The sequence below is a fragment of the Sinohyriopsis cumingii genome, chromosome 9 (genome assembly GCF_028554795.1).
Source record: "Sinohyriopsis cumingii isolate HCF-2022 chromosome 9, ASM2855479v2, whole genome shotgun sequence".
In the NCBI taxonomy this organism is placed as follows: Eukaryota; Metazoa; Mollusca; class Bivalvia; order Unionida; family Unionidae; genus Sinohyriopsis; species Sinohyriopsis cumingii.
The window spans coordinates 75,995,562-76,139,740 of record NC_142969.1 but is presented as its reverse complement, the minus strand read 5'-3'; the positions used below and the strand labels follow the sequence as shown (position 1 = coordinate 76,139,740).

Sequence of the window (144,179 nt, the reverse complement as noted above, 5' to 3'; positions counted from 1 at the left end):
GTTTATATGTTTAAATTGTTGGAACAATAGTTCAATAATTAATTAAGTGTCATGATATGTATTGCAACCTGATTCAAAACGGAGTTCAGATTGTTTCTACCTTTCATTTTCAAGAACGCTTGTTTTTTCAATATTTCCATGTGACCTCTTTAATGAATAATTTTATTGTAATTACAAACCGTATTTTATCAGTGATCACACTCATTTGCATAAACTTGTATTGTAATTACATGCCGTGTTTTATCAGTGATCACACTTACTTGTATAAACTGGTATTGTAATTACATGCCGTGTTTTATCAGTGATCACACTTATTTGTATAAACTGGTATTGTAATTACATGCCGTGTTTTATCAGTGATCACACTTATTTGTATAAACTGCATCTCATAATTAACGTTAATATCGTGTTTTGGTATGATTGTAACACGATCTGCGTTTATAAAGAGAATATCATTTTCAGTCATTGATGCGTTCATATATGGTATTATATTATCATCTTTAAGGAAGGACATACTGGGGTAGAGCGTCCACCTCGGATGCTGTTAGTCGCTGGTACTAGCTCCAAACTACTCATACCAAAGATTTAAAAATGATACACATTTGCATCGCTAATCTCACAGAATTAAGCGGTTAGTGTTGGGTCTGGTCGGTCTAGTGTCATGATAATGTGACAGGGTGAAACATCATGGTACACACGTCTGTGTATTGATAAACCTGTCCTAGAATCATTATAAACTGCCGCATTGCATAACTCGGTTCGATATGACTGAAATGTGTTAAAGCTTCCTTAAAAGTCATCTTCATTAGCCAATGTTCCGATGTGATAACTCTATCTATACCTTGGCGTATCGAGCAGATATTTCTGTGCTTCGGGGCTGTGAATGTCACTGGATTCGACGGAAAGCCAACCCATCTAAACAAAATTAAGTTGTTCAACAATGAACACTGTTCCGCATGATTGAGGCATGGGGAGCACACAACTTGATTGGCCTGATAAATAAGCCATTTTCCACCACCTATCGGAATCGAGCGTCTCTAGCCACGTGCTATTGTTGTTCAAACATACAATTTTACGCATTTATATCTTTATGTCGATGAGTGCAAAGGGGTGGGTGGGTGGGGCCAACTGTTGATTTCAAGCAAACAGGTTATACGTAGTAGAAAATAGAAACATAAAACCGGTGATTATATTACTGTATTTTCACATATAATTGATGGTTGTCATATGAAAATTAGCAAAGTAATAAATAAATTTTATAAAGACAAATTTTAACTTTCAACAGTTCTAATTAGGAAAACTTACTATGGTTGGTAAAGGTACAACGAGTTACAGTACTGGGTACAGACCACCACAAGTTCTAACGGCGTGTTTAGTAACGGAGATTTCAAATTCATGATATTCCTGGAAATTAATAATTTCTGTCGTGGAAATATGGCCCGTTTTGCTATTACTAGTGAATTTATACGCTACTTGGAAATCTTCTTCTGAAATTGAGAGTTGACTGGTGAACTAACTACTCTAATTATTAAGTTCAGGAATTTTAATTTGTTTACAATGTTGTTTGTTACAAGCGCTGTTTGGGAGTGTTTGAAAAAGTTTGAAGAACGCATATCTGACATAACAATTTTACAGTTGTTAGGTCTTTGCGTTAGCTATTGAGAGAACTTGTAACTTTCATTCTTAAATCAGTACGTATAGTATGTGTGCTGGAAAGAATGTTTTCTGTAATTATTCGTTCCAGACGGCATCACGAATTTTATTCGATATTTAGCTCAGTAGGTTTTCCGGTTTGCGTTTTTAAATGTAGCTAACAATGACTTATTCGTTTCACACGAATTATTTAAAACCAGTTAAGTACTGTTAGCTACATTTAATGGCGCTGACATGAAAAATTACTGAGTTAGGCCTACATGTCAGAGAAAGATCATCATGTTGTGTTACTTAAAGTTCGTTACTTTAGTTTCTAGCAAACTACCATTACAATGTCTCTCTCTCTCTCTGGAAATGTGTTATAAAATAAGTTTTAAACATTAGAGAGACCTTTACTTGCCAAATGAGTTTTTGTGTTAAATATCAGTTTTTGCTGGTTTTTTTTGTTGTTGATGTTAGAACAACTCCGTCAGCCAAAGCGAAAAACAAGAAGGATTTATTCTTTTCAAAAGTAGTTCCTAGCGCGTGGACATCATGACTTCGATAACCTGACTGAGACGATCAGACTAAGATAAGAAAAGTAAAATTAGCAGAACAGTTAGATGGCTCTGTCGCATGAGTGAGAAAAGGTAGATTGGTGTTATTCAGTTTTATTATGCAACAAATCCAGTCTTGCAGCTCACGGAATATATTTACGGTATAAACATTATTGCTTGGTTGAACATTTATCCTCTCAAAGAAATCAACACCTTGTTTATACTCATAATACATTTCTTCATGTGTTGACCAAAATGACCAGTTGAAAAGCATTTCGACAATTGAGATTAGCATCTTGTGAATGGCATTTTAAAGCAAAGCTGAAACAAATGTAAAGTTCAAAAAAGTTGGCTACTCATGACTATGTATCAAACAAGGTATTAACTAAACAGAAATAGAAGGAAAACAAATTTGTTTTATTGCAAACTTTCATCAGTAAAATTATTTATTTTAAATATATGTATGGTGTTCTAATTAATCTAAACTTTAGAAACTATAATAAATTTGTCTTTCACTTCGTTTTCTTGATAAAATCAAGAATTGAATAACAGGAAAGGATTATACATTTTGGGTCATACGACAAACTTAAAAGTCGAAGCATTCAAAAAAAGTATGTCGGAGTGGGAGATGCTAGGGAATTATCACACATACACACTCATACATGGTCAGTGTAAATATTTTTCTTTCGTATTTTGTAGGGTTCTTTGTCAGTTATTGCACTCATTGCTTGTATTATTCTGGTACACATTCACTATAGACTGTGTTCCTTTTATCTGTCCCGATAAGGCACCAAAAATAGCCACGCTTACCTTTACTGCATTTGCTATGCGGTGCACAACAATAGTCCCAGTTTCCATTCAAATCGACATAGCACCAATAATAATAATAGCTTCCTGCATGTTTGATATCGTTGATATGCAGGCCACATGGAAATGTTTCAAGACAAGGCCTTCCTTGTACATCTTTCTTTAGACAATTTCCACAAAATTGACTTGAATTTCCTGATGCACACCACAGGAATGTAGCTCCACGATGATAATCGCACGATCCAGTGCAACAATAATCCCATCCGCCACTGAAGTCAGTATAGCACCAGCTATAACTTGCTCCTTGATTCTTCCCGCAATGCTCGTTTGTCCGACACATTGTACGCCCAGTGGTAAATACCGTCTGATCTGTAGGTGAGGGTACGTCACAATCGTAGGGAGATTTCTCTGGTAACTGTAGACTATGTCCCGTTGTGTTAATGTAACCATGTGATTTGATACAATATATTGCAACAAGTACCATTAATGCAAGTGACCTTTTCATCATTCTTCAGACCTGCAATATAAATAATGCCAATTATTCAGGGCTGTCTCTTTTTGTATGAAAATGTAGTTACCAAAGGCTTTGCATATTACATATTTTATTATGTCTAATTTTCACCTCTTCCGTCAATGCATGTGACGGTAAAATATTGTTTCCTCTTTCACAGCGGATTATTGGTGGCTTAATATTTCCTTATCAGTGTTAAAATTATCCTGCTCTAGTATAAATGATTTTCAATGATCTGATTAACACAATTTATAACGGGAAAACCAATATCTAGAACCCAGATGCAAGTAGACATTTTAATCTACAAGTAATAATTCTCCTGAAATATATTCTACAATCATAAAGAGAAGTGTTAAACGATGTATACAAAATAACCTTACAATATATATATATATATATATATATATATATATATATATATATATATATATATATATATATATATATATATATATAGATAGATAGAGAGAGAGAGAGAGAGAGAGAGAGAGAGAGAGAGAGAGAGAGAGATAACATTTCGAAATGGAAAATAAAGGAAATGTAAGAATATACTTGTTGAGTTCTAATATCACAATACACAGCACAGATAAGAAATATAGCGTCATTGACATTAATAATGTTAGGAGTGGGATACAAAAGAGTTCAAAGCGATTTCAAAGATTCATTGAGAAACGAACGATGGAATTGAAAGCTTGCATATATTATTTGCGAGGATATCTTCAGACGAACAGATGGAATAGTTCTAGCAAATTAGATATGCTTTAATTGCAGTTAAAATCCAATTACTATGAAAACCATGAAGATGAAAGAAATAAACCTTCTGATGCACCATGCGTAAATAGAAGGAAATATAATGACTAGAAGATTTACAGAGAGTGCACTTCTCTGAATGCATATAATACAACCCATTGGTATTAATATGAATGATCATAAAAATGCAACGAAGAATATAATGGAACACTTCATTGAAAGACCGAGACCACGGCTAAATCGAATCGCTATGGTACGTTATCCCAAACTTTTTGAACAGGCAATCAGAATATGAAACACAAGGAACATAATTAAATTCTTAATGGACCCTCAGTGCGGTACAAATCATGCATCATGATGTTAGAAGCGATACAATATTTAAACAATAACTGAAAGGGTTCAGTTTTCGGAACTTATAGTGCTTCCCTAAGAACTCGGAAATCCAAATTTCAAGGCCGACGTGGGAGCTACACAAGAATATTGGTCGAGATTGTGATACCTACAACAAAACGGAAAACATCAGACAGAGGCTGTACCAACAGTGAACTTTTGCCACTGGTAGGACACATCGGAAAATAGTGTTTCGAACGTATAACTAAGCGCACCCTCAAGACGGAACGTGGAATCTTTCTTAGAGCGTAAATGGGCCCTAATCTTTCAGGGAAATTCCATACGAACATAATAAGGAACAATGACCGAAACCCATGAATATTACAGCCATTAACATGACATGGGGCAATACAGGATATATTGATCTATACACACTGTTATATAAAAAAAAAACCTAATTTTTATATTGATACCCGTCATTGAAGAGTGTTGGAACTTTGACATCTGTTGTGCAACAAGTCATTGTGTCCCATATGAGAAACGGTGTCTCTACAATAGGGCAATATCTGGACATTATCGGTGGCGTACCATTCAACACCTGTGTTGGTAACGATGAGATATTTAGGTTAACGTATGTTATCAAAATTGGAATGGATATATAATTTTTTTCATGGAGTAACATTTCTGAAAGTACTGGTATTTCACTTGCTTTTTTTAAGTTTACGTAAGAGGATGTTTTTGTTTTGTGTCCTTCTCACATAATTATTGTTATAATACATTAAATTGTCTGGAACATGAACTTTCTTTTTTTGCGGAAATTATAGGAAAACTTTATACATAAACACAGTGTAGTTCAACCTAAAGTTCTAACGATGGTGTAAGAACGGTAACTCTAATGTTATTAAATTCAAGTCCAACACCAGTGCAACTCTAAAAGCACAAATTTGGCTTATAAGTGGAAATAGCGAGCAAAATATTACTGTGGCCACTATGTGAATGACATATTAAGAACTAAAAACGATGTATAAAAATTGATTCCATTTGATGTATAAACATAGAATGCATTTGATGTCTAAATATAGACTCCATTTTGATGTCTAAGCATATACTCCTTTTGACATCTAAACATAGACTCCATTTTGATGTCTAAATAAAGACACCATTTGATATCTAAACATAGACTTCATTTTGATGTCTAAACATAGACTCCGTTTTTGATGTCTAAACATAGACTCCATTTTGATGTTTAAATAAAGACTTCTTTTGATGTCTAAACTTAAACTGCAGCTGATGTCTAAACATAGACTCCATTTGATAACTAAATATCGAATTTAATAGAATATATTATTTTGAATAAACAGGTTACCACCTATCGAATTTCCATCGTCCAGGAGTTCGGAAACTGCTCCAAAAAGAGAGAATCAGCCAGCTTGTTTTTTTCTACTAGGAGGAGGGCGGTATAGATTTAAAAAATGGACTGACCTTTGCTCCATTGTGAGTGTGGTTTGGACTAGTTCAAACGATGTGTGGTCGAAATTGAATGTTGTGGTGTGGTTAAGACGTTTTATCATGGGGTTCTTTATGATGACATCAATTCCACCTCCGTGAGAATTACGGGGGAACGACTTGATGGATTAACCAGTGGGTGTTAGATCCAAACACTTGGGCTCATCGCCTGATGTTTTTAGCTATGTTTCTGTCAGGAAAAAGACGTCAATATTCTGATCGTTGATAAAACTAACTATACACCAGATAGAACGGAAATTGTTATCCTTGGATTCTATAGGAAAATGCTTGATAATAGTAGGAAGAATTAATACTTTGAAACAAATCATGCTATCATAAATGTTAGATAATTTAATTCGTACTCTACGGACATTTGAACCTTGGTCAGCAGGCAAACGGCACCCATTGTCATTCCTGCATACACCAAAAAATGATATTAATCTATCGGTGTTATATGCACTTGTGTGTAGCAGACACACTCTCACGACGACCTAGTAATTAATTATCATGTATATACAGAGTCATTCTAGATTCAACCCCACTTTTATTAACAAACATATTGTTGGTAGAATGAATATAGCCCCCACTTTTCTTAGCAAACATACTGTTGTTATAATGGTTTACCTATAGCAACCACGTGCAATATTTTCTACTTATCTATTCAGGATCCTCAAATTTCTCAGCTATAAAACAAAATTGAAACTACAAAAGAAATGAATAAGTCAAACATTACACTCCTGGTGCCTAACATATTGTTAGCATTATTAGGAAGTACCTTTAATTTATTGAGAACGTTTTCAGCATTGGCCTGTAAAGCACATCAAATCGAACTTCTGTTAGTTAAAACAAGACATAAATAAATAAAACTGTATACAATGATAAGAAATACATAACTGTATTTAAATGAAATGTTCATGCTTTTAACTCTTTAGCTAAAATTCATAAACTTTGTATAATCAATATTTTCAAATGATTCTATCTTATATTATATTCATGGAACGTACCAAAGGGTGAATATTGACCATCCGCTGTCTACAAATAATCACCGGATCATCACCACAAAACAAACGATACTATGAGAATTGCAGTCCAAATTACATAAAATGTTCTTCCAATTCCTCCAAATCTCACTGTATATTAGCAAGGAACACGATGGAAAAGTTTGTTGAAAGATGCAGGATAGTTGTTCTGTCATCCATTAAATCAAAAAGATGAATTAACATTACGATATGATTTTTTTCCTGACCCACTACTTCTTCACTTAGTTTCTTATCTTCTATTTTATCATTCTCAGTTTGAGAACAAAAGAAGCGGAAAGAAAACAGAAAAGAAAAAGAACGTCATTTTCTGTAGAATCCTTTTCATATTTTTATAATCATAAATATGTAAGTTCCCTAGTCTTTTGTCATTGGGCATAATCTGCTTTCAGTAGTATGCTATGAATACTTTGACAACCTTTGTTTAATCTGACTAAGCAATAGCACAGAAATGAAGAGAGACAGTTGTTTTAAAGTTCATTTTGATCTTAATGCCTCAACCCATAATTACATTTTATTAGAAATTTAGTATTATGACAGAAAGACATTTGCTTAAGTTAAAAGCGAGAGCCTTGCTTAGCAGCTTACCTTCCTTTTTCACTTGATGTTCTGTTGCTGTGTGAATTTCTTAATTGTTAACAGTTTAAAAGGACCTTGGCTCGAATGTTGAGAACAACGCCAGCAAGTACTTTGCAAGTTTATATCTGCTGTCTCGGACGTTGAATGTGTCGCATAGGTGCATGACCAGCTCTATATCTTCATAAAATGACATCAGAATAAAGCGAATAAAATAGGGGCGGGGTTAATCTATCAAATGGTCATGAGCTGATGGAAGATTTCTAGGTTATAAACCAAGTGATCTATATGCACAGATGTGAAATAGCCAATTAAATTGCGCTTCTATTACCACGAAGAATAGCGTGAGAGAAAAAAGGCATACACACACACACATAGATCCATATATTTCGACGTTCGCAACGTAACAGCTATGATGTATTTTGTAACAGAATTAACAATTTCAGAATAACTTATAACAATTAGTTCTTTTACTGCGCTATTCGAATGTCATTATTATATCATTTTAAACATTTGACACAAACTTATCATCAATCCAAAGAACTTTAAAAAGCCTAATAAAACTAGTCCCCTGTGTATCTTATGATTTACATTATTATGTAATATTTACAAGGCACTATGTAATCACTCTCCATTATTATAATCATCACAGTTCACAAATAAACTTCATGACAAGATGGACATGTACTTCAATATATCAGCTATAGACCTCAACAAGGTAACTGTAGGTATACATAAATGTCAACTGAGAAAGTGTGGATTTAAGTTTGGATGAAGTTTGATTTCACATTAAAAAGTCTGCTTTTTATCAACAGTTCAGCCAATCTCTAAACAATGTTTAGTTTTTCTAACACTTCATTTTTTTTTTATCTCGCTGAAGGTTGTTTCCTCGCCGCGACTTGAACAGGACAGGCAGCGTTAAGAAACACGCATCTGTTTAATAATCTAAATTTATTTGTATTTGCTGCACAGTTTATAATCTTTGTTGATTACGACATAGTTTCACAAATAAACTTCATGACAAAATCGAGCTGCTACACCTACGTGTCAGCACTAGATCTGATGCTACCTAGTGACTTCACAACTGCATAAATCATAATCAGTACATTACATAATTTTATTGATTTCAGATCTGAAAAAATCTTATAGTACATTACGTCATTCATATCGACTACAATGTTGTATTAATTAACGAATACATGAATGAATAGAGACAACAAAATTATGTGTGCAAATTTATCCTCTGAAACTCGATGATAGAGAGAAGACACACTTAGTTTATTCGATTGATAAACATAATTACAGAGGTGTTTTGCAGATGCTAAATCGTCCTTTGCAATAAGTGTAAAAGTCAGACAGAAATACAAATAATATTCATCTTCGACCATGCTATTTACACATAGGTCATAGACTTTCATGTCGCTTGTTTCCTACATGTCTACCAGTCTTGTTGTGATGAAACCCATACTTTGCTTTAGCCTTTCTATGGCAATACTTTTAAGATAGCAAAATAACACAAGTATGGTGACAATTCTTTGTCAAATATAACAAGTGGGGTGATAGTTGATGCAAACAGTTAGTTTTCATTAACGGGTAAACCGAGCTTTTGGTCAGTAAGTGAATAATTGATTAACTGCCTTATTGAACATTTACCTTATTATTTTCCATTGGTAATGTATTGTTATGTTGTGTTACCTGTGTAATTGGATTGATTTCATAATTTTCACTGAGGTCAGACCAAAATAGATGTTTCTCATTAGGAATGGAGCCAGATAGTTATATCTAAATTTAGAGGTTTCTTTTAGCTGTGCATTTCACTGTCAAATTTGCATGACCTTGATTGATTGTTACAATGGAAAGATGGGAGAAGATTAATTCTTTTTTTATTTTTATAGATACCTCTTGTTGTGGTTGTGCAAACAGTATGACTAAACCACAGAGGTAAATCAGTGTAACGTATGGTCAAGAACTATGTGCTCGTTGACCAGTAAATGACATCCTGACCCCAGTAGGCTTTGATTAAAAATAAAGCTGGGTACCACCTGATACGTTTTGTTGTGTGTTATTTCACTATAATGGCACAGCCTTACCTAGGAATCTAATTTCACTGAAATGTTGTTCTAAACTCAGCTGGGATAAATGCATGAAGGTAAGAAGCAGCAAAAGATTGAATAATCTCACCCCACATGTGCTCAGAAGTCAATAAACGGTTAAAAGCCAGAATATAGATAAATATAATAATAATAATGAGGACTTTGTATAGCGCCTAATATTTAGGAGCTCTAAGCACTTTACAACATTAGATAACACTTATAAGATAAAAAACATAATCATATGGTTACAAAAACAAACACCATGAAATTAGAAAACATTAAGAAGGTACTAATGAACAAATTGTTTTAGTGGTATCAACTAAAAGATATTTGCGAACTGAGCTGATGTGTCTGAGCTCAAGATATGCAGCGTTACATATATTCATGACATGTTGGTGCAATGTGTGAGCACTGTCCAGAGTAACACATAGGTTTCGTACTGATTGTGTGAATTTAATGTTGGTGTTGCTGATATTTATTGTTTGAGGTAAAGGATGTGAATGAGAAAATCTTTGTGTTGTGATCAGAATGGCTTCAGTTTTATCATCATTCATCTGCAGCTTGTTACATGTTATCCATGATTTCACATCAGAAATGCACCTCTCTAAACCTTGGAGTTTAGCATCAACTTCAGCTGGGTGGCTAGATTTTGTATATTTGGGTGTCATCAGCGTACAATTGGTGAGACACTGCATGATGATCTATGACACTTGAGAGCGACTGAGTAAACAGAATGAAGAGAACAGGTCCAAGATCAAACCCCTGTGGAACACCACATCATAGATCAACTGGGCTGGAGTGTATTCCATTTGCAGATACAATTTTCGTCCTGTTGACCAAGTAGGACTTGAACCACGGTAAGGTTGTGTCATGAATGCCAAATACATGCTGGAGACGGTGAAGTAATATATCATGGCCTATTGTGTCAAATGCTGCAGAAAAATCAAGGTGGGTGAGGACTGTAATCTATCCGCTATCCAACGCAGAGAGAATGCCATTAACTACTTTTAGAAGAGTAATTTCAGTACTGTGGCAAGGGCGATATGCAGATTGTACATTGCTAAAAAGATTGTTTGAATTTAGATGAGATACAAGCTGGGATAGAACAACCTTTTCTAAGATTTTTTGTATGAATGGGAGATTAGAAACTGGGCGGTAGTTCTTTAAATCGTTATGGTGTAGTGTTGATTTCTTCAGCAGATGCTTTACAATGGCAGTTTTGAAAAATGATGGAAATTCCCCGGATGAGAGAGAGCTATTAATATCATGAGTTAGGGAAGGCAATACTGGATCTAAGCACTCAAGCAGCAGTGATTTTGGAATTGGATCACGTTCACATGACTTTGGTGCACTCTTCATCAGGATTGTACGTACGAAATCCATAGAGACAGGTTCAAATGCTCAGATGATGTATCCCAAATGTATGGTGACGGCGAGTCAATTAAAATTGTGGTGTCAAGCTTATCTCTAATGGTTTGTACTTTGTCACGGAAGAAATTTGCAAACACGTCTTGAAGGTCGACTGGAGAGAAGGTAGTTGGAAGTGGTGTAGATTTTTTCCTTGACATTAGCTTGTTAGTAATCTCGATGAGCTCATTGCAGCTGACACTTTCCACGATCTTAGTAGTGTAGTGGGCTGATTTCGCTGCATGGACTATATTTGTGACATTCTTCTTTGCGGCTTCATAGATTTGCTTATGAATAGTGAGTCTGGTGGAAAACCAAAGCCTGTTAGCTTTACGGCGGTCTCTCTTAGCAGTGCGAATCTGGTCCCTAACGCTCCTACACCATGGAGAACACTTTTGAATTGATACTCTGCACTTGGTAGCTGGGGCATGTTTGTCAAGTAATGAACGCAGGCAGTTATCGAGTTGTTCTGCTGTAGGAGGTAAGCAAGTTGTTAGGTTAGCTTGGATTTCGTGCATTAGTTTAATTATATGTATCATACAGAGGTTTCTCTTGGTAGGAGATAAAGGTGGAAGGTTAGGGACTGATACGTCAAGATGGCATATAATGCAGAGGTGATCTGATGCAAGGTCATGGTATACCAGGGACTACCGTAGGATGTTATCATAGGTCTATGAGAAATACAGTCTACAATGTGACCATGTTTATGGGTGGGTCGGTTAACTGACTGTTTGAAGTTGAAAACATTAATGGAATCTATGAGATTTGATGTATTTCAGTTTCCGGGACAGTCAAAGTGAAAGTTGAAATCTCCAAGAATAATCAGGTTACCACCTATCGAATTTCCATCGTCCAGGAAGTTCGGAAACTGCTCAAAAAAGAGAGAATCAGCCAGCTTGTTTTTTTCTACTAGGAGGGGGGCGGTATAGATTTAAAAAATGGACTGACCTTTGCTCCATTGTGAGTGTGGTTTGGACTAGTTCAAACGATGTGTGGTCGAAATTGAATGTTGTGGTGTGGTTAAGACGTTTTATCATGGGGTTCTTTATGATGACATCAATTCCACCTCCGTGAGAATTACGGGGGAATGACTTGATGGTGTAACCAGTGGGTGTTAGATCCAAGCACTTGGGTTCATCGCCTGATGTTTTTAGCTATGTTTCTGTCAAGAAAAAGACGTCAATATTCTGATCGTTGATAAAACTAACTATACACCAGATAGAACGGAACTTGTTATCCTTGGATTCTATAGGAAAATGCTTGATAATAGTAGGAAGAATTAATACTTTAAAACAAATCATACTATCATAAATGTTAGATAATTTAATTCGTACTCTACGGACATTTGAACCTTAGTCCACAGGCAAACGGCACCCATTGTCATTCCTGCATACACCAAAAAATGATGTTAATCTATCGGTGTTATATGAACTCGTATGTAGCAGACACACTCGCACGACGACCTAGTAATTAATTATCATGTATATACAGAGTCATTCTGGATTCAACCCCACTTTTATTAACAAACATATTGTTGGTAGAATGAATATAGCCCCCACTTTTCTTAGCAAACATACTGTTGTTATAATGGTTTACCTATAGCAACCACGTGCAATATTTTCTACTTATCTATTCAGGATCCTCAATTTTCTCAGACTTAAAACAAAATTGAAACTACAAAAGAAATGAATAAATCAAACATTACACTCCTGGTGCCTAACATGTTGTTAGCATTATTAGGAAGTACCTTTAATTTACTGAGAACGTTTTCAGCATTGGCCTGTAAAGCACATCAAATCGAACTTCTGTTAGTTAAAACAAGACATAAATAAATAAAACTGTATACAATGATAAGAAATACATAACTGTATTTAAATGAAATGTTCATGCTTTTAACTCTTTAGCTAATATTCATAAACATTGCATAATCAATATTTTCAAATGATTCTATCTTATATTATATTCATGGAACGTACCAAAGGGTGAATATTGACCATCCGCTGACTACAAATAATCATCGGATCATCACCACAAAACAAACGATACTATGAGAATTGAAGTCTAAAAATACATTAAATGTTCTTCCAATTCCTTCAAATCTCACTGTATATTAGAAAGGAACGCGATGGCAAAGTTTGTTGAAAGATGCAGGATAGTTGTTCTGTCATCCATTAAATCAAAGAGATGAATTAACATTACGATATGATTTTTTTTCCCTGACCCACTACTTCTTCATTCAGTTTCTTATCTTCGATTTTGTCATTCTCAGTTTGAGAACAAAAGAAGCGGAAAGAAAACAGAAAGGAAAAAGAACGTCATTTTCTGTAGAATCTTTTTCATATTTTTATAATCATAAATATGTAAGTTCCCTAGTCTTTTGTCATTGGGCATAATCTGCTTTCAGTAGTATGCTATGAATACTTTGACAACCTTTGTTTAATCTGACTAAGCAATAGCACAGAAATGAAGAGAGACAGTTGTTTTAAAGTTCATTTTGATCTTAATGCCTCAACCCGTAATTACATTTTATTAGAAATTCAGTATCATGACAGACATTTGCTTAAGTTAAAAGCGAGAGCCTTGCTTAGCAGCTTACCTTCCTTTTTCACTTGATGTTCTGTTGCTGTGTGAATTTCTTAATTGTTAACAGTTTAAAAGGACCTTGGCTCGAATGTTGAGAACAACGCCAGCAAGTACTTTGCAAGTTTATATCTGCTGTCTCGGACGTTGAATGTGTCCCATAGGTGCATGACCAGCTTTATATCTTCATATAATGACATTATAATAAAGCGAATAAAATAGGGCGGGGTTAATCTATCAAATGGTCATTAGCTGATGGAAAATTTCTAGGTTATAAACCAAGTGATGCACAGATGTGAAATAGCCAATTAAATTGCGCTTTTATTACCACGAAGAATAGCGTGAGAGAAATAAGGCATACACACACATAGATTCATATATTTCGACGTTCGCAACGTAACAGCTATGATGTATTTTGTAACAGAATTAACAATTTCAGAATAACTTATAACAATTAATTATTTTACTGCGCTATTCGAATATCATTATTATATCATTTTAAACATTTGACACAAACTTATCATCAATCCAAAGCACTTTAAAAAGCCTAATAAAACTAGTCCCTTGTGTACCTTATGATTTACATTATTATGTAATATTTACAAGGCACTATGTAATCACTCTCCATTATTATAATCATCACAGTTCACAAATAATCGTCATGACAAGATGGACATGTACTTCAATATATCAGCTATAGACCTCAACAAGGTAACTGTAGGTATACATAAATGTCAACTGAGAAAGTGTGGATTTAAGTTTGGATGAAGTTTGATTTCACATTAAAAAGTCTGCTTTTTATCAACATTTCAGCCAATCTCTATACAATGTTTAGTTTTTCTAACACATCATTTTTTTTTATCTCGCTGAAGGTTGTTTCCTCGCCGCGACTTGAACAGGACAGGCAGCGTTAAGAAACATGCATCTGTTTAATAATCTAAATTTATTTGTATTATTTGCTGCACAGTTTATAATCTTTGTTGATTACGACATAGTTTCACAAATAAACTTCATGACAAAATCGAGCTGCTACACCTACGTGTCAGCACTAGATCTGATGCTACCTAGTGACTTCACAACTGCATAAATCATAATCAGTACATTACATAATTTTATTGATTTCAGATCTGAAAAAATCTTATAGTACATTACGTCATTCATATCGACTACAATGTTGTATTAATTAACGAATACATGAATGAATAGTGACAACAAAATTATGTGTGCAAATTAATCCTCTTAAACTCGATGATAGAGAGAAGACACACTTACATTATTCGATTCATAAACATAATTACAGAGGTTTTTTGCAGATGCTAAATCGTCCTTTGCAATAAGTGTAAAAGTCAGACAGAAATACAAATAATATTCATCTTCGACCATGCTATTTACACATAGGTCATAGAGACTTTCATGTCGATTGTTTCCTACATATCTACAAATCTTGTTGTGACGAAACCTATACTTTGCTTTAGCCTTTCTATGGCAAGACTTTTAAGATAAGAAGTGTTTTCGAACATATACTTTGTATCTTAATAAATGTATGAATCCTTCAAGCAACAGCTGAATGTCAGACAGAATGAAATATGTATTTTGTTCTTTGGCTAAAAGAATACAATTGTGTTGACTAAATTAGTGTAATACTCGACTCCTCAAAACCCGAGATCAAAATTAGAATTCGCAGATTATAACCCAAGCTCTCATAATTGTCAATATCTCATTCGCTTAACATTATTTGGAATAGCCCTTCAAATTAATAATTATTTGTCTTTTGCAATTTGTATCAGTGCTGGATGATGCCAAATACCTATTTAAAAAGTGGATAGCAGCCCAACTCATCATCTACATACATAATGTTGGGACAAAGTTTATCATCTCGTAACTACTTGCAATATTTCTACTCTATATGCTTTGATATAAGAATATTTTTTTCTGTTACAAAATGTCCTCAATTTTCTGTATCGGGAACAAAACAGGTGTTTATCGATATATGCTTCATGTAATTTCTATTATTGTATACAACAAAGTTATCTGTCAAACGTTCAGGTCATAAACAATACTATTGGATGTCTCTGTTTATTTGAGCTGTTAGTGCCGCTTCCCTTTTCATGCAAACCGTACATAGACGTTTAATTAACTAATTTAATTTAAATATTTGTTAGAATCATCGGTGTTAATATACCCGCCGCCAAAGCTAAGTCTATTCACTGTGTCCACTGTTAACATCGAGTAAATTCATAAATGATATTATAGGATGGTATTTCATTTGCGCCTCGCCTTTTGGTTTTTGGGTGCTATGTAAGCTAAAACTTATATGGTTATATGCAAGATGAAGACACATTTGAAGATAAGATGCCATCCCAGGCTGAAATTAACTTCAAGATGGATGTCTACCTCCATTACTTGCCAGCATTACAAAAGTCATTTTTCAATGGTGGATAAGCTGAAATTGTGTCATGTAAGTTTATAATAATAAATAATTAATTGACTGACTTTTACTGAAATTAGTATCTTTATTTTTAATAGGTATTTATTGTAATTGTGATAGCAGTATTAATGTTTTAATTTCATGCCCCGGACAATGGTCAGACCAAAATAAAATGGTCCCGGTTGTGAATGGGGCCAAACAGTTCTTTATAAATTTTGAGATTTCATTTGGCTGTGCCTTTCACTGTAAAGCGTTCATGATAATGACTAATTGTTACCAGGGAATGTCTAATTGTTACCACGGAATGATGGGGAAGGAGTCCTTCTTTAATTTGATTTGAGATGCTTCTTATTCTTCTTGTGAAGCTGTATGGGAGATACGCACAGGTAAAGTAAGGATTAAGTTTTCATTGACCTGGAAATGGAACCACGATCGCAGTAACCTTTCTTTCATTATGATTACAAAATGCAGGATAGCACATGATACATTATAGTGTGCAGGTAATATAGAGCAAATATTTAGTGGTCCCACCATATATTTGCTTATAGGAATCATGTATAACCAAATGTAAATAAACAGTTGAACACCGGGAATAAAAATGAATAAATTTGGTCTAAACGATGACACACATATCGTCTTACAGTTGTCAGATTTTAATACAAATCCTTGATTAGATTTTCTTCAAATATTGACCAAACTCTACGACTACCAAGTATTTTATTTAAAGTAACTATCTCTACATGTTCACATTTAGTGCCTGATATGTCAGAAACGTGGGTTCTAGAAGTTGGCAGTTTAATTAAAAAATACACAAAGACAACTATAAAATGTAAATCTCATCGTGAATGTTTGACATTATAATATTCGTCGTTGTTAGTTAACCTCAATTATAACACTATTAACAGAGCTACTTCTACTAATAATACTGCCATGTCTCTTAGCAGTGCTACTAGTACTATTACTACTACCACTACAACTACTACTACTACTAATTGTAACAGAAACAAGATTGACCACCAAATTTATTATCACCAGGCATTTGTATAGTTAACCTACATTTATGTAGGTAATAATACTATATTCGTATTATTATTAGTAGTAATATTGGTATTAGTGAACATAAATAGTAGTGTTGTTATTTGTATTGTTAGTAGTAGCAGTAGTAGTAGTACTGTTGCTGCTGTTGTTGTTAGTAGTGGTAGTAATAGTATTAGGATTAGTAGCGTTGTTCCTATAAAACTTCTCAACAGTTTCGCCAACGTGAATTTCTTTTTTTCTTACAGCGTATTTGTTCTGTTCATTGATCGATTATTGTTGTTCAGAGATAAAACTATCGATCGCAAATGACTAAATAAACTAGGTTAAAGGTTCTATCATTATAAGCTTTTGAAATTTCAAAGTTATATAAGAATAAGATATAAGGTTTGAAACATTGTGAAACATGAGCATGCAGCATAGGATGTAGATAGACGAAGAAAACTGCTACAGTACAAATAAAAACTAATGCAGGTGGTTTCGTTGCGCCTCGAGTAGAAATTCGCTGACAATGGTGGCCTAGCGGATAGAGAACAACTAAAAATCGGATGATGGTGGCCTAGCGGTTAAAGTACTAATACAAATTAACCGCTCCGGTGGCCTAGTGGTTAGAGCGTCCGCCTCGGATGCGGGAGGTCGTGGGTTCGATCCCCGGCCGAATCATACCAAAGACTTACAAAAATGGTACTAACAGCTGCCTCGCTTGGCGCTCAGCATTAAGAGGTTAGTGTTAGGACTGGTCGGCCTGGTATCAGGATAATGTGACTGGGTGGGACATCATGCTACATGTCTGCGGCATGATGCCCCAGAGCTAGACATCACTATAAACTGCCACATTGCAGACATCGTAGCGATATGACTGAAAAATTGTTAAAGCTACGTTAAAAATCAAAATCACATCACATCACATCACTAATACACATTACTGATGGTAGTACAATAAAGGTTATATCACAAATACAAAACACTGTTGCTAGTAGCATAGCAGCTATAGTACTAATAGAAATTACTAATGGTGGTGCAGTAGATGCTTCATTGCGAATACAAAACACTGTTGCGAGTAACATAGCAGGTAGAGTACAACACAAATTAAAGATGGTGGTGGCATCGACTACTACTAATACTGTCTCTACTACTTTTACTAATACTGATAATAATAATAATAATAATAATAACAATCTTAGCAACAATTATTATTATTATCGTTGTTGTTGTTTATAATGGTAGTAGTAGTAGTTTTCAGCAGCTCATTAAATATGTGCATTTATCTGATTTAATTTAAATGATTTTTTAGAATCATCGGTTTTTAGCAACTCACTAAATGTGTATCTAGTAACATTTTTGAGTTACTTCTTACCTTTATATCAGCCTTCTATTTCATCAAAACAATTGCATGAAACGATTTGTACATATATCTTATGAGGCACGCAACTCACATTTTCTGACTAATATATCCATGTACCGTCACCTTCTAATTGAGCGGGACGTATGATCCGTTGCACAGGACTATGGTAAAAATATTGTATTTTTTCCCGGCATAAGTGTTAGAATTGGTTCAAATAATAAAAAGACTTTTACAATGACCAATAAGTTCTATGCTCAGACATAAATGGAAAATAATATCTTTAATAAAAGAAACTGCGTAAAAAAAAAATGAACGTACAAGAGTCAGCATGGATTAACATTATATGGGGTGGAACTTTGGAATGTTACTTATGTAATAAGTCTAGATCAATACACCAGCTTTCATAGTTCAGTAAAAGTGCTTGCATAAAACATTTCTCCATTCTTGTTAAAGTGGTTTATTTTATATTAAAACAATACTATTCTCCAGAAAACATTTTCTACATAGTCAATGACAACATTTTAACTATAAAATCAGATAAAGAATTCATACAATAATATACGCAAAGTATTATTGTTTAATATGTTTCCAAATGCAAATGAGAGACGATAATATTGCCTTGAAACAAATAATGCTCTTTGCTTCTTCATCTTTGACTTTATCTCACCATATCTTTTACTTATTACTTTGAGTACTTCACAAATTGACTTAATTTGACCTTTCCTTATTCCACATTGGTATAAATCCAATTTTGTTTCTTTGGTATACTCATGACTGAACTTTCTAATATATTCTTCATACTGCCTTGAGCACTTTAGCAAGTGATACATTTCTTTATTTATATTAGTTGATACCTTTAGCACTTTACCAATTGACTTAATTCCACCATACGTGTAACTTATGATATTGAACACTTGTCATAAATACTATTTGGAACCACAGTTTTTGTTCCCAAGGCCGTACTCTTCATACAGTGTCTAATACCTTTTCGAAATTGATAAATGCTTAAAATACCTATTTCATTTTTCTTGCCTTCATTGCTTGTACCGGTGCATATAGAGAATAGATAGTATTTAGAGTGGAACAAACTTTTCCAAACCTAGACTGGTTATCACCTATAGTGCAGAATGACACTCAATAATCCGCCAGTCTTATATTTAAAATAGAATGAAACTTTTGTCTTAGACAACTCATTAGGACGGTAGCTTTATGGTAGGTTTGCAATAAATTTATTGTTACCTATTGGTTGTGTAGAGCCTATAACCTAAAACTCTGGGATAATACCGCTGTCAAAAATATAAAAAAAATAGAAAATGAAGTTTATTTATGTGGAAAAGTAGGAGACATCGATTTCAACGTATTAGTTAATGCTATCGACCGCTCCATAACAGAAAAATATTAACTATATATATATATATATATATATATATATATATATATATATATATATATATATATATATATATATATATATAAAGCTGTATCTTTAAGATTTTTAATTGCGAACATCTTGAGTAGTAATAGCTTTAATTAATCCCTCTTTGCGCTAAAGTCGTAATATTCCTTTTAACCAAACGCTTGATAGAGATCTTTGTTGTAGTCATCAAACATAGTAAGGGAACAGATTATTAGCAGTCAGGTGTGTATTTCCTTTATCTAATGTGACTATTTACTTTTTAAGATTGTTATGTGTCTGACTGACAAAGCGTTCTAAATTTATAGCTAACGATCGCCTCATGTTCGCTCCTCTCCTTACAGATTGTATTTTGTATGATTCTCCATGTACGACCTTTAACATGGCGGAGATCAGTGCATTACCCTCATAGGAACGAGTAACGCAGTGGTTAGAGGGCAGCGAAGCAGACGAAACGGACCTTTACGTGACCTATGGTTTTGTTTGTGGGGCGTTTTAGCGGCTGGCCGTAGCAGCAAAGGATTGTGGGTGCCTTTTAAATTACAGAATATTACAATTGTTGCTTGACAGGATTCATTCTACAATTAATTTCCATATAAAGACACCATATTTCTTTTCCAGTACTGAATATTCCAGTGCTGTAAAATGGCAATAAATCCGATGCTGGTATAGTGTATGTTCCTGGATAAACTAGCAATGTGATGCTCGTTATAAACTAATATGTATTTTTATTAGAAAATGTTACACATTTTAGTCTTCATCTAGTTAGATCGCTGAGGAATATCAATAACGCATGGAATTTTTTGTTTTTGTTTTACCCGTACAAGTAATATTAACAAACTTAATTTGCTTTCCTAGAACTTTTCCAATATTTTCAAAAATATTTGGTTTTGGGAGCGATTTTCTTCGTAAGATTTAAATTATTGAAATCTGTAAATCTCACTTCGGTGCGAAAAACAATTATTTAGATGCAAGTAAACATTATTAGGAATTACCTTACCAATAGTTTGTATAAGGTATTTATACAATGCCGACATGAAAGGATATGCTAGTAGACAATATGGGCACGGAAAGCACCGGTCTTAACTCATGTACTCCTATGGACTCTCAAAAGTACATTGCTTGCATCCTAATTAATTTATCTATATCTGCAAATAATCGAGCACAAAAGGCGCGTAGGTAAACGAGTTATGTTTTACTTGCAGACTGCTATAAATCTTGCCAATAGCGACAAGTGAAGAAAAATAAATATCAGAAAAGAAGAAAGATATTCTGGTTGAGTTAAAACATGTCGGGTAATAAGTGATATCATCGTAAGATAAGACGGGTGATAATTGATGTCATCGAAAGATAATAGGGTGATCATTGATGTCGGTGTAAGATAAGCCGGGTGATATTTGCAGGCAAAGTAAAACAATCTGATTAATAAATGATGAAAAGCAAAACAATTGTGGAAATAATTATTGATAAAGTAAATAAAGTTTAGTAATATTTCGTGGACAAAAAAATATAAATGGAATATAATTCATGGCAAAGTTTAACAAGAGGGTAATTATTGATGGCAAATGAAAATAAGTTGGGTAATAATTACTGGCACAGCGAAATAATTGTTGTAATAACTGATAGCAAAATAGCACAAGTATGGTGATAATTCTTTATCAAATATAACAAGTGGGGTGATAGTTTATGCAAACAGTTAGTTTTCATTAACGGGTAAACCAAGCCTTTGTTCAGTAAGTGAATAATTGATTAACTGCCTCATTGAACATTTACCTTATTATTTTCCATTGGTAATGTATTGTTATGTTGTGTTACCTGTGTAATTGGATTGATTTCATAATTTGACAGAGGTCATACCAAAATAAGATGTTTCTCATTAGGAATGGAGCCAAATAGTTATATCTAAATTTAGAGGTTTCGTTTAGCTGTGCATTTCACTGTGAAATTTGTATGACCTTGATTGATTGTTACAATGGAAAGATGGGACAAGATTCATTCTTTTGTATTTATTATAGATACCTCTTGTTGTGGTTGTGAAAACAGTATGACTAAACCGCACAGGTAAATCAGTGTAACGTATGGTCAAGAACTATGTGCTCGTTGACCAGTAAATGACATCCTGACCCCAGTAGGCTTTGATTAAAAATAAAGCTGGGTACCACCTGATACGTTTTGTTGTGTGTTATTTCATTATAATGGCACAGCCTTACCTAGGAATCTAACTTCATTGAAATGTTGCTCTAAACTCAGCTGGGATAAATGCATGAAGGTAAGAAGCAGCAAAAGATTCAATAATCTCACCCCACATGTGCTCAGAAGTCAATAAACGGTTAAAAGCCAGAATATAGATAAATATAATAATAATAATAAGGACTTTGTATAGCGCCTAATCTTTAGAAGCTCTAAACGCTTTACAACATTAGACAACACCTATAAGATAAAAACATATAATGATATGATTACAAAAACAAACATCATGAAATTAGAAAACATGAAAAAAACATGCTGAGAATATTTAAGGTAGGAAACATTACTAGGTCTTTAAGTTTGTTCTTGCAGTCGAAATAAGTGAGTTTTGAGAGCCCTCTTGAATGTGATCACTGTGTCTTTGTGTCTACGTTCAGTGGGCAATTCATTCCACGTTGTTGGGCCCTGGTATGCAAAATAACGCTGTCCATATGACTTTGTTTTCATTGTGGGAATAATGAGTATTCGATTGTCAGAAGAGGAGCGTAAGTATCTTGCTGGTGTGTACACATGGGTGAGGTCGGACAGGTATGTTGAACTAGAGTCCGACATTTAAACGTAGCACATAGAACAAATTTTGTGTTTGATTCTGGATCGAATGGATAGCCAGTGTAGGGTACAGTGTAGCGGGGAGGTGTGCTCTGATCGTGGTACTCTAAGTATGATCCGAGCAGCTGTGTCTTAAACTTTTTGAAGTCTCTGGAGCAGATGTTGAGATGAACCAGACATAAATGAGTTACAATAGTCCAGTCTTGAAAGTACTAATGAGCACACAAGTGTTTAAGTAGTATCAACTGAAAGATGTTTGCGAACTGAACTGATGCGTCTCAGCTCAAGATATGCAGCCTTGCACATGTTCATGACATGTTGGTGCAATGTGAGAGTACTATCTAGAGTAACACCTAGGTTTCGTACTGATTGTGTGAATTTAATGTTGGTGTTGCTGATATTTATTGTTTGAGGTAAAGAATGGGAATGAGAAAGTCTTTGTGTTGTGATCAGAATGGCCTCAGTTTTATTATCATTCATCTGCAGCTTGTTACATGTCGTCCATGATTTCACATCAGAAATGCACCTCTCTACACCTTGGATTTTAGCATCAACTTCAGTTGGGTGGCTAGATTTGTGTATTTGGGTGTCATCAGCGTACAATTGGTGAGACAGTGGATGATGATCTAAGACACTTGAGAACGACTGAGTGTACAGAATGAAGAGAACATGACCAAGAACAGGTCCAAGAACAGACCCCTGTGGAACACCAGAACATAGATCAACTGGGCTGGAGTGTATACCATTTGCAGATACAATTTGTGTCCTGTTGACCAAGTAGGACTTGAACCACAGTAGGGCTGTATCATGAATGCCAAATACATGCTGGAGACGCAGAAAGAATGTCATTAACTACGTTTAGAAGTGTAGTTTCAGTACTGTGGCAAGGGCGATATGCAGCTTGTACATTGCTAAAAAGACTGTTTAAATTTAGACGAGATACAAGCTGGGATAGAACAACCTTTTCTAAGATTTTTTATATGAACGGGAGATTAGAAACTGGGCGGTAGTTGTTTAAATCGTTATGGTTTAGTGTTGGTTTCTTCAGCAGATGCTTTACAATGGCCGTTTTGAAAAATAATGGGAATTACCCGGATAAGAGAGAGGTATTAATAACATCAGTTAGTGAAGGCAATACTGGATCTAAGCACTCAAGCAGCAGTGATGTTGTAATTGGATTAAATTCACATGACTTTGGTGCACCCTTCAACAGGATTGTACATACGAAATCCATAGAGATAGGTTCAAATGCTGCTAATGGTTGCCGCTCAAATTCTGTATCCCAACTGTATGGTGACGACAAGTCAATTGAAAGTGTGGTGTCAAGCTTATCCCTAATGGTTTGTACTTTGTCACGGAAGAAATTTTCAAACATGTCCAGAAGGTCGACTGGAGAGAAGGTAAATGGAAGTGGTGTAGATTTGTGTGGCGAAAAGGATGAAAAACTAGAAATCCGAAGTCAGATTTTCTGCAGATGGTGGGAAGGCTCGATGACCGCCAAGCATTGTATTTAAAATAACTCCACGTGTTCTCATTAGTGCCTAATCTGTCAAGAAGGTGGATAATAAAAATTGTAAGTTTCATCAAGAAAGAAACAAAGACTCAACTTTGAAATGTATTTATCATCATGAATGTTTAGATATTATAATCTATACTGAATATATAGTTCTATTAAACTTAATTATAATACTAACATTCAATGTTACTTCTACTAATATTACTGCTACTACCATTAACACTACTACTAATGTTACTACTACTAATATTACTACTATTACTAATAATGATAATAATAGCAGTGGAAACAAATTTGTCATTGACATTCGTACATATACCCTAATAATATATAGCTATTAATAATAATAATTTATTAGAAGAATAATAATAGTATTATTATTATTATTATTATTATGTTTTTGTTATTAGCAGTAGCTGTGTCGTATTATCAAACGCCACCACAGATTCGGCAATGAGAATTTCTTTTCCTTTATCGTATTTGTTCTACTCATTGGTCGATTATTTTAGTTCAGACTATTGAAACTTGTATTTCCTAGACAAATTTTGGGATACAAATAACACAAGTAGAACACAAATTATTATATACATAACTATCTGGGATTTCCATGGGCATATAATGGTTTGAATATTACTCATATGAATTAACTTCATTTTTAAAAATGGACGTTAAAACTTGCTAAAACTTAGCAGCTCATTAAATTTGTATTTATTAAAAATTTTTTGATACCCTTCTTATATTTATATTCTTTTATTCACAAACTAATGGCATAGAAAAAGGGCATGACATTAATTATCATTTGACGGGGAAAACGCACGTTTTCCTTCAGATATATTCACATTTTGCTACCTTCTGATTTCACTGGGAAACATTTGATTCGTGGTATGTAGCTTTGTTGAATTTGTTCTATTTTTTCCAGATTAGCATGGTTAAAAAGGTTCAAAATAGAAAATATTGTTTTTTTACAATATCCAAGAAGTTCTACATTAGATGATGACAGGTGGGTAATATATTGATTCTTTAGTATATCAACAGGAAAGAATAATTAAATTAAAGAAATCTTATTATATACTGGAAGAATTATGAGTTATCGTTATTTAGCCCAAAACAAGTAGTAGATTGTACTTCTGTATCTTTGTTCCACTAAATGAACAGTGTGTAGTTACCAATTTGCATTTTACCTTTGGCAGGACTTGTAAGGGCTCCTTCTCACATTGAAGCCAAGCTGATTGTCTTTTGACACAATGTACAATATACCTTTCGTTTACATGTTTTATCCTTTTTCAGCCATTCCTTGTATTTTGGTTGTTCAAGCCAGATATCATTGAAAGAGCAAAGACCTGGCATTTTTTAAACATTAGGTGAAACAAAACTGAACACGTAAATCGACTGAACAAATTCTGAAATCTCGAGCGTGTGTTACTTTTGTGCACTTTCTACAGTGTGAATTAGTACCATGAACATTTTGATTGGCCAAAGCTGATGGACTCATCCAACCAAATTGAGCGATTCATCAAAAGAAAAAAGCCAAGAAAATGACTACATCCTAATCTAAGGCAATTAGACAGTTTTATTTGTGACTTGCTTTGATATAGAACGAATGTGTTACTTAAGTCGCCGCCAAGGCCAACTTTGGATGGCCAAACAAATGCTCTTTTGTTATTGCAGTGACAATGAAACTGAATAGAAAAGAAACCACGAAAACTCGGCTACATTCGAATTTAACAGCCTTGGACAATTTTATTGTGATTATGGAAGAAATTAAATTTTTTGGGTTTATTCCAATTGTCAAAGACTTTTGAAGACCTCAGGGTAATCTGCTCGATTTTCGCAAATTTTCAAGGCCTTGAAAATGCTATCTCATTTTCCCCAAACTCTCAAAGACCTTCAAAGACCATACGAATCCTAGAGAGAGAGAATTGTTAAGTACTGCGACATGATAATCTTGAATGTCATGTGATTTATGTCAAAAGCAAACAAAATTGCAATCAGTGAAAACTAAAAGCGATGAAGTCATTATTTGCTTGAAAATAATTATTGAGAGAGGGAGAGTGTTATGACTCTATGGTAACCTTAGTAACAGAAAAGAGTAAAACACCAACAAAGTTTGTAAAATTCAACAAATAATTTATTTCCCTTAGAATGCAAAGTGAGAATTTAAAAAATAGAACCTATAGTATTGTGAATTAAATACCAAGAAGTCCTAAAAGTTCTATCACAAGTCCAAATAAATAAAGATAACAACTGAATTCTAGTTTTCTTCCAAAATAAGTTCCAATACTGAATGGGCTGATGTGTCTGTAATCTCGAATGTGCTAATGTGAAATTTGCCTGGAACATAGCAATTCAACGTGGCAAGTCTTTTCATTTTCATTTAACACAATAATATAATCCAGGGCTGAGCAAATTTTTTTCAACCACTAGTCCAGGACAAGTGGTTTCAGAAAATTCACTAGTCCCACCTTACTCGTCACTAGTCCCACCTTATTTTTCACTGGTCCCAAAATGGTAATCACTTGCCGAGATTTGATGAGATGCATGCGCTTAATCCATAGAAAAAACAAACAAAACGATATACAACATAATTATTTCTTAAAAGAATTTAACTTTTCAAAAACATTGGTTGTTATACATTTGGCTTCTTCAGGTTCATGTATATATGTTTTAGCTGATGGATTTGAAAATATGTTCATGTATATGTCTGCCACCTGCACCAGCACTAAGCCAGCAGTTGATAGCTGTGTCTGGGTTAAAGTCCTCAAGCTCTGGTCCATTTGCAGAAATGTTCATTAGCATTTGTAAACTCTTTTGGTTTAAGGAATTCCTTAAAGAAGTCTTGATTAAGTTCATTGAACTAAATCCTTGTTCACACTCAGAAATAGCTAGCGCACACTCAGTATCCGTCTTACGTTTTATCCCTCCATTTTCAAACAAATTTACCTTCGCCGAATTGCTGTTATTACCTTACTTGCAAAAATAATTTAGCAAACCCATTTGATCCACAGAGTAACTATCAGCTTGCTTGACAACTACTTCTAAAGTGATCATAACATCAATTTTCTCTTTTAAATATGAACTGAATCAACTCATTAATTAGCGTAATTGTTTCGCTTCAAACACAATATCGCACGTGGAAGTTTATCATCTATATAATCAATTTTAATTAAAGAATCATTACTGTCATTTAATCAGTTAATAAAAGAAACCATCACTGATGTCGGTAAAGTACCTTTCATTAATTTAATTACACTGACTCGCTGGATATGATCTAGAGTGAGTAAACTCACTGCAACAAAACCGCTTACAAGACTGCTAATTGATCATACTGGTTTTCTTTTGTTTGACGTGTTTTGATTTGCCGATAATTTATTTGGTCGCTTAGCCCAATATGCAGTCAAGCGGTAAAAGGATGTAAATGTATACACAAAGAGGGGTAGAATCAAGTATTCAGTACGCCCAGAGGGCATGATTGGCCAAATAAAGGCAGATATAATGATTAAAGCTCGAAAATAAGGGCAAGCCCGACTTTTTTAAAATGCACTTGTCCCGGACTAGCGACTTGGAAAATTTTACTTGTCTGACTTCAAAAATGACTAAATAATCTTAGCCGAATTCACCATAATTCCAAACCAATGTTTTGGTCAAAGAAATATTATTTAGCATCTTGTAAGTCCAGTCAATAATTTAAATAATCAAATCCATCTAAACTTAAAACTGAACACAAAAATACTACTGATTCCAATTGAGATGTTAAGATAGAAATGAATGATTTTTGAGTTAAACAGTAAAAAGCTTAGATACAATATTAGAGCCAGGATGCAGGTCAGCTAACTTTCTAAAACAATGAAAGTTTTAAACAAATTTAGGAGCTTCCAAATGAAAAGTCCTTGAATCAGATTCAGATAAAAATTTTTACCTCCATTAATAATGATCCTAATATTTGATCTACACTCAGTGAAATATTAGAGATGTATTATGTTGTTAACACAATGTCACTGGTCAGGTAGACCATAAGATTGATTTTGGACTGAGATCAAGTACAGAATACAAATATAAATAATATATAATTATAGAGAAAAGGCAAGAAACAATACTGATTAAATATTCATAGCAGCAAGAGAGAGGAACAAAATTAGTCTTGTAACCATGACAAATTTTCCCAAATCATTATTCATTTCCAAAATAAACCTAATTCAACTATCACTGGTTATTGGTGGGTTATAATTAGTGCCGTAGAATATAAGGCCAAGTGAGCTCATTGTGTATGTCTGTTTTATGCATCATAATGTCATGTGTCATTTGGCCTTCAGCCTCTGGATGGCATTTGAATGAAATAAAGTTCAGTTATGTGATTTTGCATCTGATTCGCTGAGCTTGTTACCATGCTGAAAGCCATATCTTGTATGATTTTTTATAAAACTTAGAAATACATGCTCATATTAAGAAGAGCTTCACTGCATTATTTTCTGTCAATTTGTGGTTCGGAAACTAAAACCTGAGTCCTTTTTCTAAAATCTTATTACAGTTACAATATTGATTAATGAAGTACATGGATAGAAAATACAAAATGTTGAGGCCTTCCTTTTATCTTGTTAAAGTTAGTAAATAAATAAATACAAAAACAAAATAGAGAAACAGATAAATAACTATGTGGACATTAAATAAAAAGCTGAAATTTTAATGAAGAATAAATTTCATATGTAAGTGTGAACACATAATAAAATGTTTGCTAAGTGTAAATGTTTGTTAGTTAATTTATGATAACAAACCAGGAGTTCATCCTGTAATAATAATAACATTGTTTGCTTAGTGTATAATAGTACCAACAACATTACATTATATACCTGTCCAGCTTTGAATAGTGCCCTGAATCTGGAGATCATTACTGACCAATCAGGTGTCATTGACCTCAGTCTTGAACTAAACGCACTGTGCAGAAATCATCATCTTATTAGACATACACAGATGTCAACCCCTTCAGATGAAAACCTATACACAAGACCAATAAATACCTGACATGAAAAAATGTATTCATACATTATATACGATCAACAGTTTTAAAACAAATGCTATACACAAAGTATTTTTTTTACACATATTTACATATTAATTATTTAAATTTCTGAAACTTTATTTCATTCATTTTACTTATAACACTATCACATTCTTCATTTCAATATTTTTTTCATGCAGTTTTGTCCTGAAGTGTTCCTCCAGATCATATATGCCTGACGCTACCATTTAAATGTCTTTACTGCACATTTAACAAAAAGCAGGCTTTCTGTTTAACCATCATGTAAGTCATATACATTTAGTAATAATGCAATGCTGTCAACTTACGTATTTCTGTGTAATGGGCCTCGAGTGGCTGAGTGGTCTGAAGCGCTCACCATTACGGATCACTGCCATAACAGGCATTTTCAATACTTCAAATGCCACCCTTCTGCAAAGTTCTGTCCATGTATGTGATGTTATGGTGAAGAAATATTATCTTTGCTATAGTGACCTTGACTTTTGATCTCATATTGACCTTGATAATAGTAGCCTAAATATATAACCCAATAAAAAATATGGTGCAAACACCGATATTAATTTGTGGATTTGATTTGTAATGAGACTCATGTGGATGATATAATGATAAATACCATAGTTGATCAAAATCTGAATAGAGTTAAATCTATTAGAGAGTTCACTAGATTATCCAATCAGAGGCAACACTATCTCATTAGTATCCATGAATTTTGCCTGACTTCTTACTGATGGTCTCTAGCAGAGAGTTACCAAGCTCAGCCAACTGTTACAAGTTAGTATTAATATTATTAGTAGATGGCACAAAGTTCAATTTTGGTGTTTGTCTCCAGAGTCAATATTATACCAAGCTAATACTGAAACTAGTTCAACACCTTCATAGTGGTAATATAAGTCCCGCAAATCAGATGCAGATGATAAAAATCACAAACATGGTTCCCACAGTGATTACAAGCTAAGCTAATCAGAAGGTAGACTGCCTCATTAATATTTGTGGAGTATGCTCATTGACAAACTCATCCAAGATCTCTATATAAACCTCTATTTCAAATCTGTTCAAAATCAGATTAGAAATAAGACTTCCTGAGATGTAAGATGATCTGTAAATCAAAATGCAAGATCGCCTAATTAGTATGCGTTGCTCATTATCAAGCTCATCCAAGATCTTAATGGTATAGGCCTATGTACCAAGTTTGATCTAAATTTGATTAGAAATGCAATCCCCATGAGTCATAGAGTGGTAACAAGCCCAGCAAATCCTATGAAAGCGAAAGTCACTTCATTTACATGCATGGATATGTGTGTGTGTATGTGTATGTGTGTGATTTGCATTTTTAACATAATTTTAACAACTTTTCAGTCATATCGTTAAAATGTCTGCAGTGTGGCAGCTTATAGTGATGTCTAGCGCTGGGGCATCATGCCGCAGACATGTAGCATGATGTCCCACCCAGTCACACTATCCTGACACCAGCCCGACCAGTAATAACACTAACCTCTTAATGCAGAGCGCTAAGCGAGGCAGATGTTAATACGATTTTTGTAAGTCTTTGGTATGACTCGGCCGGGGATCGAACCCATGACCTTCCACATTCGAGGCGGACTCTCAAACCACTATGCATGGATATTACTGATTGTCTAACTCTGAAGATCTTAATTATATAAAATTATGTAAATGACACAAATTGATAAAAATAGTATCACAAATACTATTGGTAAGGAAGCTGACCAATCAGACTACATCAATAATATGCATGGATCTTGCTCAATTTGTAACTTGTCCAAGATTTTCATGTTTTATATATATATATATATACACACACACACACACACACACACAATGGACGACTAATTCATTTCACATAGAACTAAATGCCAATGTATTAAAAAGTAAAAATAGTGGTCTGGATACTCGAATAAAAATTAATCATGGTTTCATTCATTGGAGTCAGCAAAAGAAAGGCAAATATTTTGCTGTCAATTATAGTAGCTATACTGGAGTTTGTGAAATTACTAATGGAATAATTTTTTAATCAATTTACTGCAACTCTATTTCTTATTCCCCAGCAGAAGACTGGTTCTCTGATGTACAAATCATTTCTGATCTGTTACATATAAACCCAGATTCCAAATGTGTTTGAAAACCTGTCAGAAAGATGGACTGCAGAATTGTAATGAGTGAGCTAAAAAAAATTAAGATAAACCTTTCAAATAAACATAAACGTATAGTACCAGAACATTACATATAAACAGTCAAGATGTCACACATCTATAAAAGATACAATATCTATAAAAAAAAAAAGATGGAGTTCAAGTCCATCAATCAATACATTAATACATCAATCAATACATTAATACTATATTGAACAAAGCGAGATTTAAAACATCAGATCTTGTAATCTGACAACTTGACCTTGTTTAGTAATCAAGATCCCTTTACTGTGATATATATATATATATATATATATATATATATATATATATATATATATATATATATATATATATATGTATATATATATATATATGCTATCTCTATTCAATAGGTACCAACATTTTTGTCCACCTAAAATATACATGAATCATGCCTGTCCTCTCTTCGAGTCATGGTAAACATCACAAAATAGCATCAGCAGTGTTGAATCCTAACAATTAATTCAATAACATATCTCATTATTTCATATTCTCTTGAAGAAATCTGCAAATCACCTGTTTATTTAATATTTAATTCTGGATAACAAACTCCCTCATTTATTAAAAAATCACAGATATCTTTCCTGCCCTTTGATTCTGTATAAACTAATACTTTTTCTGCATAAAAAGATGATGAAATCCACCGATTTGTGCCTTTCAAATGTTGCACTGCTTTCTTAACAGATTCAAATGATACACTAGATCTGCTTAGAACACATGGAAGATTCCTCATTGTTAATGTGACTCCCTCCTGAAGCAGAAAATCACACATATCACATCTGTCACAACTATAAGCTTCTGCTAATGCCTTCGCTGCATCGTTGCACATAGGATCCCATCCCCCAGTGCCTTTCAAATGTTTCACTACCAATTTTACATAATCCAGTGATCTAAAACTCAGAGCTGGAAGAAGTCTCATTGTTAATGAGACTCCCTCCTGAACCAGAAGTCCAATAACATCACCATTATATTTCAAAGAAGCTTCATTTAATGCTTCTGATGCATCAACACACTTGGGATCCCAACGACCAGTGTCTTTCAACTGTTGTATTGATTTCCTAGCAGAATCTAATGATCCCAAACGTATCACTATAAGAAAGCTCTTCATTGTTAATGAGACTCCCTCCTGAATCAGCATATTACAAACAGTATAATTATGTACACTGTAAGCTGTTGCTAATGCTTTAGATGCATCATGACAATCTGGAACCCAACTATTTGTATCTTTTAACTGTTTCAGTGCTTTTTTCACATGATCAGGTGATCTCAAAATCACACCTGGGAGATGCTTCATTGTTAATGAGACTCCCTCCTGAATCAGCAGATCACACACATCATACTTTTGATGTTTATAAGCTTTTTCTAATGCAGTTAATGCATCATCACACTTTGGATCCCAGCTTTCAGTGTATTTCAAATGGTTTATTGCTTTCTTAACACTCTGCCACGATATCATCAAATACTCAACTACACAAACTAAACTCTTCATTGTTAGTGAGACTCCTTCCTGAACCAGCAGATCACACACATCATACTTCTCCCGACAATAAGCATTTGCTAATGCTTCAGATGCCACATCGCAGCTGGCATGCCAACTGTCTGTAGATTTCAATTGTTGTATTGCTTTTGTAACAGATTCCAATGATACCCTAAAATCCTGAACCATACCTGGAAGACTCTTCACTGTTAGTAAGAATCCCTCCTGAACCAGCAGATCACACACATCATACTTCTGTTGAATATAAGCAATTTTTAATGCTTTTGATGCATCATCACACTTGGGATGCCAAGAAGCACTGTCTTTCAAATATTGTATTGCTTTCTTAGCAGACTCCAATGATCCCCTTAATATTACTTGATAAAGACCACTCATTGTTAATGAGACTCCCTCCTGAATCAATACATCACACACATCATACTTCTGTTGACAATAAGCATCTACTAAAGCTGTAGATGCATCATCACACTTAGGATCCCAAAGTTTAGCATCTTTCAACTGTTTCGTTGTTTTTTTCACATCATCAAGTGATCTCAAAATCACACTAGGAATATGCTTCATTGTTAGTGAGACTCCCTCCTTAACCAGCAGATCACACATATCATACTTCTTCCGACTATAGGCATTTACTAATGCTTCAGATGCCTCATCACAATTGGGATTCCAACAATCAGTGTCTTTCAATTGTTTAATTGCTTTGGTAACAGTCTCAAATGACCCCAATAGTACTACTTGACAAAGACTGTTCATTGTTAATAAGACTCCCTCCTGAGTCAAAAGATCACACACATCAAACTTCTGTGCACGATAAGCATTTTCTAATGCTTTAGATGCATTATCAGACTTGGGATCCCAACTGTCAGCATCTTTCAACTGTTTCACTGCCATTTTCACACAATCCAGCGATCTCATTATCACATGAGGAATATGCACCATTGTTAGTGAGATTCCCTCCTTAACCAGCAGATCACATATATCATATATATTTTGCTCATAAGCACTTATCAATGCTTCAGATGCATCATCACACTTGGGATCCCAACTATCAGTGTCTTTCAAATGTTGTAGTACTTTCTGTATAGACTCAAATGATACTGGAAATCTCGCTATAGCAAAATGAAGATTCATCATTGTTAGTGATACTCTCTCCTGAATTAATAGATTACACACATCATACTTCTCTGCATGAAACGATTCTGCTAATGCGTTAGATGCATCATGACAATGGGGATCCCAGATACCAGCGAGTTTCAAATTCTGAATCACTCTGTCAACAGCTTGCCATGACCCAGATTTTGACACAGAAAAAAGCATGTGCATTGATATTTTAACTTGATTTTTCAGAAGATAATCTGCCATTTCAAACTTCTCATTACAATATGCTATACACAGTGCTTTGGTAAATGGAAGCTCAACTAGTTCTGGTGGAGGATCCAAACGACTCCTATATTGCTCAAAAACAGGAATCCTATGAGGGAAAGAAGCCATATGTAACCTATTTTGCTGTAAATGGGGATTCCAGATATCATGACATTGTAAATGTTCCACCACCTTCTTTAAAGTATTCACATCTCCATGTGTTACAACATCTATTACATGCTTGCTATCTAGTGTGATCTCTTCTTTTAACAATACATCTATCAAACCCTGGTTTCCTGATATATAGGCTCTGTATAATGCCTCCTTTGCCTCGCAACATTCTTGACTGAAGTCCTGACTCCTCTTTAACGTCTCTAAGATAATCAGAACTCTTTTCTGGTCACCATGTCTGGCAGCATTACAGAGGCTTACACATGTATAATTGGCATTCTTGGTAATTAGTTTGTCTGCGATCTCAAAATGCTGGTAGTAGAGAGCTAATTCCAATAGCTTCTGTTTTTCTTCACACTGCCAACAGCCAGGCTTGTTATTATTATGTGCACATTCTAAGAATTCCAAGAACTCATTGTACACTAATCTAACTACATCTTCATCAATTGTTAATATATTCTGCAAAAATGTGAGACACCCTCCTTCTGATAAATCCTTGCTAGATGTCGACAGGGAGTATTGATAAGCCATGAAAAAATTCCTGATCATTTTACCTTTGTGCAATTCATCTTTAAGTGCCATCAAAAATTGGTCCTGTTTGAGAGCTGAATGTTTCACTACACTCTTTACAAGCTTCTTCTCCACAACATCATTAATGATCCTCTTTGCCAGAAGTCGAAACACAGATACAGGTAAAAGCACATTCTGACAAGTACTGTCCTTGGCTCCTGCAATGTAGGTTCTCTGATACAAATATCCAGAATCACAATATTTGACAATCATCTCAGGACACCTATCCCCAAGGACTTGTCCTACAGCTTCATATATTGTTGCATGAGAGAACTGGATACACGATTTCTTAGCATTTCTTCCAAAACAGTGTTCATATGAAAATACCTTTTTGACATACAGTCCTGAGAAATGGTCATAAGACTCTCTTAGTGATGCCATGGTCGATTTATTAAATAAAATGTTGAGATAAGAAGCTAGATCCTCCAGTACTGGTAAATATTTCTCCGATTCTTTTTGCGAAGGTGATAAATACTCTTCCTCTATTTCACCATTACAAAAAAGAAAAGCTAGTGACAGGATACTATTTAAATTTGTCATATTGTCAACTAAGAATTTCTCGGGGGATTTGAAGATCTTTGACCCCTGATTAAATAAGTCATTATCCCCTGCAAACAGGGAGCAGCACTGGGGAAAACCCATTAAGCCACTAAAATTTGTTATGCATTTTTCTATTTCATCATCATTCAAGGTTTTCTCATTTCTCCGAAGACCTCCATTTAAAATTTTCTTCTTGTCCGAATTTGTTAGTTTTTCTGAGGAAAGTGTCAGTGACAAACTATCAGAAAAGAGCTTAAATGATTTCAACTTTGAATAGGCCTTTAAAAATATGTCATTTCTGCTGGTAATGATAACCTGCAATTTTCCTACATCAACATGATTTTGTATGGTCCTTAGATGAATATCTATCCACTCCTGCAGACGGCCAGGGTCAAGGTCATATTGTCCAAATATGTCTTCAAAGACAACAATCTTTACCCAATCTGTATCCACTTTCTCCCACTGTTTTGGACTCTTGACCACAACACGCTGATTTCTAAAATCATCAATATCTATCAAGTGAAGTGCTGTTGATGTTTTTCCTTCACCAGGATTTCCCTTGATAAAAACAGACCCTTTCTCCTGTAGCAATTTCTCCGCTTCCTCTGTCTGTGTAGTTTGAACAAATCCCATCTTTCTAAATGTATCAATGTTGTCCTCACTTTGATCTAGAAGAGAAAATGTTTGTCATAAACTTTAAAATATTTGGAAAGAAGGCCAGTGTCAAGATTTTTAACTAAAGTTCCAAACAGAACTAGTGTTCAAAAGCATTTCTAAAACAACTGATGATGGCATATGATGTGAAATACTTTGTGGTGGAATACAAACTAGAAGAATGATGAGCAATTTGCTCATGTAAATATACAGCTAATGACTGAAAAGAATTTCCTGGAATTCAAGAAAGCTGGGTCTGATTGGGAATGATAGAACAGATTAGAGGTTGTTGACTGAGTATTGAAACATCTGTAATACATCAACATTGTAGCAATAAGTATAGGTTGTTGACTGAGTATTGAAACATATTGGTCCCGAGTGCATATGGCAAAGGATGCCCGAGCTTGTGCCACATGAACGAGGGCTCAATATTTTTCAATACTTAGGCAATAACCTTTTTATTATATACTTAAAAACATTATTTGTTCTGTTATATTAAAGGAATAATACAAATGAAACAATAGTATTTTGGTTTATTTTAAATTTTACATGTTCTTAAATTTATGAATGAAACCTTAGCCCTGCGCATTAATATTTAAATACTATGAAAGTGCATGTCAGCGGTGAACAAAACTAAACTTGCTAAAGAGAATGGAATGTTATGAAGCCATATAAAAACAATGAAATATTGATATTGTTATGTGTTTAGGCTCTTCTAAACAGTAACAAGAAAAGAGAGATGACAACAAGCTTTGTAAAATTTAACAAATAATTTATTTCACAGGAAAAACAAGGTAAATAATGAGAAAAAGAACTTATGGTTTTACGAATCAAATCCAAAAATATTCCAAGAAAAACACAAGAATTAAAAAAAATAGAAGTCTTAGTAATAAAAAGTCCTAATGAAGTTGAGTTTGAATCCCGATGAAATCCAAAATGGAAGGTGATGACATATGTTGTAGTCAGTGTAGTACTGATGTGCCAACAGTTCTTTGTTGACTCACAGAAAATAATATTCCATTGTTTTAATTCAGGAAATTTTGCTAACTGTCATTGTCAAAGAATTATTGTAAAGCACAAGTATTTCCAGGGAAAAATGATCTCTTAGAATCCAAACAATTTGAAGAAAAATAAAAAATTAAACTCAAACTGGTCACATAAAAAAAAACAACACCGCATTGACATCTCAAGTGTTAAGGCAAGAATACAATTATTTCTCAACACATCAATATTAAATCTGGCTACTGTGCAAAACAGATGCCCAGATGCTGGTCAACCTTCCGGTAAAACTAGTTTTTAAATAATTACAACATGTTATTTGTACTTCAAGTTTTATTTTATGAAACTACTCGAAGAAAGAATTAAAAAAATATATAAAAAAGTTGTTTACTGATTCTGAATTAAGGTCAGAAACTAGGTCAGCATTATATACAAAGTTTCTATTTTATTAGTGTTTACGAAAAACTTAACTGAATTTCTAGAAAATGAATTTCTGAAAAATGTCAAATTAAGTAAATAAAATTACATTACAATAGCATGTAATGGAATAAAAAAAATTAAAACTAACGAACAAACAATTAAATTAAATCAAATATACATAACAATATAAGAAACAACTGATGAAACATTTTTGTGTCCTGTGATCTGCATGATTTTATTTGGTGCCACTCCGGGTTTTGACATTGTGATAACTGTTGTTTTCATGACAGAGTGACTCAAAATTCTACTCTTAAGTCATACATTTCAACAGCAACCTTCATCAACATCCCCGTCTATCTTAGGTAATACATTAAAATAAGAATCCATATTTATTCTGGAGTCTCCATATTTATTCTGGAGTCTCTGTTTTTCACGAGATATCCAAGTACAGTATAAACCAATGTTATCCGGAGTGAATAAAAGCGCAAAGTTCATATGAAATATAACCTGCTTGTGCACCTGCTGATCGATACATTGCATCAAAGGTTATTAGTATGACGTTCTCTCCTCTCTCTCAGTTGGTGTTTTTTTTCTTGCAATTATAAGTCTTTGGATGTAGACCTATTCATGGTTTCTTTATTTAATTTCTTTTAAATTTCGAGTTGGATGAGAGCTTTAAATTTGTGTATAGAACCAAACTAAAATAGTCATTCAATAGATCTGGGTGGACGTTTTCTGTTGTCCTATGCTCTCTTTTCACATTCCATAACCATAGCTAAATATTTTTACATCTCACTGCACTGCCGCTTCATGGTATTGTGCTTTTTCTGATCTTATAAGAAATGAACCATGTCACATGGATTTAATTGTAGATTTCTTGCCCCCACCGTTATCTCTTCCTCAAACAGTTGGATATATAAATATATCTCTTCACAAGCAATTCGTTGAAAACGTCAAACTTTGGACATGGTCAGCATTTGTTTCAATTTTTATTTCGACGTAAGCAAAAATAGTTCTTCAAATGCAGATACGTTATTACGATATTAGGAAACGGCAAATATTTTTACTTAACTGCAGTCAATAACTGACTGGGTATTGACCCAAAGCAACAATGTTAAACTAATGGGACGTTTATGAAGAATACAATAAGGGATATTATTACACCATTCTTAATCAGATGAAGATCATCACATCTGTGGACAACACAAGGAAAATGAAGGTGAAGGATGCAACTGAAATATGAACCAGAGGCCAACAGTAACTGGGATGAGGGACGTGAATTACCATCCATCTACACCAGTCTTCTCGTGTCACATGACCATTATAAGTCACTGATGAACATGGTGTAATATTGACAAAAAAATTCTGAACCAAGATATTTATGCTCTGAGTAAGGGAAATTTCTAATAATCATGAACTATCCAAAGCAAGGGAGCAACCTTTTCAGTTGTGGGACTATTCATGGTATTAAAATTGGTCAAATACTGCAGTAATCTACAAGAGAAAATGGGCAATAGCTTTACCCCCCCCCCCCAATGCAAAAGCAAAGTTAATTAATGATATGCACATCTTCCAGTGATGACCATATGTACCAAATTACCAAGTTCATGGTAACCCATAAAAATAAATAAATATGGGATTAGTTGTTCTAACACGATATTGCATTAAAATGTAAAACAAAAAAGGGCAATAACTCTTATGAAAATTGCATAAGCAATGTGACCTGTTGATAAGCCCACCTTCAGGTCATAATCATAATATTCATATTTATTGTATCATGACTATTACTATTAACCAAGATGAAAAATACAGACAGACATAAGGATTGTAATTTTTAAATACATCTTGAAATATTATTGAACTATGACTTAGTAGCAATTATTCACAATAATGTATGTACATGTATGTGCCTAAAATTCTTAAATCTGGGAAATATTTAGAGCGCATTCATGGGTTCAGTCTTATACTCTTAAATATATTATGTTTAATTAACTGTAATTGGTTCAGATATCACTTTCTTAAACTCCTAAATCTATTATGTGTTATTATTTAGAGTGTATTCACAATATTACTGCCTTAAGCTCTTAGTCTAGTTTGTGTTATTATTTAGAGTGTTTTCACAGTTTGGTGCGACCATGTACCTGGTGGTATATCTGGGTGGGTAGACTGGACTTGTTAGCCTTGGTAGGCAGCCAGTCTGACATAAGGAAAACTCTGACTCCAAAAATAGAGGCAGACGGAGCTCATTAGCCTTGTCAGGCAGTTTGTCTAGAAGAAGGAAACTCTGATTTCAAACCTACGAAGTGGATGATGGTTCTGCTGCCTTGTGGATATCTTTGGGAGAAGGAAAGGCTAAGGGAGTAAACCCAGACAGAAAATCCGAAGTGGAGTCCCTAAGGCGGCTATGTGTCAACTACGATTACCTTCTGGCAGCTCCTGCATCCGAACTGGTGCCAAATGTCATAGTCAGTATTCCTCTGGACCCCACCAGCAAGGACGAGAGATGGATCTTGATGACTGGGCAGCCCAGGATCTCCATACTCCAAGCTCGTTCGTGAGTGTGGAAACAACATGGAAGCAGGCAGTCTACGGGTTATAAGTTCCAACCGATTGGTGTAAGGAAGTGGCACCACGGGTCAGCTTTGATGGTGGGAGGGATCATCACATCCCACTGGTCGAACACCACATGCCTATAGCTGGGCAGCCCCCGGTCAGTTAGGTGCTGGCCCATCAAATTGTGCCAGCTCCAGTGGGTGGCTGAAGCTCATTGTGTTGCTCAGCATGACAAGCAGAGCGAAAATATGCATCAGACAAAAGAAACAAAAATCCAACAAAGACTCCAGCTCTCTGATTCACAAGCTAAAATGTGTGCACCATGTGCACAGGCATCTCTGACAACCTCAGGGAGGTGGACAATACCAGGAAGACGGCCATCATCGACAGAGAGCTCACCAGACTAAATGTCAGCATAGCTTTCATCCAGGAAACCAGGCTCTCCTCCAGCAGCTCCCTCAGAGAGGAAAACTACACATTCTTCTGGAAGGGTCGAGAACCTGAGGAGCCACGCCAGCACAGAGTTGGCTTCACCATCAAAAGTACCCTCCCGACCTTGGTTGAGCCTCTCTCAGGGGAACTGAGCATCTCTTATCCATCTGCCTTGCCAATGCTGCAGGTCCTATCAATGTCCTCAGTGTCTACTCCCCCACCCTTATGTTTTCAGAAGACCAAAAGGATCAGTTATATGGGTAGCTAGACAAACAGATCAAAGGATGCCCTAAAGACAAGCCACTAATCCTCCTCAGCGACTTGTATGCCAGCGTAGGTGCGGACTATGAGTCATGGCCTACAAGCCTCGGACATCAAGACACTGGAAAGACCAATGAAAATGGTCAAAAACTGCTGAAGCTGTGCAACTATCATGATATGTGCATTACAAATACCTTCTTCAGGTGTAAGCCACAAAACAAAGTGTCATGGAAACACCCCAGGTCTCATCGCTGGCACCAGCTCGACTTGGTCATCACCAGGCACTCTGCCCTGAACAGTGTCCTCTCAACCAGAAGCTAGCACGGTGTAGACTGTGACTCCGACCATGCCTTCATCCGCAGCAGGGTGCGCCTCCAGCCACACACACACTCACCACTCCAAACCAAAAGGTTGCCCTCACATCAACACTGCGCAGAAGTCGGTCCCCTCCAAGAAGGAGGAGTATGTGTCCACCTTGGACAGGCTCTCCAGGACCTGCCAGACCACGATGCCACAGCCAAGTGGAATGCCATGAAGGGTGCCATCTACAGCACAGCCATGTCCACATCTGGCAAGAAGGAACCGCCCAGTCAGGCCTGGTTCAACACACACCTTTCAAGGATGGAACTAATAATCGAGGACAAACGAAAAGCCTTCATAGCTTACAAAAAATGCACCAGTGAACGAACACTTGCCGCCCTCAGAAGTGCCCAAAGCACCACCCAATGCATCACTAGACAGTGCGCGAACGAGTACTGGCAGCAACTGTGTGAAGGAATCCAGCACAGTGCCGAATCTGGAAACATCCAAAGCATGTACAGTGGCATCAAGAAGGCCCTAGGTCCTACAGCGATTGGGGTTGCCCCATTAAAATCTCTAATGGGAGAGAAGATCACAGACCATGAGCAACAGATGGCCAGATGGGTGGAGCACTACTCAGAGCTGTACTCCCAAGAAACGTCACTCACTGATGCAGCCCTCAGCAGCATACCGAAACTGACCACCATGGAGGAGCTCGACAATTGCCCATCTTAGAGTAGCCACTGCATGAGGAAGGAGCAGTCCCCCAAGACCAGATATCACAGTCTTATGCTCTTCAATCTATTATGTGCAATTATTTGTTGTGGGTTCGGATATCACTGTCTTATGGACTAGCATGTGTTATTATTTGCAGATGGCTAAGATATCACTGTCGTATGCTATTAAATCTAGTATGTTTAATAACTTGTAATGGCTTACAACTGGACTATTAGATGTCATGAAACAAGAGACCATTCAAGTCTATAGAAAACAATGCACAACATAAAGTATGATTAAGCATGCAATAGAATCTTAGTTTCAATCAATGCTTCAAAACAGCAGCTCAAATTAGGTTTAGAAAGTTTATCAATTAATTTATCTAGGTAATACACATACTAAGGCGATCAATACAATTCACTCACATCTGGTTATTGACACCACTGTGGCAGATCACATTAATGCTGTAAATGTTTTCAATTATTGTAATAATCAATATTACCACAATATTAGGAATCTGCAATATAAAACATTTGTGATGAATTGAAAACGTTTTCTACCAGCAAAATCCATTAGCTATTTCAAAAAGCAAAACATTCATAATCAATTTAAATGTTACAACCTCATCTGTCCCTATGGTAAGAAAAACTACACGAGTAATTCCACATCAGGTTTTAAGGAAGACATCAACTGGTACAACCAAACTTGTCACAAATGACTCAAAAACATGTCCATGACTTGCCATAATTAACTAAAACACTCAAGGTTATATTCTAACCAAGGCTTTCAACAGAATAATTCATGTGAGACTGCCTTGATCTATATAACTGTTAAGTGGCTTCAAGCGCTTGACCAAGGCAGAATAATAGTACATATCGATTTAATAAAGCTTTTGGTGGATCATGAAAACTGAAAATTATACTGTTATGAGAACACAGCTACGTAGTTTACTTAGATGAGCAAACATAACCTGTTTATATAAATGATGTTCTTTGTAAGCTATAAACAATTCCACAAGACTCATTTCAAGGTTTAGTACTAGTTATGTCATTTATTAGTGACCTATCGCTTTTATTGCAGTCTCAGTTTTATCTATAGATATCTAGTCTCAGATGAGTGGAATCATGAATTCTAAGACTATTTAATTTTCAAGGAGGTGGAGGTACAACTCTGATGTTTCTTTCAAAGAAATATGTTTTTTTCTTTTGCCTCAAGATAAATTATTTTCAACTAATGAAATTAGTTCCCTTTAAGAAAACTTGCATGGAATTAAGAGAAATGAATTTTACCAATTATCTGTCACTCATATCAAAGACAAATCTGTATGAAATTAAGACACATTACCTTGCCATAGCAGAGTCATCTATTTACCGTTAGATTCCACGCCTCTCCAAACATCTGTCGGACAATTTCATGAGAGAAATACTTCCTACTACTCTGAGTCAAAATTTAGCCTTTCGCAAAACTAAGACACAAATCAAACAGAACATTATGAAAAAGCAATCACATCCAAAGCACAAATTAAAGCCCTGGATTTCACATGGTCAATAATGACAAACATCAACTGAAATGGATGTCACACTGACATCTGCAAAGTTCTTTATGTTAGGGGTTACAAGAACATCTACAAAATTCACACCAGTACAAAAATACATCGCACTTTTTCAGTTTCAAAATTCACCCCCACCCCTTCTAACCAACAGAGGTATGCTGGCATGTTGGTACAGTCAGGACAGTCAGATTGCAGTGTGACTGGACTGGAGGATTCATACAAAGTGAGCTTATACTCTAGTGTGTTGCCCAGGCCTCTCGGCAAGGAAGGCATGCATGTGTCAAAGAATTATAAAGCATATTGAATATGTTTTCCTTGGGAATTTGTGATAATATTGTCTTCTGTCAAATTATAATCACTATTTCAAGTGCCTACCCTCAGTGCCAGTATGTTCTGCACTGCAGACTGAACAATGCCCTGGTAAGCCATACTCTATTGTTCTTAGGTCTTCTACGGGCCAATCCAACAACTGTGGACATCAGAAGAGTCAAAGGTCAGAAATCTTGATTATGATCTTCTTCACAACTGTGACCTAGTTTTTTTATAACCATCTAATTGGTGTCAGCTGATTTTACTGTAAATGTGAAGGCTTGATGTATTATTAGTCCAAGGGATGATGGCACCCTGCATGACCAGAATGGAAAACCATACCTGAAGCTGCTGAGCTGGGCTAAACAAGCATGTATTATCAATGATGATGATTGGCAGGTAATTATCATGCCAACGAATTCACATAACTTGTGGCAGGGATTAAGTTTGCATCCATAATTTGGTGTCATCTTGTTAAACTGTACTTGTGCATGTACTAAATGCTCAGTTTATGTTCAACAGAAAGCACAAGTAATTTTACATAACAACAAAAGTATGATGCAGTATGGAATATAAAAGCACAACCTATATATAACCTTATGATGTTCCAATATGAAGAGTGGTATCTTCAAATGAAGATCCACTATCTCTAGATCCATGGATGGCATCTTCGCCAGAAACTGATTCTGGGAGTCAAAGGAAATGCATATCCTGAATATGTTGGACATAGTCTGCAACTGTGCACACAGACTACCCTGCACTTTATGTTAGGATGCTGCTGTCAATCTGCTCCACTCCAGTCTGGGTAAAGCGCTTGGGCTTGTCAAGGATAGACATCATTGACCGCATACCTTGGACAAGAGATTTATGCCAACAACATGTTTTACAGTTGAAAAACTTATTCTAGGCCTGAATGGTTTACTAGCTGCCCAACGCCCTTAGATACCCAGTAACCAAGCGCTTCACCAAAGGAATTACTTTAACCTTTATTCTGCCAGCAGAGAAACACAAACTATGTAGATTCACTAATATGCATGCAACATGTGTATTTTCAATACCATTCCAGGACTGGTTCTCACAAGAATACCGTTTACTGGTTGCAAATATATAGTCTGTTAAACACAGTTAAAAAAAATGATGGTAAATTTGTTTAATGAGTGTTGTTTTATATGCATTTCAGTCTTCTATAAAGGCTTATTACTTCATGCCACATATGAACATTTTAAATGGTGTTATGAATTGTCCATGTAAATGTAGTTACATCCCATAATTTGTAATTTGTCAGAATGGTGCACCTGCATTTGTTTAATATTTCAATGAATGTGCATTTTAAAAAAAAGAAAAGAGAATCACTAAATTCTAAAATTGTAAACACATGAACTTATATATATATATATATATATATATATATATATATATATATATATACATACATACAAGAAGTGAAAATGAAGTTTATGTTAGCCGAGAAAATGGATCATACATTATATGAGATTTTCAACGTCACCTCCCAGTATATGAGACATTTACTGTATACAACTGTTTGCAGGGCCATGCCAGGCTACCCTCCTAAATACACACACACACATATAGTCACTTGTCACTTGAAATTTTGCCATCGTTTTATTATTATTTTGTACTATGCAAACTTTGAGTAAATAGACACATAGACATTTGCTTTGGGGCCTTTTCAAGCAAAAAGAGGGCCCTTTTGCAATTTTGGAACCCACCCCACCCCCCTCAACCCCTGACCTGATCCAGCTCTGATTTTGTGCTGCAATACCTTTGAGACAAGGCAGAAGAAAATAAAGTTCAGCAAAACTCACCAAGGAAAATGACTTTGGAATAAATAATAAAGGTCTTGTCTGCCTTATAATTATTCCTCCAAATTTCGAATAAACTCCGCTCTTGCTGATGTTGGATAAATACCTAATATAATGTTTTCTATGTTTTATCTAGGATAACCTGTGCCGATTCAGACTTTACGCCAGTGCATATTCTTTCTATGATACCATGAATCAGCTGAGAGAGAGAGAGAGAGAGAGAGAAAGTTCATAGTTCATAGGAGAGTACCAATTTGTTTCTTCAAGTTTTCTAAGTGGTAAAGCTGACAAAATTTTAGAAAACTTCTACCGATTACCCGTCAATTCTAACAATCAGTTATCCAGGCACAAACCTTAAGTTAAGTCCACATTTGTTTTATTCACCCAGTATCTTATAAATATCACTAACAGTTCATGATTATCCTAGTAGTAAAAGTAGCATATAATGCTATGGGCCCCACACTTTCAAGGGCCCTGCGCTAAATGCTTTCAAGCTATCAATTACCTACATGTAAATAATACTATTACTGAAATGTCAGACATATTTGTCGTATTATGTAGCTCACCCACTCACTGGCAGTGACGGTGGCATAGCAATTGAAAAAATACAATTACTTTACTATGCAAGTTAAAAATGTACATTGTTTAATATATTTTTTGTGTTTTTTTTTTAAAGAAATTGTGGCCCCTTTATAAAATTTGCTACAGGCCCCACACTACTGTCTAATGCAAGGTCTTTTCCAAAGTCTAAGAATTCAACCTCATTGTCTGATAAAGTTCTGAAATCCTCCATTATTGTCCAGTATGTAGTGGTGTAGTCATCATATATATCATGTGACTCCCTTTCCTTGGCCTCACTGTCATACTAGATGCATACTAATTTTAAAGTCAGAGCTTGAGCTTTGTAAGTAATGCTTTGGTCATACAATTTGTAAAATCTATTAAAAATTGCAACTGACCATGTCGTTTGTGCGGCAAGATGAAATAACCACCCTCTGTTACTTGCCAGTGTACCACAGAAGTGGCTCAATCAAAGAGTTCTTACATGGTAAAACAAGATATAGGGTTAAGATCAATTATTTACAGGAAAAGACAAACCTCTGCTTGACACTGAAAAAGTATGTATACTTAAGGCTCAATCACAAGGTTTGTCAACTTGAAAACAATGTGAGTGCTGCCTTTATGAGCACTGGCAGAAAACTTGTATACCATTACAATAAATGATAAATCTAGAAAACTCTGATCCAACTTAGCAAAGATGCCAATTAGTATCCGGGTACTCAGGGAACCACCTATTGATAATAACCTAGGTTTTAAAATGTGCCATAGGGTACTAGTTTATCAGAGGTTTTCTTTGTGAACTTGTGAAGAGCTCGTTTCACATCGATTGATTTATTGGTGGATGATTGTGTCCCATCTGGCTTAAAGACTGACTGGCATGTATTCATGGAAGAGATTAGACAGTCCAAAATCATTGTCATCTTCTTCACTGTCCTTTTTCATTTCTCATTATTTTTCTCTTTCATGCTCTTGCTTGGTGTATGTTTTGGTGTGCCTTTAGTCCTCTTGTTTGTTGAGCCTTTTGATCTTCTTATTATGTTAATGAGATGTTTGGTTCTGTTTGCTCCTCTCTTGCTGTATATCTGTGAATCATGAATTTTCCTATCTCTTCTGTGGTTGAATCTAATACCTGTTGCTACACCTCTGGATTCTCCTTGTAATATACATTTCTTAGAATAGGTTCAAAACTTAATGGCATTCCCTTTCTTCGATGTATAAGCTGAATTGTTCTTACAATATGTCCCAAGTCATTATCACAGGCTTTTTTCCCCATGTACCATTCTGATATTTTGGATGCTATCTCTTAATCTTTTGTCTCATCTTGCTTAATCTTTGAAGCATCCTCTCCTGAGATGACAGACTGGATTACTGTTTGCACTTGTTTCTGCTTGTCTACAGTGGACATCTTTATCATTACATTGCTTAGTGTGGTCGAATACATTTCTTTGCATCTCTGTGGTCAATCTCTTGAGCAGTGTCTAATCCAGAGCTGACAATACCACCATTGTGGGAGGTACTGAATATAGCATGTTTCATTAGTCTGTGAAAATGACTTGATTGGTAATGTTCTAGCAATAGCCGTGAGCAAAATCAAGGATAAAAGGAACCTCCATTTAAAAATGAGAATGAAAGTGATGTTTTCATACTGGACAGATGTAAGCTGTATCCATATTTTCCTTGTAGTATGTTAGTAACAGCGATTGCTACAATTTCGTCACAATGCCTCATTTTATCAGTATGCAGGGAAATGTTTTATTCTCAGTGGATGTTTTCTTAATGAATTCTTTCAACATTTGTTGATATTCTCAATAGTTACTAATTTACTGCAGTCTTTTTCAACATCATCATCTCTTATATATTTCAGTATATGAATGAGGCCTGGTGTTTCATAGACTGATATTAAATTCATGATTTTGGACTTTCTAAAGTGCAGTACTGGAAATTCTAGAAGAAATATTGCATACTTTTAGTTCCCATCTATAAGTTTAAAAACATTTCTTGCAATCTTGCAGTCAGGTGCAAACAAAACTTTTTCATTTGTTTCACTCAATTCAGCCTTCTCCAAAAAATCGAGAACCACTTTCAATGTAGTTATATCATCATCTCTACCACTGAAAGGTGGAGAACGACGACATAATAGTGGCGGTGATGGTGTCTTGTTTAGATCTTGATACTATAGTATGCTACTATCAGTACCGCAAACTACTCTTGCATATTTGTTTGTCATATATGATATTTGTATTTCTTCAAGGAGGGCTTGATCATCTTGGAGAATATCTTTATCAGTATCAACTTTTATCCTAATATATGAATATTCTTCTTCCTTCTCTTCCTCTAAATTGGTTTTACGTCCTCCTCATCACTGACATCAATATATGGCAACAAATAACAAGATACATTTGTATCATACTGGATGTTTTTCATATCCTCGACTGTATCCCCCATTACTGTCAACCGCTGTAATGGAGGTAATGGCTCCATTAATACCCTCTATATCTCCACTGGAGATGTTTAGTGTTTTGTTTCTGTCATTATCACTGAGAGTATCCATTTTCTCCACATCATGGATGGCCAAGGATGAAAAGCTTTCATCTAAATCCATGTTTGTTTGCTGAAATTTAGAATTTTCCATCGAAGCCGCTTTGTCTAGAATTTCTGTGAAGGACTGTAATGACGTAAATTTTTGTTCAGATGTATTTCAGGCCCCAAGTGGCTTGCTGCTGAAAATGTTCAAAAGCACACTCTTCATCTGAGGTCATCGTTAGAAGCACCAATTCTAGATATTTTGTTTCAGTTGTGGTACTTCCTTGCAAGCACGATCTTCTTTTTCTTCACACAGTGGAAGATGCCATGTTAATACATCGTTTGAATCCTTTGGAATGCCTTTTTATTGTGATGTGCAGGGTACATTGCTGGTTTAGTTTCCTTTCAACAGGTTGTGGGTCTGTTTTCATGGCTAGCTGGACAAGATTGTCCATGAAAAAATACAAGAGATCAGACTCCGAAAAAAACCAAATGTTCAGAAGATGAGACGTCACTTGCTTTTCAGATATGTTTTAAAGTGACAATGTTCTGGGTCTGCTGCTTTCTTGAAACATCTGTCTCCTTTTTGCAAACTTTGGCTTATATTGGCAGCTGATTTGATGAAAAAAAACCAGATGTGATGTTATAGTAGTTGCTGAACAACTCACCTGTGATAATATCGTTTTATGAGAGCACTCTGATTTCCATTAAGTGTTTCAGTGATGAATCAAAATGGAAATATAAACAGGGCAGTTTTGAGGTGTAGAAATCATCTGATGATCAATGCCTGAGGCTGTCTTTGTTCAGTAGTGTTTGTTCTAATAAACACTGCATTGGTAAAGGAATTTGCAAGTGCCATTCTATCCTTATTTTAAAGTGGTTCACATCGAAGGGTGCCACAAGAGAATGTTTCTCCTCTCTAAAACATTAAAAGCAAAAGGAGTTAATAATTCTGTATTCCTCTGAGAGATTTTGGTCATCCAGACAAGATGAAAGGGACATGCAGTGGTGTTGGAGTTTTCCAGATTTCAGATGACTTGCAGGAAAATGCTCACCAGGCAGAAGGCAGCCTTTGGGAAAGAAAAGTATCACAGGGACATATACAATGCGATTTTTCTTCAGAGAGGCATGAATTATCAGAGAGATATCATATGTTTCAATATTATGTTGCAATTCCTGTAATTCAATACCAATGTGAATTCCTGCTTTATGTGCACACACATTCATGCACTGAAAACATACAATAATTTTAAACTGAAGAGCAAGTGTGTCTCTAAGAGCATTTTCTGTGTTCATTTCTATTCCCTCAGGTTGATGGATACTTTCCAGATGGATAGTAATTCCATTTATTGCGTCAGCAGCAAACTTCCAAGCAACATTCCGCTGACAGACCTTCAAGTACTTGTCTCTTTTCTGCCAACTCGTTACATAATCCAAAGATTCCCATTTACTTTCCTGCTCATCTTTATAGTCTGACACTTCTTTTTTACAAAAGGTATTACAGTGCCACTCAAACAGTTCAAATTTATTCATTTTTTCTATGTCGGTGATCTGTGCTTTATAATCAATAATTAAAGACGGAATTTTTAGCCCATCAAGTTGTAGCTTTATAATTGTTTCTTCATACAGACCCAAACTTAAAATTTTAACAGACGCTAGTTGTTGATAAAAGTTCCATGTTGATTTGTTCAATTTGGTTGAAGATGTAGACTGTTTTTTGGTCTAAGAGTTCATCACATACCACTTTGCAAACCCGGAAGTCAACCAAGTGATGAAACATAAATTAAAAGAAAGACAACAATGAAACCAATTTCTTTTCTTCTCTCTGGATTATCCCAGTATCATGTCTTGTAAATCTTATAAAATATTTACTTTCTTCACAATTTTTCATGTCATGAATTAAATGGATAGATTTAAGGAACGTTACAAGATCATCTATGGCTATGAAAGTTCCATCTTTGATTTTACTGGACAATAGAGACTCCAGTGACATCGTACAGATGGAAACCTGCTGAAGAATGAAATTATTTAACTATCTGACATCAATAATTCAATCAAACCAGATATTCACTTAAACTATAAAGTTAGAATTTTGATACTAGATTTTATATATTGGAAGATAAAAGACTACGATTATGACTGTTCAATGAGATGAGAGATGGACAGAAATATAAACTAAGACACATGTGACATTTTTATCAATGGCTTCAACTTGTTGCCTGAACGCTGATTACACAAGCCTGGTGTCAGTTATGATCAATAGTATGATAAAATGCTTTTATAAACTTCCATGTTCATTTACAAACATATATGCTAATTACCATAGTCTCTATCTACGTTAATTCTAATATACATTGAGCAATAAAGTACTACTATCTAATGATGATACACTTTTAATATGTCAACATAGACAATGTCGTGCCTTAAGTACTTCTTGCTGCAATTAGACAAATGAATGACCCAACATGAAAATTAAAGCGACATGAGTTTCTTGATTTGTGGATTTTGGAGAGAGCACAATTACTGAACTTGTTGTTATTGAACTGCTATTGAACTTAAACTGAATTGATACTATTAACTACGCAGTTAACCTATCAACTTTGTAACTGTAATAATAATAATAATAATAATAATGACGTTATTTAAAGAGGGTAACACAGTTAGCTAAGAACTATTCTATCTTGGTAGACATGGATCACAGGTGGGGGGTATTACCAGGTAGCCTATACTGGAATAGTTATTGTAAATATTCAGGAGCACTATTATTGCATATCCTGTACATTGACTTATCCTACTGAGAATCCATATACTTGAATTGACTTTTTTACTGATATTTTTTTTATATGTTCAGTCCATGTTAGGTTATTATCTACCAGAACACCAAGTAGTCTATCATGGCAGACCATTTGCAAATTTTTATCCTTCCATGTCTGACATAGTTCATCACTATCAAGATTTGTCCTTTTTTGCCATGTTGAGATAAGTAATATCTTAGTTTTACCAGCATTTACCACCATGCCATTGCATGTGCACCAGTTTTCCAGTTTGTTTAGGGCATTCTGTAAAGAAATTTCGAGTTCATGCTTTATGTTTGGATGTCTGACAACGTTGTGTCATCTGCATAGAGATCTGTAGATGATATTGAGTCACTTAGTAAAGGTGGTAGGTCATTAATAAATAAAATAAATAGTAATGGACCTAGAATTGAGCCTTGTGGTACTCTAGGTCTAATTGTTCCAGGTTCAGACAGAACATTATTTATATAAACATGTTGTGTTCTCTCACTTAAGTATGAAGTCAACCATCTAACTCTTCTTTCATCACATTGGTAGATTTTCAGTTTCTTCAAAAGGATTTCATGATCCACCATGTCAAAAGTGTTCCTGAAATCTACAAAATTTACAGATCCTATTATTTTACCTTGGTCAAGTGCTTGAAGCCATTATATCAGTTAGGGAGATCAAGGCAGTCTCACATGAATGTTTCTGTCTAAAGCCTGATTGATTAGGGTGTAACAGCAAGTGTTTGGTTAATATGACATGAATGAATAATGGACATGTTTTTGAACCAATTTTGACAAGTTTGGTAGTACTGAGATTGGTCGATAGTTATCAGCATCATCCACAGAACCCCGAATTGTGAATAGGAGTTACTTTTGCAGTTTTCCATATTTTGGGGACAGATGAGGTTGCAATACTTAAATTGATTATGAATGTAATGCTATCTGAAATAGAAGAGGCAGAAGATTTAATGAGTCATGGACCAATCCGATCAAGTCTTGTAGCTTTCTTGGTATCAAGTTATCTGAGACATTTTTTAAGAAAGTTTTTTATATTGGTGGGATATAGAAACATATCTTATATCACCGAGTATATATGTTTCTTTCTCCTGTGCAAGTACATGTTCCATTCGTTTCAAAAAGTTATCATTCCAAATTGCTTTGGAGGAAGGTGGCCTATAAATGAAACCAACTTGGAATGATTTTGCATTATTTTGAGAAATTTCCACCCAGATACTTTCAATTTCATTTGAGTCCAAGTCAAGTCGCCTTTCTACATTTACGTCTTCTCTAATATATAAAACAAGACCTCCCCACACTGGCTCTCTGTCCCTGTGTAATAGTTTATTGTAGCGTTGGCAGTGAAATAGATTATCAGTGCAATGGGGTACTAATTGAGATTGTCTCCATACTACATTTATCATTCTGACATCCTATTTCTAAAGTTAAATGTTCATATATATTAGTGTCTTCAAAGTCACATACTGTGCCTGAAAATCTGTCAACTTTAACATTTACAATAGTGTCCACTGAATAGTTAGAGTCAAGAGTCTCACTGACTACATTTAGATTTGTTGTAAATGAAGCAATGGCATTCTCCTCTTTGCGTGGCTTCCTAGTATGTATAATAATACACTGACTGACAGAGTCTTTGTTTGTGTCCATAATTTTATGGCATCTGAAGCACTCAATCTGTTTGCCATGATGGCATACCTGTGTCATGTGCCCAGTTTCTCCACAGTAGAGACAGTACTCTTCATTATAGTGCCTGAAAATGGGGGCATACATGTTAATATTTCTCAGTAGTTGAGAGGTTCCTTTTCTGCTTAAATGAATTTTATCTCTGTGGTAAAGACTTAGATTGAAATCCTGGTTCTGAAGAAAGAAAGATATGTATTGTCAAATGTACAGTACGTAGAAGTCTTCACATAGGTCAATTATCAGATCGTTGATTTCTTTCACCCTGGTGTCCACACAAGGAGGTAGTCCAGATATCCTTATTTCAAATGTATTTGGGCAGAAACACCTAGCAGCATACATTAAACGTTCAAAATATGTTCTGATTTGATTCAGTGACCTTCCATCCCTGGCATCATTTCCACCTTCTAAAAGAATAATCTGGTTGCATTTGGTTAGGTCACTTTTCATTATTCTGTCTGTGACGTGGATTATTGCACATCTTAGAGTCTGTACATCTGTTTTAAAAGGTCTGCTTGGTATTATACTTTTCAATATTGAGGAGCCAATTTTTAGAGTCCTATCTTTTCTGGCTTGTGATGTCATGTGTTGGACTTTGGTAGTTTTTATATCAGACACATCTCTTGGAGGAAAGGGTGCTGAAATTGGTGTTTCAGTTGTGTGAACTAATCGAGCTGATGTTGATGTTGACACATTTATGTGAACACTGGGTAATGCAGTTGTTGGTGTAGGCAACAGACTTGTCTGAGCTGAGGGCCATGGGTGTACACTTATTGCTGTTGCCAGTGTGACACATGACTTAGAGGGGGGTACTGTTGTTTGCAATGCAGGTTTACTTTGGGTATCAGTTTTTATTTGCATGGTCATTTTACATTTTCTCTTGGCTGGTATTGGGATTGTCTATGTCTGAGCATCTGACACTGTTTCTGTTTGGGAGTCTGTCTGAATTGCTCTTTCACATGAGGTTACTTGCTCATTAATCCTTCCCTGTGCTGACTTAATAGCATGTAACTGTAGTTTTAATTCTTCAATGTGGGCCTCCAAGTTCCTAATTGTTTTTCGATGTAGACACAAGAAATCATTATGGTTTAAGCCATCACTGCAGTGGTAATGATTTATGGAGTGTTAACTGCCTGAAACTCTGGAGGGGTGTTAATTTTATTGCCTGAGTCTTCTAGGTCAAAGACTTTAGGAACTGTTTCATGTTTGGTACTACATCTAGTTACTGGTGCAGATGTCATCATATAGCTGCCTTTATCACGGGTATTCTCATCCTGTCTACATTTACAGATAATATGATTTAACCATGGAAAACTGTTTAGCCCCTGTATGTGTAGGCCACATGTTGTTTTATACAATGTAGCCATCACAGTGTTTTTCTCTTTTGTTCTGTTGATAGTACCATTTTGTACACTTGAACTGCATTAGGTCATCCAAGGTTCAGAATCCAATATCTGTTTTACAAACACAAACATTTGTGGATCTATATGCACAGTAACACTGTATTTATTATGTTTGACCCTGAGGAATTCCAGATAACTGTCAGACATATTGGATAACTCCAAATCATCATCTGTACCATTGTTTTCATTTTCACTCTGTACATGACTTTCCTGCATGGGATTATCTGTGTGGCTCTGATCTTAGGTATATCAGACATACTAAAGTCAGAGAATGATGCAGAAAAGGTTGAGCTGAGTGTGCTGAGTAAGGAACCTACAAGGCTGGTATTTAAATATGTCTCCATGATTCTGATATTTTCAGCTTGTTCATAACAGTGATAGAAAGTATATGGAATCCTTATATATGACTAGCACAACTTTTGTTGAATCTATGAGCAGAATCTGGGTAAAAGTTTTTAGGATAGCATCTATTGTCTTCTAAGATGATAACAACCAAATGTTGATGAACGGATGGACACAGGGCCATACCATTAGCTCACAGGTCTGGCATTTTGGCAAAATATGATAATAATAATAATAATAATAATAATAATAATATTAATAGCAATAACAATAGTTTTTATGTTCAGAGGGTTACCCAATTAGTTTATAGGAACTAATCTCCCGTCAAGCCCTTGATGATGGAAGACAGGCTAGCACATACAATGTGAAGCTCAAATGCCGTTGAGGTCAGTGGAGCCAAAGAGCATTGTGTTTGACAATATAATCAAGCATGTTTGTGTGTACAAACTTAACACTTCTATATTTTGTTTTGTTTTGATTTTGGGAAGTAAAGTCTGAAGATTTCAGAAATTTTGTGGAATTCATAGATGGTCCAAACTGCAGGGTCTGATTTGACATTGTGTAGCTTCATTAGTACATTTGCTTGTTGTGCATTTTTGAGACCATAGCTGATACTGATATAACTCTGTGGTCAAAACCTAAGTAACAGAAAAAAGCAAAAGCAACAAGTTTTGTAAAACTTAACAATTTAAAAAAGTTATAAATAAAATTCAACAACAGACCCTACAAGACAGACCACACTACTCATTTTGCATAAAACTGGCCTGTTCATGTGACCTAGCCCAACCAAATTAATGAATTCTTCTAGATAATATGACAACCCATCAGCCAATGCAAAAGTAAGCCAAAGGGGCCATTTAAGTGTTATTATTAAGACCATTATTAATAATTTTTGTGAACACATATGTAAGCATCGTTTTATCGATCCTATAACAAACTCTTAAGATACTCTGGTCTTGTATGCAAAAATTAACTAAAATATGTTCTGTATGATTTACAGCATTGAATTTTTTAAATAAAAGTTGGATAAAGTTATGTTCCAAATCTAGATATACATAACATATGCAAAATAGGATTTCAGCTCAGGAGACAACGTCCAAGTCAAAATAAGATAAAATGCATCCTGTAGGATGATAACAATCAAATGTTGATGAACGGATGTTAGGACCAAATGTGCTAATGATAATAATAATAATAATAATGTTCAGAGGTTTACCCAGTTATTTTATAGAGCTAATCTCCCTTGGAGCCTGTGATGATAAAAGTCTGGCTAGCACATATGCTTTAAGCTCAACTGCCTTGAGGTCTAAGAAGCCAAAGACCACTGTGCTTGACAAGATAATCATGTGTGTGTGTGTGATAATCATGTGTGTGTGTGTGATAATTATGTGTGTGTATATGTGATAATTATGTGTGTGTTTGTGTGATAATCATTGTGTGTGTATGTGATAATTATGTGTGTGATAATTATTGTGTGTGTGTGTGATAATCATGTGTGTTTGTGTGTGTGTGAGATAATCATGTGTGTGTGATAATTATGTGTGTGTGTGATAATTATGTGTGTATGTGATAATTATGTGTGTGTATGTGATAATTATGTGTGTGTGTGATAATCATGTGTGTGTGTGTGTGTGTGTAAACTTACTCTTAAGCTGCTTGAGGCCATCACTCTCTGGTCTTCTCTCTGTCAGGGCTAAATGGAGATACAAAAGATATAAGTCTGTAATGTTTGTTTTAAAATTTAAATTCCTACAAAATGAAAATTGTTCAAGACTACAGCAAATAGGATCATATAACTATTTCAGCACCCAGAGACTATATTGTTTATGTTTTAGAACAATGACTTTTGTTGTAATATGGCAATCCGTGCTTACATCCGACATTAAACTTGTAAAATGATGAAAATACCACAATGCACAGTTCATTTAAGAGAAAAGGTATCTTGCATATTCCCTGTATAAAACATTGACCTGGAGAAATCGTTAAATTTACGTACAAGTGTACTTGTGTGTCAACACTTATAATATGAAACAAGAGTAAAGTAAGTGGTATACTGTATGCCCACACTGTATGTGTGTGTGTGTGTGTATGTGTGTGTGTGATTTGGATTTTTAATGTAGCTTTATCAATCTTCTGGTCATAACACTATGATATCTGCAGTGTGGCAGATTATAGCGATGTCTAAAACTGGGTTATCATGCTGCAGACATGTGGCATTATGTCACAACCAATCGCATTATCCTGACACCAGGCTGACTAGTCCTAACACTAACCTCTTTATGCTGAGTGCCAAGTGAGGCAGCTGTTAGTACCATTTTAGTAAGTCTTTTGCATGACTAAGCCATGGTTCGAACCCGCAACGTCCCACATCCAAGGCGGATGCTCTAACCACTAGGCAACTGGAGTGGTCATGCCCACCCTGTGCTTACTCTACTGGCTCTTAACACTCAACCACTATTTGACTTACAATGACCATGACACCTGACCATTCAGACTACAGATTCAATGGTTTATTAACATAAGTGCAAACTATCCACAATGTCTAATCAAAAAACTTTTTCTACAACAGAAGTTCCCTGGCAAAACATGTTCTATTAGTAACAATGACCTTCACCTTTAACTCTCAAATTAATATACATCTTTATGGGCAAGGCATGCAATAACTCTGGTCAAGGTACATGGTCAAAAATAAAGATGGCATTTCTTTTAATCACTGTGACTTTGACCTCTTGACCCAAATGGACAGATGGATGGACAATTTCATATATAATACACACCATCTTCTAGCATGCATATAAAAAGGTGCAATTCACCCATTTGATGGTTTCTTCCATAAGACTGCATTTGAAATTCTAGTCATAAATACAACAGTAATAATAATAATAATAATAATAATAATAGAAATAATAATAATTATCTTCATTATCATTTACCTTATTACAGGTGTAAAGGCTTGAATTAAAATAAAATGTTGAAACTCTGCTCAGAATGTAAAAGAAAGGGCTTTTAATTTAATTAAATTGCTAAACACTTGGTGCAGTAGACAAATACCAGTATTTGATATATTTAGACTCAACAGTGATTATGCATATTATTCCTTTGTTATTCCGATCACATACATACATTTTGTCCGATCACATACAAAATTCATATGATTTGAAAAAAAGTTCAGCATCTTTGAAAACTTAAAGTTTTGCTTGAATGAAAAAATTTTGGTCAAGCACAGTACTGCCTTACACACAAAGTACAGAGTGTAAAATTTAGGTTCAAAATGCACTGAATTTATTTCAAATCCAATTATTTCATTTTGAGCCAAAGAATGACCTTATGCCAGATAAGAGATCTCTCTGCCTACCAAATCACATGACATAACCTGTATATATCTGACAAACATTAAATGATAGGTTTATTAAAAACTATTCTTATCAATGTTAAAAATCTAAAATGACTAACCGGCTTAAATTGTACTACAGTACAAAGTATTTATACTTGCACTTCAAGTTCATATAACTTACCTGTTGTATTTAATTAATCATGAAAATCACTTTTAAAACAGCTTGATGTAAAATGAAATTCACTCCAAAAGATGCTATTTTATTTACTATATAGCCATATCTATAATAATTTTAATTTTCTTTGAGGTTGCATTAGAGGCTAATAAATTAAAAATATATAGCAAAAACATAGATGGTTACTGTTTAGATCTTTTGTGCATAATAACTGTGAAGGTTTACTTTATTCGCGAGATGTACTTTTGATCACTGATGTATGTTGAAGTAAACATGTTGATACATGCCAAATATATCGGTATATAAATATCTTAAAAATTAGTTTTGCATTTCTTTACGATTAATTACAATGACTGAATGGAAAGAGTCACTCATGTATCTAAAGATCAAGACGATGATGCATGTTTTCGGGACAAAGCAATATTAAAATGCCAATTTTCAAAACTAAAAATGATGCAACCTCAGGTCCAGTGTTTCCTACCAAAGGAAAAAAATACATGCACACAAAGCCTGATGTCTGAGAGTTCTTGACCAATATTCTAGACACTTATTCATTTTTCCAAATGCAATTTTTTCATTTGGTGTTGACAAAACCACTTTAGAAAGTCCCACACCATGATGCAAAGGTCTGGGGACTTGGTTCCTCCTTGTTGTTTGAGATAAGTCACCACTGAGAATTCCCTTGCCATGCAAATAGTTCTGCTACCAGTGAAAGGCTTTTTTCTCCTGGGGAGAGAATGCACCGCTTACCACTGGCTTCCCAAAAGGATGGTAGTAAGTGGATTACATAGCCTTCCGTACTTGCATCAGTACAGAATGTAATCTTGGGCAGATGTATCCCCACCGTGAACCAAGGTTTGTTGTCATAATTCTGCAGATGGTGCCTCAATTGGATGCAGATGGTTGTCAGGATGGTCCAGTGGGCAAACTTTAGGACTACATTCATGCAGACTAAAAAGCAGCAATGAGGTCTGCTGCCACAATGAACATGCCTACTAGGCAAAGGAATTCCCATTGCAGTTAGATCTTCCTCGAATGTAAAGTGTTATCATGGTTCCTATTTCAATGCCCGATACTGAGGGATAGGAAATATGTTGCCTGTGTCTCAAACTCCATACCTAGGTGAACAAATTGTTGAGATGATACAAGGTCAGAGTTTTCCTTATTGATCAGAAGTCCAGATTGGAAGGGTTATCATGTTTTGTTAGTTCTAACATGCTGATGTTGCTGCAGGATGTTATCCAGGTAACGTGATGTTGCCACCATAGACATGGTCTGGACATGCGCCATAACTCAATTCGTCAGACGAGAGAAGACCCATGAGCCGATGTAGCACCCACATGGGAGTGCCCTGAATTGGTATACAATGTTGTAGAAAGATTGCAGGAATATCCTGGAAGACATAAAGGTATGCACCATTTAAGCCCTCATAGATGGCATTCAAATGTACTGTGGTGTTTCCATTGGGAACACAGGGGTATGGATGAATTGATTGAGTGTGCTTTGGACAATGAAAAGATGTAGAGTGCTGTTGCCTTTGAGACTAAGAAAAGGCTGGAATGATAGATAGGACCCTCTTAGTGCTATGTCCGTTGAGGTATACAAAAACTTTTGCTGGGTGGAGGTTTGATAGGTTTATATCCTATGAGTGGCACTTGGGTTCTATTGTTGATTTCCCGTACTATCCCAGTATCGATGCTGTGATGGTGGTAGAGAGGGAAATATGTCTCCATGATGGTTTGTTGGAGGACTTCATCCTTCAAAACTTTAAACAGAAGGTTCTGCCAATTGTAAATTTGCTGCAGTGGTTATGGCACTGGCCAAAGTGTGTTGAGTAGCTCTGTTCAGTACTCGTGCCAATCTTGAGACTGACTCCCATGCATGCCCCGAGGTATTCTGAGACAGAGACGATAGGCTATGTACCGTCTGCTAGATGATAGTCATAGAGATGACAGTTCAACAGTGCACACTAACTGCTGGGTGACATCAAAGGCTATCCGGTCCTTACATATGGAGTGTGGCTTTGTAATCCGCAAAGTGGTGATATCACTGTCAACTGCTAGAGTTTCCACATGAAAGTCTGGTAGGTTGTATAAGTAAAATGACCAACAAACTGATGATGAAAGCAAGTCAGAATGTCTGTAACTCTCCCAGACTGTGGAAATAAATGAAGTCTGTCTCTTCCATTCTGTCTAAAGATTAACTGATGCTGGAGCTTCTGGTCCTGATTGTTGATGGAGTTGGAGGAGGAGGACAAAACTCTGGCTGTGGAAAGTGTTCCAATGGAGGTTCAGAATGCTGAATCTTCATGTGCCATCAGACGACGTAGAATAGGTGACAGTACTGGAGAATAAGCAACATCATCTTGGTTGCATGAGGTGAGGCTAGAGTCCACTGTAATGCTTGAGACTTAGCTAGTAATGAGTGATGAGGTCAGTTGCTCACGAAATTTATAGAACACCAGGAATTAGAAACCATGACTTAGAACATCTTGAAGAGGTATGAGGGTTAGACTGGTTCCTGCACATGTCAGCTAAAGTAGGGTTTGACGTACTGGAAGACAGCCTGTTAGCGATTGATGTTTTACGATTCATGATCACTAGTATATGGCCTAGGCTGGTCACAACAGAAACAGGCCATCCATGTGGAGGACAGCATTAGGATCATCAGTCAGAATGGGTTATGGGATGTTTGATGCATGTAACCTGTCCATGTGGGGAGGATAGCATCAGATGGGATGGGTTATGGGATGGTTGATCCATGTAACCTGTCCATGTGTCTGTTGGGTGAGATGGAACTTGACTGTTTGTTGCCTCTGTACCTCGCTATTCAGGAATCAAGTTGGACCCTGAGGAGGTAAGGTAGAGGGAGTTCCAAAAATGCAGAGTCCTGTGGTGGTGAATGGGTGCTGGGGCTGCGTGTGGCAATGACTGCAACTTCTGAGATGCTCCATCACTTCAATTATTTCTGGTGGTGTTTTAGCTCAAGGCAAAATGTAGACATCAAGTCAATGACAAAGAAACTTGTGCACATTCACAGACACGTGTTTTGATTGAACCCTTTCCCAAGTAATAACAGAGATGTGTTATATATGTCTCTGGTTATAGCAGCTGTTAATGGCAGATTTCTGCAAGTGAACAGTTGATAAAAAACATAAATTTATGTTTTGAAACTTAGAAACAGTATGTAAACAGCAATTTGTGTTAGAATCAGTAATCTGAATATTTTAACTGCCATGTGTACATTATTTTCTTCATAAAGTCAGATTGAAACTGCAAGTGAACCTATCCGGGTGAAATAATGGCAGAATCATCATGTCTGGGAAGTACTACTTTATTAGATTCTCTGTTTTCATAAGCATTTAGGCAAATCTATTAAGGAAAATATCCAATTTATAGAAAGCAGAGTCTATATACTATTTTATTATTGATTTGGCACAACAATGCAATTATGAAGGTCCCAAACATAATTGACAATGCTATGCTGCAGAATTCAATAAACACTGTAAGGTCACAGTTGTGCTCACTCATTTTTGTGAAAATATGGAAGAAGAAAAGCAGTGAAGCGAAATAATATTAACTAATGCCTGCTGTTACCACATGTATGTAAACAAATAATAAAACCGTAAATTTCTAATCCTATCAATGGACTGTTGTTATGAAGCTAGAATTACTTTAAGAAAACCCCCCTTTCTAAATACAGATGCACTCGTATATTGGCCGCTTCAATTCGATTGAAAAGAAGTTTTAGTTACTTTATACAACAAGTGTAATGCTTCATTCTGTTATTTGTGAATAGTTTATCAGCAAGAAAGAAACTGGGATGAAGATATGTCACTGTGTGCATTTGATACAGGGGTTGTTTCAAAACAAGTTTAAATTTTTTTTTTAAACCATCATTTATAGTGAATTTTCATAAAGCAAAAAAAACTTGTTTATGGGTAGTTGGTCAAGCATTTTTACTAAATTGCAATTATAACAGTGTAGTCTAGTTACTCCTATCAGTTGAAATTCAATACAGTGTATAGCTTCCAGTTTATTTTAAAGTCCTATGGATATGAATATGATAATATTTAGAAACGTAGAAAGTGTGTTTATAATGTACATACAACTCAGACATTTTTTGTCTTGAAAATAAATTACTGCTTATAACCAATGTTAAGCACAGAATAAAAATACCGAAAAATAGAGGGCACAATTCAATTAAGAGAAAGAAAACATACACACACACACACACACATCTTTTATTATAATATATATTGCATATCTTGCTTTGCTCCCACTTCTCCCTGTTCAGTCCAAAAAGAGAATTCACTTCTCCCTAAAATTAAAGTCTATCTTGACCCCTGAATCTGTACAAAAATATAGAGCAAAACGTATGTAACTGTAACCCTGCATCGCTATTTAGAATGCCATGTCCGTGCAGAGCTGATCCATCTCAGTTACAAAGCTATCTGTAGGGAAGGTCATGGATGGCATGTACAGGTAGAATCATTGAAGCACGGCATTCCAAAGCAAAAGGATGCCGTTGTAAATGAAACTGTATGTACCCAAAAAGAAAGAATTATCCCATTATTGAGATTCTTAAGAGTATAAAGACATGCACACATGTTAACAGTGTAGCCTGAATTGATCTTGTGAAGTCACATAGGCTACCCATTCGAGTGACTAAGTGCTTGTTAAATATGACGGAATGTTTATGCTTATAAACAAGGATAAAGTGTCGCTATAGAAACATGCAGGAGCAGGATGCAACTAATTCAACCAAGTATAGAACTCTCGACTGTACTGGTCAGACCAGAGCGGAAGCAATGCAGAAATGAAAACAAGTATCTACATTACGCACAATAAAATAACACCACATAAAAGGGAACTGAGGCACCGTTATAGAGACAAACAAAGGAGCAACAATATCCATTATAAGACAATACTTGTAGGGTAAAATGATCCATAAACCACCCTTACAAGTAAAAACACTGAAGTTGGTATCTGGATGCTATCAATGGTCTGGAATATAAACTCACCGATATATACCCATTTGCAAAGGAATTACACATATATTAACAGTTTTATAAGCGCTAGAGACATGCATGTAGAAAACAATTATTGCCCGAACTGAATGTGAAGTCGCTTAGGCTCCTCGTGCATGTACCTAAATGTGTGATGATGAAAAAGTTTTAGTTAAACACTTTCAAGATGCAAAATATTTAAGCTGTAACAAACAAATAAGAAACAACACAAGAATGAGCCAGAATTATTTTTCTTATGTTTTTCTAATTCCTCAAAATTTGAACCAAAATATTTTACAAATTTTCCCCGAGTGTTAATTAAAAAGAGATAAAAAGTATGATAACAGCCATAAAAATCTTTACCTTTCATACAAGAGTTGTTGCCTTTTGTCATTTGTTCAATCTCCTCTTGCAGTTTTACTACATTTTCCTCAACTGCATCTAGTCTTATCCCATGTTTGACTATACTTGCTGAGTTCTTCTCCTGTTGCTGTAGTGCAGTATCTGTCTGTTCCTGTGCTGACCTGACGTCCCTTTCAATGGTATCCATTCTAGTCTCAACATCCTCCAATCTTTTTGTAAGTTGTTCTCTAATTTGTCTATATTCTTCTTTTAAGGAGTCAATAGTGTCTGATGTTCTTGTCCTCTGTATTCCAAGTTCCTGACTGACCTCACTTACCGATGCCCTCAAAGCTGTCATCTCTAGATCCACATTAAAGAAGACATCAACTGAGTCATTGTTAATCTGCAAACAGACATGACTACACATGTACCTAAATGTATATTAATAACAGTTATTAAAATTGTAATCTACAGTACAAACTAACAGTGTAAATTGAACTGAGTTATGTTGTACAGCCTACTTTTATATGCATAGACAAGTCATGTAATAATTCAGTGTTTTAAAATGTGTCAAGTGAGGCACAGGAAAAAGTCAAACAGAAGAATGATATTATTAATAAAAAACATATAGTACATTATGAAAACTAGAAAAATGCCGCATCATTATGTTCTTCTCGTCAATTCTAGCATTCCTACCCATCCCCACACTCATCCCTAGCATTCCTACCCATCCCTATACTCATCTATAGCATTCCTACCCATCCCTACACTCATCTATAGCATTCCTACCCATCCCTACACTCATCCATAGCATTCCTACCCATTCATACACTCATCCATAGCATTCCTACCCATCCCTACACTCATCTATAGCTTTCCTACCCATCCCTACACTCATCCATAGCATTCCTACACATCCCTACACTCATCTATAGCATTCCTACCCATCCCTACACTCATCTATAGCATTCCTACCCATCCATACACTCATCCATAGCATTCCTACCCATCCATACACTCATCCATAGCATTCCTACCCATTCCTACACTCATCTATAGCTTTCCTACCCATCCCTACACTCATCCATAGCATTCCTACACATCCCTACACTCATCTATAGCATTCCTACCCATCCCTACACTCATCTATAGCATTCCTACCCATCCCTACACTCATCTATAGCATTCCTACCCATCCCTACACTCATCCATAGCATTCCTACCCATCCATACACTCATCCATAGCATTCCTACCCATCCCTACACTCATCTATAGATTTCCTACCCATCCCTACACTCATCCATAGCATTCCTACACATCCCTACACTCATCTATAGCATTCCTACCCATCCCTACACTCATCTATAGCATTCCTACCCATCCCTACACTCATCTATAGCATTCCTACCCATCTCTACACTCATCCATAGCATTCCTACCCATCTCTACACTCATCCCTAGTATTCCTACCCATATCTACACACTCATCCATAGCATTCCTACCCATCTCTACACTCATCTATAGTACTCCTACCCATCCCTACACTCATCTATAACATTCCTATCCATCCCTACACTCATCCATAGCATTCACACACATCCCTACACTCATCTATAAGATTCCTATCCATCCCTAGCATTACTACCCATTCCTACACTCATCTATAGCATTCCTACACTCATCTATTGCATTCCTACCCATCCATTACATTCCTACCCACTCATACACTTATCCATTGCATTCCTACCCATCCATACACTCATCTATAGCATTCCTACACTCATCTATAGCATTCCTACACTCATCTATTGCATTCCTACCCATCCATACACTCATCCATAGCATTCATACCCATCCATATACTCATCCATAGCATTCCTATCCATCCCTACACTATCCATTGCATTCCTATCCATCCCTACTCATCTATAGTATTCCTATCCATCTCTACACTCATCCATAGCATTCCTATCCATCCCTACACTCATCCATTGCATTCCTATCCATCCCTACACTCATCCATAGCATTCTTACACTCATCTATAGCATTCCTACCCACCCATACACTTATCCATAGCATTCCTACCCATCCATACACTCATCCATTGCATTCCTACCCATTCCTCATTGATAGCATTCCTGTCCATCCTTACACTCATCCATGGCATTTCTAATTGGCATCATTCAAATGACTTGCTACAAACTCAAACACCAATTCCTTAACATCTGGGATCATTCAAACGACTTTCTGATAATTCAGACATCAATTCCTCAGTACCTGGCATAATTCAAATGACTTGCTAAGGGTGCAAACTAGAAAAATATCAACAAAGGAAAACATATTAAAACAACAAACAAAAGATTTGTTGTTGTAATACATGAGTGATACAACATATATAAGTGTCCTTTGAACAGACTCGCTCTCTACTTACCAGAAAGAATTTCCAGGAATACAAGATATGATCATTCTTAACTGCTAAGTGTTGAAGTTATTCCTGATATTTCTAAGAAATAACAAGAATTTCAAAGCAGCTGCTGCAGCAATCATAATTTAGGTATAGTATATCTTACACAATTATTAGGAACAAAATCCCCTCCATCTTTGCTGGTCGACTTCACTGATTAAACATTTAAACAGCCAATGAATGAAAGTACTGGATATGTTTACGCTTTTTCTTTATTCACAGAAATCCGAATAAACATATGCAATGATTTGATGAGAGGCCCACCGTATTGATCTTCTCTTGAGCAATGTATATTTATATTGCTATTTAAACATGATAAGTACTTCTCTGAGGTATGGATAATTAAATTACAGTTGACATCCACTTTTAATTTAACAAAAAAAAAAAAAAATCAGCAAATTCTGAATGTACACTTAAATAGGAACCACATAATGACCCTGTCATTGGCTGAATATACCAAGTTAGATTGTTATCTATAAATACACCAAGAATGTTATCGTGACAGGTCATGCTAATGTTCCACTTGTCAAAAAGAACTTGGAGTCTATTGCTGTGACAGTCTGTCTAACCTGGAGTCTATTGCTGTGACAGTCTGTCTAACCTGGAGTCTACTGCTATCTAACCTTGCTCATATTTGTTTTGTTGGAAATAATACAGCTTTTGTTTTTGTGTATTTTTAATCATACTGTTTTCCGTGCACCATGTATCAAATCTGTTCAGAGTATCTTGTAAATTATCTTCAAGTAGAGTTTGGGTTTTTATCTGAGCCATAAAGAGTCATCTGCATAAATTTCATCTGTATAAAGGTCAATGGAAGAAAAGTGAACTTTCTGTCTAATGGGGCAATTCATCAGCACATTAAATGAAATAACAAAGGTTCAAGGATAAAGCCCTGTGGTTCACAATAATCATTTCGCTTTCAGAAAGGTGATCATTTAAAGATCATTTAAAGAGACTTTTTGCACTTTATAAATTAAGTAAACAAATTTATCAGTTTTCATTTCAATGATAGATCTTCATCTTCTTAGCAAATTTCATGCTCTACATGATCAAAAGCTACATGAAAATCTACCATGATAATGCCAACATTTTCTCCCTTAGCTAAACCTTTCAGCCACTTACCAATCACAGACATACTGCAGTGATTCTGACTGATTACCATGAATAAGATTATTAGTGTTCAATAGTTGATAAAAAAAAAAATCATGTACATATATTTGCTATTAATCTGGAAAAACCTAAAACGGATAGAGTTGGGTCTATTGTTATTTACATCATATTTTGTTTCAGCTGAGAGCAATGGAATTACCTTGGTAGATTTCGAAGTGGAAATTTATTAGACCTAGTACCTGTGATTGCAAATAAAAACTTACACTGTGTTACAGTCAGATCAATTTTCTCAAAGTGTTGGATTGATGGCCTGGGCAAATGCGGAAACTAAGAATCTCCTAATAGCATATGATTCATTCAATGAACCTTAATACACAATAATGAAGAATTCTTAATACCCTTTCAATTCATTCTATGAATCCTGATACACAATAGTAAAGAATTCTTAATACCCACTCAATTCATTCTATGAATCCTGATACACAATGGTCAATTATCTTCTGATAAACATACTGTACATGTATCTTATGGATATTATTAACTCCAAGAAAACAATCCTCTAAGGACTTCAGACTGACATGACCTTGTACTAACCAGATAACTGTATGGTTTTGTTGTATGAATCCTAATACATGATGATATGGAATCTACGAACATACTATACCTCTGCCTGATAAATAGATTTACGATCCTCAAATAAAGATACCTTGTGGATGTTGTCAACTGCAGCCTTACAATCCTGTAATGCCTTCAGACAGACTGGATCTTCTAACAACTGTATGATTTGTTGTATGAAACTCATTCTGTCTGCATCAGAAACTTTCATTTCACCATCATGCATGACCTTGTTGCGTATACTAGAAATCTGAAATAATCAAGAGAATGTACAACATAATTAATAAAGCCAGTTTAAAGTGGGATGTGTAAAATGGGGTAGTATACATAGGATCAATGACCCACTGAGTCATATGCTTTAAATGCAACTCTACTAAATTTCAAACTATTAAAGTAAATGAGTCAAGCATGCAACATATATATATATATATATGGAAATAAGATATCTAATTGATGGATCCTGATGTACATGTCCTGTGTGAAACATGTCCTGTATCTAAGATTCTCAGGGACTGATCCTAATGTACATGTCCTGTGATAAATGAGTCCGGTATCTAAGATTCTCAGGGACTGATCCTAATGTACATGTCCTGTGATAAACAACTATGGTATCTAAGATATACAGTGTATCAGGGATTGATCCTAATGTACATGTCCTGTGATAAACAAGTCCAGTATCTAAGATTCTCAGGGACTGATCCTAATGTACATGTCCTGTGATAAATGAGTCCGGTATCTAAGATATCTCAGGAATTGATCCTAATGTACATGTCCTGTGATAAACAAGTCCTGTATCTAAGATTCTCAGGGGCAGATCCTAGTGTACATGTCCTGTAATAAACAAGTCCTGTATCTAAGATTCTCAAGGACTGATCCTAATGGACATGTCCTGTGATAAACAAGTCCGGTATCAAAGTATCTCAGGGACTGATCCTAATGTACATGTCCTGTGATAAACAAGTCCTGTATCTAAGATATCTCAGGGATTGATCCTAGTGTACATGTCCTGTGATAAACAAGTACTGTATCTAAGATACATCACAACTAATCTTAATGTACATGTCCTGTGATAAACAAGTCCTGCATATAAGATATATCATAACTGATCCTGATGTACATGTCCTGTGATAAACAAGTCCAGTATCTAAGATTCTCAGGGACTGATCCTAATGTACATGTCCTGTGATAAATGAGTCTGGTATCTAAGATATCTCAGGGATTGATCCTAATGTACATGTCCTGTGATAAACAAGTCCTGTATCTAAGATTCTTAGGGACTGATCCTAGTGTACATGTCCTGTGACAGACAAGTCTGGTGCTAAGATATCTCAGAAATTGAACCCAATGTATATGTCCTGTGAGAAACAAGTCTGGTATCTAAGACATCTCAGGGACTGATCCTAATGTACATGTCCTGTGATAAACAAGTCCAGTATCTAAGATTCTCAGGGACTGATCTGAATGTACATGTCCTGTGATAAATGAGTCCGGTATCTAAGATATCTCAGGGATTGATCCTAATGTACATGTCCTGTGATAAACAAGTCCTGTATCTAAGATTCTCCGGGACTGATCCTAATGGACATGTCCTGTGATAAACAAGTCCGGTATCAAAGTATCTCAGGGAGTGATCCTAATGTACATGTCCTGTGATAAAGAAGTCCTGTATCTAAGATATCTCAGGGATTGATCCTGGTGTACATGTCCTGTGAGAAACAAGTCCTGTATCTAAGATAAATCACAAATGATCCTGATGTACATGTCCTGTGATAAACAAGTCCTGCATATAAGATACATCATAACTGATCCTGATGTACATATCCTGTGATAAATAAGTCCAGTATCTAAGATTCTCAGGGACTGATCCTAATGTACATTGTCCTGTGAAAATGAGTCTGGTATCTAAGATATCTCAGGGATTGATCCTAATGTACATGTCCTGTGATAAACAAGTCCTGTATCTAAGATTCTCAGGGAATGACCCTAATGTACATGTCCTGTGACAAATGAGTCCTGTATCTAAGATTCTCAGGTACTGATCCTTTTTGGACATGTCCTGTGCTAAACAAGTCCGGTATCAAAGTATCTCAGGGACTGATCCTAATGTACATGTCCTGTGATAATGAAGTCCTGTATCTAAGATATCTCAGGGATTGATCCTAGTGTACATGTCCTGTGATAAGCAAGTCCTGTATCTAAGATACATCACAACTGATCCTGATGTGCATGTCCTGTGATAAACAAGTCCTGCATATAAGATACATCATAACTGATCCTGATGTACATGTCCTGTGATAAACAAGTCCAGTATCTAAGATTCTCAGGGACTGATCCTAATGTACATGTCCTGTGATAAATGAGTCCGGTATCTAAGATATCTCAGGGATTGATCCTAATGTACATGTCCTGTGATAAACAAGTCCTGTATTGAAGACTCTCAGGGACTGATCCTAGTGTACATGTCCTGTGACAAACAAGTCTGGTGTCTAAGATATCTCAGGGACTGATCCTAATGTACATGTCCTGTGATAAACGAGTCTGGTATCTAAGATTCTCATGGATTGATCCTAATGTATATGTCCTGTGAGAAACAAGTCCTGTATCTAAGATATATCTGGTATTGGTAACAAGATGTCTGCAAAACAAAAAAAATTCAACAGATAAAATCACAAGCCAGAAACGATATGACAAAAACTGAGTAGTGCTTTCTGGGGTATTACTACTTTTACATGTCAGCATATAGATAACTGTGTAGTGCTTGCTGTGCACTTGCTACTATTAATGTCAGCATCTAGATAACTGTGTAGTGCTTGCTGTGTACTTGCTACTATTAATGTCAGCATATAGATAACTGTGTAGTGCTTGCTGTGTACTTGCTTCTATTAATGTCAGCATCTAGTTTACAAAATCTGTTTACTGGCTACTGTGTACATTGTGTACGTACTGTGGTGTACATTTGCTACTCTAAGCCATATGGTGGATGACCATTGTTACAGAACCATACTGTTGAAACCTGCAAAATAAAATCACTACATGTTCACTGTGCATAAACTCATGTAAATCACAACTGCCATGGTGCCAAGTCTGTGATGTATTAAATGTCCAATGTGGTAATGTATTTTTTAAAAACACCACATGTACTGAAGATGACTACTTTCTCTTGGATTGGTTCAGAATGATGCAAGGACAAATTAATTAAGTAATGTGAACCTGAAGATACAATAACTAAATCCAAATGAAAAAAAACAGTTTCCTGCAATCATTATAACCAAATAAACAACTTTTTCAGAAAGTTTTCAGTATTTGGGGCAATTAATTTGAAATAAAATCATTAGGTGAAATCATAGACAGTACAAATATAAATGCATTATATTATAATCTAATTTAGCAGTTGCACTGCAAGACCCAGGTATTGTGAAGAAAGTGTGGATACTGTACTTCTGCAACAAGTAATTGCCATAAGATTTGACGGGCCACCACCAATATGTAATAATATTTCTGGAACATGCCTGTACAGGCAATATAGCACAATCAATCTACTAAGTGTTTGTCATGAACATGGTCATAAAAAGTCATGATACTCCGTAAGTGGCAGACAGTAATGGAGTTGTATTATGTTGACATGGGGTGCATGTATGTGTAAATTCTCCATCACATTGTCACTATACTCACACAGATGAGGCATGTACAAAAGTAATCCTATATTAATTCAACAATCTTCATCCTTAACTTACTGTGTGTGTAAGGCCAGGGCCTTGTGGAGAAAGTCTGGGATGGAAGTGCATACAGCTGGCCAGCAGGGTCAACAATGCCTGGGCATCACACTCAGCAGGTCCAGCATTGGAAGAATTTTGTCCTCTTGGCATAAAGATCTTGGCGCATTCCCAAGACTTGAAAGGCCATGAAGTGATATCACTGTTATTCCAATATATTTTCTCTGATTTAGGATTGGTGTGGAGCTTCAAAAGTTCATGAAGCCAGACATCACAGTATGATCCACATTGCTTTTGGAAAGCCCAAACTCCATTGTACTTGTTCCTTTGCAAAAGGCTGGCATGACACATGGTACAAGGTGGCAGTGGCACTGTTTGACCTCCATATATTTTGTGTACAAGGGACTGATGTAAACAATCAACCTCACTCTGTATGAATTTCTGCAGTCCTGATTTCATATAATATAGGGCCAAGGTCACCTTCAGCCAGTTTGTGTACTCTTTGTCCTTGACCTTATTTGAGGGGATTGGTGCTGCCATCTCAACTCTGGTACAAGTAACATTAGGTTATGTCCTTGGCATTTCTTACATCACTGAGCCTGAAGAGAAACAAAATACAGAATAAAGAGTAGAAATCTGAACATATCTATATAAAAACATTCAAAAAACACTGATTTTTACGATATTCTGATTATCAAATTCTGTGAATTAGTGTCCCCAGTTTGACATTGTGTGTACTGTGGTTTCGAAACAAAATATACGCAACCTATAACCTTTCACACGGACATGGAATGCAGAATTCTGAATGGGGAATGATATTCAACTATAGTGACACTTAGAAGACCAAATAATTTGAAATTGATATGTAGTTACAAGTTATAAAATCTTCAAAATGACTGTGTTTTATTGCATTATTTATTTCATTATATTCATTAGATGAGGATATAGAAGATAAACAAAATAATACTAATGGAATCTCAGTTTTGAATGTATATATTTAAAATAACACCTGCCAGAATCATTGGGCTAAAACCAAGACATTTTGTGAATAACCCATTTTTAAGTTTGAATATTTAGTTAGTGGACATTTTAAATGAGTGATCAGCATCAGCTGTATGAATTTAATTGAACTTTATGCCAGGTTGATTTTTTTCAAATTTCATTTGAATCATTTTAAGTAATTTTAGCATTTTATTCTATTTGTATGCTCAGGTACTTAAAGACAAGTTTAACCAATATTGGATACAAAAATTACTGAGCAAAACTGGATAAAAAATATTTCCACCTGAGTGATAACAAATATCACCACTCCAATGTAGGATGGCATTAAAAGTTTAAACGTCACTCATTATCATGAGATTGTGATCATATATGTTCATATTAAAAAAAACAGTTTGATATAAATTGGGATCAGATATGGCTTTTGCAACTGCTGATGCATAACATGAGATCACATGGACTTATGACCAGGTCAGGATAAGATGGTAAATTTGTTACCATAATAGTAAATAGGAATGGTGTCAGACTACTTCTAAATCAATAAACTAGTTATCTATAATAGTAAATAGGAGTGGTGTCGGACTACTTCTAAATCATTAAACTAGTTATCTATAATAGGAATGGTGTCAGACTAATTCTAAATCAATAAACTAGTTATCTATAATAGTAAATAGGAGTGGTGTCGGACTAATTCTAAATCAATACACTAGTTATCTATAATAGGAATGGTGTCAGACTAATTCTAAATCAATTAACTAGTTATCTATAATAGTAAATAGGAATGGTGTCAGACTAATTCTAAATCAATTAACTAGTTATCTATAATAGTAAATAGGAGTGGTGTCAGACTAATTCTAAATCAATAAAGTAGTTATCTATAATAGTAAATAGGAGTGGTGTCGGACTAATTCTAAATCAATACACTAGTTATCTATAATAGGAATGGTGTCAGACTAATTCTAAATCAATTAACTAGTTATCTATAATAGTAAATAGGAATGGTGTCAGACTAATTCTAAATCAATAAACTAGTTATCTATAATAGTAAATAGGAATGGTGTCAGACTAATTCTAAATCAATAAACTAGTTATCTATAATAGCAAATAGGAGTGGTGTCGGACTACTTCATAATAGCAAATAGGAGTGGTGTCGGACTACTTCATAATAGCAAATAGGAGTGGTGTCGGACTACTTCATAATAGCAAATAGGAGTGGTGTCGGACTACTTCTAAATCATTAAACTAGTTATCTATAATAGCAAATAGGAGTGGTGTCGGACTACTTCATAATAGCAAATAGGAGTGGTGTCGGACTACTTCATACTAGCAAATAGGAGTGGTGTCGGACTACTTCATAATAGCAAATAGGAGTGGTGTCGGACTACTTCTAAATCATTAAACTAGTTATCTATAATAGTAAATAGGAGTGGTGTCGGAATACTTCATAATAGCAAATAGGAGTGGTGTCAGACTACTTCTAAATCATTAAACTAGTTATCTATAATAGTAAATAGGAGTGGTGTCGGACTACTTCTAAATCATTAAACTAGTTATCTATAATAGTAAATAGGAATGGTGTCAGACTAATTCTAAATTAATAAACTAGTTATCTATAATAGCAAATAGGAGTGGTGTCGGACTACTTCATAATAGCAAATAGGAGTGGTGTCAGACTACTTCATAATAGCAAATAGGAGTGGTGTCGGACTACTTCTAAATCATTAAACTAGTTATCTATAATAGCAAATAGGAGTGGTGTCGGACTACTTCATAATAGCAAATAGGAGTGGTGTCGGACTACTTCTAGATCATTAAACTAGTTATCTATAATAGTAAATAGGAGTGGTGTCGGACTACTTCATAATAGCAAATAGGAGTGGTGTCGGACTACTTCTAAATCATTAAACTAGTTATCTATAATAGTAAATAGGAATCGTGTCAGACTACTTCTAAATCAATAAACTAGTTATCTATAATAGTAAATAGGAGTGGTGTCGGACTACTTCATAATAGTAAATAGGAGTGGTGTCGGACTACTTCTAAATCATTAAACTAGTTATCTATAGTAACTTGTGTTCTTCATTTCCTCACATAATTCTGAATTCCTAATTATGAACACTGATCTCAAATTATACTGAAAATATTTTATTGATTTCTTTAAAATGATTTTTGCATCCTTACCATATATCTGTAGTCCAAAAGACTGTCGTAAATTCATTAAGGTCATAATTCCAAACCTTTTTGCATGTATTATTAATATGAAGTGCTGATTTCCACATTAGTAATTTTTGTTTTAACACCAATCAACAAGGTGATGTAAATATTCCTGTAATGGCAGGTTTGCATTATTGACTCACTTTCCACGACATTAATTCATTGTCTCTTTTTCTTTCATGGCCGTCTGAAATTAATTATGTGCACATGTACTTTATTACAACTCCAATTTCATTGTAGTTAAATCTGCAGATAAAAAACCAAAGGGTACCTTTCACATTGCTGGGAGCAGTTGGAGAGGTAAGGGTATATAGGTGTATGAGTGAACCAAATCATACATGTTATGGTACAGAGAAGTAAGAGAGGTTAGATAAAGGATCATGGGAACAATATTGATTACATATATTCAATAATCATTTCTAACATTCCCCTACTCATAATACATACAACTGGACTAGTCCTACATGTAAGACCTGACGCTGATATTTATGTTTTGGGCGTCAGGCACCTAAACAAAATCAACATGTGCTATGTCTTACATGTAGGACTAACAGGTGGACCTGACATCACTGACCTGGAATACATTAAAGTCAGAAATAAGTCAGGGAGGGTGTGTGACAAAAGTCGAATCACGCGGATGGTTGGGGTCACGCTTGCACTCCTTGTGTTAATTTACAGTACCAATAAGTTGATTTCGTGTTGTCAGAGATTTCGACGTACTTTACTGATAAAACGACAGACTCCTGTGTTGACATTAAGCCATGCCATGCTTCCAGACCAAGACTTCTTTCGCTCATCCGGGTTTTTCACTAACATTCGGCTGACCTCGTAAATGATCGGGATTATGCCTTCAGACGTTCTCGGAAAAGCTCGTGAATATGTCTGGCAATTGACGCAGAGGCGTCTTTGCCCGATTTTTTCGCATTTTTGCCCGTCTTTGCGGTGTTTAGTTGGACTCGTTATTATTGGATGTCAATACATTCAATTCAAGCTACAATACACTTTATTTAGCGTCGGTGGTCTAAGTAAAATACATAAAACACCAGCTCTGTAAAAGCTTTTACACAGGGTATAAGGTAACAGGCTGATTCGAACCATGGCTGATGCGGACCAGGCTTATTCGGTCCAAATTACGGGCTGATTTTGACCAGATTTCTGGCTGATTCGGACGAGATTTTTGGCTGATTCGGACCATGTGAAATATCAATAAGTTTCGTCTGAGATTTAAATGTGACACTTACATTTGTTTAAGACACGATATTTCTCATTATTTCCCAGGTACGTGGAGCAGTTCAAATATGCATTTAAGGAATCGATCATTAAATTGCATTTAAGGAATCGATCATTAAATTGCATTTAAGGAATCGATCATTAAATTGTATGCAGATTGTTGGGGACAAAAATCGCTAACATAGTGTCCATGCAGCAACATTTATTCCTACATATTGATCTGAATTTACATTATTTGTGTCCACACGTACAGGTCTGGGTAGGTTTATGCCTTTGCTAGATTTATGTAGAATTTATTTATACTGTCTATTTTGCTGTATACTAATAGTACTACATAAAACTTGTATCTTAAAGGAGAAAATTAGGTGCTGTACAATTTTTTATTTAGTTCGATAAAATATCACACGTCAATATCATACGTTTATATTCTTCTAATTTTGTGGACCTCGTAAGACGAATTATATTTTAATAATATTTGCTTTAAGCAACGTCTGTTAATGTTTTTCTGAATTCATAATCTATCTGTAAAGAGTAGAATTTTGAATAAGTATTGAACCTTAAAGTTGAATGCATTGAGCATTAAAATTGTATCACATTTAAGCCAGAAAAGTCTTTGTGAAGTGTCACTTCGACCTTTCTCTCTCTCTCTCTCTCTCTCTCTCTCTCTCCCCCCCCCCCCATGTCAGTGTTAAACTTGTAAGGCCAGCATCTACGACTCACTGAGATTTGACCGGGGCATCGCAATGCTGTCCTGAGAAAATAAACATTTGAACCCATGTCAAGTAGTCATTTTCAAAGGGAAGTTGACGCAACGTAAATCAGAGATTCTAGGCTGTCCAAAATCTGACGAAAGAAATGATTATCTAAAAAATTAATGCAGATGATTTGTTTTCGTCTACGTATACTGGCATAAATCTGAATATGTTAAAGCCTTTTTTAAAGGCAAGATTTATGTGGAACATTTCTTTATCCTAAAGAAATCATATTTACTAAAACAACGAGCACCATAAGTGATTTTCATTAGCTTAATTTATTATGAACCATTTAACTGTATGCACATTACTACTGAAAGTGTATACCGTATACTGTACATGCGCAAAGATAAGAATCGTTATATTATTTAAATTAATTTTATTTACATAATATGGCCATGGAGAACTAACGTGGTCCATACATGATGGCACATAGTTTCAGTAGCTGACTAGTGGAGATCCATTTCTCTGCATAGGACTTCCACAGTGCCATCAACCGTCCCTGGCATTTGATAGTCTGCTTACGTTGGTATCACCTCAATTTACCCTTGGATACCAACTTAACTTGCGTTGGAAGATTTGTGGCTTCCTTGTACAAAAACAGTATCAGCAAGTAGAAAGGCAAGTTGCCTTTCTTGGTGCGCCTGTTAATACGGTGGTGCCACCCCTCAACATCATTGTTGGTTCGGATACTTCGACCGTAAACACTCAACGATGTCAAGTCCCATATGCTGCTGGTGATCCACTTATCATGCACGTAGTCCATGTACTTCACGAGGTCCTCTGACGCAGTTCCCTTCTGACGTATCTGGTCAAAAGCGGGAGCAATATCCTCCGCCAGAAGGAATGGTAATGCAAATACTTTCCTCAGGAACTTGTGGACATCGTCCCTGCTGTTGTACGCCACATGAAAAATATTAACATGAATTATATTGTGTTTTTTTAACAGAAAATAAAATAATATCTAGCCATAGCTGAACATTATTGGCAATAGTAGTGAATAGGGATAATCCCCTAGCGACAATGGGAATTAGCATTACAGACCCCCCCCCGGGACTGTTTAGCGACTATGTAAATTTAACATGGAGAAAAATCGTGGGACTGTTTAGCGACAAGGGAAATTAACATGGGAAATAGATTTTGGGACTGTTGAGCGACAAGGGGAATTGAACATGGGAATATGGGATTGTATAGCGTCAAGGGAATTTAAACAGGGTGGGAATATATAGCGACAATGGGAAATGAACATGGGATTTTTAAAAAATAAAAAAAAAAAAAAGGGTAGTCAATGGAAAGTCATTCTCTTTTCGAGACCTATGAGTGGCCCTGAAAAGGGCCTTTGGGTTTCTTCTGCTTCTAATTTCTTCTATTTCTCCACCAACTTCTTATTTTCTGTCCTACACTCTTTCTGTTCTTTTCTTTCTTTTCTTCCTTTTTTTCTCTTCTTTCTTCTTCTCCTCCTCTTCTTTCTTCCTCTTCTCATTTTCTTCTTCTTTATCAATTTTTTCATTCCATGCTCTTATTCTTATCCTTTCCTCTTCATCCTCCTTCTCCTCCTTTATTTCTTTCATCACAGCACTTATCATTTCCTTTACATTTCTTAAGTTGTTAATCTCCATCTTCACTCGATGGGGGCTATAAGAATAGTGATCCTCGGTTAACCTCACTAACATTTGCTCCATCATACCCAAATTGTCCAGGACGTCTTGCAATGTTTTCATTTTATCAAGCTGGTTCGAAGCCATCTTCTTTTTTATTCTTTGTAGAATGGTTTGAACGACGAATACTGTGGGTTCTTATAGTGAAAGCGCGGACGTGATGGAAAACATCCCCCTAAAACATAAAATTGATATTACCTAGATCATAACCGAACAAAGCACGGACGTGAAGGAAAACATCCCCTACTTTTCTCATTTCATATGATCTACTATCCACATACGTGAAGCAGCAATAAACTAACCAAAATCTACCATTCACACAAACCAAGCATCAAAATCAAATCCTATTCAAACCCCGAATCTACTATCCACACATGCAAAGCATTAAAATGAAACTCTAATCTACTATTCACACTAACCTATGCTAGCCCTTATTAACACACAGTCATATACATTAACTTATACACTCACACTATGAAAAAGAGTCAGTGTTTATATTCACACTACTCTACATACACACATTGGCAAATCGATTGTTATTTCTTTTCTAGAGTATTGGGTAGCCCTGAAAAGGGCTGTTTGTTTTTGAACTCCAGTGACACCTGGTTAATGATAGCACCTTCCAGGCCTGGCACCACACACACATCTTCTTCCCCAGTCTCCTTTTACTTTTTTTCTTGAAAGCGCAGAGGGAGGATGATTGGCTTCAGCACCCCAATCCTCTGTCTCTGGTATCTTGTAAGCCATCCTCTCTCCTATTTTCTTTTCATCCTCTTCCCTCTGTCTTCTCTCCTCCTCTTCCTTCTTTATTCTTTCCTCTTCTACTATGGCCTCCGCGGCCAGTTCATTTAACAGGCGCCTGACATATTCCAGATGTATCTGGAGTTCAAGAAGTTTGCTTATTCTGATATTCATTGTCTTGTTAACGAATGAACAGGGTAGCTAGACTGCCCAGCGAGTTTCAATTTATACTGAAAGCGCGGACGTGATGGAAAACATCCCCCAAAACAAAATTGATCTTACCTAGATCATGACCAAACAACGCGCGGACCTAAAAGAAACACTCACTCACTTTTTTATACTGCCCATCACTATTCTAAAAAAATTTATTAAACAAATAATATACTATTCACATACGCAAAGCAATCCAATCAAACCCCAAATCTACTCTCCCCACACCTCAAACAGCCAAAAACATGATCTTAATCTACTATCCACACAAACGTACTTGAGCATTTACAAACACACAATCCTATACACAAACACATACACTCACATCACAAAAGAGTCGGTGTTTATATTCACACTACTCTACCTACACACATTGGCAAATCGATTGTTATTTCTTTTCTAGAGTATTGGGTAGCCCTGAAAAGGGCTGGGTTTTTTTTTGTTTGCTATGCCAATCTTTTAGTTTCTAAGAATGCGACGTCCTCTGAGGATAAACTTTCTGACGATAGGTCTGCTTCTTCGGAAAGAGAAGAAGAACTCTTTGGTGTCGATACGACAATCGACAAAGCCTCTGTCAGGTTCAGGTTGCTGCTGCTGCTGCTGCTGCTGCTGTTGTTGTTGTTGCTGCTGTCTCTGAAGTCTGTACTTCTCTGTCCATTCTTCTTTCTCCCTGTTCACTTCTTCTCTGAAGAGCTCTTCTATCAGGTCTTCAGTGACTTTTAACATTCTCACATTCTCTATCTCTTCTGGCTTCGGTATCAGACTGTGTCTGACCCTATGCAAATTCACGTAGGCTTCGTTTAGCTTAGCTAGTTTGGAGCACATCTTCGTAGGAGGATGAGTCGACAATGGATGGTTAGACTGGAAACTACCCCGGTTCTTAAAGTCAAAGCGCGGACGTGAAGGAAAACATCCCCCTACGGTTTTCGAGCCGCAACGTTCAATGAGTGTCATGAGAGGGATAGTAAGAAGTCAAAGAGCATCAATCAACATTCTTATTGCCAAACAAAAGACAAAGGCATTTTTTTTCAAAACACAAAATTTTTTATTCAAAATCACTTAACACTAACAAACAACTCTAACATTTTTAACAATAATCCAACAATATAACATCAAACATTTTTTTTCAAATGACAAACATTTTTGTTCAATTCACACTCTACTTTAAACAGGGCTGACAACGTTGTGAATGAAATTGTGATTTCCACTGTTGGAAATCATTAGGCCATTGATGGACACTACGTTTCCTAGCTTGAGACAAAAGATAAGCATAACGATCACAAAACCATCGATCTACTTTCACATCGTTTCTAGAAGAATAACTAGGATCAAAATGAGTCACTAAATGTTCTAAGGAATAGCCCAGGCTGCGATGATGCAGAAAATACACACAATATTGTCCACACACCAAGGAATCTGTGCCTTGTAATTTCACATTATTGAATCGGGTGGTCTGAGCATTTCTTCTCATAAAGTCAATGATATCGTCTTCCAAAGGGGGCAATCCGTACGAATCGAAATATTCCACACATCCTTCTTGAGGAAAGTAGACGGCTACCCAGTGGGTTCCTGGGAGATGACTGTCGTCCGTGTTGATCACATAAGCTAGATGGTCTTGAGGTTTGCGATGAGGGAGTTCATCTTTAGCACAAACGACAGGATTCCAAGAAGCCGTGTACGAACTGTGGTTCAAAAGGTAATAAAGTTCCCAAGTATCCATGTTTTGTGTGTTTTTTTTCTTCTTCACAGGTAATAATAAGTCATCAATTCGATCCTGACTTTTTGCTTGAAAATGTCTGACAAATAACCGTTTCTTCGTTTCGTCTCCTCACTTTGATTCAGGAGAGCTTCGATACGATCGATCTCTTGAGTGGTTAATGGTGGACAAGAATGTTCACGCAAGTCTTTATACCACTGATGCAACACGACTTCGTCCGAGATGAGACTCCAAGCTTCGTCCAGATACTCGTCCAATTTTTCTTCTTGACTCAGCATCAGGCATTTATCGTGTTGAATTTGACTGGGATGATCGTTTTGACATCCATAGCAATCTTTCTTGATCAATTCCGTCATTTTTTCCACCAAGTGTTTGGCAAAACAGGAGACTAAATGGGCTTCTTGTTCTGGCCATCTTGACTTCATCATGATAACTTCTTCGTCTTTGTCTTGAGATTCTTCTTCCCCGGTCTCCTCACATTCCATGTCTAAAGTTTCTCCACTAGGTAAAGAGGGATAACAGTCTTCCATAGCTTCTAATAGTCTAGAATGACTTCTCTCAAACTGTTGATTTCTATCGTATTATCGAATTCTGCATACAGGATGACGTTTACTGTCTCTTTCACTTCTTCTGCAAACTGAAGTTCCACACGAATCTGGCCGGATTTTATAGGGTGGAAATGTCCCTCGTCACTGCCTTGGTCTGGAGTGAAATCAATAGCCCACAAAGCGTAGCCTCCTGCGTAATCTTCGTACGTAATGCCGTGACTGGTGTTGGTCCCTAATTGTCCGGTGGCTTCGTACAGGGACAAGTACGATCTCAAGTAATTCATCTTAGTCACGTCCTTACTAAAGACAGGTTCGAAAGGACGGGTACACAAGGTCTTGCCATCGCGACTGACTTCGATTTTCTTCACAAAAAAGTGTTTAAACTTAAAAGGATTTTTAGTGAAGTCTCCGTTGAAGGCTGAATTCTTGACCATACCAAGGATTAAACGTTTGGGTAACTGTCCTTGAAACAGATGATCTTCGATCATGGAATGAAGGTTAGCGGGAATGGTGAAGGTTTTCACTTCCACGTGTCTTATGGGATATTTGGCGGTCGTTCTGCTCAATGTTTGACTAATGTCGTTTCCCACTTTGGGTAACACTTCCACGCGTCGTACGTAGAGTTTGGCCTCCTCGATTTTGCTTTTAGGATTGCCACCAGTAGTAGCATCAGCATCAGCCAACAAATGGAAAGCGGCACTGCTGAGATTCAGTCTCAAGCGGACATTGACCCCGTTCAGCAAATATTTCTCTTGCAACCACATGTCCAAATGCAAACGATCCATCAGTTCTAAACTCTTTCCATCTTTGATTTTGTTTCGTCTTTCCTCAAAGCCGTCATTGTCTTTATTTATTATGTCAAACTTGTCCGCTTCGTCAGGTTCCCATAGCACACAAGCATTGAGATGAGTATTCTTGGCATCTATTCCGTACGTCAAGAGATTTTCCAGGTAGGCACGATAAGGGTAAGTATCCATGCTGCTACTGACCAGTTTGTTATTCAAGTACAAGTCCACTGAGCTGAACAAGGAATGCATGAAATTGTTGACGGGAGCAACTTTCTCGTCACCGTCTATACCACCTCCATTCTTATCTAGAACTTTGACTTTCAAGTACAAGTAACTGCTATTCAGATCGATGTAATCTTCGGGTTGTCCCTTGATTTCAAACTCGATGGGAGCGGAATCTGTCAATGAGGAGACGGGGTGAAATTCCACCCATTGGGATTCTTGCATGGTCATCATGGTGGGGGGCATGGCAAACAGATCCAGTTCCGACTTGGAACAGGCGCATGACTCTCGGTGCATCATTTTTTTGTTGCTGTGTCTCAATAATCGAAAACGTCTAAGTCTCGAACTGTTCTTCTTTTCTTGGTCTTTCTAGCTTTAGACGTGTGAAGTCTGGTGAAAGGGTGTTTTCTTCGTCGTCTCTTTCTGCCTTGTCCTTGCTGAATGCCTGACTCGGTAGCGTGCAGGGCATTTATAGGTGTTTCTCGTCGGCCCTAAAGGTCTTTACCCGTTTGCAGCAAGACATTTTTGCCTGCCCTCATGAAAGCTTCTTTGGGGTTTTGTTTGTCGATGATGACATTTTGGAGAAATTCTTTACCTTACTTCAGTGCCGCATCTTTCAAGGCGTGCAATCCTCGTGTCACCATCGGTTTCAACACCGGGGCCACCGAACGAAAGGCCGATTTTAACATATCTCCTAAACCGTGTCCTCGCTGTCGAGCAACCCCTCGGTACACTGGATACATGACTTACGAGTCGCTAGAGAACCGTTTTCGAAAACGGAGTTTCACCGTGACTTTTCCTTTGGTGAATGAAATATTTTGTCCCAGATCTCCTTTTATAGCAATGTTGACCGTGTCCAAATACGACTTGCAGACAGGCAAATAGTGAGGATGTACAAATTCGCGGTGGACGTGGTAAGTGTTTCCACCTTCCTATTCAGTGTTCGTGGCAGAATTTACTTTGAAAGGAATGACACGCAGTAACGGCACGGAGGTGTGTCCCACCACGTTGTACTCCACCACATCGGAGTACACAAACATCAAATTCAGTCCCTGGTTCAGTTCTACCGGGAAACGAAAATATCTTGCAAAATGCCCGTTGTTGTCAATCTCTGCTTTCTCTATCTTTTTGGTCTTTTTATCCGTGACCAAATTGAGGTCTCCACCCAAAATGTCATACAATTCATGGCAAAATTTAATACGTATACTTTTTTCCTCACTTTCAAATTTGATGAGTAGACGATGAGACAGTTTGTGGTACTCAATGGTGACACGTTTTTTTTGTCCGGTCAGAACTTTGTCAAATGTTGCATAGAATTTGTCAGCGATGGCCTCCACCAGATGTTGACCACTAAAATAATGGCCTGAGTTAATTTTAAAGTGATAAACTTAAAAAGGAGGAGAAGTGTCAGTGCTGCTGCGGGGTATTGGGGTCTTGGGAAGTGATTTATGTTGGGCCCTTCGCAAGAAATGATCTATGTTGAGGAGTATTCGTCATGGTTTGCTGCACCGTTGGGTCCAGAATTTCGACGTCAAAAGTGTTTTGAGTTTCAGTGATGTTTTTGATTTGTGTTGGATAAATCATTTCTACCAAAGCCACTTCCCAATGGGCTTCATGCTCTAATGGGATGGCCTGAGGTAATTTGGCCGTGTAACAGCACAACGTGTTGTGGGGAAACACCTCCATGGAACTGTCACTGGGTAAGGTTAAGTAAAATTGGTTTTGGTGACTCATAATTCCAGAGTTCTGTGGCTGTCCGAGGGGTTAGTGGACGTCTGAGGCGTGTCTCCGCCTAAGATGGGGTTCTGGTTGTGGTTGGAGTGGTGACTGGCACTGGCACTGGACACAAGGTTCCCGTGGTTCCCGTTCGAGGTGAATTTCAGGGAGGGATTAGGAAGCAGGTAACCGATGCAACTGCTCAATAAAATGGTCCACAATTGTTTGTCTCCTTGTTGCAAACTCAAATTGGCGATGGCTGCCCCGATGACACAATACACCAGAAAGATTTTTCAGAAAAAGACGATTTGCGTTTTAGACACACGTTCTCCACACCACACCCACAAGGGTTGTTTTTGTAAATCTTGCACAGAAGAACTGGGTGATGGAGTGGTCGACGTAGCTGCGTCTGTGTGAAAGGGCATGATGGTCACTTCTTTTTATAGTAGATGACTTGCGAAGCGTCGATCCAAGAATCAAAACTGGGTGGATATCCTTTCCAACGTACTTTGACTTCTTTGACACGTCGTTTGCCCACTTTACGGGTTCTGCGTTCGAGAATGCTTTCGATGTCGTACACGTCGTCTTCTTTTTTGGTGACACGTTGTAACTCGGGCAAATAAAACGTTCCTTTGAGCACTTCTCCGTTCATGTCTTCCAATTTATAGACGGCAGGATGACGGCCATGCACTCGTCCAGTGACACGAAACAATTCGGTCGTCCAGTTAGGTAAGTAACCTTTGTCGAAAGTGCGTTTGGTTTTGCCAATGCGCACCCAATCTCCTACGGTCAACTCTCCACTTTTCTTGGGGACAGCCCTCGTCGGGGACGTACCAAACAGGCGCTCAAACACCAGCACTTCGTTCTCGGGAGTCACTTCTTGCGGGGCACGTCCGATGCTTCGATGGTAAGATTGGTTGTACGCTTGCACCAGGTGCGGTAAGATGTCGATGTACTTCAGAGTGTGGTGATGCGTAAAATATTTCCACATGTGTTCTTTCAAAGTGCGTTGAAAACGTTCCACGATGCTGGCTTTGGTTTCGGGATTCTCGGTGGTAAAAAAATGAATGTCACGTTTCTTTAATTCTTTTTGGAAAACTTGGTTCAGAAATTCGGTACCTTTGTCCGTTTGCCATCGAAGAGGGTGACGACCGCTTTGTTTCAACACCCGTTGCAGGGCTCGCACTAACTCGCTGCTCGATTTGGAAGTGAAGGGCACGACCCAGGCAAATTTGGAAAAGACGTCGATGACACAAAACAAATATTTGTAGCCGCTATTGTAGCTGGCCAAATGAGAGACATCGGCTAAATCGGCTTGCCATTGATGATCGATGCCTTCCACTCGGGTGCGACTTCTGGAAAACATGCGTCGAATGGGTTTGTGTAAAGTGTAGGTAGCTTGTTCTTGTAACCATCGTTGCACTTGAGGTAAACGGAGACTTTTCAGTCGCGTTTTGGCAGCACGATACAATTTTTGAACTCCTGCGTAACCTGCAGGATGGGAGGGATCGTAGTAAATGCTGGCTAAGACTTTTTCCATTTTTTGTGTTTGTTTTATGTGTTAATAAGACACCCACTCTTGAAGGATGCTACTCTTTTTCTCTTGGGGTATTTTCTTGGATTGCAATGCTTTGCGTGTGCGACCGGCAATAGGTGTCGAGGAGGAGGAGGAGGATGTGTGAACAGGGGATATCAGTTCTTGTTTCACTTCTGTCTTCACTTCTGTCTTCACTTTCTTTTTCTCTTGTGATGAAGAAGGGGTGGCCATCATCTTTTTAATCCATCCAATTCTGGAGGTAGGTGGTGTTGTTAACTTGCGTACTTTTTCTGTTGGAGCTTGAAACCCTTCTTCTTCTTCTTCTCCTTTTTCTGTCTTGGTCACTGGTACTGGTACTGGTACTGGTGATGGTGCTGGACTTTTCATCAAGGTCTTAAAAATCTTTCAGGGTGGGTAGAGCTGTTTCGTCTAAAGCTTTCTGGTGAAAGAGTTGCAGTCGTTACAAGAGTTGACCGTACTTTTGCGATTTTTCTGTTTCGGACAAATCTTGGCGATCCATCAAGGACTGCAATTCGTGTCGTAACTGGGACATCTCGCTCAAATTGGGATTGGGAGGTAAATGCGGGGTGCGTTGTTCTTGCCAACGATGGTATTCCATCCATCGTTTGTAAGGCACTAAAGCTAGTTTTCGTCCTTCCATGGGGTTGTCAGGGGTCGATTCTGAGATCTTGGGACTTCAGAGGGCCTTTTTATCTTGCTAAGTAATGACAATTCGGTGACCATCGAGCATGTTCTACGTAGACCGAATCTTGTGGTTCCCAGTGGTGAAGTGACACACCGCAACTGAAGCACTTGACTTTATCTCCTTCGCCCAAGTAGAACAATCCGGCTCTGGCTAATTCTTCGGGGGTCGGTCCTCCCAAATACTTAGGCCATTTTCCTTTGAACGATTGAAGACGATTTTCAAAGTCGCAGTATTCCGACAAACGCACAGGAAACGAATATTCGTCTTTCACAGGTTCGTTTCGATGAGGGTTGGGTGACATGGACAGGAGTTTGCTCAGAGCTGGATGACATCCATAGGGGGGTAGACGGGAAGGTGAACATCCACCTTTAAAAAGAAGGCCAGTAAAATGTCCAAGAGGACGAGTGGCATTGCTTTCGCATCCCTCAGGTTTGACACGCACAGCATCACTTTCCATGATAGGAGTAGTGAGAACAAAATTCCCATGATGCTTTACGGCATCGCTAAGGTCACAACGTACAGCATCGTACCCATCGCAAGGTTCACAATCGCATTCCACTTCCGAAGCCCCACACTTGAATTGTGCCTGTCTAAACTTGTTCTGTGTTTCTCTGAAAGTATTCATCTTGTTCGCTCGGTCTTGGTAGTCCCAATGAACTATCGATCTTGACCATAACCCCTTTTTATACTAGTCGCAATGCAGTCTCAAGTTTGTACATCGTTCCTTTTTTATGTTTTTTATGTCTTGTTTTGGAAGGTACCGTCTCTAAGGTACCGTCATCATTGTACCGTAATGTCATGGGTGGAAAGGCCATAGAAAGGTAAGGGCAGTGCGGAGACCATCGAGTATGTTCCAGAATAGCTGAATCTTTATAGATACATAGATCCATTCGTAACTTCAGGCCACAAGCGAAACACTGTACTTCATATCCCAATTCTGACTCAGGTCCCAAGTAGACAAATCCTGTTCTAGCTAAAACATGCGAAGAAGGTAATCCTTCCCTATCCGTAGGCCATTTCTGAAACGTGTCCAATCGACGGGCACAATCGCAATAGTCAGGTAAGAAGACTGGAAAATGGTAGGGTTTGAACTTGGAGTTCTCATCGGGTTTCTCACTCGATTCTTGCTGTGGCGAAGTCATCCTTCTGGTGGGTGGCTATCCTCTTACAACCAATGTTTTCGTTGTTTGGCTCGGTCCGATCGTTGAATAGTTTTCCAGGCTCTTTTCCATTCTGTCGTGTCGTTCTTGCTGGCATAGCTTCGTCCCACCACGATGGCACGGGCTAAACACATCTGGTCTTGAGAATTGTGAATTTGGACGAGACTCTTTTTGGTACTGCGAAGGTCGTTCACCAGTAACACCTTATTGCGTCCAGTCCCTTGAGAAGGAGAGACGTGGGTCATGTCCAGTGTGGCTTTTCCATCGGTGATGTCAAACTGGTCATTAGATTGTTGCACGTGTTGAATCTTGTCCATGACTTTGGAAGCAGTTAGTTCTGCGGGTCTGCTAAACTCGATCCAAACAGGGGATTTCAAACCGTCGTGTTGTATGGAAAGTCTCAAGCGATCGTCTTCTTTGGGTTGACAATGTCGCTTGAGTGCGGTGAGCAAAGAATCCCACACCCCAGTGATGAACCCTTCTGCTTTCTTTAACGGTACGTCGGACTTGAAATCTTTAAACTTCACTGTGTATTTGTAAGCCGTGGTTCTAAATTTTCTAGAGGAGCGCTTTTCCGTCTCTCGAATGGAATAGTGCTTTTCAGGGTTGACTAAGGGTGGTGAACTTTGTTTAGAGGGTTCGGATTCTGGTTCACTCATGTCCTCTTCAAAATCACTGGCATGAATTTGTGCCAAGACTTCAGCCCTGGTACGAGGCGATAGGTCACGTTTCTGCCTCTTACTTTCTTCTTCTTTCTTCTCGAATGAATAGGATCGTTTCATCTTGAGTGAAAAACGTCAAATGACTCAAGTTTAAACACCATGGGCTAATTTATAGTCATAGCAAACCAGCGTATATAAAAGGGTGTGTGTCTTGTCCTTTCACTATTCATTTCACTCTCTAACCGAGCACAACGAATCGAACGTTTCATCAGAGCTTTGCGAGGGGTCATTAGAAAATTCTCTTCAGACCAGCCGACGGACTACTCTCCTTCCTTTCGAGATAAAAGTCAAGATACTTGCTATATCTGTCAGAAGAAAGGGCATTGGTCTTCAGAGTGTCCAGACCGTCAAAAAAGAAATAAAGGGGTTAGAAAAGACAAAAGTCAAGATACCTGTTATTATTAAGAAGAGAGGGATTCTTCAGAGGAAGAAAGCAGCCAGGTGAAGAAAAAGAAACAGGAGAAGAAAAGAAGAAGGGAAGAAAGTGAAGAGGAAGAGGAGGAAAAGACAGTGAGGGTGAAGAAATTTAAAAAAAAAACAGAGAGACTAAACAATGAGATAGAAGAAGTCAATGAACTTTTTAAAGTGTTCTGTTGTGAATTGTGAATTGGATTGTAACTATTGAGAAAAGAATAAATTAATTATATAAGGTAAGTGTCTTTGAGTTTTGATTTTAAAATAAGAACCTACACTCACACACTCATACACAGACACGTACTATAAGGGTAAAATGGTTATTTTTTTTTGAGTTATTGGCAATTGAAAGTGTATCTCTTTTCGAGAGACGTGGGTGGCCCTGAAAAGGGCCTTTTTTGGTGTAGGGGTGAGTTTAAGCAATCAACTTTAACTGCCTTAAGCCTTTGCCACGGCCAAGGCCTACTTCTGGACTGCGTGATGTTGATGATGCTGATTGGGTTGAAATCACTAAGGGTGGTACGGTAGGCTTAGTCACAGGGTTGACGTGTTTAGCTCGGGAAGGTCGTATTCTCTTCGGTCGTAATAAAGAAGTCTGATACATTTGTTTCAGACTTCTTAACTCCGCTAAAATGTCCAACAGTACCGTGACCGTTTGATTTTCACCCTCTTGTTTCTTTGCTGCTACTTCTTCTTGCTGTTGTTGCTGTTGTTTTTTTCTTACCTCTTCTTCTTGCTGCTGTTGCTGTAGGAGAAAAGCTTGTTCCGCTTCCTTTTGTCGTTGTATAAATTTCTCCAATTCTTCTTTCTGCCTCTGTCTAAAATTCTCCAATTGCGGTAATGAAGGTGACGAAGGTTCCGGAACAAATTCTTGCGAGGTAAGAAAATCCACAAAATCCCAATTTACCTCTTCTGAAAGTAAGTCCGGGTTCCCTTGGGCGGTCTCCACTGCTGGTGCACCCCAATGGATCGTTTTCTGAGTTTCCGTCATGTTGAATCACTGTCGCATAGATTAACTGCACACAGGCGCTAGCGAATCTATATAGACCACGTGACGTCACAGACTGCTGTCTTCGGATTGGATGCGGGCTGACTGAATTTTGTAACGCGTGTTTGGATTGGTCAACAAACTCAATCCGTTTCAATCCTACCTCTACCTATAAATAAGTGCAGTTCACTGCATTGATTCATCTGTTCTCGGTGCCTCAAGATGTGGACCGATGTGCAATCTTCTACGCTTGTGTCTTCAATGATGTTCCGGACGGACATACCCATGTATGTCCGATCCAAGTGGACAGTTGTCCACAGGACAGACACCAGTCTGTGGATACGTAGGATCTACGTAGAAAGACAAGGATGCCTCAGAAGAGTCCTGATTTACGGTCCTACAGTGAGACGCAGCCTAAGGACAAGAAGAAGACCAATGCGGTGCCCTTTATGTTAATGGATACATTAACATAAACCCAAAGGCCCTTTTCAGGGCCATTCATAGGTCTCGAAAAGAGAATGACTTTCCATTGCCTACCCTTTTTTTTATTTTTATTTTTATTTTTTAAAAAAAAATAAATCCCATGTTCATTTCCCATTGTCGCTATCTAGTCCCACCCTGTTTAAATTCCATTGACGCTATACAGTCCCATATTCCCATGTTCAATTCCCCTTGTCGCTCAACAGTCCCAAAATCTGTTTCCCATGTTAATTTCCCTTATCGCTAAACAGTCCCACGATTTTTCTCCATGTTAAATTTACATAGTCGCTAAACAGTCCCGGGGGGGGGGGGGGGGGGGTCTGTAATGCTAATTCCCAGCGTCGCTAGGGTATCCCTATTCACTACTGGCAATGTTACTTATTCCGAAATTATACATTCATGTACTAAGGTATAACGCACCTAAGATAAAATAAGATAATAAAAGATTTATTTAACGTCGGCATGATTTATAAAACAAATTTAACATAAGCTATACTGTGTTTTATACCGACATTACATAAAACAATGATGCATTACAAGAAAACATAATTAGTAAGACACAAAAAACAGTACATAAATACAAATTGGACAAAACAGACAAATGCATAACATAAGCATGCGCAAGCAAGGAATGTTTGAAGCCATTGAGTAAAAGTGAATTTAGAATGTGGATAACTTAAAGCATTTAATATATATAATTATTTTTAAACAGTCAGAGTTAATAGTAGAGATAAAAGCACAAGAACTAAATTTAGTTCAATTTTTCCTTATATAATGTTGATTAATATTACATAATATAAAATATTGTTTAATACCTGAAGTCCTTTTTCTTGAACATTCTCCACAGTGCTTGAGTGAAATGGAAAACGCAGCCGTGAATGACCGGGTCATGAAATACGCTTTGTAGTCATTTCCAGATCCCTGCCTCGAAGTCCGCAACAAAGTACGTCACAACAGGTTCCGCTGGTAGATGTTGTAGAACAGCCCTGAATACCTATGCATATTCAGTTAATCATGTCATTATTCACAGCCTTAATCTGACTAATTGTTGCACATATCAACATGCTTAACTTAAATATTTTATGTTTTATGTGTTGTATATGATTTGTTTGATGCACTGATACCGAAATCATACTGAAATTAAAATATTGACTGTTTCTTACAGCACATACACTTATTAACTATATTGAACCTCTACTTTATGAAAGATCAAATTGATTCATTCATATTTCAAAACAAACATACCTTTTTGTAATCTTTTTGCCTTTGCCAGACATCAAGATGAAACACAGTGGTAAATGCTTCATGGCATCGTTAGACTTAAAGAAGGCGTGGATTGACAGGAGCTGATAAAATGGATCCTTGCCAATCTTGAAGGTTCCATCAATGAATCACGTCTTTTCCTTGGACAGCAGTTCCAACTGTTTCTCAGTGGCGAAGATCAGGCGTCGTCTCTTGCTCACCCTAACATCGACCCTAAAGAAAATTTCGGGAATCTGTGATGCAATGAAGTCTTCATCGAGTGATCATATATTTATTTATATATGTATTTGTTCATATTACAAAATAATAATAACTGAAACGCTTATTACCTCAAAAGATAGGTCATGAGGATCACTTGGTAGCATTGTCTGTCGTGCTCTGTTACATATCCTGACCATCGCGGAGTATACTGGTCGCGAGTATTCTGGTTGCCAGGGGTCAGCATACTCATGTAGGATGTCATCTACCATTGCTGGCGCCGATCCGAACATGCCACCAAATGCTAAATTCTTTTGCTAAAATAAATAATGAAGCGATAGAAATTAGTATTTTCGTATCTATAAAAAGGATGCATCAAGTTGTTATCATCGTGTAAATTACCATATATTTATAATTAATTTTAAATACCACGATTATAGCTATCGGTGAAGCGCTAAATTATAATTATACTATTATTATGTATATTAAATGTGACAAACGTACCTTCGACTTCATTTTGACCGCTACGAGAGATCCAGGCATCGATGGATGCGTATGAGAATGGTAGCTGCATGTAAAAATTTCTCTTCTTTGTTTCACAACAACAGGACACGTGTTGGCTTTTTTGACGCGGACGGCGCGTTGCCACTCCATCACCCCACTCTTTAATTCCCTCTTAAATATGCAGCTGTACCCATCGCTGGACATTAGCTTCCTCTTTCTTCTTTCCGTACCCTGGTCAACAACCTCAAATGTGACCAGTGCTTCTAGTTCACTATCCGTAATGGAATCTTCCACGAGTGACCTTCAATAAAAAAACGTTGTTTTATTAACTCCACATGAAAAATTTATAGTGAAAAATAGTCTACTGAATAAAAACATTCATAATTTTAATACAGCTGGTTTTATGTATAATTCCGTATACAAAGTAATTGTGCGAACGGGTTAAGTACGTATGCGCATAAAAGACTTAATATGTAGTTACTTGCACTTCGTCTTCTTCCACAAGTTCCCTGTGGGTACGTGTGATGTTGAATGTAATGTCACCATCAACTGTTGTCATCTCATGTCTGGAAGAAATAAGATATTATAGTCAGAATTTACTATATAACTTACCTTTTGATAACGTTACATTTTCCATTAAAAAGATACCATTCAAAATATACACATATAAAACTACTTGCTATATTAAGAAGATATACTTAGATGTATGTGACTGATGAGTTCTCTTCTGGGATGCTAGCATCGTTTACGTGAGAGACAATGTTAGTTTCATCATCCGAAAAGTCGTTATCTTCAGGAACGCTGTTGTTCGTCTGAATCGTCACGGCCGACTGCTCTGTCACAGAATTACAGCTGTCGTCCGTCTGCCGTGATGCTTCTAGAGCGTTGACTGGCGTATCTGTCATCAAGCGACAATCCTTGCACAGAAAGTGGAATTCTCGGTTGTTCCTCCACCAGCGTCGACATTGCTCTCTGCTTACTCCTGAAAGGCATACATTGTTTAACGTGATTATTTACGGTTTATAATCGTTCACAAAATTAACGAAAATTTTGTTAATTCTTATTTATATTATAATGCACGTTCTCGCCATGAAGCAGAAAGAATTAATTATTTCACAATTATAATAAATAATAGCACATAATGTATTGCATTTAGAGCAAATATAATTTAATTAGAGAAATAACAAAAATGAACCAAAAATATACTTTTAAATTCTCACCTGAATTACATGATCTGTGTTGCCATTTGGAACAAGAATCACAGCTCATAGCCTGTTGAAAGGCATGAACTTGGTTCGCACAGGATACGCAATTAGCAGTCATTTTAAGAATGATGAAGAAAGTGGTCAATAAATTAAGCATGTCATTAAGCCTCGTTGTTGTTTACCAATTATATGCAGCAATCATAGTTTACTGATGGGTGCACAAGTACACTTGATTGATTTAAGCTGAGGATAATTTCCAAAACTGGACCAAAATCCTGTACAACAAAATAACTTTAAAAGTGCAGGTCAACGGAGCTAGTACTGAGCAATTTGAAATCCAAAGATCAGTGCGGCAAGGATGCTAACTATGCTATTATATGTAATAGCAATAGAACCACTAAGTATAAAAATAAGACTAAATAAAAGGATTGAAGGCATAAAAGTTCCAAACATAAAAGAGGAAATAAAGATGTTACAGCACGCCGATGATTGTACAAACTTCATAAAAGACCCTAATTCCTATAAATACTTGATACAGGAATTTGAAACTTTGGAAAAGCCTCGGGGTCAAAAATCAACCATAAAAAAACGGAAATACTAAAAATAGGAAACTGGAGGGGAAATCACTCTGCTGGCCACACCCACCCCCCAATCAGGACATAGAACACAATTAATTTTACTATATGTTCTCTACATTTTTTTCTCAGTACTGAGCTTTCCACTGTGTGACAATCAATACAAATCATATGTTAATCTAAAATACCTTCGAGATGACTTCACGGTGAAGTTCTCGTCAAAGGTTGACCTGCTCTTTTTTGAGATGCTGGACTGTCAACATAGCAGCATGTAAACAGAACACAGATTTCACTTCCGGATCATCACCAAGGCCTTATTACTCACTGTGCACTGTCGCCGAAATACACACAGACAACAACACCCTGAGCTCATATTATCAAGAATAAACAGTTACCTTTAAATCCCTAACAAAAATGCATAAATAAAACTCTTCTATCAGCACCAAAATGAAAGTGGAAAAAATGTTCTAAAAATAGACTAGAACTACATTCGTGGGTACTGAACTGGAAGTATTAATTGTTAGCCGATTCCATCAGATCAAGGAGAAAATCAAAGCGCTAGGTATATATTTCGGAAAAGGAGAAGAGCAAGCAAACTATAAGGAAATGAGAGAAAAAATAGACAAACATGTGAACATCTGGGCACTTACGCCACTCTGCCTCATGGAACGGGCCCAAGTGGCCAAAACATACATGTATACAAATATTAATTATATACTAAAGTCAAACGACATTAATAATACAACATTGCAAAAAATTGATAAACCCACCATTAACTATATTTGGGATTTAAAAACACATTATGTAAAAAAAGAAACTTTATATAAGGCAAGGGAAAAAGGAGGACTAGCAATACCGAATCCAATGTTAATTAAGCATGCTAATATTCTAAATAGATTTTAAAAAATACAAACAGAGCCAGAATACCCGCGGGAAAGAAAATATGTATGTTGGTTTGGATTTTTTTGAGAAACAGAAGAGACATCTATCAAAATAATAAACTTGTTTAAAAACTAGAAGTACCTAGAAGATTTAGATATATTAAAGAACTACTACAGATGTATAGAGATAATAAAGAGCTATGGGAACTAGATGATAAACTTATATACAAATGGATAAGGGAAATAGCTACAAAAAAGTATAAAAATAAAGACGAAGAAGATAAGCTATATATTAATAGGGAAAGAGCAAGGGGGCACTGGGTTAAACTAGGCTCCCTTAAAATAAAAAGCCTCTGCTTTAAATACATGTATGATGCATGGTAGACGGGAGAGGTTGCAGTGCGACGGCATATGGTCCGAGTACCGCCAAATGGTCCACTGTGTAAAAAAAACTATTTTTAGCAAATATCATGTTATCACTCAGTGTGATAAAAGAAAAGTAGAAAGACTAAGAGTTATAGAGAAAATTAGTAAGAACGACAGATATAGAAAAGAAAACTTACTATACTTAGATGGGAGATTTGACAAAGAAACACTATATAAAATAATTGACTATGTTGTAGACACAATGAAAGCCTGTGGCCAGATCATTGTGATAGGGAAATACAAAAATAAAAAAACAATATTCAGTTTTTTTAATTCAATCGCAATTTAAATTTCAAACATTTAACAAATAACTATACATATCTCCCAGTTATATAACTTCTTAAAACTGAATATTTGTAGAAATATCCTACACATAAATTGTTATTATGACTCTCAAATCTTCCAGTCATATAACTTCCTAAACCTAAAGATACAGTAAATAAAGAACTTGTGGACCCTTGCTCGAGCCCAACCGACCTAATCATATTAATTTAAGCGAAGAACGACACAAACCAACACACACATACAACAATAGCTTCTTTTTTCTTTCAAAACCAATAGCCCACCCTTTCTTCGCCAAATTCCAAATTTGAAATAAATATAACCATTAATAAAATATAAGATTGCAAGACAACTGGGTTAAAATTTGAAATAACTGGCTATCCCTACAAAGAAAACTATATATATATATATCACACATACATATAGCAATATACACATAGCACACACGGGATATAGTTGACCTCTAGCCAAGGTCAACTAAAAAAAAAAAAAAGGGCTTCATTTCAGAATAAAATGGGGACGTCAAATTTTAGCTCATTAGCAGTTATAACAGCTGTGAAATACGACTTTTAAAAATGACTGCATTTTATTAATTTAGAGTTGCGAAACCAGGAAAGAAAAGGAATCTTACTGGATACGCCGCCTTAGAACATTGAAACCAAGCGGTTTAAACCAAGAAGACTAGAAAAAGTCAGCCATGCACAAATAAAATTTTATTTTAAATAATTCTCTAAATTTGCTTAATAGCCTATAATTACTACTATAACAATGAAATATCTGGATATAATTTGCGCTTACATAAATTTACATAAAATAACAGATGTCGTAATGGCTCATCGATTTCTATGTCAATAAAAATATTGTCCAGTATCCGCAACAAGTTGAAATAAACTAGTTGAAACAATATAAATTTAAATATTTAATTCCTATAGAAACAGCCATGTAAGGTTTTGCAAACATGTTTCATTTGTTTGTCTTGTCTATGTTTTGTATTTGCCTTTGAAAAAGATTCATTAAGAGTCGAAAGTGCTCATGCAAGTTAGATACTAGTTTTTCAATGTTCGTTGTCAGTTTATTGCATATATATATATATATATATATATATATATATATATATATATATATATATATATATATATATTCTTTATTTTGGTTTTAAAAATCTAAATGCTATAGTTAATATGGAGTTTGTTCTGATTTCGGTTAGAAATTTGCTAACAACTGTCTTACATAAATTTAAAAGCCGAATATCAACTTTTTATATTCTCTTAGTATGTCTGCAAAAACAGTAATAACTACTAAACTAAATAATGTGTGTGTTACACGGTTTTTCTTATGATAGTTCACATGGTCCGAATCAGCCCGTCATCTGGTCCGAATCAGCCCTTCATCTGGTCCGAATCAGCCCGTCATCTGGTCCGAATAAGCCCGTCACTTGGGCCGAATAAGCCCGTCAGTAGCCTCAATGGGAATGAGCATTACAGAGACCCCTGGGTCACTCTAGCCTCAATGGAAATTTAACATGGAGAAAAATCGTGGGTCACTCTAGCCTCAAGGGGAATTTAACATGGGAAATAGTCTTGGGCTACTCTAGCCTCAAGGGGAATTGAACATGGAGAAAAAACCCTGGGCCACTCTAGCCTCAAGGGGAATTGAACATGGGATTTTTTTTTTTTAATTTTTTTAAATTTAAATTTAAATTTAAATTTAAAAAAGGGGTAGGCAATTGAATAAAGTCATTCTCTTTTCGAGAAATATGGCTGGCCCTGAAAAGGGCCTTTGGGTTTATGTTAATGTATCCATTAACATAAAGGGCACCGCATTGGTCTGCTTCTTGTCCTTAGGCTGCGTTTCACTGTAGGACCGTAAATCAGGACTCTTTTGAGGCATCCTTGTCTTTCTACGTAGATCCTACGTATCCACAGACTGGTGTTCGTCCTGTGGACAACGGTCCACTTGGATCGGACATACATGGGTATGTCCGTCCGGAACATCATTGAAGACACAAGCGTAGAAGATTGCACATCGGTCCACATCTTGAAGCGACGAGAACAAGTGAATCAATGCACTGAACTGCGCTTATTTATAGGTAGAGGTAGGATTGAAACGGATTGAGTTCATTCACCAATCCAAACATGCGTTACAAAATTCAGTCAGCCCGCATCCAATCCGAAGAGATTAGTCTGTGACGTCAGTTGGTCTATATAGATTCGCTAGCGCTTGTGTGCAGTCAATCTATGCGACAGTGATTCAACATGACGGAAATTCAGAAAACGATCCATTGGGGTGCACCAGCAGGGGAGACCGCCCAAGGGAACCCGGACTTACTTTCAGAAGAGGTACATTGGGATTTTGTGGATTTTCTTACCTCGCAAGAATTTGTTCCGGAACCTTCGTCTCATTCTTCATTACCGCAAGTGGAGAATTTTAGACAGAGACAGAAAGAAGAATTGGAGAAATTTATGCAACGACAAAAGGAAGCGGAACAAGCTTTTCTCCTACAGCAACAGCAACAGCAACAAGAAGAAGTAAGAAAAAAACAACAGCAACAACAGCAAGAAGAAGTAGCAGCAAAGAAACAAGAGGGTGAAAATCAAACGGCTACGGTAGTGTTGGACATTTTAGCGGAGTTAAGAAGTCTGAAACAAATGTATCAGACTTCTTTATCACGACCGAAGAGAATACGACCTTCCCGAGCTAAACACGCCAACCCTGTGACTAAGCCTATCGTACCACCCTTAGTGATTTCAACCCAATCATCAGAAGTAGGCCTTGGCCGTGGCAAAGGCTTAAGGCAGTTAAAGTTGATTGGTTAAACTCACTCCTACACCATAAAGAAAAAAGGCCCTTTTCAGGGCCACCCACATTTCTCGAAAAGAAATACAATTTCAATTTGCCAATAACTCAAAAATAAACCCCACCCATTTTACCCTTATAGTACGTGTCTGTGTATGAGTGCGTGAGTGTAGCTTCTTATTTTAAAATCAAAAACTCAAAGACACTTACCTTATATCATTAATGTATTCTTTTATCCATTTTTTACAATCCAATTCACAATTCACAACAGAACACTTTAATTAAAAGTTCATTGACTTCTTCTTTCTCCTGTTTAGTCTCTGTTTTTTGAATTTCTTCACCGTTTTTCCCTCATTTTCTTCCCTTCTTCTTTTCTTCTCCTGTTTCTTTGCCTCTTCTAAATAGAATTGTCTTCTTTCTTCCTCTTCTTCCTCTGAAGAATCCCTCTCTTCTTTCGAAGAATCCCTCTCTTCTTCTGAAGAATCCTTCTTTTCTTCTGACTCCTCTTGTTTCTTTTTTGGGCAATCTGGAGACCAATGTCCTTTTTCTTTACAATAATAACAGGTATCTTGACTTTTGTCTTTTTTAGCCCCTGTTTTTTTTTCTTTTTTGACGGTCTGGACACTCTGAAGACCAATGCCCTTTCTTCTGACAGATATAGCAAGTATCCTGACTTTTATCTCGAAAGGAAGGAGAGTAGTCCGTAGGCTGGTCTGAAGAGAATTTTCTAATGACCCCTCGCAAAGCTCTGACGAAACGTTCCATCTGGTTAGTCTCTTCCATCGTTGTGCTCGGTTTGAGAGTGAAATGAATAGTGAAAGGACAAGACACACACCCTTTTATATACGCTGGTTTGTCATGACTATAAATTAGTCTATGGTGTTTAAACTTTAGTCATTTGACGTTTTGCACTCAAGATGAAACGATCCTATTCATTCGAGAAGAAAGAAGAAGAAGAAGAAAGTAAGAGGCAGAAACGTGATCTATCGCCTCGTACCAGGGCTGAAATCTTGGCACAAATTCATGCCAGTGATTTTGAAGAGGACATGAGTGAACCAGAATCCGAACCCTCTAAACCAAGTTCACCACCCTTAGTCAACCCTGAAAAGTACTATTCCATTCGAGAGACGGAAAAGCGCTCCTCTAGAAAATTTAGAACCACGGCTTACACCTACACAGTGAAGTTTAAAGATTTCAAGGCCGACGTACCATTGGAGAAAGCAGAAGGGTTTATCACCGAGATGTGGGATTCTTTGCTCACCTCACTCAAGCGACAATGTCAACCCAAAGAAGACGATCGCTTGACACTATCCATAGATCACGACGGTTTGAAATCCCCTGTTTGGATCGAGTTTAGCAGACCCGCAGAACTAACCCCTTCCAAAGTCATGGACAAGATTCAACACGTACAACAATCTAATGACCAGTTTGACATCACCGATGGTAAAGCCACACTGAAAATGGCTCACGTCTCTCTTCCTCAAGGGACAGGACGCAAAAAGGTCTTATTGGTGGACGACCTTCGCAACACCAAAACAAGTCTCGTCCGAATTAACAACCCTCAAGACCAGATGTGTTTAGCTCGAGCCATCGTGGTGGGACGAACCTATGCCAACAAGAACGACACGGTAGAATGGAAAAGAGCCTGGAAAACTATTCGACAATCGGACCGAGCCAAACAACGAAATGAAGCAGAACTCCTGTTGCAACAAGCTGGTCTGTCCAAAGACACACCCTGTGGCATTCCTGAGATGCAAAAATTGCAAGATGCCCTAGCTCCACGATACACCTTGAAAGTGCACCCTCAAGAAATGCGCGGACCTCTGTTGTTTCGAGGCCAAGACTTTAAGGACGGAAAATACATTCATGTTTATTATCACGATGACCATTTCGATACCATTACCACTATCACCGGATTCCTGGGATATGTTTATTATTGTGAGAAATGTGACTATGGTTATAATAATCGAGAGCAACACAAACATTGTGGATGGAAATGCCCAGGATGTTTGGCCTCTCCACCCTGTCTGAGCGAAGAACCAGTGCCTTGTTCGACTTGTCTGTGCACGTTTGTCAGCCCTACCTGTTACCAACAACATTTGAAAACACAAGGTTCACAGAAGAAATGTGCTTGTCAACTCCTGAGATTGTGCCCTACGTGTAGACAAGGCATACGTACCAACAGTACCAAGGCACACGTATGTCGAGGAAAGAAAAAATGTCACATTTGTCACCACATCGTCGACTTGGAACACCAATGCTACGTGCAAAAATACCAACCCCCACCAGAGAAAGAGGACGGTCACAAGAAGAAAAGCAATTTCATCTTTTTCGATTTCGAATGCATGCAAGAGACCGGCATTCACATTCCTAATTTCTGCGTGGCTCATCGAGCGTGCGAGAAGTGCATTCAAGAACCTATCTTCAGTCATTGTCCTCACTGCAGCAAGATTCCTGGAGGGCGTGAAAAAATCTTTCGGGGACCGAACACGTTAGCCGATTTTGCCCAATGGGTCTTAGGTCCCATCGACAAGACGTGGAGCCAAGAGGACATCGAACGTTACGGAGATTGTCATCGTCATGCCACAGTGATGGCTCACAATTTCTCCGGATACGATGGACAGTTTCTTCTCAGATACTATACGGAACAAGGCACCGAGCGTCCTAAAGTGACTTTGAACGGAGCCAAAATCATTTTCATGCAAGTGGGACAAGTGCAGTTTAAAGATTCGATGAGTTACTTGGCCATGCCTTTGAGTCGAATGCCTAAAACGTTTGGAATGACAGAAATGGCTAAAGGGTACTTTCCTCACTTTTTCAATACGGAAGCCAATCAACATGCCGTTCTACCCCATTTACCTGAGGCTCACTATTACGACCCCGACAACATGCGTACCGAACAACGAGAAGCTTTCTACGCTTGGTACCAAGCTCACGCCTCGGACCCTTTCGACTTTCAGGAAGAAATGCTAAAGTATTGTCGTTCCGACGTGGACATTTTACGGCGTTGCTGTGGAAAATTTCGAGAACTGTTCATGGAACACGGAGGGGTCGATCCTTTGAAAGAAGCTTGCACCATTGCCAAAGCGTGTTCCTTAGTGTATCGACAACGATTCATGCCTGAAAACAACGTGGCTGTCATCAGCCATCAAACGACCAACTTTGTCAAACGTCAATACTCGGTCAAAGCCCTACGTTGGTTACATTACTTGTGCGACAAGGAAGACAAGTGGATTCAGCATGCCCGCAACGGAGGGGGCGAAAAGACCATCGGAACGTATTCGGTCGATGGCTGGGACTTAGAAAACCCCAAGATCGTGTGCGAGTTTAACGGTTGCTTATTTCACGGATGTCCCGTCTGTTACCCTGACCGTGGCATTAAAAATCAGTTTTTGCAACGAACCATGGAAGACTTGTACCAGGACACTTGTCAGCGGCGCCTAAAGTTAGAACAGGAAGGATACCAAGTGGTGGAAATGTGGGAACACGAGTACGATCACCGTATGAAAACCGATCCCGAGTTTAAACGCCTCGTGGAAGGTTACCAGTTCATGGACCCGCTGAACCCGAGGGATAGTTTGTACGGAGGAAGGACCAATGCCACCTGTTTGCTGTACCAAGCCGACGAAGAGAAAGGAGAAGAAATCAAATACTTGGACGTGTGTTCGTTGTATCCCTACGTGTGCAAATATTGTCGCTTTCCTGTAGGGCACCCGCAATTGTTGACGGAACACATCGACCTGAAAAACATTCGACAATACGAAGGCTTGATCAAGTGTAAAGTTTTGCCTCCCACGAACCTATACCATCCCGTCTTACCTCACCATTGTCAAGGCAAACTGATGTTTCCATTGTGCCGTACTTGTGCCGAAACGTGCAACCAAGACCAACCTTCCAATCACAGCCAGGAAGAACGGGCCTTGACGGGAACCTGGGTCAGCGTAGAATTGTTCAAAGCTCTGGACATGGGATACCAACTGTTAGAAGTGTACGAAATTTGCCACTTTCCCAAGACACAACAATACCACAAGGGTGACCCTACTCAGAAAGGCATTTTCGCCGACTACGTGGATGCCTTTTTGAAACTGAAACAAGAAGCCAGCGGTTATCCTTCCTGGTGTCACACTCCCGAAGACCAAATAAAATTCAAAGAGAAATACTACGAACAAGAAGGCATCTCTTTAGACCACATCGAAAAAAACGAAGGCAGGCGATCGTTTGCCAAAGTGATGTTAAATTGCTTGTGGGGTAAAATGGCACAACGACCGTGTTTACCCAAGACGGAATATTTGACCGAACCTTCCCGCTACTTCCAGATGATTCACGATAAAACCAAATACCTGAAACACGTGGACGTCGTCCGAGAGGATTTGATCTTGGTCAATTACGAAGAAGATCTGGACTTTGTACAAGACGACCCTTTTGGAAATGTCATCATTGCGGCTTACGTGACAGCTCATGCTCGCTTAAAATTGTACGAAGCTTTAGAACTGTTAGAAGAACGCGTCCTGTACTTTGACACGGACAGTTGCATTTACATCCATCACCCGAGTCAACAGCACCCTGACATCGAAGGAGACCGTTTAGGAACCTGGACAGACGAGCATCCCGACGACAAGATTCTAAGTTTCGTCAGTGGCGGTCCCAAAAATTACGGCTACGAATACCGGGACAAACAAGGAGAAGTGCACACCACGTGCAAAGTGAAAGGACTGACTCTGAATTATCGTACCAGTCGTGTGGTCAACTTTGGGGTATTGAAAGAAGCCTTGCAATCGGGAGAGGATGGAAACTTTAAAGTGACCACCTATCAACCGAACAAGATTGTACGTTTACCCACTCACCACATCGTCAGTCGACCCTTGGAAAAAGTCTATCAAATTGTATACCAGAAGCGAGTGCGACTTCCCAATCACTTTACGTTGCCGTACGGTCACGTCGGTATTGGTCTGTATATAAAAAGGAACCCTAGGCAAGATCGATAGTTCATTGTTCATTGAAGTAACTTACCATGTCGTTGACGAAGAAGAAACCAGATTGGTTAGGAGTCAAATGTTGGACATCACCGAGACCAGGGTTTTGAGGCTTGGACACAAGAGGTGGCCCAGTATGCACGAGAGTTATTCAAGGAAAAAAGTTACTTTTCAACCCGTGTTAGTGACGGTGCCAGAAGAACCCGTCACCCAGGACAGGACTGTCGTGGACAGGCCTGAAAGACCCTTTCGGGAGGACACTTGTGTGACCTTACCCCCTACTATAGAACTGGTTAGAACTTTACCCAAAACATGTGGTTGTTGTACAGACACTTGTTTTTATTCCACGTTCATGGTTATCATGTGCCTTTTATTCTTGTACTTAAGCCTTTGGCTTTTATGTATTTTTGTCTTTCGTATTCATGTTTGAAAAAAACATTCAATAAACGTGTTCTGAAAAAGTATATAAACTCTTGTCTTGTTTGTTTTTCGTGTCACAAGTGACATTTCTCACACTATGGCTACCTCTGCTGTCTCTGCTCCCTCTTCCTCTACTGTCAAAGTCATCGACGAACACTTAGATCGTGCCAGTTGGGAGGCTTTGTATCTTCGCCATCCCTTTAACATGCTCATTGCTGGACCTAGCGGTTCAGGCAAAACCGAATTCGTCAAACGTTTGATCGAACATAAACATCATTTGATCGATCGGCCACCTCAACGGATCGTGTGGTGTTACAAAGAGTGGCAATCGGCGTACAGCCTCTTGCGAGAAAGTCAAGGCGATTCCATCGTGTTTGTGGAAGGCATTCCTAAAGAAGACGACGGCATCGTCTCTGACTCCCGTCAAACCCATTTGGTCATTTTCGACGACATGTTAGGAGAAGACGAAGAAGAAATTAAACTGTGGTTCACGCGCAAAGGGCATCACCGTAATGCCAGTGTCGTTTACATCACCCAAAATTTGTTTCAACAAAGTAAAGCCCATCGCACCATCAGTCTCAATGCGCATTACGTGGTCTTGTTTAAAAGCCCTCGAGATAAATCGCAAGTGCAAGTCTTAGCCAAACAGTTAGGAACGCCTTGGCTGACTCAGGCGTACGACGATGCCACTCAAACGCCACACGCCTATTTACTCGTCGATTTGAAACCTACGACTCCCGAGGATTTGCGATTTCGTACCCACTTGTTTCACCACTGGTGCCAAGACGGAGGGCCTGTCCTGTACACGTCTCCGTCCTCGACTTCATTTCACTCCCCATAAAAAAATCTATAAAAACCTCAGACCCTTTTTCGTCTGTCTCAGACAGTGTGAACATGACGTCCCTTCAGTCGCATCTTCCCGTCAAATTGATTCGTGCCTTGTATAGCATCAGTCGAGAAAAAGATCCACAAACACGAGCTCGTGTCTTAGAAGCTAGTCTCAAAGAAGTCTTACGATGGTTCACGGTGACGGCACGTCAATTACTCCAAGGAATCATTCAGATTCCTCATCAAACCAAACGCTTTTTTGATCGAAACAAAGTCGCTTTGACCCAACTGGCCGATCCCCGCATCGACACTCAAACCAAAAAACAAATCATTTTGAAACCTGGAGGGAGCGGTACTCTAGGAGGGGTTATCATTCGCTCACTCTTAAGATGGGATCCTAATGCCCCCAAAGTTATACCCTAGACAAAAGTCCAACGAAGCCCCAAGAAGAAAAAGACCAGGTCCCCAAGGAGAACTTCTCCAGTGGCAGGACCCTCCTCTGACCAGACACCACCACCCCGGAAAAAGAAAAGAAGCCCCCAGAAAAAGAAACAGAGAAAAAGTCCCCAGAAAAAGAAAAGTCCACAGAAGAAAACTAGTCGCAAGAGAGGCACTTCGGCCAGGACGCAACCTTACACTCGCAAACCACGATCTGCCACGGCAGTGACTGCGTCTCCGGCATCCTCACGTTTGTCCACTTCTCCGTTGATGACACCAGGAACTGAAGAGTACTTGGAGACGTTGATCACACCAAGAACTTCTCCGTTGATGACCCCCAAAAGAACTTCCCCAGTGGCAGGACCCTCCAATTTAGTGGCAGTGGCTGCTGCTCACAAAGTACCTTCTCCCAAAATCAAAGTCCAAGAAAGGTCGGGCATGTTACAAAGTTTACTGGATTTGTCCAAGCAAGAACTGGCTCGATTTAGTCCGTTGCGTACCCCTGCACGACGTGTCATGCCTGTCCTCAAACTGATACGACGTAAAGACAATCAGTGGCGACGCGTTCCAGTATAAAAAAGGCCTGTGACCAAGTAGGGTATCAGTGTTTTTTTGGTGCTCCTGAAGACTCAAAGATGTCACCCTCCAGAAAACCCCAAGGAAAGAAAAGGAAAGGACTGCCACCACGTTTAGCCAAACATGGGGACATGTTATCTGTCCTGTCCAAAGCTCCTCCACCCCTACGAAAAAAACTCATTCAAACGGCCTCCAAAGAGGTCATCGATACCGTGTGCGAATGTTGTTTGAACGTTTTGAAAGGCACGATCCCTTTGTCCAAACACCAGAAACAATGCTTAAGCAAGCATCGTCACGTTCTTCGCCAAATGGTTCGAAAGAAAATTCCCATTCGTCAAAAAAAGAAGATGTTGGTCCAACGTGGAGGCATTTTGCCTCTCTTGTTAGGTCCCATACTGAAAGGAGTCTTGGGAACCATGTTGGGAGGACTGGTGGGAGCAAGATAAAAAGGCCCTCGGAAGTCCCAAGATCTCAGAATCGACCCCTGACAACCCATGGAAGGACGAAAACTAGCTTTAGTGCCTTACAAACGATGGATGGAATACCATCGGTGGCAAGAACAACGCACCCCGCATTTACCTCCCAATCCCAATTTGAGCGAGATGTCCCAGTTACAACACGAATTGCAGTCCTTGATGGATCGCCAAGATTTGTCCGAAACAGAAAAATCGCAAAAGTACGGTCAACTCTTGCAACGACTGCAACTCTTTCACCAGAAAGCTTTAGACGAAACAGCTCTACCCACTCTGAAAGATTTTAAGACCTTGATGAAAAGTTCAGCACCATCACCAGTACCAGTACCAGTACCACCAGTACCAGTGACCAAGACAGAAAAAGGAAAAGAAGAAGAAGAAGAAGGGTTTCAAACTCCACCAGAAAAAGTACGCAAGTTAACAACACCACCTACCTCCAGAATTGGATGGATTAAAAAGATGATGGCCACCCCTTCTTCATCACAAGAGAAAAAGAAAGTGAAGACAGAAGTGAAACAAGAACCGATATCCCCCGCTCAGACATCCTCCTCTTCGACACCTAGTGCCGGCCGCACACGCAAAGCATTGCAATCCAAGAAAGTACCCCAAGAGAAAAAGAGTAGCATCCTCCAAGAGTGGGTGTCTTATTAACAAAAAAAAATAAAAATGGAAAAAGTCTTAGCAAGCATTTACTACGATCCCTCCCATCCTGCAGGTTACGCAGGAGTTAAAAAATTGTATCGTGCTGCCAAAACTCGACTGAAAAGTCTCCGTTTACCTCAAGTGCAACGATGGTTACAAGAACAAGCTACCTACACTTTACACAAACCCATTCGACGCAAGTTTGCCAGAAGTCGCACCCGAGTGGAAGGCATCGATCATCAATGGCAAGCCGATTTAGCCGATGTCTCTCATTTGGCCAGCTACAATCGTGGCTACAAATATTTGTTTTGTGTCATCGACGTCTTTTCCAAATTTGCCTGGGTCGTGCCCTTGACTTCCAAATCGAGCAGCGAGTTAGTGCGAGCCCTGCAACGGGTGTTTAAACAAAGCGGTCGTCACCCTCTTCGATGGCAAACGGACAAAGGCACCGAATTTCTGAACCAAGCTTTCCAAAAAGAATTAAAGAAACGTGACATTCATTTTTTTACCACCGAGAATCCCGAAACCAAAGCCAGCATCGTGGAACGTTTTCAACGCACTTTGAAAGAACACATGTGGAAATATTTTACGCATCACCACACTCTGAAGTACATCGACATCTTACCACACCTGGTGCAAGCGTACAACCAATCTTACCATCGAAGCATCGGACGTGCCCCGCAAGACGTGACTCCCGAGAACGAAGTGCTGGTGTTTGAGCGTCTGTTTGGTACGTCCCCGACGAGGGCTGTCCCCGAGAAAAGTGGAGAGTTGGCCGTAGGAGATTGGGTGCGCATTGGCAAAACCAAACGCACTTTTGACAAAGGTTACTTACCTAACTGGACGACCGAATTGTTTCGCGTCACTGGACGAGTGCATGGCCGTCATCCTGCCGTCTATAAATTGGAAGACATGAACGGAGAAGTGCTCAAAGGAACGTTTTATTTGCCCGAGTTACAACGTGTCACCAAAAAAGAAGACGACGTGTACGACATCGAAAGCATTCTCGAACGCAGAACCCGTAAAGTGGGCAAACGACGTGTCAAAGAAGTCAAAGTACGTTGGAAAGGATATCCACCCAGTTTTGATTCTTGGATCGACGCTTCGCAAGTCATCGACTATAAAAAGAAGTGACCATCATGCCCTTTCACACAGCAGACGCAGCTACGTCGACCACTCCTTCTTCACCTAGTTCTTCTGTGCAAGATTTACAAAAACAACCCTTGTGGGTGTGGTGTGGAGAACGTGTGCCTAAAAAGCAAATCGTCTTTTTCTGCCAAATCTTCGTGGTGTATTGTGTCATCTGGGCAGCCATTGCCAATTTGAGTTTGTAACAAGGAGACAAACAATTGTGGACCATTTTATTGAGCAGTTGCATCGGTTACCTGCTTCCTAATCCCTCCCTGAAATTCTCCTCGAACGGGAACCCCGGGAACCTTGTGTCCAGTGCCAGTGCCAGTCACCACTTCAACCACAATCAGAACCCCATTTTAGACGGAGACACGTCTCTGAAGTCCAGTAACCCCTCAGACAGCCACAGAACTCTGGAATTATGAGTCACCAAGACCAATTTTACTTAACTTTACCCAGTGACAATTCCATGGAGGTGTTTCCCCACAACACGTTGTGCTGTTACACGGCAAAATTACCTCAAGCCATCCCCTTAGATCACGAAGCCCATTGGGAAGTGGCTTTTGTAGAAATGATTCACCCGACCCAAGTCCTCAATGTCCTTCCCAATCAAAATTTTTTTGATGTGGAAGTTCATGACGAGCAATTGCAACGCTACTTGGATGAGAACGTCAAATATGACAAGAAAACCCGTTTACAAAAGTACACCACCTATCACTTGTCCATTCTCCCATGCTATTATTTTAGTGGTCATCATTTGGTCAGCACCATAGCCTCCAGGTTTAATGGCGTGTTTGGGAAAGCTTTGGAGCATGTCAACAAAAGTGTCACCGTGGAGTACCACAAAGTAGCTCGTCGCTTCTTGATGAAATTTGAACGGAGTAAAATCATGTCCATTTTATTTTGTCCTGAATTGTTTGACATGTTGGGCGGAGACATGGACATGAGAAAGGCCATGCTCAAGAAAAACGAATTACCCATCGTTTACGACAACGAGTCTTTTAGCAAGTTATTTCGTGCCCCGGTAGAACTGAACCAAGGACTGAATTTGATGTTCGTGTATTCCGATGTGGTGGAGTATAACGTGGTGGGACACACCTCCGTACCGTTACTGCATGTCATTCCTTTCAAAGTGGATTCTGCCACGAACGCTGACGAGGAAGGTGGAAACACTTACCACGTTCACCGCGAATTTGTCCATCCTCACTATTTGCCGGTCAGCAAATCGTATTTGGACACGGTCAACATTGCTATAAAAGGAGATCTGGGACAAAATATTCCATTCACCAAAGGAAAAGTCACGGTGAAACTCCATTTTCGAAAACGGTTCTCTCACGACTCGTAAGTAAGTCATGTATCCAGTGTACCGAGGGGTTGCTCGACAGCGAGGACACGGTTTAGGAGATATGTTAAAATCGGCCTTTCGTTCGGTGGCCCCGATGTTGAAACCGATGGTGACACGCGGATTGCACGCCTTGAAAGATGCGGCACTGACGCAAGGCAAAGAATTTCTCCAAAATGTCATCATCGACAAACAAAACCCTAAAGAAGCCTTCATGAGGGCAGGCAAAAATGTCTTGCTGCAAACGGGTAAAGACATTTTAGGCCGACAAGACACACCTATAAATGCCCTGCACGCTACCGAGTCAGGCATTCAGCAAGGACAAGGCAGAAAGAGACGACGAAGAAAACACCCTTTCACCAGACTTCAAGCGAGAAAGGCGAAGAAAAGAAGAACCGTTCGAGACTTAGACGTTTTCGATTATTGAGACCCAGAGAAAAAATGATGCACCGAGAATCTTGCGCTTGTTCCAAGACGGAACTGGACCTGTTTGCCATGCCCCCCACGATGATGACGATGCAAGAATCCCAATGGGTGGAATTTCACCCCGTTTCCTCATTGACAGCCTCAGCTCCCATCGAGTTTGAAATCAAAGGACAGCCCGAAGATTACATCGATCTGAATAGCAGTTACTTGTACTTGAAAGTCAAAGTTATCGATGAGGATAATACGCCCCTAGAAGGCGATGAGGTAATAGCTCCCGTCAACAATTTCATGCATTCCTTGTTTAGCGGAGTGGACTTGTACTTGAACAACAAACTGGTCAGCAGCAGCATGGATACTTACCCTTATCGAGCGTACCTGGAAAATCTCTTGACGTACGGAATAGACGCCAAGAACACTCATCTCAATGCCTGTGTGCTATGGGAAGCTGACGAAGCAGAGCAGTTTGAAAATTTTGAAACTGATGCAAAAAAAACCCCACCGAACAATGACGGATTTGTAGAACGAAGAGACAAAATCAAAAACGGACAAAGTTTAGAACTAATGGATCGTTTGCATTTGGACATGTGGTTACAAGAGAAATATTTGCTGAACGGGGTGAATGTCCGCCTGAGATTGAATCGTAGCAGTGCCGCTTTCCATTTGATAGGTAATACTGCTTGCAAAACTGTCATCGAGGAAGCCAGGCTCTACGTACGACGCGTGGAAGTGTTACCTAAAGTGGGTAACGACATCAGTCAAACATTGAGCAGAACAACCGCCAAGTATCCCATACGACGCGTGGAAGTGAAAACCTTCACCATTCCCAAGGGACAGCAATCCATGATCGAAGATCATCTGTTACAAGGACAGCTACCCAAACGTTTGATCGTTGGTATCGTCGAAAATGAAGCCTTCAACGGAGCTATCGCTAAAAATCCTTTCTACTTTCAACACTTTGGCGTGTCCAAGATCGAAGTCAGTCGCGATGGCAAGACCTTGTGTACCCGACCCTTTGAACCTGACTTTGACAAGAAGAATTACTTGAGGTCGTACTTGTCCCTGTACGAAGCCACCGGACAGTTAGGAACCAATACAAGTCACGGCATTACGTACGAAGATTACGCAGGAGGCTACGCTTTGTGGGCTTTCGATTTCACTCCAGACCAAGGCAGCGACGAGGGACATTTCCACCCTATAAAATCAGGCCAAATTCGTGTGGAAATTCAGTTTGCAAACCGAGACCCTGATGTAACGGTGAACGTCATCCTGTATGCAGAATTTGATAATACGATAGAAAACAACAGTTTGAGAGAAGTCATCCTAGATTACTAGAAGCCATGGAAGACTGTTATCCCTCTTTACCTAGTGGAGAAACTTTGGACATGAAATGTGAGGAGACTGTGGAAAAAGAAGAAGTGATCATGATGAAGTCAAGATGGCCAGAACAAGAAGCCCATTTAGTCTCCTGTTTTGCCAAACACTTGGTCGAAAAAATGACGGAATTGATCAAGAAAAATTGTTATGGATGTCAAAACGATCATCCCAGTCAAATTCAACACGATAAATGCCTGATGTTAAGTCAAGAAGAAAAATTGGACGAGTATCTGGACGAAGCTTGGAGTCTCATCTCGAACAAAGACGTGTTGCACCAGTGGTATAAAGACTTGCGTGAACATTCTTGTCCACCATTAACCACACAAGAGATCCATCGTATCGAAGCTCTCCTGAATCAGAGTGAGGAAACAGAACGAATAACCGTTTATTCGTCAGACATTTTCAAGCAAAAAGTCAGGATCGAATTGACGACTTATTATTACCTGTGAAGAAGAAAAAAAGCACACACAAATCAATGGATACCTGGGAACTTTATTACCTTTTGAACCACAGTTCGTATACGGCTTCTTGGAATCCTGTCGTCTGTGCTAAAGATGAACTCCCTCATCGCAAACCTCAAGACCATCAAGCTTACGTGATCAACACGGACGACAGTCATCTCCCAGGAACCCACTGGGTAGCCGTTTACTTTCCTCAAGAAGGATGTGTGGAATATTTCGATTCGTACGGATTGCCCCCTTTGGAAGACGATATCATCGACTTTATGAGAAGAAATGCTCAAACCACACGATTCAATAATGTGAAATTACAAGGCACAGATTCCTTGGTGTGCGGACAGTACTGTGTGTATTTTCTGCATCATCGCAGCCTGGGCTATTCCTTAGAACATTTAGTGACTCATTTTGATCCTCGTTCTTCTTCTAGGAACGATGTGAAAGTAGATCGATGGTTTTGTGACCATTATGCTTATCTTTTGTCTCAAGCTAGGAAACATAGTGTCCATCAATGGCCTAATGATTTCCAATAGTGGAAATCACAATTTCATTCACAACGTTGTCAGCCCTGTTTAAAGTAGATTGTAAAATTGAGAAAAAATGTTTGTGATTTGAAAAAAATTGTTTGATGTTATATTGTTGGATTATTGTTAAAAAATGTTAGAGTTGTTGTTTAGTGTTAAGTGATTTTTGAATAAAAAAAATGTTGTGTTTTGAAAAAAATGCCTTTGTGGTTTGTTTAGCTATAAGAATGTTGGATTGATGCTCTTTGATTTCTTACTATCCCTCTCATGACACTCACTGAACGTTGCGGCTCGAAAACCGTGTGGGGGATGTTTTCCTTCACGTCCGCGCTTTGACTTTAAGAACCGGGGTTGTTTCCAGTCTAACCATCCATTGTCGACTCATCCTCCTAAGAAGATGTGCTCCAAACTAGCTAAGCTCAACGAAGCTTACGTGAATTTGCATAGGGTCAGACACAGTCTGATACCGAAGCCAGAAGAAATAGAGAATGTGAGAATGTTAAAAATCACTGAAGACCTGATAGAAGAGCTCTTCAGAGAAGAAATGAACAGGGAAAAAGAAGAATGGACAGAGAAGTACAGACTTCAAAGACAGCAGCAACAGCAGCAACAGCAGCAACCTGAAGCTGACAGAGGCTTTGTCGATTGTCGTATCGACACCAAAGAGTTCTTCTTCTCTTTCCGAAGAAGCAGACCTATCGCCAGAAAGTCTATCCTCAGAGGACATCGCATTCTTAGAAACTAAAAAAGAATGCCATAGCAAACAAAAAAACAGCCCTTTTCAGGGCTACCCAATACTCTAGAAAATAAATAACAATCGATTTGCCAATGTGTGTAGGTAGAGTAGTGTGAAAATAAACACTAACTCTTTTTTTAAAAAAATGTGAGGGTATGTGTTTGTGTGTTTGTGTTTGTAAGTGGTTAAGGAAGTTGGTATGGATAGTAGATTAAAATGATGTCTTTTTTGGTGTTTGAGGTGTATATTTGGAGTTAGATTGGATTGCTTTGCGTATGTGGATAGTCTATTGAAGTGATTTATAAAAAATTTTAAAATAGTGATGGGTAGCATAAAAAAGTGAGTGAGTGTTTCTTTTAGGTCGGCGCGTTGTTTTATGGTCATGATCTAGGTAAGATCAATTTTATGTTTTTAGGGGATGTTTTCGTTCACGTCCGCGCTTTCACTATAAATTGAAACTCGTTCGGCAGTCCAGCTACCCTTGTTGATTGATCAACACCAAAAATGAACACGAGACTGGAGAAACTGTTGGAACTTCATGTGCATCTGGAATATGCCAGGCGCATATTAAATGAACTGGCCGCGGAAGCCATTGTGGAGGAGGGAAGGATAAGAGAGGAGGAGGAAAGAAGAAACAAAGAAGAGGAGGAGAGAAGATATAAAGAAGAAGAGGAAAGAAGAAGATACAAAGAAGAGGAGGAGGAGGAGGAGGAGGAAAAGGAGAGAAGAAGAAGAAATTTCAGAATCCCAGAAACCGAAAATTGGGATTCTGAAGCCACATATCCTGCCTCTGCTCTCTCCCCCCAAAAGGTAAAAAGTAACTGGGGGATAAGATGTGTATGTGGCGCCAGGCCTGGAAGGTGCCACCATTAACCAGGTGTCCATGAAGTTCCAAACAAAAAACAGCCCTTTTCAGGGCTACCCAATACTCTAGAAAAGAAATAACGATCAATTTGCCAATGTGTGTGTAGGTAGAGTAGTGTGAATATAAACACTAACTCTTTTTTAAGATAGTGTGAGGGTATGTGTTTGTGTGTTTGTGTTTGTAAGAGCTAAGGTATGTTTGTGTGAATAGTAGATTATGGGTTTATTTATTGTTTCTTAGCGTATGTGGAGAGTATAGTTCTGGTTTTATTATATGAAATGAGAAAGTAGGGGGATGTTTTCCTTCACGTCCGCGCGTTGTTAGGCCATGATCTAGGTAAGATCAATTTTATGTTTTAGGGGGATGTTTTCCTTCACGTCCGCACTTTCACTATAAGAACCCATCACGTTCGTCTTTGGAACCATTCTACGGAATAACCCAAGAAAAATGAGTATTGAACTATTTAATGAGCTAAAGGATAGTTGGTACTGGATGACAGATGCAGCCTATGTGGTGGAAAGGCTAGAGAAGGAGTGGATGCATGAAGTTACTAAGGACTTTGTCAAACGTCAAGTGACGAGTCTAAAACTTGCCAGGGATCTGATTGGGGACATGATTGAAGAGGAGGTTAAAAAGTTAAGAGGCTTCATACAACTTGACTATGTGAAAGTAGGTAAACTGAAAGAGGCCCTTGATTATGCTATTGAAGTGAGGTGTTTTTTAACAGATATTTTGGAGTGGACTGAGTGGTCCTATGTGAAATGGGGTTTAAACCAAATGATGAAAGCAGAGGAGATGATGAGGAAAGTGATGAGAGAACAAGTCAAGATAATAAAAGACATTTGGACTGTAGAAAGGAAAGAAAAAGAAAACCAAAAGAAAAAGGAAGAGTTCGAGAGGCTAAATAAGAATTGGATGAAAGTCCAGGAAAAGTTTAGAGCCTTGGGCCATCCAGACTGGATGCCAGAGGAGAAAAAGAAGAAGAAAGGAATAATGGAAAAAGTGAGGACTTGGTGGAAGAAGTTAAGGAGTTAGAAGAAGAAGAAGAAGAAACCCAAAGGCCCTTTTCAGGGCCAGCCATATTTCTCGAAAAGAGATAGCCTTTCAATTGCCTACCCTTTTTTAAATTTAAATTTAAATTTAAATTTAAAAAAATTAAAAAAAAAACAAAAAAAAAAAAACAATCCCATGTTCAATTCCCCTTGAGGCTAGAGTGGCCCAGGGTTTTTTCTCCATGTTCAATTCCCCTTGAGGCTAGAGTAGCCCAAGACTATTTCCCATGTTAAATTCCCCTTGAGGCTAGAGTGACCCACGATTTTTCTCCATGTTAAATTTCCATTGAGGCTAGAGTGACCCAGGGGTCTCTGTAATGCTAATTCCCATTGAGGCTAGGGTGACCCCATTCACTACTCCCGTCATTTGGGCCGAATCAGCTATGGTCCGAATCAGCCAGCAGTCTATAAGGTAACAGGGTAGACCCCCATTCCTTGATTCATGGACGGATACTCCTAGACCCCCCTCCAATCCCTTGATTAAAGACGGATACTGCTAAATTTCTTTGTAGCGAACTCCTGTGACCAAGACAGGGAACCGTTTTCCTACTCTATCCATGTGTCAGTCGAACCACGAGTTTCGGTCTGGCTTCAACTGTATCACTCCATTATATTTACCTTCACAGCAACAATAAATGGCGTCTCCAGTTAATGGAACAACCCCTCCTCAATTATTCCATAGTACAAAATAATAGTTCAAATCACAAATATTTCACAGTTAATCAACACCGTTAGATTTAACAAGGAACTACTGGTCTCATGTCTACCTATCCGACTCTGACTTGAACTCTTTGGTATGACTCGGCCGGGATTCGAACCAGCGACCACCCGCACCCAAGGCATTCGCTCTAACTACTAGGCCACCGGAGCGGTCTAAAATATTAGCACCGTAATGCATAATTGATCAAAAGAATAAACGAATGAATGAAGTGGATGTGATATTTTAATCAAGTATGTAGAGCACAATTTTTAAATAATGATTGAATAAGCCGTGCAGAAAGTATACTTAAAAAATGACCGGTATAGTTATGATTATTACAATAGAGACGAATCGTTTAGTAAATAATGCCCTTGAAGACCAGATGTATGTTAAAGAGGTGTTTGATAAGGCGGGTTCAACTTTACACCGAGTGAAACGTGCAGAACACTTTTAAGACTTCTCATCTATCCATTCATTTGACAAGTAATGACCACTCTCCATTAGCAATGTATCACATCGACAGCATTCCAGTTGTGCAATGATAATATTGTGACATAATGTCAAATAATTCATATTTATTTTCTCAGAAAAGAGTGATGTATTAATACATCAGCTGCGAATGAGCATTAATATTTTAGTGTTTTCAGAGTTGCAAATAATACAAGGTACGGTCAGCTACACCGTTCCATTAAGACTCTCATTGCCTTGGGGTGGAGTGGTGTTAACATACGAGTTAAAATCAACTTGTACGTTGTAAACGTAGCCTATTTCAGATATAAAATTTAAGTGGACCATTTCATCCAAAACAACATGTGAGGTGTACAGGAGTAGGTTTACTACAGATCTGACAACCTTGCACACTGGACTGCAAATGAGTGACGTTCCCAGCCAGTACCAGATTTGGCCACAAGTAGCAATTTAGTAATGAAATCATTCATTCATTTTTGTGTTATGGACTATAAAGGTCCAGTCGATTCTAATTTTGCTTCTATTTTAAATTAATACATTTGTTTCACATGTAATGTTATTTGTTATTGAAGAATAAATGCAGAATCAGTTCTAGTCCAGTGTGGAATATATGATTACTTTTAATGTCAAGTGATATTTCATAGCTACGTAGATCAAGGCTTACACTACATCACACATTGTAAATGTTCTTTCAAAGTTATACTTCTCGCTAAATTTCTTTTTACAGCAGGAATTGTCACTGATATTGAAATAAATTTGGAGTATGCGCTCTAGTTATAGCGCCCCGTTTTAATGAATTCTTAGATTGGTGTGAGTACTTGTGTAATTATTGGAATTCGGTGAGATGAAAATATTCCTAAGCCCGAAATAATTAGTCAGTTCGTAGGAGCAAACATCACAGAGTGAAGTGTTAGTGAGTTTCCTTGATGCCATGGTTCACTTTTAATGAATTCAGGCCAAACCGATAAGTGTCCCTGTAGTATCATAGTCCCTATTAAAATCTAATGTTGTGCATTGGTGGTGTGACTGCAGTGGCAGTGTTTACGGTAGGAAACCGGTAAATTACACAATGGAATCAATAAGAATATACTCGGCAGATACCATTTATGTAGCCATGGTGGCAAATGTGATGCAGTTGTACTGGGGAAATGTGCCTTGAAACCACGAATAGACTGGCCTAAGGTGGCATAGTTAAAATAGTTCCCTGGATTGATAGAAAAATCGTGGCTACTCCAATTATATTTGTCAGTCGTGGAAAGGAGTACAAACCGAAAAAGTCGTGCATTTAAATAAATTATTAAAGTACTGTGATGATGTGTCATGAGAGAGAGAGAGAGAGAGAGAGAGAGAGAGAGAGAGAGAGAGACGCAAACACACATTTATTGGAGAAAAAATTCACAGATTGATGCGTATAGCATTTTGAAAGAATTTAAGAGCGTATCTAATTCTGATATCACATTATAACAATAAAGGATTGTTCAAACATTTCAGAAGAAGATAAAATTGTTATTTCGTTTCGTTGTCAAAGATGCCAAATAGATGCTGTATTTATTCTACACGCGAAAACTGGCATACACGAATACCAAGTGGTGTGGTAAACTTTGGACATACTTGTAGAATTAGGGATTTCTATAGAATCGCTTCAGTTGAACGTGAAGCAACTTCGTGAAAGCCGTATTATATAAAAATTGTTACAAGAGTCAGTGGACTGAGATAGCGTAGCTAGTTGATGTTGAACAAGAGCGTCATCACACATACCATTACCATTAAGGCATCTTCGCTAGCCTAGTTTCCGATAACCCTATCTACACCTTGGCGGATCGAACAGCTATATCGTTGCTTTGTCCAAGCGACATCTATTGGATTTTCATATGTTACCTCCCTTAGTATGTAATGCCAACTAACCAACAGCGTGGTGCTTTGAACATCGTCCGAAAACGGTGGTGGCAATTGACCAAGAAATGGATGCTTTATAAGTTAAACATCAAAAGTTATAACTAGTTCCAGAGGGAAGCAATTACATGTCTATTTGAATAAAAGGTATTTGTGCAAACACGGACCGGCATTGGAAAAGTGCTTATTTATTAATTCATTCAAGTTATGTGTTCCCATTGTCTTGATCACATAGAAACAGTTTTCGAGTTTAAACAACTTAATTTTGATTGGATGTGGTGGCTTGCTACTGCAGCCAATGAAAGTCACAGACCCGTATCTCAGAAATATCTGCTGAGTATGCCAAGGTGTAGATAGGGTTAAATTGCCATTGTCACCCAAGTGTCATTCCTATGTTAAAATTTCATTGTCCCCCAAATGTCACTTGTACTTTTTACTACTAGAAGTCCCATTGTCCCTAAAGTGTCACATATAACTACTCATGTGGCATAGAAAACTTTGACCTATATCAGGAACAAAATTCCAAAAGAAGCACGATGATACTTCTATTTGAATCCTTACAATCACATGCAAACATAATTTATGTCTCATAGAAAACAAAAATCAGAACCAAAACAAACATTTTAAGAAATTCAGTTGATGACTTTTAAAATGTTTTAACAATAAAGTATTTTTTGGGGTAAATTTGCAGTCGAGGAAAGAAGAATTTTTAAAAATGGAACAATCTACATGTATGTAAACAGATGTGTTTATCAGTATCTCTATCATGTTAAATTCCCATACTAAATTTCCATCAGGCCTAATTCTAACACATACTAATGAAAACTTCACGAAACATGATGGCTAATTTATAGACAGACATGCAACATTTTTTTGAGTAGAGTAGACAACATCATACTAGTGAAATTTAGTTTTCTTGTTGTCAGGAGTTATAATGTAGTGTCAAATATCCATAGGGCTGTATAGTGTCATTCGTCATCCATTTTTTTCCAAAAGATGCCAATATTATATACTTACAGACCACATATCAACCCTACTGATAAATTCCCATCATCATCATACAGTCAGAACGCCATATAAAATCTCCATACAACTCCATAGTGACATCCGTATATTTCTTTAGGACTCATACTGACATCCATATAATCCTATAGGACTCCATAGTGACATCCATATATTGCTATAGGACTCCATAGTGACATCCGTAATGTCACATTCCCATACGACTCCGTAATGATATCCATAATGTTTGATTCTCATAGGACTCCATAGTGAAATCCGTATCGTTGTATTCTCATAGGACTCCGTAATGGCACATGTAATGTTGTATTAGGACTCGATAGTGACATCTGTAATGTTATATTGATATTACATCGGACTCCATAGTTTCATCTGTAATGTTGTATTCCATTGGACCCTCCCTTACATAATGTTAAATTTACATGACATCTACTTCGCAAATAAGTATTGAGAATGATGATCATATTGGTTAACTATTGTACATAAGGTGTGTTAAAATATGTATCTGTATAGACACACACATTAGAGACAGAAAAAGTCGTTGTTAGGATGTGTTTTATTGGTAGGGGAGGGGGTGGGTGGGGCTATTACTCGTCAGATTATGTGAACAAAATGTCGGATTTGATTATTTCAACTTTTATTACATTTTTCAGCTTGGGGCCTCTGTTGGCTGAGTGGTCTAATGAGCTCAACCTTACCAATCTCTGCCATTTCACATATATCTGCATATGTCGAAGAATCGTCTTGGCCAACGAAGGTATGTGAGAAAGCTTGTTGTTGTTGTTGTTGTGGGGTTTAACGCTATTTTTCAGCACACAATATGCTATACATGGCGGCCAGTATTAATGGTGGAGGAAGAACCCTGGAAAACCCCTCGAAAGAACCACCGACCCTCTAGAAGCTACTGGCAAAGCTTTCTCACATACCCACATTGGCCGAATCCTAGACTCGAACCCACGCAGACAGAGGTGAGATGGCAGTGATCCGTAACGGAGAGCGCTTTAGAACACTCGGCCACTCGGGGCCCCGAAAGCTGACAGTAGCTCACAATAGGTAGGAATCACTTTTGTTGTAAAAGTATTGAAGTAATAGAGATGTGCATCATTATAAATTTTACAATTAGAGTATGAGCAATTCTGTGAAATCAATATCTATATAATATTTAAACCCCAATCAGCAAAGCATCTAATATGGGATATTGCGAACTAAATGCCCTAAATTAACTTCAGCCTGTGTCACGTTTGCCTGCCCGCGATTACGTAAGTCAGGAACAAAGGAATGTGTTAGCGCCATGTGTATGTAGACCCTGCGTCTATCGTAGCGATTCGTGTTTATACAAGAGCCCACATCGATAGGTGTCAAAACTAACATGTAGACGTTGGAAACTTCGTTCTAGAACAAAGGACCCTTGATGCTGTTGTAATTCTCCCCGCTTTGACAGATGTCCTGAGGCTCGTCTGTTAAGCTAGACCGACTGTGGTAGAATTGATATCCAATCGGAACTGAGGAAGGGTGGGACCATCAATTCGAACCAGAATGTAACCGTCATTTGGTCTGGGAACGAATTTGTCATTGTGAAGCATCGTGCTGAGAAGTTGTAGCGAGAACACCGAGGAAGCCACTCGTGAATTGGCGGGAAAAGAAACCTTGGCACGTTCAAGGACAGAAAGCTTCGAAAAGGAAGCTTTTGGGGACAGAACTACCGGGTAGTCAGGTCCCGAGTCTCAGAGAGAAAGGATAGAACAAGGCAGCAGGCAGAGAATAAGCCTAACTGCTGGGGAAAGAGAGAAGGAGGAGGAGAAAGGAGACAAAAGGGGAAGAGGATAGGAAGAATCGCAGTACGGAGACCGCCGGAAGGAGGAAAGGAATTAGCAGAGTAGAGCACAGATGAGTAGAAACCAAGTACAGGGGAAAGCCATCTCACACTATAATCACGTGATGAAATAGGTTGTTACATGGTCGAGACGAAGACGATTGGTTGAGAAATTAATATCGTTTAAATTTTTATTCTTTTGAATTTCACCTTTGTGTTCTTAATAATTTAATTGTAGGTATTGCTGACTGGGGTCTGGGAGCTTTACCTCTCTCTGTCACTAATTTCACTTCCTACAAAAACGAGCCAGGGTGGGAATTCCATAGTAATTTAATTAAATATTGGCAGCACCCCACCCCAACTCATAACAGAGCGTTCGTAGAACGCGACAGCCTGCAAACTGTGAAATAATATTTTTATTAGAGTCAGTTAAGCATGTAATATAAGCTGTAGTGACCTAATAGTGGGGAAAAAAGACCAGATTAAGTTAATGTTGTCTTCCAAGGAAAATAATAACACGTCTTAAGACTCCGTGAAACCAAATTAAATGCTAACAACAATGATAATCTATTTCACTGTCAAGTCTACAATAAACCATTACGCAGGGACAGAGAGACAGCAGGGTGGGGTGGGGTTGGAGGTCTTGTTGTATAAATTAGGAAAGATGTAAATGCAGAAAGACGACTTGACTTGGAGTCACATGAAATTGAGAGTATCTGGGTGAAAATTTCTCAAAATAATGCAAAATCATTTCTAGTTGGTTTAATTTATAGGCCACCTTCCTCCAAAGCAATTTGGAATGATAACTTTTTGAAACGAATGGAAAATGTTCTTGCACAGGAGAGAGAAACATATCTACTGGGCGATAAATAAATAAGGACCTTCTCAATACTCAAAGTAACAACAGGATGGAATTTATTGAATCATTAGGCCTAGTCCAGCTGGTAAATGAGCAGACAAGGGTAACAGAAAAATCAAGCACTCATATTGATCACATTTATACCAACCTACCATACAATGTGGCTTGTGTTATTGTACTGAATGTTGGTCCTAGTGACCACTATCCTCCTTGCTTGACAAGAAAGGTCAAATGAAAGAAAAATAAGAAAAATATACACAAAACGATCACTTACAGATTGTTCAAAAGTTTCAATGAAGAACAATTTCTCAATGGCCTATATAAAGTTACATGAAATATGATCCAAAATTTGGATGACATAGCTAATAAAACTCTGACGGTGTGGACCGACTTTTATGGGCGTGGTCTCTAAGCATGCACCACTGGTAGTACATTGAGTAAAGAATGACCTAATTAGCTTATTACTGAAATCCTAGACGTTATGAAAACATGAGAAAAATTCAAGGCTATGGGAAACCATGCACAGAATGGAGAAATAAAATAACAAGTATGATTACAAAAGCTATAAAAAATTGTATTATCAGTCATTGCTAGTAGTGAAGTGGGATACATTACGTACAATGGAAATTAGCATTACAGAGACCCCTGGGTCAGATTACGTACAATGGAAATTTAACATGGCGAAAAATCGTGGGTCAGATTACGTACAATGGGAATTAACATGGGAATAAATCGTGGGTCACTTTACGTACAAGGGGAATTTAACATGGGAATAAATCGTGGGTCACTTTACGTACAAGGGGAATTTAACATGGGAATAAATCGTGGGTGGGATTTTTTTTTAAAAAAAAATTTAAATTTAAATTTAAATTTAAATTTAAATTTAAAAAAGGTGTAGGCAATTGAAAAGTCATTCTCTTTTCGAGAAATATGCGTGGCCCTGAAAAGGGCCTTTGGGTTTCTTCTGTTTCTTCTTCTTTTATTTCCTTCATTTCCTCATACACCCCCTAATCTTTCCCAAAATTCCTTTGTTCTTCCTCTTTTCTTTTTCTGGTAACCAGTCTGGGTGCCCCATAGCCCTGAACTTCTCTTGTATCTTTATCCAATTGCTGTTGAGATTTTCAAATGTGTCTTTTTTCTTTAAGTTTTCTTTCTCCTTTCTTTCTTTACTCCACTTGTCTTTGATCTTCATGACCTCTTCCTCCATCACTTTTCTCATAAGTTGTTCCGATTTCTTAATCTGGTCCAGGCCTTTTTTGACAAAGGACCACTCTGTCCATTCCATTACTTCTTCCAAAAAACACCTTACTTCTAGCACATTATCCATGGCTTCTTTCAAGTGGCCAATCTGTACATACTCTGGATCTATAAAGCCTCTTAGTCTTTTTACTTCTTCTTCTATCATCTCTGCCACCAGATCCATGGCTGATTTTAGGTTTGTCACTTGCCTTCTTACAAAATCCCTGGTTACTTCATACTTCCATTCACGTTCAATCCTTTCCACTGCATAAGCTCCATCCACCATCCAATACCAAATGTCCTTTAACTGGTTAAACAATTCTGTTACAGCTACCATTTTCTTTCCTTTATTCCTTAGAATGGTGCGAACGACGAACGTTGTGGGTTCTTATACTTAAAGTGCGGACGTGAAGGAAAACATCCCCCTAAAACATAAAATTGATCTTACCTAGATCATGACCAAACAACGCGCGGACGTGAAGGAAAACATCCCCCACTTTTCTCATTTCATATAATAAAACCCTAACTATACTCTCCACATACGCTAAGAAACAATAAAGAAACTACTATTCACACAAACTTTACTTGAGCAGTTACAAACACAAACACAAACACTCGCACTATTAATAAAGAGTTAGTGTTTATATTCACACTACTCTACCTACACACATTGGCAAATTGATAGTTATTTATTTTCTTGAGTATTGTGTAGCCCTGAAAAGGGCTGTTTTTTTTTTGGAACTTCATGGACACCTGGTTAATGGTGGCACCTTCCAGGCCTGGCACCACATACACATCTTGTTCCCCAGTTGCTTTTTACTTTTTTGGGGGAGAGAGCAGAGGCAGGATATGTGGCTTCAGAATCCCAATTTTCGGTTTCTGGGATTCTGAAATTTCTTCTTCTTTCCTTTTCCTCCTCCTCTTCTTTGTATCTTCTCTCCTTCTCTTCTTTGTATCTTCTCTCCTCCTCTTCTTTGTATCTTCTTTCCTCGTCTTCTTTGTATCTTCTCTCCTCCTCTTCTTTGTTTCTTCTTTCCTCCTCCTCTCTCATCCTTCCTTCTTCCACAATGGCCTCCGCGGCCAGTTCATTCGACAGGCGCCTGGCATATTCCAGATGCACATGAAGTTTCAACAGTTTCGCCAATCTCGTGTTCATTTTTGGTGTTGATCAATCAACAAGGGTAGCTGGACTGCCGAACGACTTTTCAATTTATAGTGAAAGCGCGGACGTGAAGGAAAACATCCCCTAAAAACATAAAATTGATCTTACCTAGATCATGACCAAAAACAACAACGCGCGGACCTAAAAGAAACACTCACTCACTTTTTTATGCTACCCATCACTATTTTAAAATTTTTTTATAAATCACTTCAATAGACTATTTACATACGCAAAGCAATCCAATCTAACCCCAAACACCAAAAAAACATTATTTTAATCTACTATCCTCACCAACTTACTTTAGCACTTACAAACACAAACACACAAACACACAAACACATACCCTCACATTTTTTAAAAAAGAGTTAGTGTTTATATTCACACTACTCTAGCTATACACATTGGCAAATTGATGGTTATTTCTTTTCTAGAGTATTGGTTAGCCCTGAAAAGGGCTGTTTTTTTGTTTGTTATGGCAATCTCTTTTTAGTTTCTAAGAATGCGATGTCCTCTAAGGATAGACTTTCTGGCGATAGGTCTGCTTCTTCGGAAAGAGAAGAAGAACTCTTTGGTGTCGATACGACAATCGACAAAGCCTCTGTCAGCTTCAGGTTGCTGCTGCTGCTGTTGTTGTTGTTGTTGCTGCAGTTGCTGCTGTTGCTGCTGTCTTTGAAGTCTGTACTTCTCTGTCCATTCTTCTTTCTCCCTGTTCACTTCTTCTCTGAAGAGCTCTTCTATCAGGTCTTCAGTAACTTTTAGCTTTCTCACATTCTCTATTTCTTCTGGCTTCGGTATCAGACTGTGTCTGACCCTATGCAAATTCACGTAGGCTTCGTTGAGCTTAGCTAGTTTGGAGCACATCTTCGTAGGAGGATGAGTCGACAATGGATGGTTAGACTGGAAACAACCCCGGTTCTTAAAGTCAAAGCGCGGACGTGAAGGAAAACATCCCCTTCACTGTTTTTGAGCCGCAACGTTCAGTGAGTGTCATGAGAGGGATAGTAAGAAATTAAAGAGCATCAATCCAACATTCTTATAGCTAAACAAAAGACAAAGGCATTTTTTTTCAAAACACAACATTTTTTATTCAATAATCACTTAACACTAAACAACAACTCTAACATATTTTAAACAATAATCCAACAATATAACATCAAACAATTGTTTCAAATCACAAACATTTTTTCAATTTATAGTCTACCTTAAACAGGGCTGACAACGTTGTGATTTCCACTGTTGGAAATCATTAGGCCATTGATGGACACTACGTTTCCTAGCTTGAGACAAAAGATAAGCATAACGGTCACAAAACCATCGATCTACTTTCACATCGTTTCTAGAAGAAGAACGAGGATCAAAATGAGTCACTAAATGTTCTAAGGAATAGCCCAGGCTGCGATGATGCAGAAAATACACGCAATATTGTCCGCACACCAAGGAAGCTGTGCCTTGTAATTTCACATTATTGAATCTTGTGGTTTGAGCATTTCTTCTCATAAAGTCAATGATATCGTCTTCCAAAGGAGGCAATCCGTACGAATCGAAATATTCCACACATCCTTCTTGAGGAAAGTAGACGGCTACGCAGTGGGTTCCTGGGAGATGACTGTCGTCCGTGTTGATCACGTAAGCTTGATGGTCTTTAGGTTTGCGATGAGGGAGTTCATCTTTAGCACAGACGACAGGATTCCAAGAAGCCGTATACGAACTGTGGTTCAAAAGGTAATAAAGTTCCCAGGTATCCATGTTTTGTGTGTTTTTTTCTTCTTCTTCACAGGTAATAATAAGTCGTCAATTCGATCCTGACTTTTTGCTTGAAAATGTCTGACAAATAACCGTTTCTTCGTTTCGTCTCCTCACTCTGATTCAGGAGAGCTTCGATACGATGGATCTCTTGAGTGGTTACTGGTGGACAAGAATGTTCACGCAAGTCTTTATACCACTGGTGCAACACGTCTTCGTCCGAGATGAGACTCCAAGCCTCGTCCAGATACTCGTCCAATTTTTCTTCTTGGCTCAACATCAGGCATTTGTCGTGTTGAATTTGACTGGGATGATCGTTTTGACATCCATAGCAATTTTTCTTGATCAATTCCGTCATTTTTTCGACCAAGTGTTTTGGCAAAACAGGAGACTAAATGGGCTTCTTGTTCTGGCCATCTTGACTTCATCATGATCACTTCTTCTTTTTCCACGGTTTCCTCACATTTCATGTCCAAAGTTTCTCCACTAGGTAAAGAGGGATAACAGTCTTCCATGGCTTCTAATAGTCTAGAATGACTTATCTCAAACTGTTGATTTCTATGGTATTATCAAATTCTGCATACAGGATGACGTTCACTGTGTTCTCTGGGGGCAGTGGACTCGCAAACTGAATTTCCACACGAATCTGGCCAGATTTTATAGGGTGGAAATGTCCCTCGTCGCTGCCTTGGTCTGGAGTGAAATCGAAAGCCCACAAAGCATAGCCTCCTGCATAATCCTCGTACGTAATGCCGTGACTGGTGTTGGTTCCTAACTGTCCGGTAGCTTCGCACAGGGACAAGTACGATCTCAAATAATTCTTCGCGGCACCAAAGTTAGGCTCGAAAGGTCGGGTACACAAGGTCTTGCCGTCGCGACTGACTTCGATCTTGGACACTTTGTAATGTTGAAACTCAAAAGGATTTTCGTTGTAGGCTCCGTTGAAGGCTGAATTCTTGACGATGCCAACAATCAAACGCTTGGGTAACTGTCCTTGGAACAGATGATCTTCGATCATGGATCGCTGTCCAGCAGGAATGGTGAAGGTTTTCACTTCCACACGTCGGATCGGATACTTGGCGGTCGTTCTGCTCAACGTCTGACTGATGTCGTTTCCCACTTTAGGTAACACTTCTACGCGACGCACGTAGAGTCTGGCTTCTTCGATTTTGGTTTTGTAAGTGGCATCATGAGCAGCCATCAAATGGAAAGCGGTACTGCTGCGATTCAGTCTCAAGTGGATATCCACCCCGTTCAGCAAATACTTTTCTTGCAACCACATGTCTAGATGCAAGCGATCCATCAGTTCTAAAACACGACTTCTAGCAATTTTCGTTCGTCGTTCTACAAATCCCGTTGTATTTTGAGCATCCCCAGCAACTGTAATGCTGTTGAACCTAGTCGCTTGGTCAGGTTTCCATACCACGCAAGCATCCAGATGAGTGTTCTTGGCTTCTTTTCCGTACGTCAAGAGATTTTCCAGGTAGGCTCGATAAGGGTAAGTATCCATGCTGCTGCTGACCAGTTTGTTATTCAAGTACAAGTCCACTTCGCTAAACAAGGAATGCATGAAATTATTGACGGGAGCTACTACATCATCATCGGCTAGGTCAGCGTTGGGTGGTTCGATCACTTTCACTTTTAAGTATAGGTAACTGCTATTCAGATCGATGTAATCTTCGGGTTGTCCTTTGATTTCAAACTCGATGGGAGCGGAATCGGTCAATGAGGAGACGGGATGAAATTCCACCCACTGGGATTCTTGCATCGTCATGGGGGGGGGGGCATGGCAAACAGATCCAATTCCGTCTTGGAACAAGCACATGACTCTCGGTGCATCATTTTTTTCTGTGTCTCAATAATCGAAAACGTCTAAGTCTCGAACGGTTCTTCTTTTCTTGGCCTTTCTAGCTTGAAGTCTGGTGAAAGGGTGTTTTCTTCGCCGTCTCTTTCTGCCTTGTCCTTGCTGAATGCCTGATTCGGTAGCGTGCAGGGCATTTATAGGTGTGTCTCGTCGGCCTAAAATGTCTTTGCCCGTTTGCAGCAAGACATTTTTGCCTGCCCTCATGAAGGCTTCTTTAGGGTTTTGTTTGTCGATGATGACATTTTGGAGAAATTCTTTGCCTTGCGTCAGTGCCGCATCTTTCAAGGCGTGCAATCCGCGTGTCACCATCGGTTTCAACACCGGGGCCACCGAACGAAAGGCCGATTTTAACATATCTCCTAAACCGTGTCCTCGCTGTCGTGCAACCCCTCGGTACACTGGATACATGACTTACGAGTCGTGAGAGAACCGTTTTCGAAAATGGAGTTTCACCGTGACTTTTCCTTTGGTGAATGGAATATTTTGTCCCAAATCTCCTTTTATAGTAATGTTGACCGTGTCCAAATACGACTTGCTGACCGGCAAATAGTGAGGATGGACAAATTCGCGGTGGACGTGGTAAGTGTTTCCACCTTCCTCGTCAGCGTTCGCGGCAGAATCCACTTTGAAAGGAATGACACGCAGTAACGGCACAGAGGTGTGTCCCACTACGTTGTACTCCACCACATCGGAATACACGAACATCAAATTCAGTCCTTGGTTCAGTTCTACCGGGAAACGAAAATACTTGGCAAAAGAATCGTTGTCAGAAATGACTGGTAATTCGGGTTTTTGTTCTACTTTCTTCCTCAGCTCCATGTCCCCGCCCAACATGTCAAACAATTCAGGACAAAATAAAATGGACACGAATTTACTCGGCTCAAATTTCATCAAGAAGCGACGAGCTGCTTTGTGGTACTCCAGGGTGACCTTTTTTTTGGGTAGCTTCCAAAGCTCTCAGAAACACGCCATTAAACCTGGTGGCTATGGTGCTGACCAAATGTTGACCACTAAAATAATAGCCTGGGGGAATCAAAAACTGGTAGGTCCACGTTTTAGTTTTGTCATCATAGGTTTTATTGTTATATATGACTTTCTTATCCAACTCCTGTTGCAATTGCTCGTCATGAACTTCCACCTTAAAAAAATTTTGATTGGGAAGGACATTGAGGACTTGGGTCGGGTGAATCATTTCTACTAAAGCCACTTCCCAATGGGCTTCGTGATCTAAGGGGATGGCTTGAGGTAATTTGGCCGTGTAACAGCACAACGTGTTGTGGGGAAACACCTCCATGGAACTGTCACTGGGTAAGGTTAAGTAAAATTGGTTTTGGTGACTCATAATTCCAGAGTTCTGTGGCTGTCCGAGGGGTTACTGGACGTCAGAGGCGTGTCTCCGTCTAAAATGGGGTTCTGATTGTGGTTGGAGTGGTGACTGACACTGGCACTGGACACAAGGTTCCCGTTCGAGGAGAATTTCAGGGAGGGATTAGGAAGCAGGTAACCGATGCAACTGCTCAATAAAATGGTCCACAATTGTTTGTCTCCTTGTTGCAAACTCAAATTGGCAATGGCTGCTCCGATGACACAATACACCACGAAAATTTGGCAGAAAAAGACGATTTGCGTTTTAGGCACACGTTCTCCACACCACACCCACAAGGGTTGTTTTTGTAAATCTTGCACAGAAGAACTAGGTGAAGAAGGAGTGGTCGACGTAGCTGCGTCTGCTGTGTGAAAGGGCATGATGGTCACTTCTTTTTATAGTCGATGACTTGCGAAGCGTCGATCCAAGAATCAAAACTGGGTGGATATCCTTTCCAACGTACTTTGACTTCTTTGACACGTCGTTTGCCCACTTCACGGGTTCTGCGTTCGAGAATGCTTTCCATGTCGTACACGTCGTCTTCTTTTTTGGTGACACGTTGTAACTCGGGCAAATAAAACGTTCCTTTGAGCACTTCTCCGTTCATGTCTTCCAATTTATAGACGGCAGGATGACGGCCATGCACTCGTCCAGTGACACGAAACAATTCGGTCGTCCAGTTAGGTAAGTAACCATTGTCGAAAGTGCGTTTGGTTCATCCAATTGAACGATTGAAGACGATTTTCAAAGTCGCAGTATTCCGACAAACGCACAGGAAACGAATATTCGTCTTTCACAGGTTCGTTTCGATGAGGGTTGGGTGACATGGACAGGAGTTTGCTCAGGGCTGGATGACATCCGTAAGGGGGTAGACGTGAAGGTGAACATTCCCCTTTAAAACGAAACCCAGTAAAATGTCCAAGAGGACGAGCGGCATCACTTTCGCATCCCTCAGGTTTGACACGCACAGCATCACTTTCCATGATAGGGGTCGTGAGAACAAAATTCCCATGATGCTTTACGGCATCGCTAAGGTCACAACGTACAGCATCGTACCCATCGCAAGGCTCACAATCGCATTCCACTTCAGAAGCCTCACATTTGAATTGTGCCTTTCTAAACAACTTGTTTTGCGTTTCTTTGAAAGTATTCATCTTGTTCGCTCGGTCTTGGTAGTCCCAATGAACTATCGATCTTGCTTAGGGTTCCTTTTTATATACAGACCAATACCGACGTGTCCATACGGTAAGGTGAAATGATTGGGAAGTCGAACTCGCTTCTGGTACACGATTTGATAGACTTTTTCCAAGGGCTGATTGACGATGTGGTGAGTGGGTAAACGTGCAATCTTGTTCGGTTGATAGGTGGTCACTTTAAAGTGTTCATCCTCTCCCGATTGCAAGGCTTCTTTCAATACCCCAAAGTTGACCACTCGACTGGTACGATAATTCAGAGTCAGTCCTTTCACTTTGCACGTCGTGTGCACTTCTCCTTGTTTGTCCCGGTATTCGTAGCCGTAATTTTTGGGACCGCCACTGACGAAACTTAGAATCTTGTCGTCAGGATGCTCGTCTGTCCAGGCTCCTAAACGGTCTCCTTCGATGTCAGGGTGCTGTTGACTCGGGTGATGGATGTAAATGCAACTGTCCGTGTCAAAGTACAGGACGCGTTCTCCTAACAGTTCTAAAGCTTCGTACAATTTTAAGCGAGCATGAGCTGTCACGTAAGCCGCAATGATGACATTTCCAAAAGGGTCGTCTTGTACAAAGTCCAGATCTTCTTCGTAATTGATCAAGATCAAATTCTCTCGAACGACGTCCACGTGTTTCATGTATTTGGTTTTGTCGTGAATCATCTGGAAGTAGCGGGAAGGTTCTGTCAAATATTCCGTCTTGGGTAAACACGGTCGTTGTGCCATTTTACCCCACAAGCAATTTAACATCACTTTGGCAAACGATCGCCTGCCTTCGTTTTTCTTGATGTGGTCTAAAGTGATGCCTTCTTGTTCATAGTATTTCTCTTTGAATTGTATTTGGTCTTCGGGAGTGTGACACCAGGAAGGATAGCCGCTGGCTTCTTGCTTCAGTTTCAAAAAGGCATCCACGTAGTCAGCGAAAATGCCTTTCTGCGTGGGGTCACCCTTGTGGTATTGTTGTCTCTTGGGAAAGTGGCAAATTTCGTACACTTCTAACAGTTGGTATCCCATGTCCAGAGCTTTGAACAATTCTACGCTGACCCAGGTTCCCGTCAAGGCACGTTCTTCCTGGGTGTGATGGCAAGGCTGATCTTGGTTGCACGTTTCGGCACAAGTACGGCACAAGGGAAACATCAGTTTGCCTTGACAATGGTGAGGTAAGACGGGATGGTATAGGTTCGTGGGAGGCAAAACTTTACACTTGATCAAGCCTTCGTATTGTCGAATGTTTTTCAGGTCGATGTGTTCAGTCAGCAATTGCGGGTGCCCTACAGGAAAGCGACAATATTTGCACACGTAGGGATACAGCGAACACACGTCCAAGTATTTGATTTCTTCTCTTTTCTCTTCGTCGGCTTGGTACAGCAAACAGGTGGCATTGGTCCTTCCTCCGTACAAACTATCCCTCGGGTTCAGCGGGTCCATGAACTGGTAACTTTCCACGAGGCGTTTAAACTCGGGAACGGTTATCATACGGTGATCGTACTCGTGTTCCCACATTTCCACCACTTGGTATCCTTGCTGTTTCAACTTTAGGCGCCGCTGACATGTGTCCTGGTACAAGTCTTCCATGGTTCGTTGTAAAAACTGATTTTTAGTGCTACGATCAGGGTAACAGACGGGACATCCGTGAAATAAGCAACCGTTAAACTCGTACACGATCTTGGGGTTTTCTAAGTCCCAGCCATCTACCGAATACGTTCCGATGGTCTTTTCACCCCCTCCGTTGCGGGCATGCTGAATCCACTTGTCTTCCTTGTCGCACAAGTAATGTAACCAACGCAGGGCTTTGACCGAGTATTGACGTTTGACAAAGTGGGTCGTTTTAGGGCTGATGACAGCCACGGTGTTTTCAGGCATGAATCGTTGTCGATACACTAAGGAAAACGCTTTGGCAATGGTGCAAGCTTCTTTCAAAGGATCGACCCCTCCGTGTTCCATGAACAGTTCTCGAAATTTTCCACAGCAACGCCGTAAAATGTCCACGTCGGAACGACAATACTTTAGCATTTCTTCCTGAAAGTCGAAAGGGTCCGAGGCGTGAGCCTGGTACCAAGCGTAGAAAGCTTCTCGTTGTTCGGTACGCATGTTGTCCGGGTCGTAATAGTGAACCTCAGGTAAATGGGGTAGAACGGCGTGTTGATTGGCTTCCGTATTGAAAAAGTGTGGAAAGTACCCTTTAGCCATTTCTGTCATTCCAAACGTTTTAGGCATTCGACTCAAAGGCATGGCCAAATAGCTCATCGAATCTTTAAACTGCACTTGTCCCACTTGCATGAAAATGATTTTGGCTCCGTTCAAAGTGACTTTAGGACGTTCGGTGCCTTGTTCCGTATAGTATCTCAAAAGAAACTGTCCATCGTATCCGGAGAAATTGTGAGCCATCACCGTGGCATGACGATGACAATCTCCGTAACGTTCGATGTCCTCTTGGCTCCACGTCTTGTCGATGGGGTTTAAGACCCATTGTGCAAAATCGGCTAACGTGTTCGGTCCCCGAAAGATTTTTCACGCCCTCCAGGAATCTTGCTGCAGTGAGGGCAATGACTGAAGATAGGTTCTTGAATGCACTTCTCGCACGCTCGATGAGCCACGCAGAAATTAGGAATGTGAATACCGGTCTCTTGCATGCATTCGAAATCGAAAAAGATGTAATTGCCTTTCTTCTTGTGACCGTCCTCTTTCTCTGGTGGGGGTTGGTATTTTTGCACGTAGCATTGGTGTTCCAAGTCCACGACGTGGTGATAAATGTGACATTTTTTCTTTCCTCGACATGCGTGTGCCTTGGCATTATTGGTAAGTATGCCTTGTCCACAGCTAGGGCACAATCTCAGGAGTTGACAAGCACATTTCTTCTGTGAACCTTGTGTTTTCAAATGTTGTTGGTAACAGGTAGGGCTGACAAACGTGCGCAGACAAGTTGAACAAGGCACTGGTTCTTCGCTCAGACAGGGTGGAGAGGCCAAACATCCTGGGCATTTCATTCCACAATGCTTGTGTTGCTCTCGATTGTTATAACCATAATCACATTTCTCACAGTAATAACCGTATCCCAGGAATCCGGTGATGGCGGTAATGGTATCGAAATGGTCATCGTGATAATAAACATGAATGTATTTTCCGTCCTTAAAATCTTGGCCTCGAAACAACAGAGGTCCGCGCATTTCTTGAGGGTGCACTTTCAAGGTGTATCGTGGAGCTAGGACATCTTGCAATTTTTGCATCTCAGGAATGCCATAGGGTGTGTCTTTGGACAGGCCAGCTTGTTGCAACAGGAGTTCTGCTTCGTTTCGTTGTTTGGCTCGATAGGAACGTTGAATAGTGTTCCAGGTTCTTTTCCATTCTACCGTGTCGTTCTTGTTGGTATAGGTTCGTCCCACCACGATGGCACGGGCTAAACACATCTGGTCATGAGGGTTGTTAATTCGGACGAGACTCTTTTTGGTGTTGCGAAGGTCGTCCACCAATAACATCTTTTTGCGTCCAGTCCCTTGAGGAGGAGAGACGTGGGTCATGTCCAGTGTGGCTTTACCATCGGTGATGTCAAACTGATCATTAGATTGTTGTACGTGTTGAATCTTGTCCATGACTTTGGAAGCGGTCAATTCTGCAGGGGTGCTAAACTCGATCCAAACAGGGGATTTCAAACCGTCGTGTTGTATGGAAAGTCTCAAGCGATCGTCTTCTTTGGGTTGACATTGTCGCTTGAGTGTGGTGAGCAAAGAATCCCACACCCCAGCGATGAACACTTCTGCTTTCTTTAACGGCACTTCAGCCTTGAAATCTTTAAACTTCACCGTGCATTTGTAAGCCGTGGTTCTAAATTTTCTAGAGGAGCGCTTTTCCATCTCTCGAATGGAATAGTATTTTTCAGGGTTGACTAAGGGCGGTGAACTTGGTTTAGAGGTTTCAAATTCTGGTTCACTCATGTCCTCTTCAAAATCACTGGCATGAATTTGTGCCAAGATTTCAGCCCTGGTACGAGGCGATAGATCACGTTTCTGCCTCTTACTTTCTTCTTCTTTCTTCTCGAATGAATAGGATCGTTTCATCTTGAGTGAAAAACGTCAAATGACTCAAGTTTAATCACCATAGACTAATTTATAGTCATGTCAGACCAGCGTATATAAAGGGGTGTGTGTCTTGTCCTTTCACTATTCATTTCACTCTCAAGCCGAGGACAACGATGGAAGAGACTAACCAAATCGAACGTTTCGTCAGAGCTTTGCGAGGGGTCATTAGAAAATTCTCTTCAGACCAGCCGACCGACTACTCTCCTTCCTTTCGAGATAAAAGTCAAGATACTTGCTATATCTGTCAGAAGAAAGGGCATTGGTCTTCAGAGTGTCCAGACCGTCAAAAAAGAAAAAAAAAACAGGGGCTAAAAAAGACAAAAGTCAAGATACCTGTTATTATTGTAAAGAAAAAGGACATTGGTCTCCAGATTGGCCAAAAAAGAAACAAGAGGAGTCGGAAGAAAAGAGGAATTCTTCAGAAGAAGAGAGGGATTCTTCGGAAGAAGAGAGGGATTCTTCTGAGGAAGAAGAGGAAGAAAGAAGACAATTCTATTTAAATGAGGCAAAGAAACAGGAGAAGAAAAGAAGAAGGGAAGAAAATGAGGAAAAGACGGTGAAGAAATTCAAAAAACAGAGAGACTAAACAAGGAGAAAGAAGAAGTCAATGAACTTTTAATTAAAGTGTTCTGTTGTGAATTGAATTGTAAAAATGAAGAAAAGAATAAATTAATGATATAAGGTAAGTGTCTTTGAGTTATGATTTTAAAAATAAGAAGCTACACTCACGCACTCGTACACAGACACGTACTATAAGGGTAAAATGGGTGGGTTTGTTTGAGTTATTGGCAAATTGAAATTGTATTTCTTTTCGAGAAATGTGGGTGGCCCTGAAAAGGGCCTTTTTATTTTGGTGTAGGGGTAAGTTTAACTAATCAACTTTAACTGCCTTAAGCCTTTGCCACGGGCAAGGCCTACTTCTGGACTGCGTAATGTTGATGATGATGATGATTGGGTTGAAATCACTAAGGGTGGTACGGTAGGCTTAGTCACAGGGTTAACGTGTTTAGCCCGGGAAGGTCGTATTCTCTTCGGTCGTAATAAATACATTTGTTTCAGACTTCTTAACTCCGCTAAAATGTCCAACAGTACCGTGACCGTTTGATTTTCACCCTCTTGTTTCTTTGCTGCTACTTCTTCTTGCTTTGTTGATGTTGTTTTTTTCTTACCTCTTCTTCTTGCTGCTGTTGCTGTAGGAGAAAAGCTTGTTCCGCTTCCTTTTGTCGTTGTATAAATTTCTCCAATTCTTCTTTCTGTCTCTGTCTAAAATTCTCCACTTGCGGTAATGAAGAAGGTAACGAAGGTTCCGGAACAAATTCTTGCGAGGTAAGAAAATCCACAAAATCCCAATTCACCTCTTCTGAAAGTAAGTCCGGGTTCCCTTGGGCAGTCTCCCTTGTTGGTGCACCCCAATGGATCGTTTTCTGAATTTCCGTCATGTTGAATCACTGTCGCATAGATTGACTGCACACAAGCGCTAGCGAATCTATATAGACCAACTGACGTCACAGACTACTCTCTTCTGATTGGATGCGGGCTGACTGAATTTTGTAACGTGTGTTCGGATTGGTGAATGAACTCAATCCGTTTCAATCCTTCCTCTACCTATAAATAAGCGCAGTTCACTGCATTGATTCACCTGTTCTCGTCGCTTCAAGATGTGGACCACAGTCGAATCATCCACCCTGGTGTCTTCCATGATGTTCAGGATGGACATGCTCATGTATGTCCGATCCAAGTGGACCGTTGTCCACAGGACAAACACCAGTCTGTGGATACGTAGGATCTACGTAGAAAGACAAAGGATGCCTCAAAAGAGTGCTGATTTACGGGCCAACATTGAGACGCAGCATAAGGACAAGAAGAAGACCAATGCGGTGCCCTTTATGTTAATGGATACATTAACATAAACCCAAAGGCCCTTTTCAGGGCCACGCATATTTCTCGAAAAGAGAATGACTTTTCAATTGCCTACTCCTTTTTTAAATTTAAATTTAAATTTAAATTTAAATTTTTTTAAAAAAAAAAAAATTCCCACCCACGATTTATTCCCATGTTAAATTCCCCTTGTATGTAAAGTGACCCACGATTTATTCCCATGTTAAATTCCCCTTGTACGTAAAGTGACCCACGATTTATTCCCATGTTAATTCCCATTGTACGTAATCTGACCCACGATTTTTCGCCATGTTAAATTTCCATTGTACGTAATCTGACCCAGGGGTCTCTGTAATGCTAATTTCCATTGTACGTAATGTATCCCACTTCACTACTATTGCTTGAAAAGAAAAAGACCAACACAAACTCCATTTGGAAAGTCTTCAATGAACTCACTCGAGGAACACACAATGATCAGACAAATAAAATTCACTCACTTCTGATTGTTGTTGTTGTTGTTGTTGTAGGGTTTAATGCCATTTTTCAGCACACGATAGGCTATACATGGCGGCCAGTATTAATGGTGGAGGGAGAACCCGGGAAAACCCCTGGATAGAACCACCGACCCTCAAGAAGCTACTGGCAAGCTTTCTCACATACCAACACTGGCTGAATCTGAGATTCGAACCCACGCAGACGTAGGTGAGATGGCAGTGATCCGTAACAGAGAGCGCTTTAGACCACTTGGGGCCCCCTCACTTCTGGTAAATGACACCATAGTCACTGATGACACTAATACATTGCAAATGTTTGCAATGATTTTTTCACCAACATTACCACAAAGTTAAAAGGACCAATGATAGAAAACAACTTTAATAAACTGAAAAAGTTCTGCAGCAGCAAAATCTCTAAGGAGGTATGCTTCTCTATCCCAGCAGTATCAAAAAACTTTGTTAAAAAATGTCTCAGTGAACTTGATACTAAGAAGGCTACAAGACTTGATCAGATTGGTCCATGACTCATTAAATCTTCTGCCTCTGCTACTGTAGATAGCATAACATTCATAATCAATTTAAGTATTGCAATCTCATCTGTCCCCAACATATGGAAAACTGCAAAAGTAACTCTTATTCACAAATCGGGTTCTATGGATGACACTGATAACTATCTACCAGTCTCAGTACTACCAAACTTGTCAAAATTGATTGGATAACATAACATGTCCATGATTCATTCATGTCATATTTAACCAAACTCTTGCTGTTACACCCTAATCAATCAGGCTTTCGACAGATACATTCATGTGAGACTGCCTTGATCTCCCTAACTGAGAAATGGCTTCAAGCACTTGACCAAGGTAAAATAATAGGATCTGTATTTGTAGATTTCAGGAAAGCTTTTGACATGGTGGATCATGAAATCCTTTTGAAGAAACTGAAAATCTACCAGTGTGATGAAAGAACAATTAGATGGCTTGCTTCATACTTAAGTGAGAGAACACAACATGTTTATATAAATAATGTTCTGTCTGAACCTGGAACAATTAGATATGGAGTACCACAAGGCTCAATTCTAGGTCCATTACTATTTATTTTATTTATTAAGGACCTGCCACTTTTACTAAGAGACTCAATATCATCTACAGATCTCTGTGCAGATGACATAACATTGTCAGACATCCAAAACACAAAGCATGAACTTGAAATTTCTTTACAGAATGCCCTAAACAAGCTGGAAAACTGGTGCACATGCAATGGCATGGTGGTAAATACTGGTAAACCTAAAATATTATCTATCTCAACATGGTTAAAAAAGGACAAATCTTGATAATGATGAACTATGTCTGACATGGAAGTATAAAAATTTGCTAATGGTCTGTCATGATAGACTACTTGGTGTAGTTTTATTATTATTATTATTACTTTTGTGATGAGGGTGTACTCATCAAAATGCATCTCCACATCATTTATTCATGAATCTAGGTTACAACAGTAAATATCCACAAGGTGCTAACATTTATTTTAATCCTTAGATAGCTCCTCTAATTGCAAAAACACAACCTAAGCAAGTAAAATGTGAAGTGCAAGTAAGTGTCAGCCTTTTGCTGTATGTATGTGATAATAACATTGATGCATATAATCACTTAGGTGTGTGTGTGTGTGTGTGTGTGTGTGTGTACATGTATCTGTGATTTGGATTTGTAATGTAACTTTAATGATGTGGCAGTTTATAGTGATGTCCAGTACTGGGGCATTATTCTGCTGACTTGTAGCATCATGTCCCACCGAGTCACATTATGATGACCAACCTGACCAGTCCTAACACTAACCTCTTAATGCTGAGCACCTAGCGAGGCAGTTGTTAGTGCCAGTTTTATAAAGTTTTCGTATGACTAGGCCGGGGTTTGAATCCGTGACCATCCACATCTGAGGCACTTTAAAAATTAGTTAATTATTAACTATTAATGAAATCTAATAACATTTTGTGAAGCATAAAATATAGGTCACAGTGATCTACATTTTTAATGAGGTGTTTAGCACACATAATAATGGATCTCCTCACCAATTTTCAGGAATCTAGACATTATGGCATATATAATGGTTGCAAAAAACCACGATGGTCATGAGCTCAACATAAAACATTACCCAAGCCAGTAAAATGTGACATCTAGGTCACAATGATCTTCCTTTCATGGTTGTGATACTAAGAGAGACATACAGTTATAAAGTTTGATGATTCTCTCATAGAAATAATATGAAAAATAAACATAAAAGTTAACAAACTTCAACCAAGCATGAAATATAGATGTGACCTGCATTTGTGATGAGGGAGTAATAATCAAGATGCAAGCATTCAGAACCATGGTAACACAATAGAGGGTGGGATCAATAATAGGGAATCTTACTTAAGTAATCTGCAAAAATATGAATAAATTACAAACATAATTATGATGTTTATTAAATACACAAATACAAATGAAAAACTGAATAACACATAAACATATCAAATTATTCAATTTCAAATTTGGTTTGCTTAAAAAAATCAATACCATCTTGAGATACATTTGTAATGCTTTCTACTATTACTTCATCCTAAATATTGTCAGTGGCAACAAAAAGATATTGTACAATATTAATGAAGAGAAATTTTCAGAAATTATTTTCCTTACCAAGAAAATCTCTGTGCCATTAAATAAAGTTTCAGATGGCAAAACAGGTTTTATTCAACTTCACATATTTAACTATTTGAATACTGATTTACATTTCATGCATATCTAAGATATGTGTTTTTACACAAGCTTGATGCTGCATTCCATCTTTGTTTTTAAAATGTCATTCAAGTGATTTCTATTGATTTCAAGGAAAACAAGAGACCCAAATGGACAGGTCACAAATATTAATGAAATAGATTCTATTGCGAGCCATTAGTTATATGAAAACAGTTCTACATGTATCACTATTCTGGTTACAATATAACTATATAAATCTACCATGAAGAATTAGAAGCATAACACTTTGTATGTATTACTATTGTGTTACACTGTGACTAAATGCATATACATGTATCACTATTCTGGCTACATTGTTACTAAATGCATATACCACTAATTGGTTACACTGTGACAAAGTACATATATCACTGTTCTGGTGTCAGTGTGGCTAAATTAATTTACCAAGAACTGGAATAAAAACAATTAGTACATAGTACTATCCTAGCTACAATGTGAGTGTAGAAATATATTTTAAAAAACAATTAGAACTATACAAAATTTTATTTATCACTATTCTGACTATATTGTGAGCAAATAAATCTACCAAAAGAATTAGAAGAGTGACACTATGTATCACAGCTTACATTGTGACTAAATGAATCTACCAACACAATTACAAGAGTGGCAATCTGTATGTATCACTATTCTGGTTGCACTGTGACTACAATAATTTGCCAAGACAATGTTACACTGTGACTAAATGAATCTACCAACACAATTACAAGAGGGGCAATCTGTATGTATCACTATTCTGGTTGCACTGTGACTACAATAATTTGCCAAGACAATTAGAAGAGTGACAATAAGTATGTATCTAGATTCTGGTTACACTGTGAGTAACAGAATCTATTGCGACAATTACAAGAGTGACAATATGTATCACTATTCCGGTTACACTGTGACTAAATGAATCTGCCAAAACAATTAGAAGAGTAACAATCTGTGTGGATCTAAATTGGTCAAATGTCACTCTGGTATTTGTAAAGCTTTTAGAGCTAAAAACTCGAGCTTTATTTCCAAACCAACCAATCAGCTGTTATTTACCATCTAGATGAATTCAATTATACAAGCAAACTGAGGCAAAATGATTTTAAAATGAAAAGGCAAAATTCCAACTTTGTGCTAATTAAAGTTAAAGAATGTCCTGGAATTTTGACTTTCAAATGGATAGTTCAATTCAAGGATTTTAACAATTTCAAGAAAATGGAACCTGATTAACTAGAAGTATACACAGTGCCCAAATCCTCCTTTTTACAGGCAAATATTTACTAATAGTAAACATTATACTGTATACTACCGGTAGTCATTATAGCTACATGATGAGGGGCCATGAATGGCTGAGTGGTCTAAAGCACTCACCATTACAAATCACTGCCCTCTCATCTGTCTGTGTTGGTTCAAGACTTGGGTATGTGAGAAAGCTTACCAGTAGCTTCTAATGGGACTGTGGTTCTTCCCAGAGTTTTCCTGAGTTCTTCCTGCAGCAGTTATACTGGCTGCCATGTATCACCTATCCTTGAGCTGAAAAATGGTGTTAATCCCATAACAATAACAACAACAACATGATGTATCATGTGTGGTCTGTCCCCACCATATTCACTAAGAAACATTGACACTTAGCAAATACGTATGAACATTATTATAACATGATGAATTAGACATAATGTGTCCCTCTCAAGTTCACTGGCAAGTCTTATAAAATCATTATTATCACATGATGAATCAATCACAGTTTGTCCCAACAATAAAAACTGGGAAACATTTATACTTACATTACTTGCATATAGCAAACATTATACAATCATTCACAAGATGAAATGTATGATACAAGAAGGCAGGCAACAGAGTTATTCAATTCTAAATATAACTCACATGTAATTTAACTGGCAATTACTGCTGATGTTTTATAATTGCATGCAACAGACCAATTAAATGTGGTCATTGTGTAGTGTAAGAATACAAAAATAATGAAAGATTATGCACTGTTAGTAGCTATTAATGATAACTAAGGACAGAGAACAAGACCAGTCTTAGTAGTTATTAATGATAACTAAGGACAGAGAACAAGACCAGTCTTAGTAGCTATTAATGATAACTAAGTACAGAGAACAAGACCAGTGTTAGTAGCTATTAATGATAACTAAGGACAGAGAACAAGACCAGTCTTAGTAGCTATTAATGATAACTAAGGACAGAGAACAAGACCAGTCTTAGTAGCTATTAATGATAACTAAGGACAGAGAACAAGACCAGTCTTAGTAGCTATTAATGACAACTAAGTACAGAGAACAAGACCAGTCTAAGTATCTATTAATGATAACTAAGGACAGAGAACAAGACCAGTCTTAGTAGCTATTAATGATAACTAAGGACAGAGAACAAGACCAGTCTTAGTAGCTATTAATGATAACTAAGTACAGAGAACAAGACCAGTCTTAGTAGCTATTAATGATAACTAAGGACAGAGAACAAGACCAGTCTTAGTAGCTATTAATGATAACTAAGGACAGAGAACAAGACCAGTCTTAGTAGCTATTAATGATAACTAAGGACAGAGAACAAGACCAGTCTTAGTAGCTATTAATGATAACTAAGGACAGAGAACAAGACCAGTCTTAGTAGCTATTAATGATAACTAAGTACAGAGAACAAGACTAATTTTAGTAGCTATCAATGATAATGGAGTACAGAGAACAAGACCAGTCTTTGTAGCTATTACTCATAATTAGTTCAAGAGAATAGGACCAGTCTTAGTAGCTATTACTGATAATGAAGTACAGAGAACAAGACCAGTCTAAGTAGCTATTACTCATAATTAGTTCAAGAGTATAGGACCAGTCTTAGTAGCTATTACTGATAATGAAGTACAGAGAACAAGACCAGTCTAAGTAATTATTACTCATAATTAGTTCAAGAGAATAGGACCAGTCTTAGTAGCTATTACTGATAATGAAGTACAGAGAACAAGACCAGTCTAAGTAGCTATTACTCATAATTAGTTCAAGAGAATAGGACCAGTCTTAGTAGCTATCAATGCTAATGAAGTACAGTCTCAGAACATGACCAGTCTTAGTAGCTATTAATCATAATCAAGTACAGAGATCAAGACCAGTCTTAGTAGCTATCAGTGATTCTAATTTACAAAAAATCTGTGATATGTACACTAAGAGTCATTTAACTATTGCAATACTAAGGCTTCTTGTTATGTTCACAACTCTTTAGTTCTGATTGATAAATGATGGAATTAAACACTATGAGATAAAATGGTACAAAACTGATACAAAACAAAATATATGGCATTATTGATTATGCAAAATACAATAAATACCAGGTAGATACATGTTAATAGAAATTCATGCATTAAATTTGTCATTTTGTGGGTTTAGTGCCAGGTTTCAGCACATGATATGACATTAATGGCAGAAAGTATATTTGGTGGAGAAAGAGCCCGGGAAGACCTTTGAAAGAATCACCGACCCATGGGAAGCTAATGGCAAGCTTTCTCATACACCCCTGTTGGCTAAACTGAGACTTGGAGCCACATGGCCACCCGAGTCCGCCATACATCAGGTTCAGTAAGCTGGAAACATGCAAATAACAATAATATAAGATGTACAGAAACAGGGTTTTTCCATGAAATTGTGTCTTGAGTAGCTAATGAAATGTTGGACCTAGGAAACTACATGTGGAATTCAGATAACAAAGAAAACTACTTTATTTCAGAATGTAAGCATACAGTGTGTGTGTGTGTATTATGATTTATAATGAAGCTTTAATAATTTTATTCATGTCACAATGATGTTTGCAATGTGGCAATTTATAGTGATGTCTAGCACTGGGGCATTATGCTGCAGACATGTAGCATGATGTTGAACCCAGTCACATTACCCTGACACCACCAAGACCGGCCCTAACACTAACCTCTTAATGCTGAGTGCCAAGCAAGGAAGCTGCTTGTACCATTTTTATAAGTCTTTGGTAACTTGACTGGGGTTCGAATCTGCAACTTCCCTCATCTGAGGCAGATGCATAAACCACTCCAGCCACCAGAGCAGTACAATAATTCTCGAAACAGAATTAAAAAAAATTACCCACAAAAGGTGACAACAGTAGTATTGAAGCTATCAACTTCATATAAAATTTTCATAAAGTGGGCTACCAGTTTCATTTCATAACAGAACAAAAATTTAAAGTGATTTTTTAAAAAATTTGCTAAATTGTAAAACTGAAAGCTCTGACAATATTTTCCATTCTAGCAAGCACAAATGACTGAATTTAAAACTGAATACAAATGAAATAAAGTGTATCAATGAATCAGATTTAAAAAATAAGATTTTATTGTTTTATTCACAAGCAATACAATCTAAAAATAAGATTATAGAAATATATAATAATCTATGTTTTGCATGTCTACATGAAAAAGGTACATGCATATTTTTCTTCTAAAATACCAATCTACATATAATTCAAATATGGACTCAACTGCTGAAGTTCCTCTCTGAATCATGTATAACAAAAATTATTCCTTCAATTGACTGTTAATTAAAGCAAATAATAGGAACTTTGTAGCTGTCCACATCTAGTGCACACATTCAATGATCTGTCAATATGACTATTCATTATCATCAGTAATAATTGGACCACTGTGGCTGGATGTATCTAGTGCACACATTCAATGA

The 144,179-nt window shown here is 37.9% G+C and overlaps 1 protein-coding gene and 1 pseudogene across 2 annotated transcripts; both read right to left on the bottom strand.

Annotated features, from left to right (window-relative positions):
• Positions 1–26,905: 26,905 nt before the first annotated feature.
• On the bottom strand, positions 26,906–75,788 carry LOC149792048 (uncharacterized). 2 transcript variants are annotated; one of them, XM_089970541.1, is made up of 6 exons: positions 75,703–75,788; positions 71,791–72,368; positions 68,148–68,306; positions 63,886–64,267; positions 56,651–56,698; positions 26,906–36,347 (listed from the first exon to the last, which is right to left on the bottom strand). In XM_089970541.1, the coding sequence occupies exons 2-6, from the start codon at positions 72,307–72,309 to the stop codon at positions 32,062–32,064; spliced, it is 5,394 nt and encodes a 1,797-aa protein (XP_089826667.1). In that variant the 5' UTR covers positions 72,310–72,368; positions 75,703–75,788; the 3' UTR covers positions 26,906–32,061. The 2 variants fall into 2 exon arrangements, with proteins under 2 accessions (XP_089826667.1, XP_089826668.1); XM_089970542.1 differs by having other exon boundaries at positions 56,651–56,689.
• Positions 75,789–77,370: 1,582 nt separating this feature from the next.
• On the bottom strand, positions 77,371–93,441 carry LOC149792047 (uncharacterized; annotated as a pseudogene).
• Positions 93,442–144,179: the final 50,738 nt, after the last annotated feature.

What these genes read in the sequence shown, in the direction of transcription:
- LOC149792048 (XM_089970541.1), bottom strand. Translation starts at nt 72,309, where the DNA reads ATGGCAGCACCAATCCCCTCAAATAAGGTCAAGGACAAAGAGTACACA. An exon ending in GCCCTGGCCTTACACACACA is followed by an intron (nt 68,307 to 71,790) that starts GTAAGTTAAGGA and finishes TGATTATTTCAG; the next exon opens with ATTTCTAGTATACGCAACAA. An exon ending in CAACAACTCTTGTATGAAAG is followed by an intron (nt 56,699 to 63,885) that starts GTAAAGATTTTT and finishes ATCTCCATTTAG; the next exon opens with CCCTGACAGAGAGAAGACCA.